This window comes from Aphelocoma coerulescens, chromosome 21 (genome assembly GCF_041296385.1).
Source record: "Aphelocoma coerulescens isolate FSJ_1873_10779 chromosome 21, UR_Acoe_1.0, whole genome shotgun sequence".
Lineage (NCBI taxonomy): Eukaryota > Metazoa > Chordata > Aves > Passeriformes > Corvidae > Aphelocoma > Aphelocoma coerulescens.
Genome location: NC_091034.1, coordinates 3,978,548 through 4,113,538, shown reverse-complemented (window position 1 = coordinate 4,113,538; position 134,991 = coordinate 3,978,548). Strand labels below are relative to the sequence as shown.

General features: G+C 45.3%; 9 protein-coding genes and 1 pseudogene across 22 annotated transcripts in view; 6 read left to right on the top strand and 4 right to left on the bottom strand.

Moving 5' to 3' along the window:
- Positions 1-14,551, bottom strand: part of PLOD1 (procollagen-lysine,2-oxoglutarate 5-dioxygenase 1) — a 16,168-nt gene extending 1,617 nt beyond the window's left edge. Inside the window, exons 1-18 of the mRNA XM_069034962.1 lie at positions 14,006-14,551; positions 10,185-10,276; positions 9,576-9,712; positions 8,785-8,948; positions 8,465-8,577; positions 7,053-7,116; positions 5,857-5,954; positions 5,427-5,528; positions 5,183-5,314; positions 4,770-4,891; positions 3,985-4,089; positions 3,420-3,545; positions 2,471-2,612; positions 1,855-1,968; positions 1,515-1,580; positions 1,090-1,194; positions 560-706; positions 126-251 (exon numbers count right to left, since the gene is read on the bottom strand). Of these exons, the coding sequence (XP_068891063.1) occupies positions 126-251; positions 560-706; positions 1,090-1,194; positions 1,515-1,580; positions 1,855-1,968; positions 2,471-2,612; positions 3,420-3,545; positions 3,985-4,089; positions 4,770-4,891; positions 5,183-5,314; positions 5,427-5,528; positions 5,857-5,954; positions 7,053-7,116; positions 8,465-8,577; positions 8,785-8,948; positions 9,576-9,712; positions 10,185-10,276; positions 14,006-14,507 (2,457 nt within the window). The 5' untranslated portion in view covers positions 14,508-14,551. The remainder of the gene's footprint in view (positions 1-125; positions 252-559; positions 707-1,089; positions 1,195-1,514; positions 1,581-1,854; positions 1,969-2,470; positions 2,613-3,419; positions 3,546-3,984; positions 4,090-4,769; positions 4,892-5,182; positions 5,315-5,426; positions 5,529-5,856; positions 5,955-7,052; positions 7,117-8,464; positions 8,578-8,784; positions 8,949-9,575; positions 9,713-10,184; positions 10,277-14,005) is intronic.
- Positions 14,552-16,734: 2,183 nt separating this feature from the next.
- KIAA2013 (KIAA2013 ortholog) lies at positions 16,735-22,066 on the top strand. Its single transcript, XM_069034614.1, has 2 exons — positions 16,735-17,988; positions 18,734-22,066. The coding sequence occupies exons 1-2, from the start codon at positions 17,016-17,018 to the stop codon at positions 19,591-19,593; spliced, it is 1,833 nt and encodes a 610-aa protein (XP_068890715.1). The 5' UTR covers positions 16,735-17,015; the 3' UTR covers positions 19,594-22,066.
- Positions 22,067-23,860: 1,794 nt separating this feature from the next.
- Positions 23,861-32,448, top strand: LOC138121573 (chymotrypsin-like elastase family member 2A). Its single transcript, XM_069035224.1, has 8 exons — positions 23,861-24,259; positions 26,571-26,747; positions 27,181-27,278; positions 28,203-28,331; positions 29,055-29,191; positions 29,883-30,028; positions 30,151-30,303; positions 30,798-32,448. The coding sequence occupies exons 1-8, from the start codon at positions 23,861-23,863 to the stop codon at positions 30,813-30,815; spliced, it is 1,257 nt and encodes a 418-aa protein (XP_068891325.1). The 3' UTR covers positions 30,816-32,448.
- Positions 32,449-52,652: 20,204 nt separating this feature from the next.
- Positions 52,653-54,775, top strand: LOC138121273 (C-type natriuretic peptide 1-like). Of its 2 annotated transcripts, XM_069034617.1 has the most exons (3): positions 52,653-52,881; positions 53,807-54,124; positions 54,565-54,775. In XM_069034617.1, exons 1-2 carry the CDS (start codon positions 52,789-52,791, stop codon positions 54,110-54,112), a joined length of 399 nt encoding a protein of 132 aa, XP_068890718.1. In that variant the 5' UTR covers positions 52,653-52,788; the 3' UTR covers positions 54,113-54,124; positions 54,565-54,775. The 2 variants fall into 2 exon arrangements, 1 of the variants encoding a protein (XP_068890718.1); XR_011156148.1 differs by lacking the exons at positions 52,653-52,881; positions 53,807-54,124 and adding an exon at positions 54,418-54,485.
- On the bottom strand, positions 54,351-86,874 carry CLCN6 (chloride voltage-gated channel 6). 4 transcript variants are annotated; one of them, XM_069034613.1, is made up of 23 exons: positions 86,798-86,874; positions 85,960-86,019; positions 84,837-84,902; positions 84,250-84,315; positions 83,522-83,588; positions 83,024-83,130; positions 82,665-82,791; positions 82,027-82,094; positions 81,872-81,930; positions 81,087-81,219; positions 80,578-80,691; positions 80,152-80,318; positions 79,132-79,258; positions 78,644-78,770; positions 78,160-78,313; positions 77,906-78,065; positions 77,654-77,760; positions 76,869-77,055; positions 76,313-76,470; positions 75,363-75,519; positions 74,570-74,677; positions 74,042-74,167; positions 54,351-54,477 (listed from the first exon to the last, which is right to left on the bottom strand). In XM_069034613.1, exons 1-23 carry the CDS (start codon positions 86,867-86,869, stop codon positions 54,466-54,468), a joined length of 2,529 nt encoding a protein of 842 aa, XP_068890714.1. In that variant the 5' UTR covers positions 86,870-86,874; the 3' UTR covers positions 54,351-54,465. The 4 variants fall into 4 exon arrangements, with proteins under 4 accessions (XP_068890714.1, XP_068890713.1, XP_068890712.1 ...); XM_069034612.1 differs by lacking the exon at positions 54,351-54,477 and adding an exon at positions 59,451-59,586; XM_069034611.1 differs by lacking the exon at positions 54,351-54,477 and adding an exon at positions 69,735-72,738.
- On the top strand, positions 56,990-58,338 carry LOC138121271 (uncharacterized; annotated as a pseudogene).
- Positions 62,457-64,869, top strand: NPPA (natriuretic peptide A). Its single transcript, XM_069034616.1, has 3 exons — positions 62,457-62,648; positions 64,127-64,412; positions 64,645-64,869. The coding sequence occupies exons 1-3, from the start codon at positions 62,529-62,531 to the stop codon at positions 64,659-64,661; spliced, it is 423 nt and encodes a 140-aa protein (XP_068890717.1). The 5' UTR covers positions 62,457-62,528; the 3' UTR covers positions 64,662-64,869.
- A 363-nt stretch (positions 86,875-87,237) lies between the features above and the next one.
- Positions 87,238-98,296, top strand: MTHFR (methylenetetrahydrofolate reductase). 3 transcript variants are annotated; one of them, XM_069035005.1, is made up of 12 exons: positions 87,238-87,331; positions 89,780-90,031; positions 91,129-91,367; positions 91,664-91,774; positions 91,936-92,129; positions 93,036-93,286; positions 94,005-94,139; positions 94,405-94,585; positions 94,979-95,161; positions 96,531-96,632; positions 96,855-96,974; positions 97,469-98,296. In XM_069035005.1, exons 2-12 carry the CDS (start codon positions 89,790-89,792, stop codon positions 97,664-97,666), a joined length of 1,956 nt encoding a protein of 651 aa, XP_068891106.1. In that variant the 5' UTR covers positions 87,238-87,331; positions 89,780-89,789; the 3' UTR covers positions 97,667-98,296. The 3 variants fall into 3 exon arrangements, with proteins under 3 accessions (XP_068891106.1, XP_068891104.1, XP_068891105.1); XM_069035003.1 differs by having other exon boundaries at positions 87,305-87,331; positions 89,613-90,031; XM_069035004.1 differs by lacking the exon at positions 87,238-87,331 and adding an exon at positions 87,950-88,014.
- Positions 98,297-99,290: 994 nt separating this feature from the next.
- C21H1orf167 (chromosome 21 C1orf167 homolog) lies at positions 99,291-119,542 on the bottom strand. 7 transcript variants are annotated; one of them, XM_069034997.1, is made up of 22 exons: positions 115,748-119,542; positions 113,812-115,661; positions 113,225-113,268; positions 112,439-112,652; positions 112,087-112,262; positions 111,513-111,610; positions 110,969-111,155; positions 110,358-110,539; positions 109,872-110,058; positions 109,472-109,694; positions 108,710-108,879; positions 108,447-108,543; positions 107,904-108,046; positions 107,172-107,380; positions 106,287-106,431; positions 103,810-104,077; positions 103,135-103,243; positions 102,678-102,885; positions 102,442-102,577; positions 101,599-101,631; positions 100,424-100,534; positions 99,291-99,676 (listed from the first exon to the last, which is right to left on the bottom strand). In XM_069034997.1, exons 2-22 carry the CDS (start codon positions 115,102-115,104, stop codon positions 99,617-99,619), a joined length of 4,293 nt encoding a protein of 1,430 aa, XP_068891098.1. In that variant the 5' UTR covers positions 115,105-115,661; positions 115,748-119,542; the 3' UTR covers positions 99,291-99,616. The 7 variants fall into 7 exon arrangements, with proteins under 7 accessions (XP_068891098.1, XP_068891097.1, XP_068891099.1 ...); XM_069034996.1 differs by having other exon boundaries at positions 113,812-115,893; positions 116,114-119,542; XM_069034998.1 differs by having other exon boundaries at positions 113,812-116,217; positions 118,222-119,542.
- An 89-nt stretch (positions 119,543-119,631) lies between these two features.
- Positions 119,632-129,748, bottom strand: AGTRAP (angiotensin II receptor associated protein). Of its 2 annotated transcripts, XM_069035006.1 has the most exons (6): positions 129,667-129,743; positions 125,378-125,462; positions 124,368-124,402; positions 124,044-124,155; positions 123,251-123,449; positions 119,632-121,178 (listed from the first exon to the last, which is right to left on the bottom strand). In XM_069035006.1, exons 2-6 carry the CDS (start codon positions 125,408-125,410, stop codon positions 121,072-121,074), a joined length of 486 nt encoding a protein of 161 aa, XP_068891107.1. In that variant the 5' UTR covers positions 125,411-125,462; positions 129,667-129,743; the 3' UTR covers positions 119,632-121,071. The 2 variants fall into 2 exon arrangements, with proteins under 2 accessions (XP_068891107.1, XP_068891108.1); XM_069035007.1 differs by lacking the exon at positions 125,378-125,462 and having other exon boundaries at positions 129,667-129,748.
- Between the last annotated feature and the right edge of the window lie 5,243 nt (positions 129,749-134,991).

Genomic DNA, 134,991 nt, shown 5'->3' with positions numbered 1-134,991 from the left:
TTCCTAGCCTAAGCCAGTCATTAATTGTATTCCTTAATGCAAAGATGCCCGATGTGGATCAGGGAAGGGTTTTCAGCTGCTCCAAGGGGCTGTGCTGCACTCCTGACCCCCTGGCACACACTCACCTCATAGTCGATGCCAACTCTGTTCAAGGCAATGTTGATGGTGAAGGTGGACGCATCATGGTGTGGCATTAGGGACGGCTGCTCGTCAGGTTTGTAGCGAACCACAAAGGCCAGTTCAAACTGGGTCTGAGAGAAAAACAAATTTCACTCTGTTAGAGGGCTGTGGTAGTCTGTGGCTTCTGAGCTGCAGAGCAGGGTGCAACACTGAAATTGCATCCCACTGCTAAAGGAGAAAGGCAACAACCAGGCACAAGAATGTTATTGAGAAATTGCGTATTTCCTAATGCACATACTTATGTCACACTGCAGGGTCAGATCCTCTGTACTGGGAAATAGTGTGTGTATTGCTGGAGGATTCTGGCAGTCTTGTCACAAAGCTGCAGCTGGAGGAGATGCTGAGCTGACCATGAGTTTTGATGTTAAGGTGGACATACCTTGGTGTAGTATCCTGGGTACAGTTTCTCTGTGATAGGTGCAATATAGTCCAGAAGAAACTTATACCATTCTCTTTCAAAGCCAATTTGGTTCATATGTATGTCAATAGTTGGCACATTCTCATATCCTCCTTGTATTCTGCTGTCCTGAAATAGAATCAACAGAAATACCCATAAGGATGGGAACCGTGGAGTTCAGGAATGAACAAACAGTACTTGTTTCTGGTAACTACAAATAAATATGATGTTTCTTTATCAGAATTTGCAGGATGGAAAGCTCATTTCAAACAATAATTAAACCCTAAGGGAAACAATATTACCATCAGAGAGGCTGAACACTGGAATTTCAGAGGACACTAAAGAAGACGCAGGGAAAAATCAGAGATAATCAGGAGCAAAATTAAAGTACTGTTTCTACTTTTCTGGTTTAATTCGGGATCTAATGCCTTCCCACAGGAGGCACTGCTACCACCAGATATGCACAGAAAATGTTGTGGCCCAGAACTCGAAAGGCCCCTGCTTTTACTTACCGTGTTGTCACCTGTGGACCACTGGCCATAATGTTCCATTTCTTCCACCAGCTCATCACAGGCAGTGTCAGTGAATATGGGGAACCAGTAAACATCTGGGCAGGGCTGCAGATAGCAAACAGGTGAGAATAGCAGAAACAAAGACAGGTGCGTGAGGCAAAAGAAGTAAGACTAAACTGAGTGTAGACTAAGTGGAAAGAAACTAAAATATTGAGGATAGAAATTTTTCTTCTTTTTTATGTGCCCCACTTCCACTTAAGAGAGCTGGAGATGTACTTGTAGGAGAATGATTTGGCTCTAAAAGTACTTTCAAGGTCATGTTTCCTGCGTTGAACTGCTTATTCCTGAGAATTACAATAACAATGATAAAGCGTTGTCCTGATGCTCATCTCCCATTCTGATGGATAAGAGTGATGTTTTCTTACCATTTCTACCAATTTCCCTTTCAGAGCTGCTGTGTAGTTTTCATGGATGTACTTTTCTCTCCAGTCCTGCAATTAGAAGATAAGCAAACCAGTAATTTCTGTGGGGCCCCTACTTAAAGAGGTAATAAAAGGCCAGGCACTCACACAAGCAGTATTTTACAGGTATTGCAGATCCATATGTTATGAATCCCAAAAACACGCTCTCTTTAAATTCTCTAACTGTGCTCTTCATCCCACCTGAGAGACACCATTATTACAAAGCCTGGACTTCCTGTAGTGGTGAAACTAATATCAGATCTTCCCACATTGCTGTGCCTGCTGAGTATGCAGGTTATCTCACCTCAGGATTGCTGAATATTTGCCAGAGATCATTGTGGAGGTGACTTGTCTGGTAATTCTCCAGGGACAGTATGTGTCCGAACTGATGCCGGTTTGTCAGGTACATAAACACTCCCTGCAGGACAGAGAGAAATACTAAAGGCCTCGTATTTCCGAGAGCCACCATGAAACTAAGCACTGGACAGTTCTCCAAGCTGTTTATTTACTCATTCTTGCTCCTGTGGGCTTTCAGTTTTATTTCCACCCTGGATATGAGAAACTTTGAAAAGTTATAGGCAGAGACAGTAATTCTGTGTCTTGTCAGCCAGGACTGGAAGCAGAGGAGAGCACCTGTTGTAAGATTAGGGTCTTCCTTCTTACCCTGTCAATCCCATTTAGAGCAGTCCTGAAAAGGCCCAATAATAACAAAAATGTTATCCATGTTTAGTGGTCCATGGCTATGCATGGTTTCACAGCAAGACTGAAGTCCCATGTTGTTCCAAAGTCTGCACTGTACTGACTAGTACCAGTTCACCCTATCCCTGCCCTGGCAGAACTGAATGCCTTGAAACTACTTAATCCTGTCCCCTTCACCCTGGCATGCAGCTCTCCTCTGCCAGCCTCTCTCCTTGACTGACCTGATTCCGAACGTTGTGGCAGAAAGCCATGTCAGCATCCAACTTGCCACTGTGGAACAGATCTCCCTGGTCAAGCTCCAAGTGCAGAGCCTTGGCTTTAACCATGTAAACACTGCTGATGTAGGGAACATTCCAAAGCCCACTGAAACACATGGGAAGAAAAGTGAGACTTGAAATACCACTAAGACAGATACTGCTGGACTTGACAGGATGACAGGCAGCACTGCAACATCAGCCAGGCTTGCCTAAATGAGGCAACTCAGAACAGCAGGGAGAAACCATACCAATAGATATTGTCATTCCAGAAAAAATTCACTTATATTTCCCAGAGCTTTTAAGCTGCACAAATGCTAGTCCACTGTGAAAGCAATTAATTGCTACTGTGTGTTTTTGCTAGGGACATAATTGTTTGAATCTCTTCCCAAAGAGATCAACATATTTTTTCCAGTGATTTAAAGAAACTGAACCAGCCAAAAGTGCATAAGCTGATTTCCAGAGTTTATTGCACATACAATGGCCTTTAAAAAAGAGGGTCCCTCAAGAATATGAATGAGTTGACAATTCTATTTTGTGAATCTTCCATTCAAGGATCAGCTGGTATTTTCTGAAGATTTATCTGACAGAGATTAAACAGCACTTTACAGGATTTTAAGAATCACACTAACTATAATCCCCAGCTGGGAAATCATGACATGAGTAAAATGAGATTATTTCAGCAGTCAGCACTCTCAAACCCCTACTCTGATCATAAGAAAATCTGCCCCAAGTGTGTTATTGTCTCTGCTCAGGGGAAAATATAAAGCAGCTTCCAAATGGGAGCAGAGACTTCTTTTCCTTTCCTATATACAAAGACATTTGCACTCTCTGGTTCTTTGACATCAGTTTGATGATGCAGCAAGCTTTGCATTTGAGGGATTATATCAGTGAGAAGCTCTCTTTGCATACTTACATTCGCCGCCTTTGAACAATATCCACGTAATCTTCTGAGCGGGCATAGTATCCATCAGGGCTCAGCGCTCCCCAGAAATTGGACCACAGCTTCTCCTGACGGCTTACCAGGGGGGCAATCACCAGCCTGGAAGCATGAAAGAAAAAGGAATTGCAGGACAGGATGTTACTACAGGAAGAAAATGAAAATATTTACAAACCCCAGTACTGTAAGAGCTATTTCCTCTCTTACTTACAGAGTTGCTGTTTTGCTAACTCTGTTGGAATGAAAGGCCACATAAGAAAGGGTAAATATGGTCCAAATCTCCTCTCTAACTGCACCCTGCACCAGGTCTGTTAGAATCCGATTTGTTCTAGTGACTATATAAAAACAAAGCTAAGGATGATTTACATCCCCTGCCTAAAACCCAGGGATTACAACTACAGTAAAAAAAAACATGTAAGAGGTTTTTGGCTAACATCCCATCTCTGGCACAGCTCTCCTGGTTCCCTACACATCTCAGGGATGTGCACTGAATTCCTCATGTGAGATGACCAATAAGCATTGCTCATACCAAAGAACTCACTTGTTTTGTTCAATCAGGATCCTCAGAGTCTCTGTGTTCTTCAGAACTACCTCAGCATCCAGGCTAAAGTAATAGTCACAGTCAGGATCCTTCCTGCACAAATCCCTACAGCCAGAGAAGAGAAAAGTCACATCCTAAACCAGGGGAAGACAAAGGACAGAGCACCAAGAATTCCTTCACCTTGTAGTCTAAAGGTCTTCTGAGTGCTCAGAGAAGTTTGGTTTAATGTAACATCCCAGAGGGCCTGCATAGTACAAGCACATCAGATTCAGTATCCAATAGCAGATACTGAGACACAGCCAAAATCACCTTTAGCAAACTTTCCTCAGCTCAAACTGAAGAGGTTCCCATTTACAGATGGCCCAAATCCACACCAGAGCTCAAATCTCCTGATCACAGACAGGAAGATACTCTCTCACTAGTTCTTAGATTTGCTACAATGCTCCTCCTCTTCAGAGATACAGGTGTGTATTCTTTGTGCTCTGTGGCTGGGTATACAGATGAGGGCAGGAGATACAGGGTTATCCTTCTGTCAGAACAAAGGACGAGTGAGAACTTAGTTTCTGAAACCGAACAAAGTGAGCTGGTATGGAAGCTGATTTTTTCCCAATATATAAGGGCATCAGAGTTAGTCCTAGAAAAACTGAAAGGATGACTGAAAAAAGAAAAGCAGTCACTTGACAGGGATGATCTCAGGAAGACAGGGATGATCTCAGGAAAAACAGATGTCTTAGTTTGGACATGGGCTGTCTCTGCTGGCTATCATGTATGGCCTCTTCACTTACATGCCTAAGTTACGTGCCTCAGCATTCTCCACCTCATCCTCTGGTCCGATCACTTTGACAGTGAGATATTCTTTGCCATGCTCTTCTACAAAAGAGTCTACCTCCATCAAGTGATGTTCCTCCTATTCCAAAAGTAAGGAAAAACAGGTAAGATGGACTCATCCAGGCCACTCAGCCTCCTGTTCCTGAAAATGAGTAGAGAGGCAACAGCTCTTAAGCCCACTTCTGCACATTTACAGGTGGATGGGTGTCATTGCAGATAAGTATGCAACCATATGGATGCCACTGCAGATAAGTACTGTGATTACACAGCCTGGAAGTCTAGCCCAAGGTTGCAAAGGTGCCTAGAGTAGAGGAGGAAGTGTACATTTTCCCAACATTTGCTAAGACCATCACAAGCCAACTTCACTTACATGATTGTGAATAAAGAGCTGGATTCGTTGCTTTGGGTAATGAAGGTTACGAAGCCGCAAGAAAAACTGGGAGAGGAATGGGGTGGGCTGCTCGATGAAAATGCCGATCAGAATCATTGGCAATGCCTCATCCTACATTCAGGGACAAGAGGAGAGAGAAGTGGTGAGTTGTGTTTCACATCAGACAATAAGATCCCATCATAAGACTTGTTTTGAGAGCTTTGAATAGACACAGAAGCCTTACCTTAAACCCCGTGAGGCTTCGCAGACCTTCATCACACACTGTGCAGCCAGTCTCAAATGTCCATATTTGAGGAATGTAGTTTCCCAGGTAGTTCAGCTGCAGCTGCAAAAGGCAATTTGCCACATTATGCATTACAGGGCCAGGGAGTTTCTTTGTGTGCACCCCCACTGTGAGATCACATTTCAACTTCAATTACCTTCTGCGTGAACTAAAGAATCTGAAAAGCTTGACAGCCTGAGGGTCCAGCTACATGTGGTTCTTTGAACCAGATCCATCTTGCTGCTAGGGGCCTGGACTGCTTATTGTTTCTCAAATGGAAGCACACGGCGTAAGTCAATATATGTGAAGGCAGTAACCTGATCCATCAAGCCTAAGGGGTCACTTTGCAACAAACACAGACCAAATCTTTCTCTCAAGACAGTCCACTTACCTTGGTGGGTCCATTTCCATGGATCACCACAGGCAGAGTGTCATATAACAAATTTCTTGCTCTCACTCGTGAGTTTTCAAACTTCAGTACTATCTCATCTGGAAATGACATTGTCATTATGTTAAGGCTTTTATTGATAATTAGAAGCACAATGCCTCATTTATACTGAAAAACTGCTGAAAAATGAAAGTGTGGACAATGGATAACTGTGCACAAGTAGTTTAAGGGCTACAGACCAAATCTGTAAAGGAGAAAAAAATATTCAGAATGATCCTGTGAGGTAACAGAAGGATGGCTGGGAAGCTGGACAATGTCTGGGAATTGGCAGAAGCCATACTGAAAGATTCTTTCAAAACTGTCATTGACAAACTGTGCAGTGAGGAACAGCTACTGATGACAGGGACAGCTATTGATGGGAGGATTCAGGCCCTTCTCACCTAAGTGTTCTATGCACCTGACATCTCTCTTTGTCACCCCTCACAAAAGTCCATCCTCCTGGCAGAGATCATCCAAGATGTTGCCTCAACACAACCACACAAAATCCTTTGGAAAAAAGACTAGCACAGATACAAGCTGCAGTCTGTCATTGATATGATGAGCACAGGAGCCAAAAACTACACTGCCATTATCACTTTTTACCTGACCAGAATGAATATCGAATGGTGCAAGACTGAAAACATTAAGGCAGTACTGTCAGGAGAGTAAGTGAATCCCTCTTGCCAGGACTAGCAAAATCAATCAGCAGGTCAGGTCAGAAGCCTGGTACAGTCAGTGAGTGTTCACAGGCATATCTGGTCACTTCTCACCTCCCATGGCATTCCAGCATGGTTCTGAAGCAGAAAGACAGGCAAGCCCTAGGCAGGGCTGTATGTTATCACTTGCGTTGGAAGTCCCTCCCAGTTTCAATCCCCAAGGCTAATGCAATCCGACATGCCTGGAGATCAAAGTGGCAAGGAGGTGTAGGATGAAAAACCTGACCTGCATTCCCTGAAGTGGAGAAGCAATTGCAATGAGAACCTAGCTGGTCACAGTGGAATTGCAAACAAATCCCAGAACTCTAGCAGAGACTTTTACTAAAGCTTATTCAGTGGGAACAGCCATTTCTGAAGTACAACCCCTTCAGCCATAACTTTATTTCTGGTGTCAACATGCAAGTTGCATTCCAAGGAGAAATGAGCTTCCTTCTTCCATCTCACCTAATGCTCCATTTAGGTTTTGGAAGATCCGGCTTCTGTGGTCTAGACTGATGTTGATACTTTCCTTTAAAAGAATTAGATAAACAACCTTAATTAGAACACAAAAGGCATCAATTCTTTACATGCAATGGACCCTATGCTCAGTGAAGATATATCCCATTCCTATAGTAATCTGCAAACTCTCCAAGCTCTGAGGCCTAAAACATTCCCAGATAATCATAATTTTCATTTAAATCTGGGACAATTCACCATTTTCTAGAACAATTTAAATATATTCTGTTAGGCAAAACTATGCAAACCCCCTCTCCCCCTTTTAAAGCTGCTGTGGGTATGTCAATAAATCTGCATCATATGAGTGAAGTAGACTTACACAGAGTCATATAAACCCCACAATACATATAATACACAGGAATGTCAGATAGCAAAACCATCTGCTGTGAAAAGTTTCTTGCCTTCTATCCACAGGGCAAGTATGACCCCAAGCATTGCCCCACATACCAGTGTCAAACCAGAGGACAGTAAGATGCAAGATCAGCTTGTGCAATCTTTGTTTTTATCCGTGGTGCAAGTCACACTCTGACTGGATCAGACTGAAATGCAGCTCTGACTTAACAGAGTTCTGCGTCCCTGCAGGCGTCTATTAAGACTGATTACTGGAAATGACAGTAGGGCGCTAACATCCGCTGTCTGAGTGCCAAGTCAGGGGAATTGCTCAGCCCTTGTGTGGCACAGGGCCAGAGCTGTAGATGAGAACATTAAAGGAACTGCTCATGTTAAAGTATCACAGGCTGTACTCAGATTTGGGGAACTAAAAAAATCCAGCTGCTCTAAATTTTCTACCAGCCTTGCTGGTAAAAAGTTGCAAGTCTCTCTCTAATTAGTCTGATAGCAGTTCCCTATTTCAAATGTTTCCTCTTGATTTGTGAATTGCTGTTACAGTTTGAATTCTCAGTTCCCATGCATTTGGTCTGTCCCCAGGGACAGACTGGCCTCTGTAATCCACAACTGGGCAGGGACAGCAGAACCAGAATGACCCATGGGCTGGATGGTCTGGCCAGTGCATCACACAGTGCTGGAATGGCAATGCTGCTTCCAGGGTCCATTCCAGGCTTCTGTAGGATGTTACATGGCATTTTCCTAAAATGTACTTCAGTGCTAGGTTGGCTATCTCTAAGCCACTGCACTCTACAGTTTCACTTTCCCTGGGAGGAGGCTGGTTAGCTCCGCCACACTCAACGACTTTAAACACCAGCACCTACAGGTACTGGTATGAGCCTCCATTAAGACTCATTTTCAGACATCTCTCTTCCCATTCACATTTTATGCTTAAATATAAAAACTGCTAACAACAGAAAATGGGGGTACTGGCTAGAATGCAAATTTTCAGAAACTCAGAATCTAGATACACCTACTCTTTTTTCTGGATCCAAGAAGATACTTGTATAGAAGAGCTGGTCACTGTCATTGTCCTGTCCTTTCCACTCCTCCACAAGCTTCTTCAGGTTTGGAGCATAACCTATGAAGCCTGTGGGAATAAATATGAGGAGGTGTTTCAACCCAGATGATCAAAAAATGGAAGTACTCCTATATACATGTACTTTCACTTCTCTCACATGAAATCTCACTACACCCTGCAGAGACTCATCAACTTTCAGTTTGCTTTGCCATTTCTCCCACAGGTTGAATATGAGGAGAAAGACGTTCTCAGCTGAAAGCCATCTCTGTGTCTCACCTCCAGAACCCAGGAAGCGCTTTCCATCTCGCACCCGAGGATACTTGGCTTCCACCTTTCTATCAGGATAGATGTAATTCTCTGCTGAGAAAACCACCTTGCTCTTGGCTTGTTTGAACTTCTTCAGCAGTTCTGTGGGGCCCGAAGCAAAGAGCACATCATAGCTAGAGAAAGAGACAGACAAAAAAGGACAAAAGGAATGGAATCAGAAAAACACGTCAGTGAGAAAAGTTTCTAGAAACAGCTAATTCCTTGGGAATCCCTCTCTTTTAGTTCTGTTTAACAGTTTTATATTTTTTGTAATGCAACAAATTAAAGTATAGACTTATTCGTATGCTGGGCATATGAAAAGACACTGAGACTCCAACCCATCCTTTTCTCTCTTCACTTTTGTCTGGCAGACTAATTCTTGGCTCTCAGGATGTGCTGCAGTCCTACTTCACCTTATAAAACAAATAACTCTGGTAAGAAAGGCCTGCTTGGTTCCATAGGAATTGTCTGCTCATTCTCTGCAGATAGAGGCAGCCAAATTCCACAGTAGCAGAATCAGGTACAACACTATCAACTTCATGCAGGAACTGGCATCAGCCTATTCTGATCAGACCTTCCCAACAGCCACGGATGCAACTCCGAGTGATTCCCAGGAAACTACAGAGAGTTCAGGGGGAAAAAAACAGAGACCTGGACACACTTTTCAAAACAAATCAATTTCACAGTTCATTTCTTCTCAGTGAGAACCTGTCCAAAAAGCCTTAAGATTCAGTTTGTGGCAAATGTTTTCCAACCATTACCTTTCTACAAAAAGGATGATCAAGTCCTCCTTATCCACATACTGCTTCAGAGCTGACTTCAGGAGACGGACCTTCTGCCCACCTCCAGCTGGCTGCTGGTCATCTCCACCCTGCCACTCTTCATCCAGCCCCAGCACCTACACAGCGACAGGCACATGGTCACCTCAACAGGGCACTTAAAGGAAAGGACCAGAACCCACAAACGTACTGGTCCTGATAACTCCCAGTGCAATTCATACCAAAAATAACAGCCCCAGGACAAATGGACTAGGCAGCCTTTGATCCACTCTCTGGGCTGGACAGTCAGTGTAACATACAGCACAGTGACAAAGCATTCCTAGCCACAAGGACAGGAGCACGCTCTGTACTGTGTGTCTTGGCAGTGAAATGGAAAAGTGCCATGAGGCTCCCTTGACCAGGAGTTATGGATCTCATCCCAAGCCAGCACTCAGAATACTGCAGAAATGACCCAGTCACAGTACTTCTCAGCCAGCTGAGCAGGTGTGCCCTCTCTTGAGCTTTTATTTAATCACTGTGAGGCCAACTCTTATCCATTCCACAATTTGAAATTCCCATTGACCAACCACCACGGAAGCTGCTAGACATCACCTGCACTTTGTAATTGAAGAATTGGGCTGATCTTCTGAAGCGTTGAAATCCTTCAGTCTGCTTGGTGGCAACAGTCAGAACCAGCAGGTTTTCTGCACACAGGTGAAAGCACAAGAGATACTCAGCTTGTGTTGTTCATGCCTAACTTGATTGTGGTTACAAAATGAGAGATTATGTAAAGATACAATTCCATTGCCTGAGTTCTGAGCTAAAAAAAGAAAATAAAATGTATTAAGTAGTTTGTTTGCCCTGCTAGTGAAAGCTACAATTCTCTTCTCTCACACAGAGTACAAAGGAAATTAAACTTGAAGATAAAAAAACAGAACTACTACAAAATGCCCATTTGGAAATCATCCATTTAATACCGTTTTGACTTTCTGTTCCCCACAGAGCTGCTTTTTTGTCACTCAGCATTGACTGGATGTAGGGAAAACCAAAATTAGACTAAATGTTATTATTCCCTCCCCATGGCTGCTTCAATTTTCTACTGCATTCCTGAGGCATTTTCCAGTTTTTTTATACATATTCAATGTGAATTTAATTGTGCTATAATTTTCATTTGCATTGTCCTCACAAACGCTTTTCATTTCCAGTCCCTTAAAAATCATAAAACTAAATCCTGAAGCTCTCTTTCAGAAGTTTCTCTGTGGTACTCTGAAACATGATTTTTACGTGGAAGTTCTGGTTTCCTCATTGCAATGATGAAATGTTATACTTCACCTTAAGAGTTTTGCTGAAGTAGGAATTTGTATAGGCTCTGGCAACAGTGCTTAAATGCAAATCCTGGCCATCCGATTTAAACATCAGAAAATACCAGGAAAAACTAAAGGAACATTTTCTTGGCCTCAGCAGGCTTTTTTTGGAACAATTATTTTTTTCAATGGATGTACCAGATATATCTCCCTCAGGTACCCAAACTGATATTCTGTCTGGTTTTAGAGAGGAAGGATCTTGAAGCTGGAGTTATAGATGGACCTGACAAAGGCAGCAAAAGTAAAAAAATAAGTGTAAGACTCCAAGTTATGAAGAAAGAAGATATTCCCAAAGAAATTCCCCAGATCCTTTACTTGCATCAGAACAAAAAAGAGAGGAGAGATTGAGAACAGTCAACAGGTCAGGTCTAATTTTATTTATTAGACATGTGCACAAAGGGATAAATAAAAGAATATGAATCCCAAATAAGTGCAGTTTTTAAGGGCAGATTTTTAGACATATGAAGTGCATTCCTAATCTAGCTCCTCCAGCCACTCCAGTGCCTTGTGTCCAGCCCAGTCAAAGGGAGCAAACAAATGAGTAAAATATGTATGTCCTCAGGCAACATGTTAAAGCCATTAAAGTTTCTAGCCATATGATGGCACACAGAAAGCCACATCAGCTTTACGAGAGAGCTCTGAGCTCATGGATTTTGAGAAGGTGAGGATCATACTGCTGAGGAAGAGGGGGACAAACATGGGTTTTCCAGAGAGGAATGTAAAGACAGCGCTCAAATTCTAGTACCTGAGGGGAGAAACCATATGATAATGATAAGAGAAGGAAAGAAAGAAAGGATTATGACTACTATGCAATTATTTCAGCCCAAAATCTGAGGCATCTCACATCAAATAAATCATTAATTCATTTTCATGCTGCCACCCCAAGAAAGCCACACACTGTTTATGACTTGACTGCCAAAAGTTTGCTGGACAGGATGAGCGCTAAAAGCTCGCACAGAACAGGAAGCAGTGTCCTATTTCTAAGACAGAAAAGGTCTCTCCATGCAGTCTGTGAACTCAGAGGAGCATGAAAAACCAGGACAAAGACCACTCTCGTCCCCAGCAGAATTCCAAGTTACAGATTCCCTGTGGGGCAGGATGCTGAGAGACACTAAGCTCAGTTTCTGTTCTAAGAACTCTCTGCAGTAGCGAGAGCTTTCCATCCCAAGAGACATTCCTCCAGCTTAGCACTGGAAGTTTTGCTGAGCTATGCTGCCTCCACTCCTTCTGCTTTAACCCTTTCTTCTCTTTCCCAAAGATTTTGCTGAACACTGATGCAGCTGATAGGTACTTCCAGGGACAGAGCAGTAAACCCTCTTACTTTCAGTATTACATGCAAACTTTTCAAAACGTCCTAAACAGATTGATGCTTCCCTGTTTCCCATATCCCACAGTCAATTTCCATATGTAGAAATGCAGCCTGTTCTGCTAAGCTGGGCCTCCTGGGCCTAAAGGCTCCCTGGGCCACACTGACAATTAGGAATTGTATAAATACATTTAATAATGGGATGGCTGCAAAATACAAACACAGGGTGGTTAACAAAGCAAGCACTGGACTCAGAACCAGGGGAGCTGGACTGTATTGCAGGACAAAGAGCCAATCGTGCTATCCCTGTTTCTCCATCTGTAGAATGATAAAAGAGAACATTTACCATGTTTATGAAGGTTTTAGAGCTCTATAGATGAAAAGGAGTCAGTAAGAACAAAGCACTGGAACAGGAACCCTGATACCAAGATCACAATTAAATGATTCAGTAAACTTCTGAGTTTTTATAGAGAATAAAAATCAGAGACCAGATGAGTTCAGTAAAAAAAAAAATTAAAGTTATTGACTTCTGCCCTAAGTCTACAGGGAAAGCACAGCTGCAGCTGGATTTTAGGACAAGGAATGAATTTATCCCTGGCTGTGATTTGGGAAATCTTACTGTGCCACTTCCATTTAAGATAGTGTCTGAAAAAATACCATTAATATGGGGATCAAATAGAAAAAAAAAAACAGTGTACAATTTAACAGTGAATAATATATTCTCTGTATTACATTTACAGAAGATTTTTTAAAAATTCTATCAACTACAGATAACTATGCAGAGAACTTTTGCAGAGATCTAAAAGAACATCCAGGAGAGAAGACAGGTATCATTACTCTCACATTACTCTGGGGAAGCTGAGGCACAGGAAAGGTGAGGCATTTCAAATCATGCCAAAAGTGATGGGTTCAGAAAGCAGCTCATTCTAAATCCCTCTTCCTAACCAATTTACGTCATTCTCTTTCCCAGCCCTCAGTTTTATATTTCTAGTGCATTCTTAAATCTTACTAAAACCGTGGAAGATTTGGGATGTGCAAGGAAGGCAGGATAGTACAGAGATTCTTTGTTTTAATTATACCACTATAGCCAAAGAACTCCCAACACCCCCATAGATGCACACTAACTGTATTATGTACATATATAATAAAGGTAGTTATACCAGAATCATGCTGTGAAGGGAAATATTCTAGGTAACAAGGTTAAATCTCCTCCTAATTGCCACTTCTCTAATGAAGACAGAGATAATTATCCAAACTTCTTGGCAGAGTGACAGTGTGTGAACCACTTTGTCAGTGCTGCTGACATTCTGTAGCTGCCCTAATCCTCTGCTGTTCTACCAACCACTCCAGAGCTTCTACCAACTGTTTACGGGGAGACAGACTGATGTTATTTTAGGAGCATCCCTGATCTTGAGTCACAGTGTGGCCAGTCTGGGATCAAATGCGCTCCCGTTACCTAATTCTTGAACCGCCTAAGTTCAAAAGCTGGCTGACCGAGGTAGGATGCAACCCACGGGACCAAGAGTCCTTCACTGGGATGAAATGACGTCCCACGAAACTCCGAGCTGTGAGCTGCCCGAGGCTCGAGGTGCCGCCCAGGGGCTCACACTCTGCCGTGGGCTCGGGTCGGGCAATGCTTGGGAGCGAGACCAGCACGCAGAGGCCAGCAGTGGCACCCACGGCGGCTGTGCTCGTCCATCAGCCTGGCCACCGGCTCCCCATGCTGCCGATCCCCCCCGTGCCCCGCGCAGCACCCCCCTTACCTTCCTGCTGGGAGGCACGGCCACCCCCCGCCCCGAGCAGGGCCAGCACCGCCCAAAGCAGCACCATCGCCGGAGGCACCATGGAGGCGGCTTCCCCGCCCGGACCCCGCTCCGGGAGCTGACACTGACCGGGAGCAATGCCTGCGGGACGGACCGGGCGACTCCGGGGCTGCCGGAGCTGTGCCACGCACCAGACCCACCCGGCGGAGACGGGCGGAGGAAGCGAGGAGGCGGTGGCTCCTCCTCCCGGGCCGCCCCGGCCCCCACAAGAGGCGGGCGGGCAGCCGGGGCAGGGCTGGGGGACGAGGCAGGACGTGCTGGGACCGCGCGGAAAGCGAGGCAGCATCGAGACGGGGAGCTCGTGCGTTTGATCCCGGAGCTGCAGCGGCTTTGCCTGGGGTGCGGGGTCTAGCGGGGCTTGACTGCGGGGGCCGGGCAGCGTGCGGAGCACGCGCGGCCTTGGGACACCGGGCAGTGGATGTGCAGAGGGGCAAATAGGCATTGAGCAAATTCCTGTGTAGGAGGAGAGGAGCCAGTCTCTGGCCAGCTGCAGCTGGCTGACACTTATGGGACATTTCTGTACAAAAAGCAAACCAAGAAATTGATTGTAATGTTATACACAGAAACTGGAAGCCTTATTAAATACCTTCTTCATACCTTCTTCCTACCTGTCACCTCCTATATTTCCTTTGCGAACACAAAATCTGCAGTGATTTTGTTTCCTGTACTAACTGGTTTTCTCTGGCCATATACACATCTTTAGGTCTTACATTAATCTCTGTGGCCTTGTGCTGGGTTTTCTTGCCCTGATCACTTACCCAGGCATCTTTTTCTATTTCATTCTGCCTTTGAGAACAGGTAAAATAATCCTGTCTTAGAAAGTTATACTTCTTAAAATAAACATTTGCTTTACGCTCATTTCTACAGTGAATGTAAGTTTAGATGTAGGAAAACCCTTTTGAGCCTGCAGGACACCAGATAAGGAGCTATGACTGACAGATCCTATGTGAGGCCTGTCAGTAAACCATCTCTTTAAATTAACAGAAATCACAGATATAACAGGGTTTAAAAAAAAAAAAAAAAACAAAAAAACAAACAAACAAAAAAGACAAAAACAAACCAAACCAAAAAAAAAAACCATACCAAGAAGGCATGATCTTAGAGGAGAAAAAATCAAGCACATTAGAAGGGCCATACTGTACCTACCTGATATTCTCCATGATTCATAACAGCATCATCCCAAAGAACTCCCATTACGTTTGTTTGTTCACTGAGAATATTCTTGAGTGTATTCAGAGCACTTTTCCTTCCATTCCCTCTCCCCAAAGCAGGAATTCCCTCATAATTACCAGGTAAACAGAACAGTCCTCATGCTCAAGTGATGAGCATTCCAGGCAACAACCCAAGGAAATACTAGTTCTCTCTAAGATGGTGATTTCAGGAAACCTTTTGCAAAGCTCCTGTTTCCTTAAATTAAAAAATAAATTTAAAAAAAAAGAGAGAGAGAGAGAAAGAGAGAACATACTTTCTCTTTAGATTTCTTCAGTACTTTGCAGGACCAGACAAAGCCCGTGATAAATCTGTAGCAGCTTCAACAGCTTAAGACAGAAGCCACAGCAAAGATGTTCAGTCCTTCACCTTCAGACCTCAGAATGAGAGCTGGGACTCAACATGTGTTTTTAAAATTGCAACTTTCTCATTTTAATGAAGTTAAATCTCTCCAGTCTAAAACGAAAGCAGTTTTGCACACTTGAAATCATGAATGCCTCATTGTTTATGCTACTATACCCAGGCTGTCTCTGTTTGACAGCTTTGTATTCTGCCGCTATGCCCACCCAGCAAGCACATTTCCCCCGTTTGTGTGTTTGTACTGCTCTGTGCGCTGGCTGCAGCCGGCTGCCTGTCTTTTTAAAGAGAGCCAGCTGCCAATGCAGATGTTCCAGTGAGTACGTGCAACACGTGCTCCAGGCGGAGCAGCAACCTCCTAAAAACTGGAAGGGTCAGAGCTCCGTTCTTACAGCAGCCTCAAAGCTGAGACACCACCAGCCCCATTGAAACCTGCAAAGGAATGGGGTCTCACTCACCGTTTTGGGATCCCAGTGCCTCCCCCAAATCAAACAGCTCATGTGCAGGAATAAATTTGGAACCTGTCTCCTCTGTTTCCCTTCACTGAGCTGGTTCATTGCCTCAACCTGGTCGAGAATTTAACATTTCACTTTAACTCACAGTGTTCCTGCCTAACTTGCTTGAAACTGTGTTTCTCGTTCTGTCTTTCGAGCACTGCTCTGGATACAAAGCTTTCCTGTGCACATCTAAGACACGTGAGAAAGTTTGTTCCTCTATTTACTACATAGTGGAACACAGTTTGATAGAACTTCCTTTCTCGCATAGTCTCTGTTGTGGTAAGGCAGTAAACTGCCACGGAAATTACGGAAAACCTCTCCAGGCCTTTTCGATCCGTGCAGTGACCCGGGCAGGAGACACAGAACCTCAGCCCTGGGCTGGAGCTGCTCGAAAACACCCGCGGATACAGCAGAGGGAGAGGGGCAGAGGCCGGGCGGGCCGGGAGACAGGCGGTTGGAAGTCGGAGGGTCCCGGAGCCGGCGGGGTTGGAGGCTGGGGATCCCGGTGCCGGGAGAGGGCGCGATTGGAAGTCGGGGGTCCCGGAGCTGAGGAAGCTCGGAGCCGAGAGGGGTTCCGGTAACGGCAGGGGCCCGGAGCCGGTGGGGCCCCGAGCAAGGGGAAACCTGGAGCCGGGGGGGTTGGAAGCGGGGAGCGATAGAGGCCGGGGGTCCCGGGGGTCCCGGGGGATCCAAGCGGGCCGAGCCGCGTCTCCCCGCCAAGCCCCCCCCTCGGGGGCGGAGACCGCGGCTGTCGCAAAGCGCTGCAAAGCGCCGCCAATCGCGGCGGAGCTGCCGCAGGGCGCGGCGGCGATGGCGGCTTAGGGCCGGTGCGGCGCGGCGGGGCCGGGGCCGGGCAGGGCCGGGCCGGGGCTCCCCCGCCGCCGCTCATGTGGCTACAGCAGCGACTGAAGGGGCTGCCGGGGCTGCTGTCCAGCAGCTGGGCGCGGCGCCTGCTGCTGCTGCTGGTGCTGCTGCTCGTTGCCTACTGGTACCTGGGCGCGCCGCGGGCGCGGGGCGCGGGGCGCGGGGCCGAGCCCCGGGGACCCGCTGCCCTCTGCGTTCAGGCCGCCGCGGGCGCCTGGCGGGCTCAGACCCAGCGCGGCGATGCGCTGCCGCTGCCTGAGGAGGCGGCCGGGGCCGGCGGGCCCCCGGGTCTGGCGCTGGCGGGCAACGGGTTCCTGCTGCTGGACGTGTCCGCCGGGCGGCTCTGGGTGCGGCCCGCGGCGGCCAGCGGGGGCCCGGCACTCGCCACCGAGTACCCGGCGCTGGTGCGGCTGAGGGCGCTTGGCGGGCGCGGCGAGGCGCGGGCGGCGCTGGCGGCGCTGCGGGACGGGGCCGTGCGAAGGGTGCGGTGCGTCCAGACGGGGCCCGGGGCCAGCGCCGGGGACTGCGTGACGGTGCGGGAGGAGGTGGTGGCTCATCGGAGCCGGCCGCATCTCTACCTGCAACGCATCCGCATCTCCAACCCCACCGAGCGGGTGGCCGCCTTCGAGGCCTCGGCCCCCGCCGCCGCGTCCGCCCTGGGCGGGCGCTTCGCCACCAGCCTGGAGAAGGTAGAGGAGCGGCAGTTCCTGCTCTCCTCCGGCCGCCTGCTGCTGGCCGGCAGCCCCAAGATGGTGCTGGTGGTGGTGGCTGCCAAGAAACTCGTGAGCCGGGTGCAGGTTGCGCCCAAGTCGCACTTTGACGAAACCGTGCTGTCCGTGGTGTACACCTCGGAGCCCATCGAGGTCTCCAGGCTGGAGGAGACCTTCAGCAAGTTGAGGGAAGCAGCCAAGAAAGAGATGCTGGAGGTGATGCAGATGGGGGTGGAAGATCTTTTCCAGGAGCACCAGCAGACCTGGTCTGACTTGTTCATTTCAGGTAAGTAAAGTGATGCTCAACTTCCACGGGATTGCTTTAGAGGGTGGCTGAACACTCAGTGTCCTGGTTGCTGTAAGGTCTCCAGAGGCTCTGGTCTTCCTGATGGGTTGTGGGATAGTAAAACAGTGTTCCTGGTTTCGAACCCAGCTTGCCTTACAGGAGTACACCTGACTACGTATAGGAAATGATACAGAAAATATCATATAAATGATATAGAAAATATAGAAAATGAGAAAGAACATTTATAATCATGATTCTGTGTGTGCTGCTCTTCTTGGCTTCAGGAACTTCACTGATTTGCCATGCATGTCAGTTGGAAATAAAGTTGACCTTTAGCAATAGCATAAAAGACAGATTCTGCATGGAAGTTAAGGGCCATTGTACAAAGATGCTTTTTCTTAAGATTTTAATGTCTTACATAAGAGTAGCTGCCCAACTAATGTAGAACTTGTTATTTTTTAAAAAGATTTGACAGATCATTCTTGCAGTCATGATGAGCGCCCTGTAAAGCATCTGTATATTAAATTAGCTTTGTCTTTAGTGGGAGCTTAGCTTCCAAACTCCCAAGTAGCAGAGAGAGCATCTTCTTAGAGAAACGCATGAAAACATTTTACTTTGGTGTTTTATGGACAAAGGTTTCTTAGATGTTGTAAAGAACACCTGCGTATTGAACATCAACATGCACGTTTGATCTTCTTTTCCGCCTAGTTAATGTCTGACTATTAGTTGTTTTCTTTTGCTACAGGGATTGAAATGAGAAAGATCACAGATGCACATACCCCATCCAGTGAGACTGTCAACATGACCCTCTACTACGTGCTGTCAACTGTGCCAGCCCCCCTGCTAGACCCACTCATTGGTGGTGAGGACAGGGAGAAGATTGAAGCCAGCCTGAACTATGCTGACCATTGCTTCAGTGGCCATGCAACCATGCACGCCGAGAACCTGTGGCCACCAAAGCTGACCAGTGTCACCCAGATCCTGCAGCTCTCAGACCTGTGGAAACTAACTCTCCAGAAACGGGGATGCAAGGGTCTTGTGACAGCTGGAGTCCATGGACTCATGCAGGGAATGGTGCTTAGTTTTGGGGGTCTGCAGTTCACAGAAAACCATCTTCAGTTTCAGGCTGACCCTGATGTACTTCATAACAGCTATTCCTTACGTGGGATCCATTACAATAAGGACTTGATCAATTTAGCTGTTCTCCTGGATGCTGAAGGAAAGCCCTTCTTGCATGTGTCTGTGAAATTCCAGGACAAGCCCGTCAGACTGTATGCGTGCGAGGCAGGCTGTATGAATGAGCCCGTGGAGCTGACCTCAGAGGCACGAGGTCACACCTTCCCCGTCATGGTGACTCAACCCATCACACCACTGCTTTATATATCAACAGATTTGGTCCACTTGCAGGACCTGAGACACACACTTCACCTAAAAGCTATTCTGGCTCATGAGGAACACATGGCCAAGCAATACCCAGGCTTACCCTTCCTGTTCTGGTTCAGTGTGGCCTCCTTAATTACTTTGTTTCACTTGTTTCTGTTCAAACTCATCTACAATGAATATTGTGGGCCGGGAGCCAAGCCACTCTTCAGGAGTAAGGTATAAGGCTGCTGCTTTTGGCTGCTTCTACTGTGTTGTCAGCCTTACGTTGTGTCAGCTGTGCCTGGGCAGGCTCTGTCTTGGACTGTGATGATTTTCAGTCTCTCTTGCAACAAGAGATCTGTGACCTCTTCTTGCAAGAAGGAGGATTAGGGCAGGGACTGGAGCAGTAGGGCTCCATTAGGAAATCATTAGGAAAGATAAACTCAGTGTCTGTCCTTAGACATTTGTGAGGCTGCAGCTGGAGGCAGACACAGCTTTCTGTCTTTTTTTCACACATTAGTGTAGGACATTGCTTGTTTCTAGGCCAGCAGTTGCAGTTGTGTCATGAGATGATGTTTCTTCTTATTCAGTACCAGAAAGCATATGAGAGAGCTGCTGTACTTGTCTGTACTGCTGTGTGGAGACCTGCACACCTGCCTGCCTGCCCTGAACATGTGACGTGTCACACAGGAACACCCAAAGGCGGGCTGCTGTTCTGAGGTGAAGGTGCCAACTTGCTGGGACTCGTGGTACATGTTCATATTACAGACACTGTGCAGTCCTCTATCAAACCACACTTACCACCATCATTTTTGGGAAGATGCTGAATTGGTGTTTCTCCCAGTCAGACAAAATACAAAGCTGTGTTAAGGAAAGTACTGAGTGCTTTTTACTGTGAGTTGAAGGTTCTGGCTTCAAGCTTTCATGCGTCTTACCTGCGTATAAAGAATTTCAAGTTGTTTTGAGTTGCCTTGGAAAACTTATTTGCTGTGAAAGCTTAGCACAGAATAGAAAGCAGATGGTGAGTTCTGCTCTTAGTACTGGGACTTTCTGATTGTGTGTTGATAGGAAGTGGAAATACAAGACCAGACTGGATTTGCTTTGTGAGCTAGTTGTGCTGTTCAGAGGCTTCCCTCCTGAGGGCTGAACAGAGTTAAATGTAGGTTACGTCTAAAAAAAAAATGAGATGATAGTTAAATAGAGCTGTCAGAGGAAAAGTTCTAGCTTTAGATTGCCCTGTTATTCAAAATTATAAAAACAAATTCAATTTTGGATAGCTAAGGCTGAACACAAGGTATTGAACTAGACTTGACAGTTGGTATGTAAGGGGTGTTTAAAGTGAGTTGGGAATTTCCCTGTCGGTTCACTGGTTTTGTCATGTTGAGCAGTGGAGATCAAGCCTGATCCCAAGCAGGTCTGAATACCTGTGATCCAATAAAAGAATGAGTGGGAGGTGCTTGCAGCTAGACTAACTAACCTAGGAAGAGGTAGGATAGAAATGTATATCAGACAACTGCAGTTACAAGCCTGTGATCATGATCAAATAAAACCTCAGTGCAAAAGGAGGAAGGGGTTAGGAGGTGATGTCAGTTACTGTGTAACAGCTGTGCCCTGACATGCGCCTGAAATGTGTCCCTGGAATTATGTAATTATGTCCTTTCACTGTTGTCTATCCAGTTGCCTTTGTCATCTCCAAGACTTGCCTTCTGCCTTTTACCAAGTGACTTGTTAACCATTGCTACAGGTGACTGCCCCGACTCTGCTCACTGAAGTGCCCAGAAGCTTCACAGCCACAGCCCAGGGCTGACCTGACACCTCATCCTCCTGGGCACTGCAGAGCAAACAACTCTGCTGCCTCGTCTTAGTTGGATCTACTTCAAATGAAAGTGATGCAGAACTTGATTCCAGAAACAGGGAAGAAGTGGAAGCCAGCTGAAGCTCAGAATCAGTAGCAGTAAGCAAGATAGATGGTGTTGAAATTAACAGCCTGTTCCATTAATTGAATGGGAACATCCCTGCGTCCAAGTGAACTTAGTCCTGCTTTCAGCCTCCATTTGCACAAGACACCTGACAATTTTACAGCTGAGAACAAGGACCATTTGAAAGCAACAATCCTTTTGTGCCTTGCTATGACAGGAATCTGAGACTTGGAAGGTGTGGTGATTCAGTAGTTTATCCCAGAAGCTTGTGTAACAGGTGTTTCCTTTCCCTGTAAGCTGTTCAGTTCCCTAGAACTAATCCATTTGGTGAAAAAACTTGAAGATATACTAAGTCCTTGCATATTTTGATTTGTTTTTTTTCAATTCTGCAAAAAAATAAAGGATGATGATTTCTTTCTGAGAGTTAACTAGAAAAGTTTAGTGTAACTTCCTTTCTGGTATAGTTTTTATTTATTGCTTGGGGGGAGGGGGAGTATGTTAATTTTTCCTTCACTTCAGTAACAGTCAATTGAACTGTCGATATCTAAGTTCTCGTAACAGGTTTTTCAGCCTTTATAATTGTAGAGGGCAAAATCAATTTAATGAAGCTGTTTTCTGGATATAGACTTGGAAATGCTAGTCTGCAGGTTTCCTATTCTAAGCCTATTGAGACTTTGTGCATTGAATTTGTTTTGGATATGGGGGAAGACATCTCACTTTCTAGTGACTTACAGGTTGTTTGGTTTTAAAATACCAAAGCTGTTGTTTCTAAATAAATATCTTTCAGTCTAATCTGATTGCTGAAGTGTGGTTGAGTTTTTTATTGGTTTTGTCTCTGTTCTCTCCTGCCTTTGCTCCCCACCCAGTTTAGACAAGCAGAGCCTTGTGTTACATCTGTGGCCAGTATTGACTGCAGATACAGTGTGGAAAATAATATATAAATGGATATAAGCCAGGAACAGACAATCTGGAAGGCACAACAAGGGATAAAAACACACAGGGTAATGCTCATCTCTCTTTCCTGTCTCAGTATAACCTTGTTCTATCCAGAGGAGCGAAGGCCAAGCTTTACTTTGAAGAACACAGAAACAGTCCCAGGGAACCATCAAGCAGCAGATTTAACAGCCATCCAGCAAGTAATGAATTTTCCTTGGTGGTCCCAAGGAAAAACTGGGTCAGGATTTAACTTCAGATTTTCAGAGGGGTTACTATCTGGTTTCAGATGAAAAACATCCATCAGAAAAGCAGATTTCAGTGTCTGTAACTTTTCTGCAGACAATTCCATTTACTAGTTGGTGTAGCAGAGTTACTGCCCTTCAGGGGAATAAAGACAGGGAAACAACAGAGTCCATTATAAATTGTACACAGGTACACTGTGTATTTAAGGAGATATTTGCTATTCTGCTTTAACAGAACATACCAGAAGCTCCTTCTCTTTCTCACTGAAGTTCCATGAGCTGCTTAGTTTCTGTGAAACATCTGACATGAAGATGATAAGAGCTTCCAGGGGGCTATTTCCAAGCCACCATGGTATCAGCTGGAGGCTGAGCCATTTGATGTTCCCTGGCACAATTGCCAGCAGCATGACTCCCACGGAGTCCAAGGAAGACTGTTTAGGCCTGGAAAAGATGGATAAGCTATCATCACATAAAGCATGAATAGAACAAAAAACAAAACAGCTTTGAGAGGGTTTTACATTTGTAGTGGTTTGGTTCAAAATATCCATTACTTACTTATTTTCCTTCTGTGAGATAAGAATTAGGAGAAAGCAAAGCAGGCACAAAACTTAAAAGAATATAAAGAAGTTTATTAACAGACCTAAAAGAAAGAAAAAAAAAGTCAGACTAAACCATCAGAACACTTCTCTTTCCCCCACCTTTCTCCCGTCTCCCACTGACAATGTAAAAAGACAACCCCTGAGATTTTTTTTCAGTCAGTTTACCACTTCTATAATAATCTCTTCAGTTCACTTAGGGAGAGGAGTCTCTCTTGCTCATACTATGGAGACATCTCCACAAGAAACAGTTCTCTCATGGCTTCAATGTCACAGCAAGACAGCCACCCGGGTTGGTTCTCTGCTCACATGTGAAAGTCCCTTCCCTCAACTTACAGCTTTCCCCACAACTGTTTTCGAGGGTCCAATCTTGAGCTAATGAGGTACCATTTTAAGGTTGAGCTGTTCAGAAGCAAAGGTTCTCTTCACCCATCTCTGGGAGCATGTTCATCTCTAGGAACAGAGGTCTTCTTCTTTTTCCCTGAGAGGTAAGGGTCTTCATCACTTTCATCTCTCTCTCTGTTCAAGCTTCTCATCAAATCACATCTACTTCATTTGCTTATTTCAGCACAGGTGCTTTTGCTCACAATTGCAATTTGAACGCTCCACCCCCCATGCTTCATTAAATTACAACAGGTACTCTGATGTATCATAGTCCATCACCATAGCTTTACAACAGAATTTCAGCTTCTAGGTTTGAAGCATCTCCTCTTTCTCCTCTCTCAGGGTTTCAGCTCTTCCTTCTTCACTGACTCGGGTGTCTTTATGGTGTTTGCTTCGCGTGCCTTCACCCTTCCTCTGACTCGGGAGAGGATTGATGTCTGCAGGCTTCATCTGTTCTGGAGAATCTTACAGCACTAAGAGAGTTCACCTCACCCGGGCCTTGCAGCTGGAATTCGCCTCTCGCTGGTGGTCACAGGATCTTTGCCGGGCCGCACTGGCGAGGGCCGGCCTGGTCGAGCCGCGCTGCCGGGCCGCCTGCACGGAGCAGGGCCGCAGATGGAACAAGGCCACTCGGCTCCAGGGCGGCTGTCTTCTGGCCGGCCCGGCCCGTACTGAGGGGCTGTGCCGCGTGTCCAGCGAGCAGAAGCGGCTAAGATCTTCAGCCAAGCCGCGCTGCGGTCGACCTGGCCTGGCCGCGCCGAGCAGGGCTGGCCCGGCCCCGCTGGGCCGCACCCCGGGCCCCCCTGCCCAGTTACCTGTCCGAAAGCCAGAAGCAAGAGAGCTTTCCCGGGATTTGTTCGTTCTTACATGTGGATCACAGAGGCGTGTCAAGCTTCTTAAGTGGCTTAAAAAAGTTGCCAATATTCAAACTAGCCAGTTGATTGCTTCTATTGCGTCTAGAGGAAGCTGTAAGCACCTCTTTGCAAAGAATCACTTCTGTGGCTGATGGAGCCCTCTTTAACTAAAAACCCAAACTATGCTAAACCATGACAACATTAAATATATTATGATTGCTAGGAGCATTTCCTCCATAACAAAAGAAGTGTCCCAGAATTCCTCCATGAGGAAGGGGAAAAAGAAACAGGGTTTCTCTATTTACAGTATGCAAGAGAGAGCAGAAGGTTATATTTGTGAAATGCAGAAATGCTAAAAGAATTAAACAAAATTCCATGTTTACAAGCACACAACAAATGAGGAAAGTTAAAATAGTAACTAACCATCTGAAATTTATACTTTTAGTTGGAATTCAGTGAAAATGGTAGTGACATGGAAGTTAAACTGGGCACCATAACATGTTGTTTAGCTTGTAAATTCAGACACTAAGAAAAGAGCCAACAAATTAATGGGGAAAAAAAAGAGAATCTCAATTCTGCACTGTTAATCCTGGTTTCTGCCTTTGTCAGATAATAAGTACAAGATGTCAGAACAGGGCCTGGTTGATCTAATTTGCAATTCAAAATGCAGCTTTCTCAAGTGGTATTGTCTGGGTAGGAAAATATGTTCTTGAGAGGCAGACAAAAGAGCAAAGCATTCTGTATTTCTGCCTTCCACATATGTGCTCCAGGCATCTTTCATCCAAAACAGTACCTACTGCTGAATGGAAGCTCTGGAAATCAGGGATTTTGCTGCTTTTTAATCCTGACATTAAAACATTAGATTTATTTCAGCATTTTTGAACCCCTAGTTTGGTCTGTGTGTACAACACAGCTCTAGTTACAAAACTGGCATTATGATATTCGTTTTCATTCTAGTAAGTTTGTTCACTATGTGCGTCCTGACTTAGGGAATAGAGATGTTTGTTTTTCAAATAACCAGCAACAGTTTTTCAGTGGTTGGTGGATGGAAAGGTGACAGAGGATAGCAAGTTTCTGTAGTAGAAGATAAAAAGGAAAAAAGAGACAGGGGTAAGTGTTGATATCTAGTCACTGATCTCAAATGTCACTAATTAATTAAGACACTTCCTTTTTGTGGCAACAGCTCTGGAGGGGTGTAAATGCCTGCTCTTGCCTCCTTTGTCCTGTGAATGAAAGTGCTTTGCTCTTTTTCATTAACAAGCTCACAGTGTGTTATAGCACAGGTCAGCACTGCTCTGGGGTGTACACAGGCTCATTTGCAATGCTGCAGGAACCCTGTTCTCTTCCAGGGCTGTGCTGCTGATCTAACAAAGGGAAATAGGAAAGGAATGGAGTCTGATTCACCACACCATACCAGGATTTCTGCTTCATCATGGACAGCTGGTTCTTTGTATGGCTGAAGTATGTTCCCCTTCAAAGTGATTACAGTCTGGTTTATTGAAGAAGGCTGGCATGCTAAAACACATGCAGCTTGATCTGGGAAAGAAGATACAGGTTTTCAGTCAGTACAATGCAGTAGATGCCATTCAGTTACACACAAAACAAAACAAAACAAAAGCAGACCCCAGACCAAAATAAAATTCCAAGCAGTCATAGAATTGTACACTAACTAAGGTGGGAAGGGAGCCTCTAGAAATCAACTAATCCAACCCCACAAGCACATCTGAATCTATCACTGTTTGAATATATCAGACACTTACTGCTGACATACCACCAAATGTTAGAATAATTCATTTAACATTTTCCTTCTGTGAACACCTTTGTGATGAACTTTTCAAGGCAATGGAAATGCAAAATACAGATAATAAGCAACTAATTTGGAATTCTTTTTACCCAAGTTGTTTATATAGCCTGGATCCAAGGTCCACCTAAATGGGGATTTTTAGCAACTTGTGTATACAAAAAATTATCCCACAATGACACAAGTTTTCCATTGGTATTGGAATAGCTCTGCATTTTAAGTCATGTGTCCCAGAGATAAAGGACACCATATAAAATGGCTTGTGGAGTTGAGCCTGTAGCACCCAGGAACCGGCAGCATGCTTGGAGTCCTCTTCACTGTGTTGACTCTGGCACCTGCAGGTACGTGTCCAATTTCTGCTTTAGTCTTAAAATAAAAAGTTCATTAAAATCTAAAAACAACTTTTATTTTTCAGACAAACTGAACATTCTGCATCAAAGCAGAAAAAAATACAGCATAGGAAGTTCATTACATAGGTCTCTTGAAAGAGTAACTGGGTGCTGTGCTATTCTATATCTTACGGATATTTTTTTAAACCTACTTTCAAAACACACATCCTATTTGTATGTCTTCTAGCCTTTGGCTGCGGGGTTCCCGCCTACCCACCTCTTGTATCCAGAGTTGTTGGAGGGGAAAATGCAAGACCATACAGCTGGCCCTGGCAGGTTGGTCATTCTGTGCTTCCTCTGGAATAACTGGGGCTGTGCTATCTCTGCACAGCACAACTGAACAAAACCACCTCTTACATTCCATTTGATGCATCTTGCCTGACCTGTCATAGGTTTTAACTCTACTGATCTGATCTATCCTAAAGTTTCCAGTCTTTTTAAGAAAGCTCTGAATGTGCTGCATTTTTCTGGTAATGCAGGCTCTCTTTTTAAGTCAAGTAGACTTGGGCTATTTAAGCAAGATATATTTTAAAAATCAAGCTTTGGATGATAGGGAAGGAGGGAAAGCTTTTCTGTGCCAAGGAGTTGGAAACTTGTCACTTCAAAGTCTTCCACCATCAGCAAGTTGTGTTCTGGGTGAAGGAACAAAGCACAACAATGAAAAATGAGTAAGCAAAAGCCTGAGCCTTACTTGCTTCCTTGATCCCAGGCCTCCCTTCAATACAATTCCAACGGCAACTGGCGTCACACCTGTGGAGGAACCCTCATTGCCACCAACTGGGTACTGACAGCTGCCCACTGCATCAGGTAAGTAATGAAGCTAAATCTGACCCAGGAAGTAGCACGAGAGATGAATGAAAACCAGTATCAATGCAGTTCTCCCTTTCCCGGTTGAAAGCTCTGAGTTTCACATCATATCTTTTGATTATAAGTCAGGAGAATGACTGATATAATCTCTATTTTCTTAATGTAAAAGGGGGAAAACCCCCCAGTTACCTGAATTATGTACTCTTCATTTTCCATAAACAAACTATGAACATCCTTATGTTTTCAAGTTGCTATTAAAATTCAGCTGTGTTGCCTGTTTCTGTAATACATGTCAGTGAGATCCACAAATTAACTAATCAATCCACTCCCTGAGGAAATAATCACAAATATTTTGAATATACCAATCATTTTCAGTAAACTCTTCATATTATGTGGCAGTGTAACAAAGAAATGATCAGGTACAGCTATGATGTTTCATCATCAAAACTGTTTCCACAAATATGACCCCATTTTGCACTGGTAGCATATGGTTATTTTAACACTAAGTTGTAGCAAATATCATAATATGAAACATGAAAGATTGGTTGCATGTTATTATTAAAAATCCCATGTATTATACTATCACACAGTTGTTTATTAGTGAAGCTGTTTATGGCTGTCAAAAAAAGTCCGAATTGTTACCGCATTGAAGAATACGAGCTGAATCCTGCAAAGATTGGAGGCACCTTGAGTTTGTTAATGAAACCTTGAGCAGGAGTTGAGAGGATGGCTCAGAGATTAAATGATTATGAAGCCTAGAACACAATCTTTGCCCTTATCAAATCACTGGCTCAGCTCCAGACACACCATGCCTATGATGAGATATTACAGTCAAGGATATTCTTACTGAATCTCTCAGAAGCCAAAGATGCAGATGCCTGAGCAGCAGCTGCATAACTGAGTGTTCATCCTTTTCTTGCCCAGTTCTTCTCAGACATATCGAGTGTTTCTTGGAAAATACAACCTAGCAGCTGAGGAAGAAGGATCAATTGCACTTTCTCCAGAAAAGATAATTGTTAATGAGAACTGGAATCCACAGGATGTTGCAAATGGGTAAGCTGGTGGCAGGTATTTTTTCAGTTTTTAGATGGAGGGTAAAAATCAAACTGCCTGAATCCCTCACACCTGGAGTTATGGCAATTAAATTCATGTTTAGAGCCTCCTGTTACAGTGTCCAGTTTGTACCTTCCTCCTCAAGAGAATACAAATGAATTACAATATTAATTTCTTATTGATTAATAATGTTTCCAGAAGCCATTTTGCATGTTCATGCTTGGGTCGGAAGCTGTTCCGTGCAATATCTTTTGTACAATGAAAGGGAATTAAACCTTTTATACAACACTCTTGGAAGCCCTCCTACCAGCAGCACAGACACAGAATTATTGATCATTAATATCAGTGTGGCTGAAGGACCCCTATGTCCTGCTGCTGGCTAAGGGCAGTAACAAAGAAATCCCCTCAGTTCCAGGTCCTTGGAGTGAGTCCTAACATATGCTTGGTTTTGGTGAAAAAACCTATAAAAGAAAATTTTCTGCCAACAGGACAGCGGCCAGTTCTGCGGGGAATAGCCTTCCAGTCAGTGAATTTCCCCATTGCTTTGGGGTGCAGGAATCTTTACTGCTTATGCACTGGCCTTTGCTCCCTTGCTTCTCTTTTGAATAGGCCAAGTGCTGTGTAACTGCTGAGTACTCAGGCTACTGTGTCTTAATCCATTTTGCAAACCTTTTTACCTTTCCTTTCTCTCCCCCACTCTCCAACATGTGCATGTTACCACAGGTACGACATTGCTTTGATCAAACTCTCTGAGCATGTCACCTTAAGTGACCAGATTCAGCTGGCCTGCCTGCCCCCTGCCCAAAGCATCCTGTCCTCCAACACTGCCTGCTATGTGACTGGCTGGGGGAGACTGCAGAGTGAGTACTTGGGCATTTGCAAAGCCATGGACCAAAAAGAAAACTTTCAGAAGTGCCTTCTCCTCTGAGATTGACAGCAAAGACTATGATGCTCAAGATCCCCTCAAAACTCAGTGTAGTGAGGTAGTTTATTATATTAGTCCCCACTTCATTCACACATTATGATTTTTTCCTTTCAAGTTTATTTTCCTTGTAACAGAGCTGGTAATGCACCTGAGGGGCCTTTACTGAGCTTTTAGGAGCTACTGTAATGCAAATGTTAATAGTATGCAGACAGGTGCATGTGTTAATCCCAACACACCTGCTGAATATCTGAAGACACATAAGGGAATAGATGTGAAGTTAAGAAAATCTCAGTTCATCAGAGGTGTCAGCTTGGCTCAGGAGGCAATTCCTCAAGGGATAAGTAAACTGCAAACTCCTGAAAAAAGAGTAGCCGTTTATCTCTCTAACAACAAAACATTTTTTAATGGAATGCAAATTTTTAGTAAATTAAGGTGTATATAAAAGAATGGAACTAAGGGACATTCATACATATAATATATATACAGCTTGTCCTTTAATATAGCTCCTATGGAGTGTTTTACCTGGAGTGATGGTACTCAGATCCCAGGAGAAATTTAGCAGAGCAGTTTTATTCTTCCTTCAGTGCCAGCTGGTACCATGACTCTGTGTTTCTGTTCTCTCTCAGCAAATGGACCCCTTCCCGATGACCTGCAGCAAGGCCTTCTGCTGGTGGTGGATTATGCAACCTGCTCCAACCCTTCCTGGTGGGGACAGACAGTGAAACCCACCATGGTTTGCGCTGGTGGGGATGGAATCATCTCCAGTTGTAACGTGAGTCCACTCTCAGGGCTTGGGTTTAAACAAACAGGCCTGATGGGAAGGAGAGGTTAAAAACCCCACAGAGGATCTGCTCATGCTATGGCTGCCATTAACTGTGTTCCTCTTCCTTCCAGGGGGACTCTGGGGGCCCACTGAACTGCCAAGGGGCTGATGGCAGGTGGGAAGTGCACGGCATTGTCAGCTTCGGCTCTTCTCTTGGCTGCAACTACTATCGGAAACCCTCTGTCTTCACTCGGGTCTCTGCCTACAACAGCTGGATCGAGCAGGTGAGGCACTGGGAGGTGCTGCTGCAGAACACAGACACTTGGCTGTGCTGGGGTTCTCTCACTGGGATTTCTGCCACCTGCTAAGGGAGCTGTATCACTCTTGATTCAGCCCTTACCAACTGAAAGTATCCTCCTCTGAAATAGATACCCAATTTTTTTTTTCACTTTTATTTAAATAAGATTTGATAATAGGAAAGCATTCTCCCTTTATCTTAGAGCTTTAGTTGTAGTCATAAAGATTTACTGTATATTTCAGAAGTGATTACTCAAATTCGCATTCATCAATACACCGATTGTTGCGATTGTATCCTAAAAGGCAGCACATGCAGCTCAAGTCTGGAATGTCAAATATATTTTAATTTAATATAAACTTTGACTGAGAAGCAAAAATCTTATTTCAATTATTTAAATCCTGTGACTTGGACGCAACACATACTGTTCACAAATTCCTGCATCTCATGATCTGATTTTTCATTTGTTTTACATTTTTGTAGGTTATGGCAACCAACTAATCCAATGAGAACTGGATGAGAGATGCCAAGAAGGAAAGTAGTTTGAATAAAGTCATAATCATGGCACCTTTGATCACAAAGAAGTGGAAAATTATGCTTCTAACAACACAAGTATTAATCCAAACACTAGTGAAATAAACAGCAATTTTTTTAACATGAAAACAAAACATGTGTCTCTGTCACTCCTTCCTGGCTGTTGGCAAGCCCAGAGCCTGTATTTGGGGATAACACTGGATGTTTTTCCCTGTCCCCTGCCTTGGGCTGGAGCGTGCCAGCCTCGCCTGGGGGAAGGTGTGAGCCCGCTGTGCAGAGGGTGGGCAGTGGGAAGAGTCAGAGCATCACAAAACACCCCCGGGGGGCTCGGGGAGGAGGGTACAGGGAGGCACTGCAGGGCTGGAGGCAGGTGGCAGGACCCTGAAGCTGCGAGTGGGACTCCTCAGAGCCAGCGATGCCCAGAGGAAAGGCAACACAGGAGCCAGCAGGTCCCTGCAGGTGAGTGCAGAAGCACTGCAAAATGCTTTTACAGGGAGGTTTTACCACCTGTGATCTCGGAGCCAGCAAGGGGAAGGGCAAGATCCAGCTCTGAGGGCAGACCTGTCTCCTCCATGGCCCCACTGCTCATTTTTAAGTCGTTCAGTTGAAGAGCTTGGAGCGGTCACTGTCAGCTGCCACACTGGCACAAACAGGGATTTTTGGCAAAGCAAAGCAGAATCACCACTTTAAGCTCGGTACTCAATTAAAGTCCCTCTTTATAATTCTTTCATTTTAATAGAAGATAGACAGTATAAAATCAAGGTGGATTTTTGTTGTGTTTTTCTTCTCCCCCCGGCACATATTAGGTGTTTGCAAGAGTAAAAGGAATGATTATAAATGGAGGGCAAGTGACCCAAAGGTAAGCAGTAGATAGAGTAAGGAAAAGGTTGGAAGTTTGTTGTGAGAACAGAAATGCTCAGAGATGCATTTTCTAGGCTTGCAGTTCCTTTTAGTTTGATATTTTTCAGATGTTAACCTTTGGACTGAAAGTAAATACATTATTAAACATAAATTGTATTAAAGTCATAAGAGAAAACATGGCTGTTTATTGTCTTCGGGGACTGTATTTTTATCACTTTCCTTCTACTTTACAACCATTGACCACCATTCTGCACAGCAAGAATTTATTTTGCTTAATATCAGCCTCTGCTGAGAAATAATAGGCTTTATTGGGTTTTATTTGCCTGACTAAAAGTGTGATTTCCTATATCCGAAAGAACAGGGGATCTGAGGAGGGCTTTTTTCAATCAGCTTCGCTATGCAGAACTTTGTTCTTTATCAGTGGAAATAAGGATTGCCCAGTTATTCAGGAGTCATCAGCTCCAGCACAACATCCTGAGTTTTTTTCATGAGTATCGTTAATGTAAGACTGTAAATGATCAAATAATAGTTTTGAAAATTAAAATCATTAGATGTCACTTTGCTGTATAGACCATAGATGTCCACTATGTGCAGCATGAAAGAGAGACAGAAAGGTAATCAGGTAATCATGAAGCTCAAACAGTAAAAATTGGATGCACAGATGCTTTGGTAAAAACTGAAGCAAAACAGAAATGTGATTCATTTTCCTTCTGAAATATTTAGGAAATACTGTAAAAAACATCTGAGCTCATTTGAACATATCAACAGAAATTATTAATCATCTGGAAATGCCTATTAAGAACAAATTCTGGAAGTTTGATTTTAAAAATTCAACAGTTTCGGTTTGTGATCACTGGAATCACTGGGGGAATAAGTAACCCATCTTTTCATGGCCTTCCTTAAGATTTGGAGAGAAGTATCACAGAGAATAAAACCTACAGCAAATGGTTTTATTAGCTTTTATTCTCACAGAGAAACTGTATCATTCATCTGTTTTTGCAGATCAGAGTGTGTCAAGGAAGCAGTCTCTTAAATATGGCTTTTCTTTTAAAATCATGTCAGGTGGAACAAAATATAATAAAATAAAATTTAAAAAAAAAGGCATCCAGATAATGCATGCTCCTTGTGCTTTGTTTCAGAATGCATGGGAATTGTTAAATATCACTGCTAGATCCAGCTGTGGTTTCAGGAGCTGGAAGAAACACTCCACTGTTGTTTTTTTAATTTTTTTTTAATTCTTTTTTTTTAGATGTTTTCCCTCCTCCAATGCTGGTGGTAGAAAAACAGTTCAAAGGATTTTGATGGCATGCATGGTCTCCCTCTGCAGCCTCCTCGGGGCCATTTCTTTTGATTTGAGCAACAGCCTGGAAATATGGAAAAACACAGGCAAAGCCCTTCAGGAACTTGCCTCCTGTGAAAACCTTTGGGCTGCTCACCTCATCTCTCTCCTTCAGGAAGAAAGGCACAGCTGGCTGTTCCCAGCAGCAGACACAAGGAATAGACCATTCCATTCTCAGCTCTTGGGGAATTTAAACTCCCTCTGTACAGCAAGTGAAGCAGAACTGTACTGTGAGAATTGCCAGTGCAAGGAGGAGAAAATCTCCATTTGCAGGTTTTACATAACTGACTTGAGACACAAATTTAATATCTCGGGGGTTACTGAAGCCAGGCAGGTGCTGTCCAGGGCAATCTCTGAACTGCTCAAGCGTTTCAGGAGTCCCCATGAGGACCTCGAAGTCATGAGACACAATCCTGACTGGGCAGACACAGTAGCGTTCAAACTCATCCTCCAAATCAGAGAAGCCATGCTCAAAGCTCAGTCAGTGCCAGCACTTATGAGCCTTCAAACCACACTGCATCAACATTTTGCCACTCTGAGCTGTGCTCTCTTCTCCTCAGAGACTGCACATAAGTGCTGGACAGATAATGTCAATCTGTCACTTCATTTCACCCTTTATGAAGGAATCGCTTTCTTTACCCCGTTCCTGGGCTCGGGTGACTTTGTGTCCCTGGAAGCCTTGGTAAGGGGACTGCACTATGCACAGAGCTGCCTGCTGCAGGAGGGACAGGAAAAGCTGCACAAGAAATCTAAGGAAATTGTGTCTGCAATAAGCCTTAAGATCACTCTGTCGGTGGTCGCCTGTCTCATTTACCCCATTGTACTGATGTCCTTCAAGCAAATGACAGATTGGATACACAATTATGCCAGGAACCTCAAGGAAAAGACAGAGGACTTGAAAAGGGAGAGGCGCCTAGCTGAGGACCTCTTACACCAGATGTTGCCAAAGTCTGTGGCCAAGCAGCTAAGGAAATGCCAAAAAGTTGAGGCAGAAAACTATGATCAGGTTAGCAAATGGAAAGGATGTTGCCACCAAGGGTAGAAAAGTATTCACCTAAAATAGCACCTACCTTGTCACAGTTTTGAGGATCCTGGGTTTGCACCCAGAGTTGAGTGTGGATAGAAATCCAAATATTCCCAATGGGTTTTGGAAAGAGCTGTGCAATGTGCTACGGAGCACTTAGGCTGATGGAGAAGGGAGAAGAGCTGAGATTTTCAGACACATAGCTTTAGATGTCAAACATCCTATACTGGTAAACTGTCTTTGTGCTTAAGAGCCTACCCACAACAGCCAGCCAGCACCATAGGATCATGAGTTCATTGGAGAAAGAAATTAGTCTCCTCCTTGTAAAATAGGAAGAAAAAAAAAAATTGCTGCTGTCAGTGTTGAATTTAGCACAGCCCTGAGCCCAAATCCTCACGCTACAGTAATTGCAATTCTAGTCTCTGTTTTTCCCTGGACACCCCCTTTCAGCTGTGAAACACAGTAAAAACTGTTTGCATTTAATCTGTAGGTGTCATTATCAAAACAACAACCTGTAATTCCACAATTAATTATAATCCACAATAGTCATGACATCAAAAGTGCTGAACCAAGGCAGAGAGTGAAAAGGTGGCTCTTCTAGATTAATTGGTATTAGCAAGGATGATTTGAGTTTAAACACTGACACAATTTAGACAGCACAGAGAAGAAACAATTCTTTGCCAACAGCTGTAACACACATTTCTCTTCCTCAATTCTATTCTTTCTTTTAAAAGTTTGATTTTTTTTAAGTGTATTTTTCTGTAAATTACTTGATCATAGCAAACATCACTTGAAGAGAAACAAAATCCAGTTAATATTTTCTAATTCAACAAGAGCAGAGACAGCATTTTAGATTTTATCTCACAGTTTTTTTGGGTACCTAGTTTTATCCCTATCACAGTTTAAATCACTTTTAAAGAAAACGAGACCCTACTTCTATAAGAAGTCTGTTGATCACTGCTCACAAGATTCAAAGCATTTGACCTTCAGTCTCCCATTAGCATGAGGTATTCACAGAAGTGCAGGTGATAAACTTTGGAGATAAGAATAATTTTATCTGTCAAAGTAGTAGAAAACAATTCAGAGCCAGAGCTTGTTAATTTAGAATTGTATATACTGAGCTGTGCAAGACTGGTTCTACGTGCAGCCTGTGCCTTAGGCTGTTGTGCTCAGAATTTCCCAAATCCCCAAACTCTCCAAAGGCTTCACCACTGTTGCCTGGAGACCTTGGCTTCATGCTCTCCTTCTCCCTGTAACAGGTCACTATCTTTTTCTCGGACATCGTGGGGTTCACAAGCATTGCTGCCTCCTGCACTCCCTTGCAAGTGGTTGAGATGCTCAACAATCTGTATGTCTGCTTTGACACCAGGATTGAGTCTTATGATGTGTACAAGGTGAGTACAAACCCACAGGAAAGGAATCTGGAAGCTGCTGAAATCTTTCTTACTCTGTTTTCTGGCGAATATCAAATATCCAGGGCCAGGAGGCCAAAATACATTAAATACAAGACCTGCCATTGTACAGGGACTACATCACAGTTTGGCAAGTGCTGGACAGCTAAAATAGATTTTATTCTGATTTTCTTTCCAAAGGAAAGCTCAGTGCCTGCCACTAACTGACACATACCCCTTCCTGTCAGGTGGAAACCATTGGGGATGCCTACATGGTAGTGAGTGGCCTGCCAGAGAGGAATGGCACCAAACACGCCGATGAGATTGCCAAAATGTCCCTGGATCTGGTGGCAGCAGTGCGGCAGGTTGTGATCCCTCACATGCCAATGGGCAGACTGGAGCTGCGGGCTGGGATACACACAGGTACATGGGCTGAGGTGAAGCCAGGAGAAAAACAGAATAGGACACAGTCCAGTTGTGTGAGGAGAAAGGAATTCTGCATTTCTGTATGAGTCGCTGCCTCTCCCCACACCTCAGGATAAGTATTTCTCCTGATTCCAGCAGGGGGGTGAAATGACTTTTGCCTGTATCAGTGTGGAAAGGCCTGCAAAGCAATTTAGTATTGGTGACATCAGCATCAATTAGGTACAGCTAATCAAATTGTGACTTCTCTCATTAAGTAAATACTGTGCAGCCAGGCCCCAGATGCACAGAGTACTTCCAGTTCCCAGGACTCTCTGAGGATACAGAGTGACTGGCAAAGGTGCTGGCATTTGACACTGCCCTGCACTTACTTCTTACTACTTCTTACCATTTGCTTCTTTTTGGGGTCTCTCTGCCTTGTGTTTTCTCAGGACCCTGTGTAGCTGGAGTTGTGGGGTACAAAATGCCTCGTTATTGCCTCTTTGGGGACACTGTAAACACAGCTTCCCGCATGGAATCCACCAGCCTGCGTAAGTGCCTCGGGCAGGATCCGGGCATCCAGCCAGACCCATAGCTGCACCCTGAACCTTTAAGGCACTGCAGTGCAAGGAAAACCCCAAACAATCCCTCACATCAGGCACAGCCAAGTGTCTAGAAGAGAAGGAGCATTCTCTGGGACCATCCCACATCAGAGAACTAATTACCATCTATCTAAGGAAGCAGCACATCCTGGACCTGCTATCCCCAGTATCTCTGCACATGCACCAAATAGGCAAGAGAAACTCTTGTGGATTGGCATGGGCATGTAGAGTCATATACCTTAATGCCAAAAGAGGAGGTGGAAACACTGGGCTGATAAATGCAGGAGGGCTGGTGTGTAGTCTCTGGGATTCAGGGAATCATTAATTCCTGCTCTGCTCTGAATCCTAGCGCAGAAGATCCACATCAGTTCTGCTACATATGAAGCCCTTCTCACAGATGATGCATATGAAATTGAACTGAGAGGAGAAATTGAAGTCAAGGTAACAGTTTTTCTATAACTTTACAACAATAAAGGCATTTAATGGGATAGTGAGGAGATGATAGATCCGGCCATTGCTTTTCTCTGAAGAGCAAGTCAACTTTTAACTGTGTCCCCAAGGTTCTTTTGCTAATTCATTTGGAAGTGGCTGCACATTACTCCTCAAAGCTGATGAAAAAGTGTTCTGTGTGCTTTGAAACATGGCTGCTATGTCTGCACCTGTATGGAACTACGTGAGTATGGCCCAAAGTGTTAGGATTCAAAGACACATGGGTTTAAGGCTGATTTTAAAGCCTTAGCAACACTGCCAGTGACCAGCAATGCAGTGACCTCTGAATGGAAAAGATTATGCACCCAAACTGCACATAAATTATAATTCTTTCCCTGATCAGCAGCCACTTATGAGAGAAAGAGAGATAACAAATGCAGGACAGGGATTCGCTCTGGCTATAGTGATCCCTGCTCTGCTTCATATCCCATGAAAACAGCTGTTTTCTGCTCTCTCCTTTTCTTGTCCAGGGCAAAGGGAAAATGAAAACCTATTGGCTTCTTGGAAACAAGAACTATAGTGTTCAAAATGACAGCCTGGTGTGTCACTGGAATCCAACAATCTCCAAGAAAAAAAAGATGGAAAGTAGCCAGGGATCACTCCAACAAGTAAGGAGGTGAACATCTGGCTGGGGGAGCCTTCCTAGACAACAAGGCATTCACTACAGACTGGGACATGTGGAAATTGCATCTTTGCCCTGGAAGCAGAGGGCTCTGCTTTGTGCAAACACAGCTCTAATGTGTGCTTCTCTCTGTCAACAGGCTAGTGTGGGAGTAGCTCCAGCTGCACAGAGCCCTGCCGTGTCCTGGGATGAGCTGAGCCTGGACACTCACACTCGAAGGAGTTCCAGACCAGACTGGAGCCCTGAGAGTGTCACCCATGGAGTGAGCCAAAAGCAGAGGAATGGCTTTCACCACAGCTCCCTACAGAGTCTCCAGGAGAACCTCCCTTCTCTGGGCTTACCTGCTTTGGGGGGAGGTGACCAAGGTGCCAATTTAGAACACAGGTCACATGGTACTAAAACAACATGGAAAAATGAGCTTCTTCCTGGTTTTGTAGCTGAGATGTGACAGTATAAGAAGTGACTGGACTGTCCCAGGCACACACAGCTCCTTTAAATAACATTCTCTTTTTGCTCCTAGCCACAATTGCTATTTTTAGCCAGTGTGTTAATGTGAGAACCTAAAACACCAGTAGGAATTCAGGAAGGTGTCTCAAAACAAGAAGCAACAAAAGTGCAGGTGGGGTTCCATCAGGAGCATGACTGGTAGGTAAAAGATGTACAGCAGTGTGACTCTTTCACTTCACTAAAGCCATTCTAGATTTATGCCTGTAGGTGACACAGAATGCAGCCATCGAAGTCCAGAATAGTGAGGGCACTTTGAGACCCTGATACATTACAGAAAGCTGGTTATTTCAAGTTGGCCTTTACAGCTCCCCAGTGAACCATCGCTTGCAAAACATGTAACTTTAGATAGTAGAAGAGGGAGTAGCAAAACCCTGATGGAGAAGGTAATAACATTTTTGGATAATTATTTCAGAGATACAAATGAAGTGAGAACAACACTGAATTGCTTCTAGTAAGTTTCTGTAGCACTTTGTCTTTCCAGCTCCTCTCCACTACAGTGGAATCTCCTCTCCATACATACATTTTTTCCATTATCAGTCTCCAGGGGGATTGGTGGTGAGGCAAAGATGCAGTACAGCTCTATGGAAGATGTGAGAAAGACAAGCTACTTCTCCCATTAAACTGAAATTTGCTTTTCTTTCCTTGACAAAGGAAGAGTGTCTGCAGTGATGAGCAGTAAATTCCTCTTCTACATATGACTGAGAGAAATCAAAGCAAACAATTACTTTTGCATGTTGGCAATTCATAACTCTGTGCAGAGTTCAATTAATTTACAAGAGAGCTGCACATCTCATGAACCCCATCCTGCCTGCTGCCTTCTTTTAGCAATTCCAGGAAGTGGGAACAGGAGCACAAGTGTGGGGGACAGGATTTGGCCTGTCTCTTCTGCCAACTGACAGGTTCATGTAGAGCATAATAGAGATTTAGCAGATTAAAGTTCTTTCTAAAGGAGGCAAGGCAGTCCTTAATGGTTGCAAAAGGCAACACAAATGAAGGTGTGAATTTAAGAGGAAGTCAAGCTTGAAAAGCTGCAATTGGTCTTGCTTTTTAATAATTTCTTTTTTTCCTAAAATAAAGTAGCTTTATGAGTTTCAAAGGAAGTTGGTTGGAGTATCTCTTTGTCATTCGATTGACTATTAGAAGAACAACTGAAAAAGCTCGTATAAGTTGACTCCTTGTGGAGTCAAAGACAAGAGCTGTTTCTTTAAGTCAGTTCAGAGAAGGTCACTGCAGGAGTGTGTGTGTGGCTCCAAGCTTAGTCTGAAGCAGTATCTCTGAAGGTCAACTGAAAAACTGTTTGGTTTTGTACATAAGTAAATCAAAATTGGAAGCTGAAGTCCTCATGATAAATGTAACATGCATATTTCTACATGAGAAAGAATGAAACACAGAACTAACTCCAGGTGCTTTATGAATCAAGATCAGGTGTCATTCTAAAAATATACTCACCAGTTCAAGCAAGAAATCTTTCAAGCAAATTCAGTGGTTCAATTTATGCAGGACTTTGCATCAATGGCCGCAATGGTCACTCCAGGCTTACAACTTAATAAAGCAACCTAGTAAGGTACTTTGCTCATCTCAAACACAACCTTCCCTCCCACCTCCCCACATCTCATTGCCTACATGGAATATTTACATGGGTGCAAATACAACTTCATTTCTTTTAAAAGGTATCTGCAAGACTGTGATTCAGATTTTTCCATTAAGGTAGCTTGGAAGTTGCTCCAATACTTTCACACCAAAGAAAACAAAGGTAAATCACATTAGAGCAAGCTGCATCCTGGAAAGCCACTTCCAAAACACACAAACCAAACCAAAAATTCCTCTTTTTAAAGTCAGTCTCTTGAATCCAGGGGGATGGTGGTATGGTGTGTTTTTAAGATGCCTGATGATGATATTACTGGAGATGTTTGGAACCCACACAGCTGTGCTCACATAGATGTAAACACACAATCCCATGTACTCAAACATACATAAATCTAGATTGATGTCCAATATTGACACTGAAATGCTAGAATCTTTTCATCTGGTTCCTGTCAGCACCCAGCAAGTGGGATCAAATGTGGGGAGAAAAAAAAAAACAACAGGAAAAGGAGAGACAGAAATAAATGCTGTTGAAGAGCCACGACTTTCAGCTCAGTGAAGGAAAATGTCTCAGGTGCATATCGTCCTTCAGAGCCAGGCATGAAAGGAACCCCATGGGGAGAGGGACAGCTGGGTACTGTGGGCAGCTCAGAGACACAGCAGCCCCACGTTGTCTCTAATTGTTATGAAAATCCTGGGTCAAGATCAGAAGAAAATTATTTGCATAGAAAATTGAGCCTGTTCTGATCTTCATCTCTTCAGAGGCTTCAGTGTGAATTTTTAAATTAGGAAAAATGCGTGTGCTTGATAGATGGCAATTAGTATTTATTAACAAAACATGCTTTGTTTAAAGTCCAAGCAGTCCCTTTCCCTTCCTCAGGGAAGAAAAAAGTGATGTGTTCCTTGCTATGCATGTGGCTGATGCTTTGATATGGTGGCTTGGTTTCCAAAGATTTTTGTGTTGTTAATGCCTAACATACAACAAGGCTTGGACTGGATGAAGGTTAAGGCTCTACCGGGTTGCCTGGCTTAACTCTGAGACTGACTTTGGCACCATGAAACATTTTCTGGACTGAAAACCTTGCTCTGGATCAGGCTAACTAAGTCTCAAGTTTATTATGGTGGATTTCAACCTAGCCAAAGGCACAGAGATATACCTTCAACTAGAGAAATCCTCCAGGGATAAAAGTGCCCCGTTCTGACATACAAAGACAGTTTCTGCACAATCTTCCCCAGTACCAATCAAAGGTTACACCTCATTTCCATAAAGATCATACAGTCTATTTTAGCCATTCTGCATCAATCATACTGCTGAGACACATGGGATGCAAAGCCTCGAAAATGACCTGTCTGGGTCCTCTCACCAGATGTGCAAACCCCACAGCGGCATCCTCCCGAGACAACAACCAGCACTTCCCACAGCGGGCGCCAGGTGTCGTTGCGGGCCCGAGCACCGCAGCATTCCCAGCCCTGCCAGCATCCTTCGGGACCCCGGCAGAACCGGGACTTCGGTCACGCACACGGCGACAGCCAGAGGAGAAGAAGGAGAAGAAGAAGGAGAAGGAGAAGGAGAAGGAGAAGGAGAAGGAGAAGGAGAAGGAGAAGGAGAAGGAGAAGGAGAAGGAGAAGGAGAAGGAGAAGGAGAAGGAGAAGGAGAAGGAGAAGGAGAAGGAGAAGGAGAAGGAGAAGGAGAAGGAGAAGGAGAAGGAGCTGTCACAGCATTTTCCTCTCGAGATGGAGAAGGGTTAGGGTTAGGGTTAGAAGCTAAAAGGCCAAAACAAGTCTTTGATGACAAGGCATAAATGGGCATGTGGCCTTGAAACCAGAGAGCAGGGAAAAAGAGAGGCAGACTGATAAGATGAAATAGAAAACAGCATATGTATGTTCTGGAGTATTTTTCAGCTTCTAGCTGGTCCTTATTCCCAAACCCACTAGTGTTACCCAACCTGTGGGCTCTGCACTGCTTCTCAGGATGTTAAGAAGTTGGCTAATAAAGATGTGTCAAAATGAGAGGAGGGTGGGAAGCTGGAAACAAAACTAGCTCATTGAAATCAATCAGTTTGACAAAGTTCTTGCCAGTGACATTTCAAATATCCTGTATGATCCTGCTAGAGAAGAGAACAAGTGCTATGCCAGCCTGTGCAGAAGTTGGAGTAATTCAGGTGCTCACCCAGAACAGAGAAGTTCTATCCTCCAAGTCACTTCTGTCCTCCCACCATCATGCTGGTGTGCTTCCAGCTCCTGCTGGGATGCTCAGCACATGAAGCCCTACTGCCATGTTTGTTCTCATCCACTGAAGCCCAGCTGGAGCCAGGGGTTTGACCTTCAGAATATCCAGTAACACCAACCATTTTTCACTCACCTTATGTGAGCCAACACTGTTTTAGTCCTCAGCTGAATGGGGGCAAGCTGGGCAGCTGCAATGAGTAACAGCCTCCCACCCTGGAGGGGCTGGGCCACCTCACAGTGACCCTGGCAACGCTGTGGGGATCAGCCTTGGGGCTGCTGCTCCTTGATTGCAGTTCTGCTCAGATATGGCCCCATGGAAAAGTCAGGCCAGGATCCGGTGAGATCCCCAAGGACTTTTTGCCTTTTTCTATTTATCCTTTAAGATGTAGTGCACTGGAGACCGCAGGGAGTCCATTACCTGATCAACTGACCCGCAGGTACACAGAACTGCTTAATTACCAGGTCTAAAGGAACATAAGGGATCTGTGTGCCACTCCCAAGAGGGCGACATAAAGACAGCAGCTGCCTGAAAACACATTTTCCTTTCCTGTTTAGAGAGTTCTTTAAAGATGTGGCTTTTTACACTCTGCTAATTAAAAACAGTAGTTCAGGCTTGCATTGATCCTTCGGTACAAGAGCTCACATATTCACCTCCATGGAAACAGCAAAAGGCAGGAGCATAAGTCCCCAGTGATTTTGTGGAGTTTGTGCTCCTTTTCCTCATCTCACAGTAATCCCTGTTTCTTCTGTAAGTGTTTTTCACTTGTTCTCAAAGCAGGTCACTGCTGCATGTGCCCTTCAAGAACAGCACAGCCAGATAGGAACTGACATCACTGTGGGATCAGAACCAGTTTATTGACTAGGCCAGTGCTCACCTAGTTAGACCCCCAAAAAAAGAAACTATGGTGATTAGAGCAATTGTTCTAGGCACACCACAGAGGACACTAAACCCATTTTTTGCACTTTTCAATGTCATGTCTGGCTGCAGCCAGTCCAGAAGACAACAAGTTCTTTCTATTGCAATGTCCTTGAAATAGAGAACAACTCATTCAGATTGGATCAGATCCATGCAACTTTGTGATGTGCATCACCTGAGTGTGCCTCTGTGGAACATTCCTATCCTCACAGCTCAGTACGGGTCTAACAGTGACAGCAGTTTCTGGCACAGGCTCTTGTTCCCTCCTAGGGCTTACAGGCCTTAGCTCTGGACTGTAAGGATGAGGGATTTTGTTTTTAAACTCTCAAGTACAAGGCAGGAGAGAGTGAGAATTTATTTCAGGAAGGTGTTTGTGGCAGGCGGGTTAAAATTAGACCATTTGTTCCTAAGAAGACTGTGTAGAATGACAGGGACTTGGCAAGAGGCTCTCCACTTGGGAATGTGACACAGGAAGTGCCTACATGGCATTTGGCAGTGATGTCACCTGGCTGCCCGAGGGTGCTGCATGGAAGGGTCCTGGGAAGCTCAGGGATGGAGCACTGGAACTTGTTCAAGCCACTCTGTATCTGCAGGCAGTGAGTGCGGAGCAGGACGCGAGGCAGACGTGTCGACAGGACCCACCGCCCAGCGCTCCCGGATAAGGGAATCTGGAGCCAGGACAGAGAACTGGTATTCTTGCACTATTTGTGAGGGGCTCTTCAGTAAAGTATCAGCCTCCTCTTCCTGTCATGCCTCCCTTCTCTTGCTGCTCCAGGAATTCCTGCCTTCTGAGCTTTCTGCCTTCCACACATGGTTCAGCAACACTTGTGCTTCACAGCCTCAAGCTGGCAGGATCACTAGGGAACAAATTGGTGGGCACTGGGCCTAGAAAACCTCAGCCTGGAGGGCTGGGATGTTTCCTTTTCTCACTGAAGGTACTTGCTCTGAAGCTAAGCTAAGGAGTACCAGGTCAAGCTCTCAGACCTGCACAAGCAGAGATCTGTTCTGAGGTTTAAAGTACAGTGGTATAATGATTAGGGATGTGCGAAAAATAGCTCTGGAAAGCCACAGAGTGTTACAGTGGGGAAGTATGAAAGTTTTAAATGCAGACTCTCTCTTCCAGTAGAAACTTTCTGGTCATGAGGCAATTACTTGCAAAATCTCTCATTCATTCTTGCCTCCATTACTGTAAAGATGCACAGACAAGAACCTCACTTCATGCCATGGGGGTGCATCACACACACATTTTTGCAGGGCAGAAATACAAACAGTTGCTTAGACTGCAGGCCAGATCATCAAAGTCATGCACATTTCCACTTCTCAAAGCAATACTTGAATCAGTGGTCAGTCCTGTCCCCCATACAATTACATATTAAAAGACCTAAAGCAGCTAAGTCTTAGGTTAAGTCCTCCTGCTCTCAGTACTTGATACAAGGTGAGAGATGAACAGAGTGAAATGTTCTCTAACCATTTAGAGAACAGATTACCTACAAAACCAGCAGCAAGAGAACATGAGACTTATCTGCGAGTCAGGTCTGTTTGAACTTTAACAAAGGTTTCCTGTGCTGTGGGCAAAATGAGTCCAAATGACCCAGCCCATGAATCCACAGGATCATCTTGGCTCTGACTTCACTGATCAACCCACAGAACCCTGGACCGAAATAAGCCCTCAGCTTTGTAACCCAATCAGTAAGACCTCACAGATAATTTAGCTTATAAACCTCCCTGACTCCCTTTTAATTTTTTTTTTTTTAACTGACTAATCTTCTGGTTTACATCAGTTAAAAATAGTTGAAACGATCCAGTTTATGAACCAATATTTATAATGATTTATTTTTGCAAAACACCATTGAATTTTCTAGAAAATGTAGTTTGCTGGTTTTTTCCTATTACTAGCTTCCTTCCCTTCCACCCGCCAAAAAAGCCATAGTCATTAATATATCTGTCTTTTCTCACTGGTCATTTTGATGTATCTGGAGGGAATTACTGTTCTAGCTGTGATTGGAAGTTGGGACCCAGAATTCATTTTAAGCCTCTTGAAGTTAAATAAAGGTCAGATTTGGAGCAGTCTAGCTATTCAGGCCCATATTCCCTTATTCCTTACTGTGTAAGAGCAGCTCTGATTTATTAGTGTGTCATCTAGAGGATTTGCACCCTGATTCACCTCTGCCTCTTACAAACCATTTCTCTGCACTGAAATATCATCATGTGCTAAAGTGTGAAAGATATCCTTGTTCTATTAGACTTGTCAGGTGCATCTGACCTATCTAGGCTAAAGAATGTTCATTCTTCCCATGGCCAATATTTTAGGCCTTCTTGGTCATTTCCTGATCTGCTCTGGCCTGAGATATGATGTCATGGCTCACAATGGTCTTCACACTTCAACACTACGCAAAACATGTGCTGTTATCCTTGGGGAGGTGACAGGGTAAAACAAGTCCTCTTGGTTAAACAACACAGAAATTATGTGAAGAATCTCCAGTGCAAAAGGGATACTGAAAACATTTTCTGCCTCTGAGGTTCTGTAGCCTCTATCTGCTGTGCAACCCATCCTGATGAGTTGATTTTAACTAAACACAGTTAAGACATTTAAGGCACAGGAAACTTTACAAAGAAGTTTTTTCAAAGATGGGTTTTGAGTGCTCAAATGAAGGCCCTTTGGAGGATACTCCCATGTTTCAGAAAGCACTGAAGCACTATTTTCTATAAAAAGCAGATTGTGTGGCTGTATTCTTACCCCACCTTTCCATTACTGTGTATTCTTGCATAGCTTTCCCATCCAACTTTAAAAGCAGAGCAGATAGAACCCAGTCTTCGGGGATAGAGTGAATGGATACACAGAATGAATTGTTCCCATGATCAGGAAGTTCAGAGAGACACAGATCAAACTTAGACTAGGACATTCTACTCACTGCAGAGGGGCACAGCAATGTTACGTGGTTTGTTTAAGTTCTGGCTTAAGGGTGGCATCTGGAGCCCCCTTTTAACATGCCAAGGAGGAAAGTGAGTCCAACATTTCCTACAGCCTATCAGGCACACGCAGACACACTGAACAACCCCTCCATGTGCAGCTGCTACTCAAGCCTCCACTGAGTACAAACAAACTGTAAAAATGCTACTGGCTGACTGGCATACATGAAGCTGACTGTGCTCACTGGGAGCTGTACACCAACGGTTTTATTTGTGCAAAGAGCCAAAGCCTTCCCTGCAGCAATAGAGCTGTAACATTTATAACAGTAGAGAGTTAGTTGAAAATCTTTCAAGGTTTGGACTGAAACACCTCAAGAGAGGGAGAGAGAACTGCAGCTGTACCTGTGCAGCTGATCGACAGCAACCAGTTTTTTGGCTTACCAATATGGTTAACAGTCATATTAACTTAAGTATCAACCTTAATTCTCCAATGACTTGGTCAACAGAGAACTTTGTCAAAAAATTCTGTTCATTTCCCCTATAAGTCCACTGAAAGTGTGGGAATGACGCACCTTGCCATTACAAAGAAGCACTTTTGTGAGCTGAAGCCGACACCATACATGTAGGTGGAAGCTTTTGAACCAGTCCTCATCCTGAAGGACTGGTTTAAAGTCTGGGGTTTGCAGTGATTAAACTATCTTGATTACAGGAATGATTATTTTGCCCATTGGAACAGCCCCAAAAGCTTCACTTTTCTAGTGGCATTCAGTTGCTTAACACAAGTGTCTTTTGTCCCTGTAAGTTAATTAAATGAATTTCTGTAATTCCAGAAAACTCTGCCAGCCCATAGACACTAAACAATTTACTCCAAATTAGCTTTTACAGAGTGAGACTGTAAGTAACTTGGGAGGAATCATTGCTTTCCTCAGCATCTACAGGCAAGTGTAACTGCCTGCCCCTGATTTCTGTTGTTTCAGAGAATGCATTTGGTGTTTGCACCCACACAGGGAAGCAGCCATGGCACTGCACATTCCCCAGCTCACACCTGGCATACACTACTCCACCCATTCCTCTTTTATCCAGACAGTGCATCCCAAGGGAAAATGGTTGAGTCCAAAGTTCTGGGTGACAATCCTTGGTGACAAATCTCTTCCACCCCACAGTATTCCCTCTAACCAGCTCAATGTCACCACAAGGGCACATGGAACTGTGCAGCCCCTGGTGACAGCAGCACAGGGCCTGATCCCCCCACGCTGAGGCTTTGCAGCAAGTGACTGGTGGGATGGCAGGACCATGGGGTTCGTAGTGTCACAGGGGAGGTGTGAATGTGGTGCTGACAGTGGACTTTATCTCAAGCATGAACACAGCCTCCAGCTCTGTAGCCTGAGCACCTTATCACAGCTTTAGGAGTGTTAGTTTTTGAAAGGCTGCTCGTCCATCACACTGTGCTGAGAAGCAACAGCTAAAATATCCTGCCCCTCTGGCCCACAGCCATGCCACCCTCCACCACAAAAGGCTGCAGCTATTTCTAGAAGCTTGGCAAACACAGTGAGTATTTTCTGGGAAAACAAAGAAGGGTTGTCAAATCAAGAACAGTGGGTGATAAGAGCCACCACAGCCACACTGAGCTCCTGAGAGAGAGTGGCTTTTCTAAGCTCTGGATGAAGCTGCATCCTTCCCACTGCAGCTCACCCACCCAAGGCAAGAAGGGGCTCTCTGTTCACATGCAGCCTAATATGCATCCACTGCAGAATTCCAGAATGGCTGCCCTGGCCCAACCAATTGCTTGCAATGCTTGACATGAAGGATTTGCCTTCTAATCACAATAAGCAAGTGTGGGTACATCCAAGTGTGCAGTTGCACCTGAACTGATGAGAAGCATTGATGAAAAGGACCATAAATGTTAGCAGGAAAAAGAAGAATACATGCATGAATCCCAAACAAAAATCAGGGTAGCTTACCTCCCTGTTCTCAAAACACAGGGCCCAACCTACACCACTTTCTAGTAAGGCAATGTCCACAAATCTGAGATATGTCAGAACTAATGGACAATTGGGATCCTGCTCTGGGAATACAAAATTGAGGTTACGTACAGTGCCACTCTCACAGGCTGAACAAAATCTGCTGAGGGTTTTGTGGAGGACAGGCTTTATGTAATGATCACATTTTTAGTTAGTTAGGTTATTTTTAGGTTCATGACCAGTCTGTTAGGGGAGGGAGAAAGGAAGTAAACAACCACTGCAACTTCTAGGACAGGTGCCATTTCATTCCTGTAGCTGTTTAGCCATTTCTAGAAATGGCTTCTCCTTCTGCACGCTCCACACTGACAAATGGCATGCAGCAATAAATATCACAGTGGGATAGTGTGACCTCTTGCCCCTTGATTTGGCTGCTTGGCAAGAAAACCTCGATCAATGGGCACTGGTGACACTATTCCCAGCTATGCCAGGATGAGCTGAGTTGCAAAGAAAAACCTGGAAAGTGTTATCCCAGATAAATTGCTTAAGAAATGTCCTCCCTACACCCATCTCTTCTAACACAAACTTACATTCTGCAAAATCCATTATGAGAGTCCAGATCAACATATCTAGTGCTGAACTAAACTCAGCCATTCATATGTCACTCAAACTTTTAAATATCAGCACAACCATTCATATACCACACACATACCACGGGTCTTCCCAAGACATGACCACTCACACACACTTCCATGGCTAAACCCTGAAAAAGAGCCACTCAGCCCCTTGTTGTAGTGCATGTACCATGCTTTTGATTATAAAGTAATCGTTTTATTGAAACCTCCCAGTGTCTGGTCTGTTTTCTCTGTTTTAAGCAGAAGTTGCTCTCGAACTTGAGGTATGTCCTCCACTCGCCAGGAGAGGTCACCACACACCTCAGTAACAGTGAAGAGACCAGATGGGATCTCACAGGAGGGACCTTCTAGTTGGGCTGAGTAAATGTTCCAGCTCAAAACAACTGGGGATATGTCATATCCATGCTGCCCACAAAGGGTTCTCTTTCTCTCTCCTGTCAGAGGTTAGGAAGTGCAAAATAACACCACAACTTTCCTGCGTGCAGCTGCTCCCACTGAAAGTCCAGCTTTTCTACAGTAAGGCAATAACATGCAGACAAATTAGACCTCAGTTCAAACACCAAAGATGTCTCATAAAACACAGAAAATTAAAAACTTGGATTTTGAGCAGTTTAGTGCAAGATTAGCCTATGAATTTCTGAGATCCAACTTAAAGATCATGGAGAAGCAAGAATGGCTGCCACAGGACTAAAAAGACCTGCATGGCTTAGAACCACAGCAAATCTGTGTTTCAGCTGGAATGTGAGTATCTATTTACCCATGTAGACATTCCCACCTTTACAAAACAAGATGAACAGATGATGTTCATTTTGCTAGAGATGAAGCTTAGCCAAAAAGAGTTTCAGGTGAGGATTTATGGAACATGAGTACTTCTTTAGGTCTCTGCCTCTCACCAGGGTCTGGTGCCATTGCTCTGAATTCCTCAGCTTGTTTCCTGTTTGTTTGAGGATCCGTTTTAGGATGCATGTTAGGCTCTCCCTTCCCTCACTGCAGCTTCCCTGTTGGGCTTCATTAGCATCAGAGGAATGTGATAAATGTGCCTAACAAACCTAAAATTAAAATTTTGCCTTCAAAATCCAATGCTCCAGAACCACCTACAACCTGCTACTAAATGCCAGCCTGCTGCCCTCCTTGTCCTCAGGTGGCCTTGGCCCCTTCTTATGCCAAAGGGCTAGAGAGGAAAACATCCCCTCTTCATCCATTCAAAGAGATCAGTGAGCATTAATTAGTGAGTACAGAACAGATCAAAAGCAAATCATCCTCGGGACCCCAGAGCAGAGCAGTGCCAGCACTGACTCGGTCCCTTTACTGGCCTTTACCCTCCCATAGAAGGTGCTGTGGGACAGGAAGAGGAGACAGGACAGTGTGTAGTGGCCCTATGGGATGACCAGCCCACAAGGGAAACTCCTTCCAAATTTCCTGATAGTGAAGTCTTGGTTTATTTCCCATGGATGGGCTATCTCAGACACCAGGAGATCCAAATTTCTCCCAGTCCCAGCCACTCCTAAGGCAGGGACCAAACTCTCCTCTGGATTGTGCTGGAGCAGATGCAGCCAATACATGCCAGCTGTTCCCCAGGTGAGTGAGCTCAGTCTCTGTGCTCAGTCCCTTCTCAGGATGGAGAACTGCTGCTGCAGATCTCCCGTGTCCCCTCCTGCAGCTGGGCCCTGCTGTCAGCCCATCACCAAAGGTGAAGGCAGGGAAGTGCCAGAAGAGCACAGAGAGCTCCTGCAGCTGGGCACTGACCGCCCAGGCCCGGGCTCATGGTGACACCAGGCACTGAGCCTGCACAGTCCAGCTCCAGCCCCCTCAGGAGCGGGCAGGGGAGGGGGACACCAGGAAAGCACTTGGAGACCACAGCTAAATGTTAATGTCTCAGTGAGGGGCCGCTGGTGCCAGCTTCCCTCATGGACTCAGCAATTCCACTGTGATGAAAGCGCTGCAGACACGTCACTGCCCTTTCAGCCAGCCAGGGAATGTTGGCCGGAGCATCTGGGAAGGAGAGGGAGGCTAAAGGGGTCACAGAGCAAGGAAGGAGGAAGATGAGTTACTACAGCTGTGCTCTAATGATATCTACCTAAGCCTAGTTGATGTGCTATCAGTTTCAGAGCTCAACTTCCTCACGGGATGAGGCAGGGATGCCCCCAGAGGAACAGTTTGCCCAAATCCTACTCTTTAATCAGATTTCTGCTGATACAGGAGAAATATCTCAGGAAGCTTGGAAACAATTTATTGTTGGAGATGAGCAACACACATCAATCTGCTGCCTTCTTGAAACTTCCTTCCACCCTATATGAAGGATTTGCCATACAAAGGAACACTTCAAAAAGGGACACAAACCCATTTCCTACCTCCAAAATATTTTCTACTGTCCTCAGGGGTTCCTCCCTTCTTATAGGCTGACGACTGTGCTGAAGTCTCCGTCTTAGCTGCACCACCTCAGTGATAGATCTCTGTGAATATTCAGACACTGAGTTTGATGCTAGTCTGAGCCCTGAGAAGATCTGGAATGTAAAGCAGAGACATTTGCTGGATGGCTTTCTAACTACATCTTCCCACTGCACCAAATCTGATCTGAACCCAGCTGTGGGCTACCTAGACCGAAGCTTCCCTTGCTGTCTGGGTTATGCAGCACTCTCTGAAACACACTCACATGGAGTGTCATTGTTTGAGGAGATGGAACATCCTTTTGTTGTGTTTATGGACAGCATTCTGCTGCAATCCATTAGGATGAGAGGCAATGACACAAATGGCAACAGGAAAAATTCAAAAATTCCAAGTAGATATTAGTAAATCATTGTTTCTTGAAGGTTTTCAAAATTCAACTTGACAAGGCATTGAGAAATTTCATCTAAGTTGGCTCTGCTTTAGCACAAGATTGCACCACAGACCTCTAGAAGCCCTGTTCAGCCTTAATTATTCTTTTACCAACATAGTCATAGATGAGGACTGTGCTAGTGTATGAATGTCCAACAGTAACCAGAGAGACAATTCAGCAGAACCCCCAAACAGCTTCAGAGATCTCAAGGTCCACAAGATTTATTATCCACATTATGCAGACCTGTGACAAGCCAATCAAAGCAACAAAACAATCCTGGGCTTTTGCAGACGAGAAAAGATGAACCTGAAACTGCCCTGACCTTTTCTTACTGCGAAGTACACACCTCAAACCTCTGGGATGATGATTTCATTTACTAATAAGATTCATATCAAGTGTGGTTTTCACCAACATCAACAACAAAAAAATCCCAGCAATATAATAACATCAGACTTCCCTTTCCATCACAGAGGGATGTTTATGTCTCCTTACAACACCCATTTCTAGAGACACCTAAAATTATGCCTTAAACTGATCTGCACATGAAAAAAACATTGAAAACAGTAAACCCGCTGGCACATCACAGAATTATTTTTTCCAAGCTTCCAGGACCAACAAGTTGATACTGAAGACTGGTTTGCAAGCTTTCAGTAACTCAAATATCAGATGAAAAATGCCAGATGGTCCTTAATTTCCATTTCCTTCATGTAGATCCAGCTTGATGGCCTTTAACTCTGTGCATCACATGTGTGCAAAAAGGCCTTGAAAGGGCAAGATGTATTATTGCATACTCAGGAACATTTCAATTTTTCAGTGAAGCCAAATTTCAAGCCTGTTCTCCCTTTCAGACTGATTGCAGATTTAATATAAATTGTGCACAATAGACTGAGAAAGATCATATAAAGGAACTATTTTAAGCTGGATCCAGGGAAAAAGGAATTTCTTCCTCAACTTAAGCCTTGTAGAAGTTGTCTGTGCATCTCAGCCTGGTTTTGGCCACACTCACAGTCATTCAGGCCGGTAACTATTGCAACTTGTCATATTTTTCATACTTGGTTTTCCTTTCTTCTCCAAATCACACTCTTTCATCTCTTAAGTCAATAACATTATATTAATAAGTTATATTATTATGCTATAATATCATGTTATTATGCAATAACACTCATTTCTTACACAGCATGTTTTCTTAGCCCATCCCTCTGGTTTGGGGCTTCACAGTGATGAAGGAGCCAGGTGAATGTGTCATGGATACCATTCACTTCCTGTCTTACTTTATAGTTCTCTCATAATTATTTTCCTCTGCATGAAAAAGAAAGGTTTAGCAGTCAGCCCAAGCAACACTGAGCTGTTCTCACTCATGCACATCAGTGGCACCAAGACAGAAGAATGATGCTGCATTGCCTAAGTGAAAAATGCTCCTTTAATTCACCATTAGGAAAGAGAACTATTTCCTCCCTCCTCCTCCGCCTCCACCTCCTCCTCCTCCTAGGTCGATGAAAACACATCAAAACCTCAAACCAATCCTTGCACTAGCAGGAACTCAAAAGGTAGACTTGGGAGGGGTTGGAGGAAGATATAAATGCTGATAGCTGGAGACACAGAGCAACACTGAACTGGAGAGACTTAAGGGAAGAGGAATCAGAGACACCAAACATGAATCTGAAACTCCTTTTTTGCCCTGGATTCCTTCTGCTGTTCATTGTCAGTCAAAACCAGGCAGAGGCCAGATCCATTTCCAACTTACAGGTAAGTGACTGGCTGCTCAATAGAGCTGAAAGAAGCTGATGCTTCTTTAGGAATTAGACACGTCATATGAGCTCTGTTTCTTCCAACCCTAGCTTAAAGAGACATCATAACAGCAGGAATGCTGAGATGGGCAGACACAGATTTATAAAACGGAGGAAGCTAAAGTCATTGATCACTGGATTTTAATTTCTAATCACATGAGGCAATTGAAAGGAAAATGTTTGGGGGGTTTTCCTGTGGGTTCAGTTAGGGGATTGTACATTTAGGGTCATCCTGTGACTGAGTGAAGCAAAAAGCTTTTGGAGTAAAATAAATTACTCTGGAAGGACTGTGATCTAAAGCCCTAGAGCAGTCACCTGCATGCTCCTCCCTGAAGCCCCTGGTTTTAGCTGAAAAAGAAATTAAGGGGTTGTACCTGCAGGATCTCCTCCTCAGCTCAGTTGTGCTGCAATGCAGCCCCTGCTTGTGACTACCAGGTGTGGAATATAAGAAAAGAGAAAGTGTGTATGTATTCCTACGTGTATTTATTTGTGCAGGAATTACAAGTCATTATAAAACACATTTCATTTACTGCACTAGGGAGCTGGCATTGCCACATATCGAGTAACCTCCCAGTGCGTAAAGAAATGTCTAACATAATCCTTCAGAACCAATTTCAGCATGTGTCCTGCCATTGCATTAATTCTCTTAGATATCAACTATTTTTTTCTTGTTCCTTATTCACAATTTATCAGGCCTTTTTCAATTTTTTCATAATTTATCCCATATGCCCAGTTCCAGGAAAGACTTAACTGGCAGTCTGGCAGCTCAGACATATGTCCTCAAACTCAGCACTGAGTATGGCTTATATGGAAATAATGAGAGTTTCCAAAATCCCTCCTTCTCCTCTATTCCCTGCCTGCCTTCTACTCTTTCCTTTTTCCAGAGTCTGTCCAAATTGTTAGATGAGAACCTGGAGCATCCCCCGGTCTCAGAAGAGAGGGACCATGAGCAAGATGACCTGATCCCAGCAGGTGTCTTTGATCAGCAAGACACTGAACTCCAGTGGATCCAAAACACCAGGGACCAGCCCGAGAGCATGTCCATGGGTGATGGTGCAATCCGGAGATTCTTCAGCGACCTCCTGAGTTTATCCCGTAGATACCAAGGCAGAAGCAAAAAGGGCCTCTCCAGGGGCTGTTTTGGTGTCAGGCTAGACAGAATTGGGTCACTGAGTGGACTGGGATGCTAACTCTTCTCTATGGTAAGAGAAAGACAGAGGCTGCTGGTCTGTGTATTCATATATAACTTGCACAAATATGCAAAAGAGCAGAGTTAATTCAACTTCAAGGAAATGGTGCCTTAAAGTAACTTTTACCCTCCTATCACAAACACAGTTTACTATTTCACTTTCCTCAGAATTCACTGTCTTCAGATAGAGACTTAAAACCTGTGAATGCCACACCTCTGCTTTACCTGCTTTTCCTCCTTCCTCTGAGTCAGCTGTAAGCATTTCATCTTGTCTTAGAAGATCAGAGAGGTTTTTCACCAGCTCCTCAGGGATACTTGTTTCAATCCAAACAAACTCTAAGCAGAACAGTGGAGCTAAATCTGCCACTAGAACAGTAAGAAATCAGTTAACTTCCATGTGTGAAATCCTGTACAGTTCTCTTTCTATTACTTATTCCTCTTCTTTATTGACAGGACTGACTTCGGGGTTTCAAAGCACCTCTTGCCTTTTAGTGAGATGTTCAGCTCTTTTTCATATTGGCCTCACCAATCCATCTACTACATGATGTACTGAGCAAATGCAGCCACCTCTCCCCTGACATACTTGGCCAATAGAACACACCTTTGCTGTACTGCCTGTTTGTATCAGAGTAGTTATTTGTGAACATCTATCTGAAAATTAATTACAGAAAACTACATTTGTACTGTTTGTTTACTGAATGTATAAATAAACAAGTCTCATTATGTCACAGATAATAAACTGTTTTCCATAATGTAACAAATTTGCTTCAAGGTTTGCTGTGTGATTTGTTCATATTTCATTCCTGAAATAGAGCCTTAGTTTGCAGTTAGACACTAGAATTCAGGAGCATTTCAGAGGGCTGCTGTCTGGTAAATAGAGACCAAGATACAAAGCCCCAAGTCTCTGATCCACAATTTGAACAAAGGGCAGCTCTCTTAGCAGACATCACCAGAAAGCAGTGACTCTGTGTTTAGGTCTGCCACTGACAGAGGAAAACAAATTTTTCTTAGCAGTATACCTCATCTTATTAAAAAAAAAAGAAACAAAAACCCCCCAACCAAACAAAAAAAACCCAAACCTAACCCCAAAACAATGCTACCCTTCCTTGAAGGAAATTCAAAGGCACCCTGCTCTTCCATAGGCAGATCCAGGTATTTCAAAGCACTAAGAAGAAAATTGAAAAACATATCCTGAAGGCTGAAGGCTTTTTTTTAAAACATTTTTGGTTAGGTCTTATGTTGTTTGCTAGTTAATCTGTTTAAGTTAATTTTAATAACAAAGAAGCAGCAGCTGTGAAAATGCCCTGAAAAGATACTTGTTGCCATTTACATAGACAGCCCTGAGTACAAGTTCTCCAATGATGGATTAGTCCATAATGATTTTATTACATTCTGCATTGCCTTTCCTAAGAAAAAAAAATCACAAGAAAATTAAGATTTCCACCAATCAAATAAAGAATTAAAGTCCAGAAAGAAAACTGTGTCATTCTTTCATCTTCCAGCATAATTCCATACCAATAGCTAGTCTATACATGGCTTAAAACCAACTATTTACTTAGGCTAAGACGAAGCACACCTGCTCCCCCCTGCTTGGGGGAGCTTAACAGAAAGCATCCAGCTTTCTTAAGAGTCCCTCTTCAGGTATGCTACCCCGGGGCTGGCCCAGGTGCAGCCCATGTGGTGGAAAGGTTAATCCACACAGCCCATGGACATCAGGGTGTCAAACAATGTACAGCCAGTATCTTGTGACAGCTGGTGCTAATGGGAAGGTAACAGCCTCCTTTCTAATAATTCTGAGTCTCAAACTTGTTCCCAGCTCCCAGTAACTCTAGAGCAGGGATGTCCTCACAGACATAAAGGCTTTTTACTGCTGAAATTTCACTGAAAACCCAGTGAAGGACAAGTGCTACTGAAGTTTATTTGCAGAAAAATAACAGAGGTCAGAGGAGGTTGAAGGCTGAGCTGTGAGCACTTGTGAACAGAATCCTACAGAAGATAAGAAACAGATAAGAGTTGTAATTAGAGAGGTCGAGCTGGTAATGTGCCATCCCATCACCTGGCATTTTGTAGGAACATTTTAAAAAGGCACTTTTCTGAAAGCAAGAACAATTTATTTCACATAAAAGGCTCTATAATTAGATCCTCAGGACTGAAGCCAGGTGTGTTTGTACTTTAGGTAATTTGCTGAGTTCTATTAGCATTTAAATAATCAAAGCTAAGCTTTGAAGTGAGGATGCCAGTCAGATGGGGGAAGCTCATCTCTAACTGTGCCATTTCCATCTTTGCTAAGCAGCAGTGCGTGAATTTACAGACCAGCGTTACAGAAGTTGCTGAGGAGAAAAGCCTCCAATAAAAGTACTCCTACATGGAAAGAAATACACAGATATCTTTCTTAAATATGTGTGCTTTTGGGGTACCTGATTTTAAGTGACGCTAGGCAGCAATCAAGATTTGGTCTCATCCAAGACTCACTTCTGGCTAGCTTATTAACAGAGGCCCAGTTGTATTTATTCCCCTTGATCATCACACAGATCCTGTTCAGTCTCACTGCTTTATCCCTTTCCACTCCCATCTGTCTCCAGTACACACAAAATTGAGGATAATGCACATCCTCACCCAGACCTGCTTTCATTCTCTATCAACAATAACCCTCTCACCTGACATGATCTTCCTTCATTCAGGTACCATGCTTTCAAAACACACATCCCCTTTCTCTGCCAGGTTCTTCTTTGCTGTGTTGCTTTAAACAAACCCACTTGCCAGCTGTTAAAACAGCTGGACGCAAAAATCACTGTCCCACACCAGTTGATATTTCTGGTTTGCTTCCATTCTAAGCAAAAGGACAGAAGGCAGAGGCTTAGTGAAATTGCTTTAATGTTACCCAGGCAGTGAATGAAAGAAAGGACCCTATCTGCTGTTCTGCCTCTTACAGAGGGAAGGGTTACAAAGGTAAGGGCTTGGTGACAATGCCAGAGAACCATTATCAGAGGAACTTTCAAAGAAGGAAAATCTCCTAAACCCAAGTCTCAGGACATGGTCTACTCACATAGCACAAAAATTTGTATACAGAGAAGAAAAAGCTGTTATCCCAAGAGCTGCTGCAGACAGATGAACATTTTCAATTCCTCCTGCTTGTCTCCCTCACAGAGAAATGATCCATCCCTCAGCCCCTTGGAGGGCAAATCAACCCAGCTCTCAGCTCCTGTGTGTCTGAGACAGAGCAAACAGGCTGAAAGTGCAAGGTTCTTTTACTGCATCAACTTCAACCTAACAGTGATGGAGAGCGGAGGGAGAGGAAATCACTGGGAAAATAGGCGCTGCCAGGAGGGGAGATGACTAAGGGCAGTTCTCTCCCCCTGGAGCAGTTGCTGCACTCAGAAGACCACCAGCTCCTGGAGGATGACCTGTGGGGGCAGCTGCAACCAGTTTCCTTATCGAAGCCAGAGGGCACAGGGCAGCACTTCAGCTCCTGCCGGGATCTCGCAGAAGGCAGCTGAGCTCCCTCCGGGGGGCAGAGTGCGGATATAAGGAGGGGCATCCAATGGCAAGGAAGTAATATAGTATCGAGATGATGATAGGGATAGGGGTAGGATGCAGCTCCCGGCGCTCTGCTGCGTGGCCTCGCTGCTGCAGCTCGTTATGCCGTGGGCAGGGGAGCAGGCGGCCGGTGAGGAGCTCAGTGCTGAGCTGCGGTCCCTGCAGACACTGGGGCCGGGACTCCCAAGGCAGTCACCCGCACCCGTCCCGCCGGGGCGAAGCGACAGGAACGGGGCTCCCTATCCCTCCTCCCCTCTCCAGGACTTCCTGGAGTCGGTGCGGCAGCTCCGGGAAGGGGAAGAGGAACCGAGCCCGGGAGACGAGCCGGTGGCCGGGGCTGAGGACGGCGGCTCCGAGTGGGAGCTCTCGAGGGGCGGAGAGCGGCCGGGCGGGGATGCCGGTTCTGGTCCTAGACCTCCTCAGCCGGCGGAGGGATAGAGCCAGTGGAGGAGCCTCCTGTCCTCCCTCAGACGGAGGCACTTTTCCTGCTGCTTTGGAACGAAGATGGAGAGGACCGGCGCGCAGACGGGGCTGGGATGCGACCAACACAAAGCCCGTAGATGCCGGAGCAGGGCAGGCCGGGGCAGCCGCCGGGAGCTGCCGCTGTCCCCGGCTGAAAGCCTCGGAGCGGCTTCTCCCGCAGCTCTCTGCGCTTCTTTTACAGGTTTCTGGAGCAGATGGAGAAGCTGAAGCCGGGAGCGGCTGCAAGAGCTTCCTGAGTCTCCAGGCCAGTGTTCAGCAGCCACACCACCAGGCTGCCCTCGGACCCGCCACGGCAGTGGGGTACGGAGCAATAAACTTTTTACAAAGCCTACATTGCCTTTTTTGAGTGGGGCTTTTTATTGGTCACGGTTTAGCAAATGGTCAGAGGATACAGAAATCCCCTCCACAGCGCTCCTCTCCCTCTGCTCTAAGGGCTCGGTCCTGACCCTGGCCAGATCATCCCACCCGTTCTGGACAAGCCTTTTGCTGGAAGGTCGCAGCAGCAGGAAGGATGGTAGTTGCATCCTCCCAGGACTATGTCAGTAACCCTCCACGCTGTACTGAAGTGGCACTGCCAGGCACCGCTGCCAGCTCTGGGACCGTGGCAGGGGATGCCTTTCCCGATGGCTTCACTGCTGCTACTAGAGAATCCTCCCCGGAGGTGGGCACTGGGGCTCGGGGTTAACTCCAGGTAGTGGCCTACACACGCCCCTGTGCCATGGGCTAAGCCGCTGGTATCAGTGCCAGGCTTGGCACGGCAGACCGGCATGGGGGGGACCTCTAAGGGCAGAGGGGCTCCATCGCTTTGAAAATACACCTGGCAGCGGCCGCCGGTGCAGGCGAAGGGCCGCGAGGGCTTCAGCACCCGGGACAGACGCCAATGGCCCGGCACGCCGAGCACCGGCCCCGCCGGGCTCCCCCCGCTCCCCCCGCCTGCCCGGGGCTCCCTGTAGCCTGCACTGAGCCTGGAAAGTCCAGCAAAGGAAGGGGCAGCCGCAACACAGAGATAATATATCCCGATCACGAGGAGAAACAATCCGTGTTTAGGCTGAAAATTAATTTCTCCCCTTGGAAAAAGTGAGGCACCACTTAATGGCAGTATGGCCACTCGAGACATATTTACATTTCTGATTTTTGTCTGATGGCCTGATCTCTTCATTTCCTTCTCAATCTAACTAAAGTGGAGAGAAAGAGACCCTAGGGTGGGGTGTGGCATAGTTTTGTCAAAGGTTTTGTCACTGGGAGATGAAAGAAATACAAATCCAGCCTCTTCCTCAGGACAGGAGGCTCTGTACAACCAGCTCACACTCTTCAGCACAGAATGGCAGCAGAAGAATGGACATCACTGGAAGGATGTGCAGCAGGTCAGGGCAGCACTTAGGGCAGGTCTATCCATCAGCAGATGGAACCCACATAGCACCAGCCCCCAGGTTTACGGTCCTTAGCCTTACAGGGCTGGAAAACAAGGACATAGAAAACAAGGACATAGAATCATCTTGCTGGGAAAGGGGCAGTGTGACCTCAGCTGAGCTCTGTCCATCCTCCTCATCACAGGATCCATGCACAGGCTGCCAGCAGCACCCTCGGTGCTCTCCCTCTCTGATCTGAGCAACCAGAGCTGCTCTAATGGAGCCTCGTGTCCTCACACCCCCCATCCCATACCCTGGGATACAGAGAAAATGTGCCAGATTCCCAGCCCTAAAACCAGCCACAGTAAGCCTTTTAGAAGAACCTGCTGCCCTGTTAAGGCAGACATTTTACTAGGGAAATGCCCAGCTGAGCATGGGCAATGCCTAGATCTTGACTCTCCACTGCTGGGCTATAAAGCCTAAAGTTCATATTAATTTACCAGAGTGATGACACTGAGATAAACAAACGAGTTTTATAGCTTTAACAATGATGAGCTGAGTTCTGACATTTCACACCCCATTTGCTCTGGCAGAACTGCAAGATGGATAATTGCGGGCAGAATTTGGCTGTGAAAATACAACAGCTACTGTGACAGGCAGCCATTTTATCCCATCTCTACACTTCACTACATTGTACATGAAATAGAGCACAAAAGCTCCCTGTCTTAGAAAAGTACTGTTGAGGCTGAAGTCATGCTGCGGCATCTCATTTATCTGCCATGGAACACAGAAGATGAAAAGGAACAAACCAGTAAAGAATGGAGTATCTCAGGGTCTGACTTAATGACTAAAATCCTGGAAAATTAGATTGTTTCACAGGGACAGGTCACTCAAAGCAAAATATTTCACATCTGAGATTAATATTGTGTCCCTCAATTTCCTGCTGCTGGGTTTGTGCCCCACGGGCTGCTGTACAAAAAAAAAATAGACACAAAGGAAAACTCAGAGCAAGCTACAAAATGTTTTTGTACAGAGAGAGCACTAGAGAATACTTAGTGTGTGGGGGGATGTGAAAGGAAAGAAACAAAAACCACAACAATAACAGATTCTAATTATCTTAAATTGAACACTCAGAATTAATGAATAATTCTGGTTTATCTTCTCCCACTTTTGCAGTTTACAAAACAAAGTTACACCTTGGCACAAACAAGCATACACACACCAAGAGCAGCAGAAAGAGAATACTTGTTACTAATTAATTAATTATACAGACACTGCAGTATAAAGTGTTAATTAAAAAAAAGAAGCTATAAGGATCTTAGTTCTAATTTAAAAGCACAAAATAAGAAAGTGTTGGAGCACACAATAATAGAAAACTAGTATTGCCTCCATGTTCTGAAAAAATAAAGCATTGAGGAAAAATAGAGAGAGCTTTTATAATAAAGGGCTTCATCAGAACATACACAGAGTTGGGCTGACTTCAGGCTATATTAGGAAAAAGTAGCATTTGAGCGTGACTTCACAAGCTTGAGAATGTCCGTTCTAGTATAATTTTGGTAGCTGATCATGTGAACAGTACGTGCACATGTTTGTACATAAACATAATGCTAGACATTTAAAACATGAGAAATACTTTATCATTCTATTATTCTTTTGAAAGCGTACTCAGGAGATTCTTTCAAGATCTATGTTCATATGAAGAGTCAACAAATTATTACTAGACTGACATTCAACTTATACATTTGCTGCTGTTTCAATTTAAAGTAACAAGAAACATTAGGAAAATGCAAGAAAAGCCATTGCTTCATGATTTAGAACTCTCTTGCATTTCTGTAAAAAGATTAATTTTTAGTTGTACTATATGCACAAAGACACCAATGGAAGAGGAATTTGAAGCAATTCTGTACTTTTGTAATTTCTCATTTAAGAATAGGCAGTTTCTAGCTAATTTTAAGACATTTAGCACTTAAAGAAACAAAAACTTTTTGTTTTTAATATACTAAAGATTTTTAACTCCTCACAAAACACACATACACACAAATTCATCCATTCTTCCTTTGGGACAGATTCTGATACCTTTCTGAATAACACCAAAAGCCATCTATTTAAGTTCTCATCGAGCAAGTTTTTTTCTTGTATGAAAGTAAAATAAGATTCTTGCTGAATCTGGCTGCCTGTTTTTAAAATTTTATTGATGCAGGGTCAAGCCTTACCATCGATGCTTAAAGAAATCCCACTATTTAAACATTTGGCTGTTAATAAACACTAGTGTTTTCCAGTGGTGCCGAAGCCGATTGTCGCAGAGGGCTGGAGGCACTCGCTGTCCCCACAGTCAGTCTGCACTGAGGTGCAGATCGAGGTGCTGCTCTTGTTGGTAGCACACAAAGCCTCAGTGGTGAAATCACTTCAATTGTAATGGGAAAAGAGAAGTGGCCCAAATCTGGGATTTTCAGCCCACTCTGTGGTATGTGGTGGCCGCGCATATTCCATATATAGAAGGAAAGTGTGCACAATACTTCAGGTGTCCTAAAAGTCGATTTATCTTCATGCTTGACTCTTCACCAAATACTCATCTGAAAGCCTGTTGTTTCCTCTCTAAAAGGCAATTTCCTTATGGAAATCTTCTAACTGAGCAAAGTTTAGAGCAGTTTCAGGATTGTTTCCCATCTCTGTAAATCTGACCATAGGGGTCTCTTGAAAGAGAATTGCTAAGAATTTCCAACTGGACTATGTAATCACAGCGCCTGGTATCTAGAGGAGGGGGAGTGACATGAAATCACTGACTTGTGACATACATTCCTCAGCAATAGCAGCTGCTGCCGAATGACAGCTAATAAAGGGAATCTTCCCTTGACAGAGCTGCATGCCTACAGTGGGACTGGAATGTGCCCAAGATAAACCCACTGATAACCTAGGAAGCAGGGATCACCCAAAGAGTATAAAAGACAAGCTTCAGAAGAGAGACAACAGGAGAAGGAAGAGAGAGACTTGAAGGGACATCTCAGAAGAAACAGCTTGAACTTCCCTATTCCCAGTGAAATCAGTGCCATGGACACTAAGGGCTCATTTTTCTATGGCTTCCTCTTGCTGCTGCTCATCCAGCTCCAGTCCAGCAGTGCCAACCCTATCTACAGCTTCAGCCCTGCCGATGAACTGGCCAGCATGGAGGTGAGGACCTCATTTGAAAGGTTAAACTTTTGGGGCGGTTAGCAGAGTGTGAGGTGATGCTTTGCCTTCCTTTTGCATGATCAGACCCCAATAACCACATCAGCCATCCATGCTGGGGGACAAAGCCTCAGCTCTTCAAAGGGGTTCAGAGAAGCTCTGTAGGGCAATATTCTCCCGTGTTGAGTTTACCAAAGCTCCTAGGCAGTAGTGGGAATCAAAACTGTGATGTAGGATGTCTTCTTTGAGGTTTTGGTTCTTTTTCTTTCAAAGATACATCTTCCTGGGAGCAAAGTTCCAGGAAAGGAAAAAATCATCGGAGTAGCTCCATGAGAACAAATAGAAAACTTTGATGTGGGGTCCTGTCTATCCCACTAAATGGCAGAACAGTGACTCAGGGCAGCCATATGGCTCTAGCTTTGTGAATTTGAGAGATCTGGTTGCATATGGATGAACAATGAGGCTGTAAACAGGAGCAACCAAAGACAAACTTTTAGAAATATTACTAGAGGAATAACAATCATTTAGTGTGGCTCATCCAGAAAAGCTTCCAGAGTTATAAAATTACCAGCTAAGAATTTTAACGAATAATAGAGAAAAATCCATTGTTATAGCACAGTACAAGCTTGAGACTCTGATGGAATCTAAAAGCTCAAACCTGTCCTTGGGCTGGTACCAGTGACCAGCTTCTCAAAGCTGTTCTCAGGCCCTAAGAACAAACTCCCTGAGCTGGTAAGGACAGCTGAAGATCAAACCACCTCTCGGCTGCTTCCAGCAGCCAGAAAGAGTGGTTTCCAAATGCCCTAAAGCCTTAAGGCTCATTCCTCTCTATTCAAATTCTACAGCTGGGCAATTACATTCCTCTAATTGAGGAGCTGCCCTTGAGGAGGTTATCTGAACCCAGTTACACAAAGCTTTACAAATTACAAAAAAATGGCACCCAGGAAGTAATCACACAGCAGGTGTGAATTTACCATACAGGTATTTTCAGTTACTTTAGGCAGTAGCAATCCTGTAACCCCTGGGGCAGAGATTAGTGAAAACACCAAGAGCTTCTCCAAGCGATGTCCATTGAGATAGCCAGGGGTGACAAAGCAGCAACTTCTGAGAAGTGGGAGTGGGCTATGTGGCTAGAGGTTCTCTCAGACTGTGTACCACTGGTGGGCTGAGTGGTATCTCCCTGGGCAACCCACATATTGCATTTTCTTCTCTGCCAAGATATCTTCTAACCTTGCCAGTAAGATACACATGGTGGCAAGCAGCTTCATTCAGTTCACTAGCTGAAGCTACATCTTCCCATAGATGGAATTACTGTGAACAGGGATATGAGGACAGAGCCCACTGGTAAGGCTGGGATCCAACCTGTCAGTCTCTCTAGAGCAGCCTGTGGGACCATGGATGAATGCAGAACAGAATGACTGGAAGAGTTAGCAAATGACCACAAAACAAGGAGTTTTATTAATTTAATCCTTCTTTTATAGGCTCTGCTGGAAAGACTGGAGGATAAGTTTGCAATGATCGAAGCCCTGGAGTCCAATCCTGACCTGCAAGAACCCAAAACCCAGGAGGAGATCCTGTCAGAACTCGTCGATGACAGTGACAACCAGAAGGCTGAACGCAGGCTTGTACCCAACACCCCTCTGTCCTACAGGGACCCCTTCCTCAAGAGACTGAGGGGGCTGCAGATGCCCAGGATGATGAGAGATTCTGGCTGTTTTGGGAGGAGGATTGATCGGATTGGCTCCCTGAGTGGGATGGGTTGCAACGGTGAGTCTTGTCTAAGCCATTTCACTGAATAGCACAGACAATGTCCGTGCCATGGGATAAGGGAGAAGCAGCTTCTCATTTAAGTCTTTAAGAAGATACAGTCTGAGAATGGAATTAATTTAAGCCTAGTATTTAAGGTAGTACTGGTTTTTTAAAAGCACTGCTGACAATGGTGACACGTACCAAGACAGAAACAGATTCTAGTAACATTTATTTCATGTTTGGCTTGCAGGTTCCCGGAGAAATTAGGATCAATCTCCCTATCTCCTGCTCTGAAGAATGCTTTACAGTACCCCTTCCTCCCAAGATGAAAGTCAGATTCTTTCTAAGTTCCTCAACAGAAAGTTATTCCTATTTTTATTTATTTATTTATTTATTTATTTGATGTTTTTTAAAGAACATTTCTTATGCTAGCACTGAAAGACCATCTTTAAATAAAACTAACACATTAGACATCTGTGCTGGACCTCTCTCCTGTCTGTTGCATTAAATTTTCTTTTATTTTCTTAAAGTTAAAATCTTAAGTTTTACTGATATTCTGGTACCCACAAGCCTGGACCTTACATGAGACAGAAAAAGCATGAACTTGGTAAAAATGAAAATGAGTTTTTCACGAGAGGCTTTTCCTCTGCACTAAGAAATGCTAACAGATTAGCAGGAAAAAAAAAAACTTGCTTAACATTGAAAGACCATAATGAGTCTTCCTATAGACAGGGTTTCAGTAATAAGAGAGTCCTTTTGCTGGTTTTGCTTATTTGGTCATGGGAACTGCCATAAATGCCTCATGTAAGCAAAATTTCCATGAAAATAAATAAGAAAAATCATAACACTCCACAAGTTTCAAGATAACCAGAGGGAGGAAAGGGAATTCATTGTATATGCTTTCTAGCAGTGACCAAATAAAGGTTACGAGCATCAACAGAAAGATACATTATTAACTGTGTCTTGTCTCACTCTGCACATGGCTGAGATGCTGATTCCAAGAATTTCTTGAAGGCTCCTCAAAGGGTTTGAATACTATCATGATATTCCTCATGGGCAGGTGGGATCACTCAACTACAAAGCAGCTTGTACAGAACATTTATCACTTTCTGGGAATGGCCCCTCACAAAGCTGTTCTAACATGGCTAATGGGAACACTGGGAGCCTGATTAAGGTTTACTTAACCTTAGTTGCTAGATTTTACTAACTTGGAGTTGAATTTGACCCAAAACATATTCTAGCACCCCAACAAAGAAGTTAATACTGCCAAAACCACATTCAGTCAGCATCCCAAGGAACAAAGAGCTTGGATCCCCATGTGAGCCCTGGCAATGTCATCAAGCCCAGCTAAACACAACTGTCCTGTGATTGACTGCTAGGAACTGTGTTATTTTGAGCACCTCATGAGTCTCATTCCCAGAATCTCAGTGCATTTCCAGTCTCATTTCCATGTACCTTAGTACCCCGGAAAGCTTGTTCAGGGCTTAAGAAGGCAGCACCAGGACAGACTCAGCTGAAACAGTCCAATTCTGATTTTGCTTATGCAAATGCACATGGGGACAGAAATACTACCCGGTGAGGATAAGGTATTGGAAGGCAGGTGTTCCAAAGCTGCTGACAAGAGCTCTCAGGGACCACAGCTCCAGGGAAAGGGTAAATTCAAGTGCACACCCCTCCTGCACAGGGCCAGTCACAGCTAAGGCTGCTGCAACACTTGATTAGGGCTCATGTCACACATCACATTTCTGACAAGCCACCCTCCCAGTCACTCCCTGCACTGCTGACAGGGCCCTCCAAGAGGGATCTGTGTGCTCCACATCGGGCCTTGTGATTCTTTCCTAGGGAAGAAGGGCAGAAGTCTAATCTGAGGGAATAATTTTTCTCCCCTCCAACAGGAAACCACAGTATGATACGTATCCTCTCCTTCCAGCAGCACCAGTTACAGGTAAAATACTTTGTGGAATAGTGTCCACACAGGTATCCCTGACAGGAGAATAAATTCCCAGGTTAAGATTCCCAGCAGCATGCATGAGACATCTCTGCAGTAAATGCTACAGTGACTTTGCATTTACTCAGTTTCACCGATCAAGGGGGTGTGAAGTCACCCTTTGGGGAGCCCTTGTGGGGACAACAGGGCTTTGTCTTCTAAAAAGGCTTTCCAAACACACCCACTGCAGCACAGTGGGAACATGCAGGTGGATCCCTCCACACCAGCAATGGGCAACAGCCTAACTTCCCCTGTGCTGCTGAAAGTAAAAACAATCCATGTACACTTAACAATAGCTCTTGCTGGAACTGAATTTTACCCAGTCAAGCACAACTGCCACAGACACTGTAAACTGTCCCTCCCTGTCAGCCCCTCAAGGCACAAAACACTGATTAGTTCAGTGGAATGTGCTAAAAATGGCAAGAAGAGGCAATGCTGCCTGACCTAAAGTCAGATGGGTCCAGTATTAGCAGCAAGCCAGTTTCTGGTGGAACAAGTCTGTATTGGCTTGCAGACAGTATGTTAATAGACCCTGTGGTCTGGGAGAACTTAATTGAGGGTAAGCAGTCGAGGAAAAAAGCATCTCTGACTGGATTTTTACTGCTACTCCAATACACACACTGAGCAGTAAAGCACCCTCAGGGAAATCTCACAGCCAGGTCAGAATAGTGCTGCACTCAGGAGCAAGCACTGCGAAAAGCTGAATGGGAGAAACTCGACACTAATCAGCTCTACAAGCAAAGAACATCACCCCCAACGACAGGCAAAGCTGCCACTGTTGCTGTGAGGGCTGGATCAGAGAGCAGGGAACAATCTTGGGAACAGCCATCATGTAAGTGAAGAAATACCCCAGTGGGACCAGGGAAGGACCAAGCTAACACCCTCCACACAGCTATTACGACATTTGCCACCTCCTGCCCGCCAGACTTCATTCCAACTTCCTGACAGCGTTTGGCAGTACCCATGACTGGCAGTGCATAATTCAGTAGCTTGCTTTCCTTTGGACTCTGAAACACAGTAATTCCACTGGCGTGCTCCATGCACTCTGTAAGGCATGAGCCTTGTTTGGAATAGGGGTCTGCTTGGTGTGGGGTATACTTGCAAATTAGATTTGATGGTTTCTTTGCCCCTCAGACACTGCACTATCCCTATCCAGCTTCCCACTAAACGAAATGCTTCCACTAAAATCCAAGTTGGCAGGCAATAATACCAAGAGGAGCTGTCAGCACTGCTTGGTTTCTCTAAGAAATCATATGTGAAGTACAGGGCACACACCCTCTGCTGCTGCAGGGAGATGTGGAGCTGTGCCCGTTCACATCCCAGTCTGGCCACAGCCAGCTTGCTTGACTTACTTACCCTGAATCTTGGCCCCTAAAGGCCTTTGCTGATTGACATCTGCTTGATAAGTGTGTCCCACACTTTTATGTGGGAAAGAAGGAAGATTTGTAAGACCTTCCCCCTCCATTACCATCTCCTGACTGCTCTCTTGGAAAACCAGCACAATCCTGTACAGAAAAAGCAGAGTGGGGAGGAGGGGAAGTTTATGAAAACAGGAGGTGGTGGGAAGGCAGCTAGAGTCAGGCCTGCTATGCTGGGAATGGGGCGGATAGAAAAGAAAGATAAAACTGGTGTGGTAATTCCACCATTCCAGAGATATTCTCTAGTATAGGCATCAAAGAGCTGCTGGGGGAGCCAACAAAGGTCTCAAGGTTGTCATGTCTTATCTGTTAGTCATTAATTTTCAACACAGTATTGTTTTCTACTGAAATGGGCATATATGGGTTCGTCTCTGCTCCAAAATGCTTAAAGGATCAGTAAGATGTGTGTTAAACCATACATAGCCCACAGAGCAATTGAAACAGCCTGAAGAAAAGGACACCCTGCTCACTTTTAAACCGTGATCTCAACGTCCGAACCTCACCAACCGACTCCCCTCCCTTCCCAGACAGTGGTGGAGCTCACTGCCGTCTCATCCCAGCTCCCAGTAAGCCTTTTCACACACAGCATTTGAACAAACAGTGGGTGCAGAGGAGACTGAGTGTATCCCACCACCACTGGAAAGCCCTTCAGCGCCCTGGGCAAGAAGAGCAGCTTCACTCTCTCCCTACATCCCTGCACAGTCAAAGCTCTGGGCAGACATCCTTTGTTCCTTCCAGTGCATGTTGCACGATACACACCTAGGAATGCCCTTGCCTGTATAGGAATGTACACGCCTGTATGGGAATGCACATACACTGAAGACACAGCTTGTATCCTGCTAGCAAAGCAAACATTTAAAAAATAGTAATAACCTCACTGAACACCACTAAATTTTTCTGCTAGAGTCCCAGTGTGCCGTTACAGGGATAGTGACACATGGTTGGATTCAATGAGTCTATAAACCTCTCCCATTCCCTCCTGCATTTATCATCAAAGGCAGAACAGAGCTGAAGCAGAGTTGCCCAGTCCTTTCTCCTTATGACTCCTTCCTACCCTTGCTATCCATCCTTCCTATTCCTTGCTTAGTTAAGACCACTGTGGCACTTGTTTAGCTCCCCAAACCAGATTTTCTGCCATTCCCTCCCAAGAGATGGTTTTACCTATCTCAGGCTTTCCCTGGCATTACATACCCACCAAGGGAGTGCCAGAGGGCAGGAGCCAGACAAGTTGCTGGCTAACTCTGTGCTAGAGTGCCTCAGAGAGTTACTATGTGCATCCTGTACAACACAGCCCCTGATCCACAGAAACACAGAAAGGCAGTGAGCTTTTTGGGTCAGATATTTCTACAGTGCACAAAGACTGTACTTACATTTTTGGCTTGTAAGCATGTAATGAAAGCTCAAAAACTGTGATAAATTCTTTTCTGTAAGGCAGACAGCAGGACAAAGTAGGAAAGATAGCCACAAACTGAATAAACATTAAAGATGAAATTAACATCTTTCACACCCTGGAGAAGCCAACTCTAAAACAAGAGGTGTCACACTGTACTCTAAACCTCCGTCATTAACTTACTGGGAGGAAGGTGAGTTTTCAGGTAAGAAAAGCAGCACAATGTGCACAATTTAGCTACCTATCAAACATGGCAATTCTCTCCTTTGAAACAGCTATTGTGAGAGAATGTAGAACTACAGTGGTCACAACCTAAAGGATCACAGCCATTCCTCTCTGCCTACTCTAAGAGAATCTTCTGCACAAACTGTTTGATCCAGACAGCTCATAAATAGCAACTACCCAACTACCTCAAATCATGCTCTTGGATGTTGCCATGTTCTACTAGTTTTATTATCATAAAGGGCAAAAATAAAACAATACTAGAAACATCAAAAGGGCAAAAATAATATACTACTAGAAACATCAAAATATCTTGAAAGTGCTAAAGGAGACACACAAACATTTTACTCTCACTCAGACATGTTACAGTTACATGAATACTTCCCAAGTGCCATAGTTCAAACAAAAATATATTCGTACAAATTTAAAAAAAAATACAATTTATATACACACACCATGGAATTAGCTTACATTACTTCGTAACAAAAAACAGTGCAAAAAAAATAAAATGGAAAGGTGAGTTGCTATCATTGGAATGGCTCACAGTAATTAATAATTCAAAACGGCATAATTAACACTGCACAGGAAACCATGAGGCAAGGAAGAAGGTTCCAGACTAACCCCCTAACCTTGCCATCAGAACTAATCCAGTTCTGGATTATTTTTCCCTTAGTGGTGCTCTGTTAAAATGTTACAGGCACCTACGTTAGAGTGAGTTTCTTGTTAAATCACTAAGCAACTAGAGCCAGGGTAGAAGCAGTAAGTGTGCTGTAAGAAGGGAATTAAGTAACTAAAGTGTGAAAACAAGACTGATTCAACAGAAGTACCTTGGCATCAGTCCTCATCAGAAGGGAAATGCTGCATCTTCAAATGTCAGGTAAACTTGTAATTCCTTTTCTGCAGTCTACAGAACAGTAACTGCATGCTGAGATTTCCCTTTAAAGCAGCTGACAGGGTCACCCACCACCCTCATTGAAAACTTCTTTACTGAAAGAACGGAAGGGTGTGTTTTCTAGCTGAAACACTTGAATAAGATGCCCAGGCAGAGCAGCCAGTGCTGCCAACAGGTTGAAGGCAAGGTGCCTTCTCCTGGGGAAGCATCTGGTGCTCAGAAAAACCTTGACAAGATTCTCCTGCCGAACTTGTCTGGATTGCCCAACTCCAGCCTCAGAAGCAATGACAAAGACATCCTGCAGCAAAATATCCTGCTGTTTGTGTACAGAAATAAAACAGGACCAGCTCAAGGCAAATGACCTAAGGAGCCCTATTCATGTGCAGGAACAGAGGGAACTTTCCCTTCCACACACACTCAACATGAGCAAGAGGAAAAACATTTGTCATGAAGAGACACAGGACATTCTTGACAGGTGCTCTAACAGTACAGAATTGCCAATTCCACATTTGAGTGATCTGAAATCCCACAAAAACAGGATTCCTGTGATTTGTAACTACCCAGGAGCACAAATCCTTTGAATGAAAGGTAGCCTAACATAAGCATATTTCAAACTTAAAGAGTCCAGCTTCAGGGAGTGCAAAAGGGTGCTGCAAGTTTCTTGGGATAGCTCAGGGAGCACAGGCATTTTAGACATCACCTGCAGAGACTATCCAGACAGAACAAACATCCTTTCTCTACTTACAGGGAAAGAACTCACAAATCAGGAGTAGTAGCTGATGCCAACTCCTATGGTTTAAGGAAATACAGCAAATCAACCAAGTCTGCCTTCCTTCTGCCCCAGCTCCCACCTAGCTAGCTCCTTATGGCAGACAACAGGTTAACTGGAGGGCTCAGAGGCTGTGTAGAAGCTTTTCTGGAATACATTCCCCATGTAACTTGGCCCAGTCTCTTGGCTGAGAGAATGCTCTGTGCTTTATCAAGCCAATCAGTTCTGCAGTCCCTGAGGCACAGCACTGGCTTCCCACTGAGGCTTATCTGCACAGAGAACTCAGAAGGGCAGGTGCCTGCTGGAACAATACAGGTGCTGGCCAGGATGGTACCTGCTAAAGCACTGAACTGGCTGCAACTGGCTCCTAAGTGCTGATTTTACCCTCACAGATTGTTGCAGTTGCAAACGTTATCCCAAGCATTTTTAGAGCACAGACAGCTCCACTTATCACCTGCAGCAGATCCTGCCTAAGTTACCAGCACCAAGTATCCCTCCTTATGGCAGCCTGAAACTACAGCAGCTCCTCTCATGACACAGAGATAATTCAACCAAGCCCATAGACCCTCAGCTCTATGTGCCTCCAGAAAGCACTGGAGGTTCCCTGGTCTCTGACTCCAGCTGGAAAGGTGCCCCAGGCTCTCACTGTTTGAGCAGTGCAAGGACAAAGTGCCTACAAATGCCAAGAAATGCAGGAATGTCAAAGTGGAGTGCCACCAAGCACCTTAGAAGAGTCTCTTACAGGGAGATAATAGCAACAGCTAACAGGAAAGAGATCTCCCTTCTCTGAGATGCTTTGCAAACATATTTATAAACATATTATAAATATATTCATAAATCCAAACAGTAACTGAAATGTAACCATTTTGAACTCCAAATCTGCTGAGCTGCTCTCAAAAGTCATCTGCTGTCAAAAACATCACAAGCAGAAACATGTCCTCATGGAAGAAGGAAAGAAATTAAGAACAAATGAAGACAGTGAAAAAACATGGGCAAAGGGGAACACTTGCAAAGAGCAGTATATTTCCAAAACGCTGGATTTTTTAATACTGCTTTTGCAAAAAAAACATCCTCCAGAGCAGCTATTTGGTCTCTGCAAATTTCAGTATCTCCTCTCAGCTGTGACAGCAACCCCCTTCTCACAAAAATAAGGCAACAGTTGCAGAAACAAGGGAGGAAGAGGAAAAGGCAGTCATACAGGAGGAAGGGAAAGATGCTGCAGCTCTTTGCCCAGGACAAAGTGGCAATGCTTCTTTTTTCCAACTCTTAAGAAAACCCCAAAACAAAATGGCAGAACACACAGTGTCAGGACAACATCTGATGGAAAGAGATAACTGGCGGACAGGGGAAGAAAACACCTGGATCAAGAGTTGTCAAACCAAGTGCCAGAGGCCAATCAACAGCTCTGGGCTCAGGCAGCTCCTCTAATTCTCTGGCTAGCAAGATGTTTTCCAGTTCCCCAGGCTTGATATGCATGTGAGAAGCCAAACGGCAAGTCTTGGGCCTTGTGGGGTGCAAGCAGAATGAGAGCATGTGTGCAGGCTTGGAGGAGGGAGGAAGCCACACTGACAGTGGGGCAGGGGCTTCAAATGGTCTGATAGTGTTGTCTCAGTCTTGCCTGCAGGAATTCATGGGTCAGGTTGTGCCGAGTGATTATCCCAACAACCTTAAACAGGAAGAAAAGAGGAAGAAAAGATACAAGTCGGTATCAGAGATGCACCACTAAGAGACATCCACAACAGAGTGGTCATTCTTTTCAACACCCCAAAAGGAGGAAACCTGAAAGCAGTTCTTGGCCAGTGCTGAGTTAGAGTAGATTCAAGTTCAAACAACATCCCTCCCTCTCCCGACACTTACTCTCCAGGCAAGAATGCTGATTTAACTACCCAAACAAACAGCTTAACCATTGCTGTGGTGGAACCAGCAGGACCCCCTGCCTAGGAAGGGAAATCCTTTCTGTGTCAGATGGCATAAGGATGTAACTAAATCCTTCGGGACGTGAAAACTGCAATTGGAAATAACAAAGCTGTCTTTTATGGCTTCATTCAAGACATTTCTGGTATTCCACATGGCATGACTTCAGATAGCTCCTATCAGATACATTCAAGGAAGCTCTAAAGGCCAAAACAGAGAAATGGTCAAGACTAGCTAAGAGGTGACTGCACACTGGCAGGTGACAAAAGGGACTCTCTCCCAGCCTGCTGTCCACATTTCAGCTCATGAAACACCTCACTGATTTTACACACTGAAAGAGTTTAGAACTAGGCTGTTCTCTAGTACTGCAAGAGCATCTTGTACTAAAATGGAACAAGCCAACATCTCTTGTTTGCAACTCACAGGCTCTGCAGAGTAACTATGGGGAACCCCAAGGCAGAAAAAGCAGTGCTGCCTCACACAGACCCGGTCAGGCTTAAAGGAAACAGCTCCTCATTGTGGTTATAGAAAGCTGCTGACATCTACCGACTGTTCCTGAGCATTGTAGAGGGCAAAGAGACAACGACAGTGAGTCAAGTACGAACCATTTAAACAGTCCTTTGCTTTGCTGCTCCTGTGAGTAGGAACAGAACACAATTCTGTTCCTACAGACAAACCTCTTGCCCCAACATATAGGAAATTTTGCTCTTGGCCTTGAATAAAACTGTGAAAGGAAAGGCAAATTAGTGGCCTCTGATGAGCTCAAGGCCTCTCAATAGATACAAGAATGGGACAGATTCTACAGGCTGCACACGTGAAACAGGAGAGATGCACATCCTGCTCTTTGCAGGTAAAGGGGAAGCAGGCTGGGACACAGAAGATGGCAACAAAGTCACAGTAATCAACAAGCCTTCAGGGCCCTAAAAAGATCACATTCTGATCTCTGTAAAGCATTTCTGTTCGATGTTAGAAGAGATCTTAATTGTATCAAAGATGGAAAATGTTGCACAAACACTGTGGCCTCCTTGCTCAGCTAAGAAAAGACAAGGACTCACCTCTCCAACTGCATTTACAACTGGTAAATGCCTGAGTCCCATTGTCCTGAACAGGTTGAAGACTTGTGACACGTGAGTATTTGGAGAGACAGTAAAGGGTGATGGGTTCATGTATGGGGTGACATCCTAAGAAAGAAAAACAATCATGTTATTTACAAGAGGCATTTTCACTGTCTCTTGGAATCACCAACCAGCAATTCCTACAAGTCCTCCATGGCACTGATGCCTGGACAGGGTATTTGACTGGGATCATCTTATTTCTGCACAAATATGACATTATTTTTGTTTGGTCTGTTGGGAAGTTGAACTGGACAGGCAACACCTTATTCTAGAAGTAAAGCAACAATAGACATTGTTTACGTCATAGCAGGGGATTTCCACATGCAGAGAAGGCCGAGTGCTTGAGGAGCACAGGATGCTGGTCACTGCACCAAAGGGTGTTAAGCATGCTCTCAATGTTTTTTAAAGGCTTTGGACAATCGTGAATATGTATCAGGAGACACTGTCACACTGCAGTGCATATCTTACCACTATCATACGAGGGTTCAGCAGTGTGAGGTCCAGATCATGGATATCTGGATAGCGGGGATAATCCTCTGACATCTCTGCGTGGGACAGACGGGGCTGACTTGCACTCTGCAATTAAAACAAACCCCACTGAACCCATGTGTCACCATCCCGGACAACACAGGGGCTGCCAGCAGCACAGGAAACCATGCCCTGCAATTGTTCCCCCAGATCTCCTTCTCCCACACCCACACATCCACCTTCTGCAGAGGTGCTGTTACCCAAACCTATGCAGGCCTTTAGCTGACACAGAATGGACCTGCTCCCCAACCTCTGACTAATCTACACTTGACATTGGAGGGCAGCAGGAAATCGGCCATATAGGAGCTGGGCCTCAGATACTCTCACTGATCTCAGTGACACAGCTGACATTGTTCTTGTGAGACCTCAACACACAGCAGTAGAACACACAGTATATACAGCTGGGTGCTCTATTTGCATTTAATATCTGCCCTCTGTTCTCCAGTTCTGACAGGATGACATCGTTATGCAACAAACGGGTCTGCTGGATGACTTTTTAAACAGTGGTTGTCCTTTTCCTGGGGATACTTAAACAGAAATTCAACTTTCTTTACTCTTAAGAGCTGCAAGGGAGAACTCACATTACCTGTCTGCAACTTTTAAAACACACATGCATTCCTTAAAGTGTAAAAATAGGTAAATTCTTTTTGACAGCCCATGAATATTGTTCCCAACTTCCTCAGCTGAGAAGGTAGGGATGTCTCTGCTGCAATTCCTGAACCAGAAGACTCACCGACTGGCTCTCGGAGTAGCAAACCCCCCGGTCAAGAAGGGTGACCAGCTGTGAGCGCAAGATCAAGCCATGGAAGGTCAAGGGTCTGAAGCGTTCCTCCATGGTCCACTCCTCACTGGGAGACTGGTCAGGGTACAGGTTGGGGTAAGGAGTGTATCTGTGATGGATTTAACACCATGTGTTACAAGCTTCACATACCCTGACTCCCAGAAGAGCAGCTATTTCAGCTCTTTGCAACCTTCTCCTGAACATTTCAGGGGCTCTTGCTAGAGACAAGCAAGTCTTCACAAAACAAAATAGGAGAAAGGGGTCAAGAGCCATAATGTGGTCAGAGCAGCAGAATGGGACAGTCTCCTAACTCAGTTTCAAATCACTTGCTATTAAAGCAATTTTCAGTGCCAAATTATTCAGATTCTAATAAATGCTAAAGCATCTGGCAAAATGTCAGGGTCAGGATGCCACTCATGAAAGTCACAATCACTAACTTAGAAAATGATTCACTAGACTGGCCTTCTGCTTGGAAGCAACAGCAACGCAAGCCTGGTGACTCAGGCCATTTACCAGAAAGGTGGGATCAGTATCGTGGCACCAGGTCATTACCTAGGATAAGTGAGCTTTCCAGATCACTCATAGTTTTGCAGACAAGAGGACATTGATTTCTGCAGAGATCTTCCCAGGTACTCCATCCTCTCCAGGAAATATATTTGTGTAGGTGTTTGAAGGAAATTTAAGAGGTTGGACGTAATCAACCCACTTGCCTGGGACTCAGTCACAGGTGTGAGCCAGAACACTGGCTCCTGACACCTGAAAAATCACTTCTAGAACATGGACACCAGCACTGTTCCTGCTGACATATGGAATGACAGAACCTGTATGAAGCATTCTCTATAACACATCTCAACACATGGAAAAATCCTGTTTCCATATGTTTGTGCCTACCAGGATCTCACCTTCTCTCCAGCATTTGTTGCAGCAGATCCTCCTTTTCAGGAGGCTCCTCTGTGGCTATGTGCTCATCACACATGTTACGCAGCTCACTCGAAGGGTAGGATTTCATGGACTGGCTACGCTTGCGCTGCTCTCCAGCTCGGGTGAGGATGCTGGATTTCTGGATACAACAATTTTCAGATTCTCACTAAGCAAGTCAACAGCTATCAAAGAGTGACTATGAAATACTTGATCATAGCTTTGTGCCACCACATAACATGTTCATTAGCCACTGCTGCTGCAGGACTTGTAAGAATAGCCAATAGGACTGCAATATAATAACAAATCCAAACTTTTCCATGTCTATCCTAAAGATTACTTTGTCCTCTTAACTTTTGCCTCCAGGAATACAGCCCACTCTGCATGGAATGAAACGGAGTTCTTAAAAATTTTGTATTGCAGTAGGTGCTTATCTCTGACCTGAATTCTGCCCAAAAGCCTAAATAACTAAAGCAGGGCCATTTCATATGCAAAACAAAGCTCTCTACTCTTCAACCTATCAAACAAGCAACTCTTTACCTTGAATTTGATGTTGTTACTTATCAGTTGATTGCCTTTCATGAACTCCCTCTCATTGCCCCGATTCTCTGTCACCACAGGGAAGGCATGATGGACAGTTGTGCGCAGGATGCTAACAAGGGACTGAATCCGGGTGTGCGGGTACACGTATGTCAAGTTGGGTTCCATGATGTCACTGGCTCGTAGTCTGAAGAAACAGAAATCCAAGATTGCTGCATGCATGTCAGTGACAGAAGGCTGGTGATGAACAAACATGGAAACAAACTAGTCCCTAAACAAGATCCTGAAGGAGTCTGCTGCAGTTAAGTTCTGCTAGCTTCTTGCACCTGTGTGCTCAACTTCATTGTGGTATCAGCAGTGATGGCACAATTGATTTTTTTTTTTATAACAGAACATTGTATCAGTGATGCACTAGAGGAAAGGTAGAATGTTCTAACTTAAAATAAAGAAGTTTTTAAACACTGCTGGGAAGAGACAACAGGTGGGAAGAAGATGACACTCCATAAGAAGCAAAGTCAGATGGAATGTTTCACAGAGTTCTTGATGAACCTCCCAAATCCATCCTGCAGATTTCCAGCCATCCACCCCCTCAGAAAGGGCTTCAGCATCTCTTTCCTGCCACAGGCCTGGTGAACAACTCCTTTCACAGCAGCCCTCATGGTTGCTCCTCAAAGTAACCAGGTTTGTTGGAGATGAAACAACATCCCCCTGGATTAAAGCATTTCTGAGCAAGAACCCCCACCACAAACTCTAACCCACAGCCTGGCCATGAGGAGCAGCCTTACTTATCCATTTCCACCCCCGTTTCCCACTCCAGAAGAGGGACTCCTCGCAAGTTCACATGGATGTCATAGATGCCTTTGTTGAAAAAGTCTCCTGTCCACTTGGCTACCTGCATAGCAAACAGAAGGTCTACTGAGTTGTTGCTCCAAGTACAAGACTCCTTGGCTTATGACAGCCCTGGAGTAACAAAAGATTCAGGGCCAGCACATGTTCAAGCAATCTGCAGAAAGCCAGAGCTAAGGCCCTGCACTCACCATGAGAGTGATCATTATGGGGAGTCCATAGGTGATCTCATTGGTGGACTCAATGAGGATGACAGTCAGGCTGATGGTCATGCGGACCACTCCTCCCAGGAATGCTGCTGCCCCAATCAGAGCAAAGGTTCCTGAGTAGATGTGATCCAGGCCAATGTAACTAGAGCAAACCACAGAGCCTTCAGATTAGAAAAACCTGCCTGAGAGCTCATGGTGCACCTGCAGCACATCCCTCACACGCACACTTGATGCACCTTTTGAGGAGGTTGGCGACCAGGCGTCCGAAGGCAGCCCCACAAAGCAGTGATGGTACAAACAGACCACTGGGCACAGAGATCCCATATGTCCAGCAGGAGAGTAAGAAATAGAGAAGGAAGAACAGGGACAGGGTGACTGGGCTGAAAGTACCTGTAACACAAGAAGAATCATGACTAAAGGGGCACAGATCTGTCCAAGATAGAGTATTGCACCATCCACCCCTCAGCTCACAGCAGGCTCATCTCCCAACAGCTACTGAATCTCCCAGTCCAAACATACATGCAGACAATGAGTAAGTGAAAAGAGAGGAAAAGCAGGCCTTCCCATCAAGGAGACTTTCACCAGTTGTACTAGCAGTCCTCCAGAGCCATGAAGGCCTGAAGAAGCTCCTAGCCTTGTGGTGCTTTTGACAAGGCTGTTCCAGGTAAAATGAAGCTCTGAAGCTTAAGCGTGGGATGAGGCAGTCTCCTAACTACTCACCATCCTGGTGGAAGAGCTGCAGGATAGCTGACTCCTGAGGGTTGAAGAAGAGTGTGGCCATGTCATTGTACGTTTCATTTGGGCAAAAAAAGGTTTTGATGCTTGAATTTACATCCTCTGATATATCCTAATGCAGAACACAAAAGACATAAAGGGTTAAATTTGACTGTCTCCTACATTAGCCTTTGGGCAGAATGGGAATAACACTTCTGTTACTGTTAGCCATCCTTTGGGAAGTTCAGACCAAACATCAATAGCAGAGATACAGCCTACAACATCAATGGGCTCCTTGACTCAGAGCCTGAGTTGCTTTGTACAAAAGCACAATGTAGCTTTCATTATTAACCCAAGCTCCTGCAACCCTCCACAGGCTCTCACTGCAGTTCTGTTATGTACTGCACACTGTCAAAAGCTCATTACATGCCTGCGCTACTCTGCAGGGTGAACAATATGACAGAGAATATAATCTTCACATAAGAATCCCTCACCTGCAGGCTCAGGGTGTCATTGCCACTGTGCCTGCTGGAAGACATCTGCCGGCATTCCCCCAGAACCATGGAGGCTAAAAAGACCACGACGGTGGTGGTTAATGACACAAGCAAGCTCTCCAAGACTCTGAAAGACACAACAGAAACCATACACTGATGCCACACTCAGCACTGTAACCTAGTCCCAGCTCTGCACATGACTTTGATAAGGCTGCGAGAAGCAGCAGTCACCATAGCTTAGCATCAGAACAAGGGATGCTGCAAATCAAGTTGAATTATGACTTGGTTCCCAGGGATTGCCTTAGCACCCCTTTTTAATTGCTTGGACCAAAAAGAAGCTACTTCTGCCCAGAGAACACATAGCAGTCACACATGAAAAGCCCCAGGGTTCAGTAAGAAGGCTGTTCACATGGAAACAATGTTCTGTACATCCTTAAAAAGGGTTTCCCCTTAAAAAGGGAAAAAGGGTAGATAGGACTGGGAAGGGTGATGCACAGACTCTCAATCTCTTTTCTAACTGCTGAAATACACTTCTTTTGCTTTTTAAACCTGGGCTTTGTGTTTAGGAGCTGTCTAGAGCAAACAAACAGCTACTTTCAGAATGACACAGCAGTTCCCTCCCTAAATAGCACAGATATTGTGGATTTAATAAACCAACACAAATAAAAAAAAAAAAAGTGAGATCAGCTATTCCTTCCACATCAGTTTGGACAAGGACACAAAAAAATCCTGCATGGAGACAAAGCTCGGGTTTGTTCAGCCTTTATGATAAAGAGCTCCCTTCACTGCCCTTATAAGAGGGATTACAATTCTCTCTGTCTCTCTGAGTCATCAAAAAATGACAGGGACTGTAACATTTGGTTTCTGGTGTTCACTTTTTAGTTCTGTGGAGGTTTCATTTTGTGATTTTTGAAATAACCAGTCTGCGATTTCCTCCAGTCCTGCTCACTGGGTCTTCTAGACTGATGCTTTTGCTTTGGGAGAAGAGATCCCTGCACAAACTCAAGAGAGCACATATACCTGACCAGCTTTGGCTTGGGATGCACATTGCGCATGCGGTACTTGGCAAGTCTCTTGTTCAGGCAGTTAAAGGTGGCTCCAAGAAGGCCTCCTACAATCCCCATTAGAATGAAGAAGCCCAAGTCCACAGCTGTCCAGAGGTGGCATTTCTTATCAGATTCAGAGCACTGTACAGAAAAGTGTAAAAAAAGCATTACAGTAGTTGCTGCAATTTCCTACCAACACTTCTGTCTCCACAGCTGGAGATTTAGAGCAGCTAAGACCAAAGGGGAACAATTCTGTCTGAGGATATCAGTGTATTGCAGCTAAGTACCAAGTGCCTTCCACTGAAATACAAGCACGTATCAAAAGAAACCTCCAAACTAACAGACAGAAACACAGGACTAACAAGAGATTGGAGAGTGCGGAAATAACAATAAATCTTACCTTAAACTCCCCAAAGTTCAGTAGCCCAGGGAGCTGGAAAGACCCCCAGCTTCCAAACTGAATCCCAGAGCGGAAAAAATTTAGGGTGAAGGTGGCAGCCATGGAACAGAAAAGCTGTGGAAGTAGGACAAAAGAAAAAAAAAGGGGGGGAAGCAAAGGTTCCCAAAATTAAGATTGGCACAGTCAGTTCTTCCTTGAGACTTATGCCTGGGAAAAGGAACTGACTGGGGAAGGGATCAGACTGCAGAGAGCCCAAGCACAAAAGCCCTCTCTCCCAGGTACACTAAATCTGCTGCCTAGAGCTGTCCCACAGCTCCAGATAATACCAGGCTCATCTCTGCCCTTGATCTGTAGTAGTTCTGGAGAAGTGATAGAGCAGGCAACCTCCCTCCTGCCAAGAGAGCTCAGGAAGAGATATGATAATCTGAACACCCTCAATGGACAAGCTCCCAAGGGGAGCCCTCTTCTCAAGGAAGAAACACACATGAAGAGTCAGAGTCATCACTCACCACTTTCCATGTAAGTCCCTGGTTCCAGAAGGAGGAACCTTCTTCCAAACTAAAAAGAGTGCCTCCAATTGGGGCTCCAAAGGCAGCTGCAACCCCTGCAGCTGCTCCAGCAGATACAAAATCCCTTTTATCCCTGAAATGAAGAGAAAAACAATCTCAGTTTAGCAAATTAGAGCTCTGGAGATGCTTAGGTTCTGAAAAGTAAGAGATCATCCCCATTTATGGATATATCCCAGGGATTCAGGAGTGAGAGCTGGGCGCAAAGCTGGCCATGGCAGACACCACCATTTGTTCATTAAACTGCAGCATTGTGCTCTTTCTGTAGGGCACGAACACAGACCAAAATTCTGGTAGCCCACAACTGCCCAGTGTGTGAGGAACCATCCCAAACCACGGACTCCAACATCACTTGAAAGAATTACAGAGAGGAAAAGGCAAGAATTTTTCCACATTCAGGTGACCTAGCCTTCTCTGTAGTATATCCTAATCATAAGGGGTGAGTAACTGAGCTTGTTCCCAACAATGAAGCCATTCAACCATCCACATTAAAGGTTTGAATGGGTAGACATCTGCTGAGCAGCACAAGAGAACATCTATGAACATGCAGACCAGAGGAGCTTGGAAGAGTGACATCCTGGTGTTGTCTTGCTGCAGAATGAAACTGCAGGACTCTAGAAAGAAACTGATAAAACAACTGACTGGTGCACCCCAGCCCACCACCATTCTCGCAAGGAAGTCTGCTCACTCATCCTCCTCTCCCCTCCACCACATCCTGGGTACAGTACCTGTCACTGCGGAAATAGGGAAAGTTAAATTGGATCTTCCTCAAAGAGATGCTCTGGAACTACAAACAAAGTAAAGATTTAGAAACACAGGAGATAGAAACTTACTCTTACAAAACAGTGCCATGACCAGGACAGTGACTCAGGCCAGCACTAACCTGTGGCAAGCCCGCACCCACGACAGCACCGCTGTGAATCATTGGACCCTCTTTCCCAACAAAAAGACCTGGAAAAAAAGGGCTCATGAGGCAACGCACTTTCCCCACTGCCACCCTCCCTTGCTGACAATGCCAGAAAAGATCAGCTCACCACTCCCATGCCATGGCACAGCTCTCTTTGCCAAGCCTGTAGCTCCTCACAGGGAGGTGCCAACACCCTGCTCCCTCAACAACCCCAAATGTTTGTGAAGACTTGCACAGATTTTGCACTCCAAGTGGGTGGAATAATTGAAAAACAACTGTTACAAAGACTCTGAACTCTCCAGGTTATTCTGCCCTGCTGCTTTCGGGCTCCTGACAATGTGTCCTGGAACATTCTCAGGTCTCTCTCTTGTGCCACAAAGAGTCACATCTGACTAGTCCACTCAGAAAACCACCTTTTTCCCTGATAGCCCTGATCCTTCTGTTTATTCTCTACTCTATAAATGCACTCAAGGCTCATGACTCTGCTCCAAACCACCAAAATGATTCTACTGGAAAGACAAGGCCTTCTGTGCCCTATGTAAGCAGAGACAGCATTTTTTCCCCTTCAGTGACTCCTTCCCCCAGAAAGATCAACATGCCAGAGCCCTCCTTACCTCCTGCCACACTGAAGAGCACTCCCATAGCTTTGCACACCACTGTCCGCAGTCGCACAACGCCTGGAACCTTCACCCCATTGAGGTAGCACTTAATTTCAGGAATTCCTGACCCAGCTGCTACAGGCTGCAGAAAAGCAACACTGACACTATGGTGCACTAATTTCATACCTGACCAACAACATCTCATCAGAAAGCAAGGGACCAAGAGACCCTGCTTAGCTAAATCAAACAGCATTGTGAAGCTAGTTCGATGGTTTTGGGGCAGAAAGTGCTTCTAGCAAGGGTATTTCATATCAAGGACCTGTGTGAGAGGAAAGGAAGGTTGTGTAAGAAGCAGCAATGGACGGAAGTCTTACTTGGATCAGGACCAGAAGACTGGCAAGAAAAACAAAGGTCAGGTTGAACCCCAGCAGCTCCAGCAAGGACAGTGCAAGGCAGCCTTTCTCAGTGCATTCTTCCACCGCTGTAGGGATAGTCAAGGAAAACAACATTCCCCACACCAAGACACAATCACTTGGCAATACCTGGGCCTCTGACTGGCATCAAGAGCCAAGCCTGTGCTTCCTAATCCAGCCAGAGCACCTAACAACTGTCAGGAAGCCAGACTTCCTTTTCAAAGCTCAACACTGAATTATGAGGAAGGGAAACCACTAAATTTTCAGTCTCTGCTTGTACCTGATTCTGGAAACATTTCTTGGTTTCAAGGGCTGAATCACATAAGCAAGTTGAAAACTTGCTTAATCATGAACAATATGACCAAAGGCAGAAGTGTGAGAGTCAGCTGTTCTTAGCAAAACATGGGAACAGAATGGAAAAGGTCACTTGAGTCTAACAAGGCCCAAGGTAAAAGATACAGCTTTGTACCACCCGAAACTTGAGCTGGGTAAAGAGCCGCACAAAGAAATCCACAAAGAGGCCCACCTGGGAAAAAGAAGACAGAATTGCCATCAGGAATTACTACATACAAATAATAAAGACCACCCTCTAGTTAGTCCTACCAGAAATATGTTCACAGGGGAGAACAGAAGATGAAGAAGACATCTTCATTTGCTCATTCAGAGCAAAGCAGCTTTGGAAATGCTGATTTCTTCCCTCTCTCTCCCCAGGACAGATCCATCCTAGAATTATTCCTGAAGAGATGCATTTCTGCATCTGATCAGTACCCATTAAAGTACTAATCTGGCAGCATTTTTAACACCCTCAACATACTTAAGGGTACCAGAAGAAAACTGGTGTTTAATTGAGGCATAGTCAGCTCAGCTAATTTTCACAGTTCAGCCATAAACTGGCATCTTTTCTTATTAAGTGTTTGCTTTGGACAAGTTTTCCTGCATGCAAAACTAAAATATTTGCCAGCCTACTTTACAAAGAAAACATAGCAAATTCTGAAAGAAAAAAAAGGCTCTCTGAAAAACAGTCTATAACAACGCACTGTAATTCCCAAAAGACAACTCCAGCTACTAAGCTCTCATCATCTTGAAAGAGAATGTTTCCTCTTCTCTACTCCTTAGCCATTGACTTCTAAATTATTCCTGCTTAGTCTCCTGAATTTTCCTCATTCCCCAAACAGCATGACCCTTACCAGTCCTGTGCAGACTCCAATAGCAAAAACCAGCATCCACTTCACTGCTTCATATTTCTGGGCTTTCTGTTTGGAAAGAGGATTAAAAAAAAATAAAGTAAAATAAAAGCAACACAGAAACAGGGATTTTCTGGAAGGTGGCTTTAGGCTCCACATCTCAATTACAGCCAGAGGGATAAATCAACAGAAGGTGGTGACAACAGCAAACTGAAAATAGGAAACTGAAAGACTGAGCATCTTGCTCACTATAAACCTGAGGATCACAAGAGATGCTAGGAGCTATAATCCCCACAATTTTTTTTTTTTTTTTGTAGTAGAGAAACCAGGAGAACACATAGAATTTCTGTCATAAAGAAGAAAAACCCCATAAAACTTCCTGCAGTGGAGCATATTTAGAATCACAGAATTAGAATCTGAGTTGGAAGGGACCTTAAAGCTCATCTCATTCCACCCCCCTGCCATGGACAGGAACATCTTCTCCTTCCAGGCTGGTCAAAGCCACATCCAAAAAGGCTTTGAACACTTTCAATCCACAGTTTTTCTGGACAATTTCCACCATTTTAGCTAATGAAAGAACAAGGTCCTACCTTGTTGTCCATGCTCTCCAAAATTTCCAAGTATGGGTCATTGATACAGCGATCATAATCCAAGCTCTGAAATGCCAAAAGGTCAATTTAGGAGAATCAGCTGCAACAGGTTGTGAAAAAAAATTATGTCTAGAAGACCTTGTTGAAGACTACAGAAGTCATTACTACCCCCCCCCCCCGTAGATTTTGCAAACAACGGTAGGAGAAAATACTCCTGGAAACAACTTAATTTAAACATTTCCATCAGTCAGACCCTGAAAATCACAAAGTGAAAGAACAGAACAATTTCACTGCCCAAGTTGAGAGAGACAGTGAAACAAACAGAAGCACAACTGAGTTTTATACATCTTTAAAATACTGAAGTCACACTGTACAGTTTTAGACTTCTTTAAGTGTCTCCACTTGGACAGTGCAGGGGATATCACTGGATCCTTATATTCACCCTCTCACTACAACAGGAACACTAGTAAGGAACTCCTCTCCAGATGAACAGCATCAATTCTTCAGTTTATCACAGTAGGGAGTTAACAGCAATAGCTTCCCAGTCACACTCACAAAACTCCACTAGTTCTATCCACATCTTCACCTTTTCAAGCCAAGCAGTAACAGGCTAGGCTGGTGACACCCATACTGACAGCAACTGCTCCAAATACTTCAGGGCCACCATATTGAGATGCAAAAAGCAAAAATCTCCTGTAAGCAGGAGAATCTGATATATGGGAAGATCTGCTGTGAGCCAGCATGACAACAGACAGCAGAAAGGCAACTGTGACCAAGTAGCTACAGATGATTTCTACAGTCACCAGGAAACAAGGCCACCAGAGCCTGTAAATCTCACATTGAAGAAGTGGAAAAATGCACCAGACTCTGAAAATGAATTTTCTCAACAAGAGTCTGACTTGAGAACAGACATTCAACCTACTAACATGGCTTTATCCGAGAAACATACAAAGATGAGGAACAGTTCTTTGCAAGCACAGCAACTCTTGCTATTTCTGCTGATGCCAAGGCAACCCAATGATCCATTTTGAGTATCTGCTCTGTTACAAACTCAAACAGATCAAAACCTCTCTGCAGTTCTTTTCACATTAATAGCAGAAGCTGCTATTAGTTAATTCCCCACCTCATAGTCTTTGCGTGGAAGGATCTCATCCTCCTCTTCATGAGTTTCTCCTAGGATCGTCTGCAAAATGAACAAATGCAGGAAAGGAAAACCATGACGGGAATGAATGCATCTGCAGCTGTTCATGAACACTGCTAGCAAACCCAAAATAACAGAAGTCCTATACCATTGTGGCTTACTTATAAATTGAGAGTGTGGGTTATCAGATCACCACTTACTTTGGGGTAATGCTACAGAGTCTGACCTTACAGCTTGTCCCTCAGCCAGAACACACACCTTCTGTATAGGAGCTCCCGACAGCAAAGTCCTAACCCACAACCTCTTTCCATCACAGCAACGGGTTACAGGGGAGCACAGGACAACAATTTTGAAGAGAGCACTCTGCAGTGCTGGAGTTAAAGAGAGCCCCTGCCAGCACCACTCCCCCTTACAGCTGCGAGGGGCAGCGGCTTCAGGGGCTAGGGTACGAGGCCCAGACAAAGAATGCGGGCCGGGGTAGGGACAGCGCGGGGCTCCGGCACTGGCTCTGAAGTGCCAGGCCCAGCAGCAAAACGAGCAGAAACGGGCTGTGGCGCCGGGACGAGCATCGGATGAGAGGCTGGGCCAGGAGCTGCTGGCTGAAAACACCGTCCGTGAGGTGCCGACACCGGGCCCTGAGGCGCCGGGCCCAGCGCTACAGCACCGCTCACCGCCCGCCTCAGCCGCCCGCCCTTAGGCGTTCCCCAGAGGCGGGTGGGGCCAGGCCGAGACCCGGGGTGAAGGGGCTCTGCCAACACGCACGAGTCTGGGGGGGACGGGGATCGGGGGCGGCTAGGGGAGCGCGGGGCGGCGGCCGTACCAGCTCCTCCGGGGTGCGGCTCTCCCGGTCGCCGCAGCAGCAGCAGCACAACCCGGTCCCGCACCTCGCCATCTTCCGCCACCGGCCCCGCCCCGCCCCGCCCGCCGCGCGTCACCCCCCGCGCCAGCCCCGCCCTGCATAGCCACGCCCTCACAGCGCAGTCCCGCCCCCGTGGCTCGGACTGGCCACGCCCCCGCTCCCGCCCCCGAAGCCCCCGCGGCCCCGATTGGCCTCGCCTGCACATGGCCACGCTCCCATAACAGGCCCGACCGCGCCCCCGCCCTGCCGCGCCCCCGTCCCTCTCCCAGCAGCGTTTCCGCAGCCCCGCCCGGCTCCGCCCTGGCCCCGGTCCCGCCTCGTCGGCCCGCTCTAGCCCCGCCCTCGAGGCCTCGCCCGGCCCCGCCGCTGCAGCCCCGCCCCGCGGCGCCATGTCGGGTGAGGGCAGCCGCGGGGCCCCACGTGACCCGCCCGGCTGCGGCCGCCCTTAAAGTACGGCGGGCGGGCGGCCCGCACAGCGCTCGGTGCCGGTCGCAGGTGAGCGGGGTCCGGGAACGCGGGTCCTATCGCTACCCCAGCGCCAGCGGTTCTCCGCGTCGTATCTGTCTGCCGGCTGCTGCGGGCCGGGCCGTGCTCTCGGCGGGGTCAGCTGAAGTGAAGGGGCGATCGAGCTGCAGTGACCTGCCTGGCCCCGACCCTCCCCCCACCGGTACCAGGGGCCGCAGGTGCTGCTGCTCCCCTTCTCACCCGGCGGCCCACGGGGGTGGTAGGCTCCCTCCGGCCCTTCCCCCCTGACCGTCCCTGTGGACGAGCCGCTGCTCCATTAGCCGTTCCAGCGGTGGGCGTAGCCGCGGCCCCCTGAGATGCCCGCCTGGCTGTCAGCCTGATGCCGTGGCCCTGGAGCAGCCCCGTGCAGCGTGTGCACCCTGTGTGAAGCGTGCATCTGGTGCAGCCGCCTGCAGTCTTGAGGGTAAAACTGAGCTTAGGGGGAGGCAGTCTCCACGCTGTGTGTGTTGATGTCAGCTCAGGGCTGAAAGGAGTTTGAATACCACCAGCATCATAAAAACACAGCAGGTGCATCCATGCTGAGACAGGAGCAGGAGTGTTGACAGATGTTAAAAATTGTCTTACTTTGTTGCTGTTCTTCTTGTTTAGGCTTATCTTTTTTCTCTTTGCAATAACTAGAAGTATCTGCCAGCAAATCTGTGATGCATATCATGGTAAGAAAATTGTTCCAAATGCTGCCTGTAGACAAAAATCTAAGTGGGCCTTTCCCCTGTCTTCATGATTTGATATTGCCAGCAAGATAAGGGCCTTTCCTCAACAGCAAGTCTCATTTTGTAGAGACATAAAGACATGAACCTTTTTTCTATGTGATGGGTGTTAAATCTCAAGCCAGAAAACAAAGCTCCTTTGATTTGCCTACAGTGCTGTGCCATGCTTGCTAGGAATGAGACATTGGGAGTTGACAGCACATGATTGTGAGCCGCTAGCTTGATCACAAACACATGCTTGGGGATAATTCTCCCATATTAGTGCATGTGGATGTCAGGCAAAGTTGCCTGAGCTTGGTCAGGGCTCCCAGTTGTGCCCAGCTGGTTTTGCTTCACTTCTCAGTAGGTCTGTGCTGCTGATTTTTACCACAGCCGCTATGTTGGTACACAAGAGATCTAAGGCTCCTAGTTCCTCTTGGCAGCAGAAGGCCTGTGCTTCTTTCTCACATCTCCTGCCAGCTGGAGAGGTTCCTCAGGTGGTAAAACTAGACTTTCTCCCAAAGGGTTTGGCAACTCAAGTGTAAACAGTAGAAGACGAGTTCAAAGCCTTCTTGGCTGAACTAAACCCACAGAGCTTATGATAAGGACTGAGAGTGTGTGCTGGCTCACACAACTATTTCCTCCAAAACAAGCGCCAAAGTTACGTAATGCTTGGACAACATGCTGCTTCCCAGTGACAATTTTAAGTTTTGGCAGGTACTAAAGCAAATAATGCAGATCCAAATTTTGTGGTAGCTCTCCCATAACTGTCTGTAATCCCTACCTCATTTTAAAGGCACAGGATGGGACATTTTGCGAAGCTAAGTGGAGTTGGGTATCCTAAACCTACTTTTACCACTGACTTGCAGTGCTGTTTTGCTTTCTGTAAAGCCAAGCAAGCACAGCTGATCTTGTTGCAAGGCAGTGAGATGAGGATGGTCTCTGCTGGCCTTGTTTCCAAGCAGCCACAATTGGTGACAAAGGAAACAGTGTATCTGGTAAAGAGTTAGTTGTGTGCAATGGGACTGGCACAGAGGACAGTTGTCGGTGGAGATGGTGTGTCTTGTGGAGAAGGCTAATGTTTGGAATTGGAGCCGTGATGCCAGCAAAGAAAATAAAGGACAGTTTGTGGGCGTGGCCTGGTCAGAGTGGATTCTGTATTTTGTTTCTGAGGTAGCAATACTTTGTGCATTCTTGAGTACCTGCCCCATTAGCACTCACTTGCTGACCTACACTGTAGAGCAGTGCTGCCTTTCGGGAACAAACAGAATGGAAGCTCTGAAGATGGATACGGTCCAAGAAGCAGCTGCAGTAGACTAAAAAACTTTCTGCTGGCATTCCCAGCCCAAGGCCATAGGATGACAGAGACCGTCACCTAATTCACATGGGCATCCTGGCTTGCTGAGTTGTAATCAGGGCAAAAGTGATGTTGACCTGACTCTTCTGAGAGCCAAATTTGACCCAGCAGGCACCAGAGGAGCTGCATCAAAGTGGCATGAAGCCAAGTGCTGTGTTACTTCTCTCAGCACTATCTAAACATATGCTTTTTATTGTGTTTTTGCCAGATCCCCCACTACAGCTTAGAGAAAGCTGGCAAAAGGGACTCCTTGATGGAGTGAGGAATGCTGGGCCTTTGCATAGGCTTCTTTTATCATCTGCTGCCCACCCCAGCAGTACCTGCTCCTTGCAGAGACCTGTGTGCCGACCATACTCCTTCTGCTCCACTCTCCAGAGCTCTCACCATGGTTAATGAGACCCAGCATACCTGCAGTGCCAGTTCCAGCTCCAGATCTGATGGCGGCAGCAGCAGTGGAAGCAAGAGCTCTAAGGACAACTCGCGCTGCTCTACCCCTGTCCTTGATGCTGACCGACATGAGCGGCTGCGGGACAAGATGCGCCGCCGGCAGGATGCTGGAGACAAGTGGTTCTCCCTGGAGTTCTTCCCTCCACGCACAGCCAATGCTGCTGTTAATCTCATCTCCAGGTGAGCGCTGCAGGGTAGGAGAGGGGAAGTATCTGTGGTGGAGGGCAGGGAAATAGCTGATGAGGCAGGCTCTGCCCCATGCTCTGTCTCCCCTTCCAGGTGACGAAGCAGGTAATGGGGCTGTGCTTTCCTGCTGAGGAGGGTAATGGACAGAAGGTAACTTGTCTTCCTTGGAGGCCCTGAAGAGTTAAGTGTCACGGTGGGATTACTGAGGGGCCAGGCTGTTTCCCCTCTCCCATGCCCTGGGAAGATGGAGTAACCCCAATGCCATGTTCTGGGTCTGAAGCACAATGCTGGTGCAGAAAAGTACCTACTAAAAGCAGAAAATATTCCTTGATGGACAGTGTGCCAAAATCTCTGAAACAGATTCCACTTCCTTTCAATATTCATCCAGCCACTATGGTTTGTGCTTCAGTATTACAGTTTTAGCCTCTGACAGAGGTGTCCCCATCTACATACTAAATGAAAGCTGATAGGTCTCAGCAGAGCTAGGAGTTATTCTGGAGCCCCAGGAGCCACCATATACTTACCTGGAGGAGAAGAGGGTATTTCATAATTCTTTTTGTAATTGCTGTATGCCAATGCCATATGTTAAATAGAAGGGCCTGTTCCACCTTGGAGGAGAAGAGAGACAAGTTAGGGAAGCCCTTGTCTTCTCTTTTAGGCACACTTAGGAACACAACAGAGTTCTGGTCCATCTTTTTGTATTTGTGGCCTCTACAGTTTGAGCTGGCAACAGGGGGCTGCAGCATAGTCTACCATCTCAAAAGGAATGGGACTTGCATTGCTGTCTGTCAGAAGCTGTACCACTCTATTAGAGCTTGAAGGGAGAAAGTGTGTTGTACAGAGAACACCTCAGTTGCCTCTCCTTCAAAGAGATTGTAAGCTCTTCCCCATAGAGCCTTAAAGGACAGCTTTCCTTATTTACATCAGCCACTTGCTAAACTCTTAGTGCAACACTTTTATGGTCTGTACCGTTGCTGTCATCCAAGCTCTCTCTGCCTGCTGCTGGCATTCTAGCAGTGAGCAAGATATTCCAGGCATAAGGAGGGGATCTGGCTACCTGGTGTAGGCTAACACAGCTCTAAACCCCACAGGTTTGACCGCATGGGAGCAGGTGGTCCCCTTTTCATTGATGTGACGTGGCACCCTGCAGGGGACCCAGGATCTGACAAGGAAACCTCTTCCATGATTATTGCCAACACTGCAGTCAACTACTGTGGCCTGGAGACCATCCTGCATATGACATGCTGCAACCAGACCAAGGATGACATCACAGGGCATCTGCAGAAGGCCAAGCGGCTTGGGTTGAAGAACATCATGGCACTCCGTGGAGGTGAATCCTTCTGTCCTGTGATGTGTAGTGTGGAGCCTGTGCTGCTGTGGTGTTCAATTCCAGGGTAAAAACAGAGAAGGAAGATTTAGGGGCTCCTTCTGCAGGAATTAAATGCTGACACTGTGTTTCTTAGCAGTCCCTCCAGCTCAAGGGCAGACAAAACCAGTTCATAGGTAAAGCTGCAGATTTGGGAGTTCATCTCTGTCTTCCTTTTGATAGCAGGAGGTTTTTACAGAACTAGCAGATCGTAGTTCAGCAAACAGTTGGAGAGAGCTATGGATTTGTTCTCTTTTCAGATCCTGCTGGTGAGGAATGGGAGGAAGAAGTAGATGGCTTCAATTATGCTGTTGACCTGGTTAAGCATATTCGCAATGAATTTGATGATTACTTTGACATCTGTGTGGCAGGTAAAATGGCTTCTATTGCAGAGTGTGCAGCAGGGTCTGAGACAGGGAAATCAGCTCAGCAGTCCCTCCCTGGCTGTGACAGTACAATCAGTTGGATACTTCCTAATTTCTGCATGTTGTCCTGACCACATTTTTCATTTTTTCTCCTCTTCTCCCCAAAGGCTACCCCAAGGGTCACCCTGAAGCAGAGAGCTATGAGGCAGACCTGAGGCACCTGAAGGAGAAAGTCTTTGCTGGAGCAGACTTCATCATTACACAGCTTTTCTTCCGACCAGAAACCTTTCTCAAGTTCATGAAGGATTGTCAAGCCATTGGCATCACCTGCCCCATTATTCCTGGCATCTTCCCTATACAGGTGAAATCCAGTAATTTGGATTTGGGGAGGTAGTGAGGATCTAGGGTGTTAGGTGTTTATTGGTCAGGGCCTCAGAGAGGTCTGTAAATGTCCTCCACAAAATTTCAGGGAAGAGAGAGTGCTGAATGTAATGCCTTAGGATTTTAGCTTTTATATTATATTTGTAGTTCGGTAATTCTTTAGTGTATAATTCTAAACTCCATATAGACTGTTAGCTACTGTTCTCCCGTTTTGGTCAGACAAAGCAATTCCTCTCTAGGCCTGAAACTCAAGGACACCTTACTGTCTCAGGCCCCAAGAAATGTAAACAGAAGTGAGTTGGGGGGAGCACACTTGGGGTAAATGACTTCATTACCTGAAGCTGTAACTGGAGGATTAACCCTGATATGCAAATGGACCAAACTTATAAAAGTATGAAAACCCCGTGACCCATTGTCCATTTTTGTGTAGCCCCTGGGTGGGCTTTGTCTGCCCTAATGCACCTGAAGGCCCTTCAATAAATATAACTGTTTCTTATTCTCTTAATTTTGTCTAGCCTCTGTTTTTAGGTAGTCCCACAAGGCATCAAATGTGATAAATCTGTAGGTGGTTTGCCAAATTAAACTCTTAGGCAGCTAATAAGCTGAAAAGGTTTCTTGTGCCCATATGGCAAAAAGGGATATAAAGCACAATGGCCTGCCAGTCCTGAGGTCACTCTCAGCATGCTGGGCTCGGGCAAGGCCTTGGGGAGAAATCACCTGAAGTGACATGACCTGCACAATGTTATCATCCTAGAGATGGGGCCTGGGAATAGACTCCAGGAGCCTCAGTTCTAAATCTCCTGCCACAAAATTGGGATCAAGTACCTGTGTTACTGGGATGGCAAAAAAGGGTCTTGGAAAAATGACAATCTGCATCCTCATCCAGGGTTACCACTCTCTGCGCCAGCTGGTGAAACTCTCCAAGCTGGAAGTGCCTCAGGAAATCAAAGATGTAATTGAACCCATCAAGGACAACGATGCAGCTATCCGGAACTACGGGGTGGAGCTGGCGGTGTCCATGTGCCGGGAGCTGCTGGACAGTGGAATGGTGCACGGGCTCCACTTTTACACCCTCAATCGGGAAGTGGCTACGACTGAAGTCCTGAAGCGCCTGGGCATATGGAAAGAGGACCCCAGGTGAGCAGAATGTGTTGGCTTCTGTTAGTTCCACTTTCCCATCCATCCATCCACTGAAGGTACAAACAGTGGATGGGTTAATACCTCTACTCTCCTTTTTTCCTTTTTTTTTTTTTCTTTTATCACCTTTTTTGCATTTAGTAGTTCACCCTTCCCACATATCTCCAACAAAAGCTGGGAGGAATAAAGGGGACAGCCAAAGGAGGAGTTTGTTTTAGTCAAGTAGCTTTAAAGTAGCTATTCTGGGACTTTAAAAACACAGAGCTTAGAGCTGCCACTTGCAAGAAGCATGTCTTCGATGCTTACAGGCTAGGGGTATACTCCCAGTGTGGATTTCTAGGGTTCTCTGCAGCTGAGAAAGGGAATGTGGACTCCTCTCTGAGTCCACAGACAAGAGGAAGCAAAGGAAAATTGACAGCTGTTTTTTATTTTCCCTTGACATAGCTTCCCATAGTGCTTTGCCCTTACCTTTTCCAATTTCAGGTGTCAGTCCTTTACCTTAACATTAAATAGACCCCTACTGAGCATCCTCTGAGGGAACTGAGTAGGAAATATTTTCCATAAAGGAAGAAGAGTTTCCTGTCCTACTTCTTGACAAACAGAACTCTTCTCACCCCGTTATTTCTCCCCAGGGGCAAATTGCACCATGGGAAAGGCTACCAGCCTTTAGTGGAAAGTCAGCAGAGGAACTGTGTTAACATCTGCTCGTCCCATGCAGGCGGCCTCTTCCCTGGGCAGTCAGCGCTCACCCCAAGAGAAGAGTGGAAGATGTCCGGCCAATCTTCTGGGCCTCCAGGCCGAAGAGTTACATCTATCGAACTCAAGAGTGGGATGACTTCCCCAATGGCCGATGGTAAGCTGTCACCTGCAGTAAGGCAGAGCTGCAGTAGTAAAGCCTGGTGTCCTGGGCACACTTCAGGAGGCTTCGTAACAAGGTGGTTCCCCATGCTTGGATTTGAGTGAGGTGAGGCGAATGGCGCCAAGATGTTGAGACTTTTGGTGTCTAGGTGGGTTTTGTTGTGTATTTCTCTTGGTGGTTGGCTGTCTTCCTGCATCACCAAATCAACTCATCTTCCTCAGTGACTTCAATTCTGACTTCAGTTCTTCTCCTCTTACAGGGGTAACTCCTCCTCTCCAGCTTTTGGGGAACTGAAGGACTATTACCTCTTCTACCTGAAAAGCAAGTCTCCCCGGGAGGAGCTTCTGAAGATGTGGGGAGAAGAACTTACTTGTGAGGAAAGTGTCTTTGAGGTGTTCACGTGTTACATCACTGGAGAACCCAACAGGAATGGCTACAAGGTGAGTGAGAGCCCACGAGGGGATGGTCAGTGTGGCACAAACAGTAGTGCACATTTCCTCTTGCTCCTGGTACCACACTGTTCTTCTAAAGAAGAATTGGCACTTCTCTATCCAAAAGGATTTGCTGGCACACTGGTTGAAGGGGGTCCAGCAGCCAGAGCTAGAGCTCAGCATAAAAGGAAAGGTGCTACAGTGTGACAGGACCAGTATCAATTGACTTCAGCAGTCATTCTTAGAGTTGAGCATATCCTAACCCTTGAACCAAACATGGGAGTTCTCTCCTGAAGCAGGTATATTTGAGACCATTAAGACACTCCTGAGTTCCTTCAACATCCAGATGGTAATCAAAGGGTTGTTAGATCCATTGTGAGCCATCCTTTCTCCTCATGATAGGTTACGTGTATGCCTTGGAATGATGACCCTCTTGCTACTGAAACCAACCTTCTGAAGGACCAACTGGAGAAGGTCAACAGACGAGGAATCCTGACCATTAACTCCCAGCCAAACATCAATGGCAAACCATCCACAGACCCCATTGTAGGCTGGGGGCCCAGTGGAGGTTATGTTTTCCAAAAGGTACTGTATTACTCTGGGCCAGGCAGTAAAGAGTTATGACCCAGTTTGGTCTTTGTTAGATTGGGAGGTCCCAGGCTTACATCCACATAATCTTTCTGCCTGCTCCTTACCTTAATGCGTTCTTGGTGAGATGAGGCAAAGCTCCTTTAGTATCTTAAGAGCCACAATGCCATCACTATGGCTGACTTCACAGCTGTTTTCCCCCACCTCAAAACATCTACTGAACATCTGTAGAGTTTCATGGTTTTACTCTCAGCAAGTAATTATTGGTAACTTATTTCTAGAGCAGGGCTGTGACATTTTATTTATACACATGTGCCTGCCCCCTGCATCTGATTCAGTGATGCACAAAGCACCCAGATTTTTCATAAAATGGAAATCAGTGAGGTAGTATCTCTACCACCCAGCATCTCATGGTGGTAAAGGGGTATTTAAAAATTTCCTCTGTCCTTCTGTAAGGCAGAGTTCTCCACAGTTGCCCCCAGCCCACACACTATGCTGTGCTGTTCAGACAACTGTCACATTCCTTCCCTGGACTGCAAGCAGTCGTGCCTGTCATGCCTGATTCCCACTGTCAGGCATTTCAGGCCCTAGAGCCTTGCCACTAATGGCTGTGATAGGAATATCCCATCAAGGTAAATGCCTGGGAAGTAGCTCATACTGGAAAAAAAAGCATCCTTGTTCAAAAGGGATCCAGACCAGTAAAGCCAGAGACCAGCAGATGGCAAATGCAGTTATGTTTTCAAAGGAAAAAATTCCCCTGAGGTGAGGGAAATCCATCATCTCACACAATAGCCAGGAAATGGGGGGAGGGAGAGCAGTTGTTGGGAGCAGCCAAGCACAGACAAGTACAGAATTTGGTTGTATAAGCACATGGGGAGAATTGTGAACAAAAGATGAGGACAGGGAGTGGTGCTTGGGACAGCCCAGCTGACACCCCTTGACTTCTGCCCAGCTGACACCCCTTGACTTCTGCATTCACCAGGTTGGGCTGCCTTGGCAAGACACTGCTGTAAAATAAAGGTTAAGCTCAGGCTTCTTCCAAGCATTCTGGCACAGACTGCTTCCTTGTGCAGCAGTTGTGGTTACACTGGAGTTCTTGTCTGCTTGTGTGGATGCAAAACAGGAAGCATGTAGCTTTCTTGAGTGCGCTGTTCCTGGGCTGTTCCCTCTACTCTCCCCAATTATTTTTTTTCCCTAGCTCGCTTACTAATTTGCTCTGCCCTTCGCTCAAGCCTCTGTAGTATGTGTTTCTGGGGATGAACATACAAGGCAGCCCAGACTCAACAACTGTCCTTGTTTACCTGTATTTGTCTCAGTTCTGCTGTGGTTTAAGGCTCTCTTCCTCCTTCTCCATCCCTCCCTGCAGGCATACCTAGAGTTCTTCACCTCCAGTGAAATTGTCACAGCACTGCTCAAAGTGCTGAAGAAGTACGAGTTGCGAGTGAACTACCACATTGTCAATGTCAAGGTAGGCTGTTATTCGCAGGACACTTTCCTTTCACCACCTTGGGAGAGAGACAAATACCAAATATTCAGACATGAGGGCTGATGAAGGGAAAGTAAAGCAAGTCAGCTGTGGTGTGCAGCAGCTGTCTGGTCCCTTAACAAGGAGAGAGTAAATACACTTTTTCCAACTCACTCAGTCCCTCCACCAGAAGTTGCTTCAGAAAGGTTTTCCTTCCTTTGGCAGGGCCAGAACATCACCAATGCTCCAGATCTGCAACCCAATGCCGTCACCTGGGGCATCTTCCCAGGAAGAGAGATCATCCAGCCCACTGTGGTGGATCCTGTAAGCTTCCTCTCCTGGAAGGTGAGTCCTCACTTCTGCTGGATACATTGCTGTGATGCTCTGGAAGTTCAGAGTGTCTAGTTTTGTTTTAGTCTCTGACAACACTCACAGCTGCTGGCTGTTGCTATATTGGCTTGCAGAGGTACAGGTCTTACTCCTCCTGCTCTCTCAGCTCCAGCAAGAGTTGTTCCCAGGCACAAAGCACCCAGTAATGGGGATTGAGAGCCACTACTGTCACTGTACCAGGCCTCAAGAGTGCTGGACAGTGGCTTTTCCTCCCCTCTTATGCACACAGGGGCAGCATTGAGCCATCCATTGTACTGCAGATTTGTCTCCTTTCAACTCTGGGCACGTCCCGCTGACTGAAAAGCACAAGGGTCCTTGCTCAATTCTTGCCATTTTTACTGAGAAGAAACAAGCCACATTAGGGCCAGCCATGTGTAACACTGGGTATCCTAAATTAAGTAACATGAAGATGTTACACAACTGCCAACTTTTTTTTGTTCCCGTGGCAGGATGAGGCCTTTGCACTGTGGATCGAGCAATGGGCCAAGCTGTATGAAGAGGAGTCACCCTCTCGCATGATCATCCAGTACATCCATGACAATTATTACTTGGTCAACCTGGTGGACAATGACTTCCCACTAGAAAACTGCCTCTGGCAGGTTGTGGAGGACACTTTTGAGCTATTGAACTCTCCAACTCAGCAGTGAAAATTATTCTTCTAATCTCTTACTTCCTCCTCCCCTGACTGACTTCGGGGAAAGCAGCAGCTCCTGTGCTGATCACACTCCTAAACCCAGTGACCACACTGGTGCTCTGACCTACCCACATTATGTGCTCTTCTGTCCCAACACAAAGGCTCCCTGACTGTTCTTACTGAACAATAGCCAGAACTACCTGAACCTTTGAGCTGAGGCTCCAGACTAAGCCCAAAGGCCAGGGCTGCAGGATGAAGAGCTGCTAATCATGGTTATGCTAATTACAGTAACAGGAGAACACAAGATTCTGGTAACTTTTGCATGCCAGAAATGCTGGCATGAGGACAGAAACACTCCTGTCAGCTGTACCTATGCAAGGGTGATTATTTCAGCAGTCACCAACCTGGAAAAGGTCAAATTGCTTTTATATTGCACTCCTAAAATGTATTTCTTCATAGTTGATCATCAGGCTCTTTTGCACTCACTCCAGAAGAAGGTTCAAATTTTATTCCTAACTTTTCTCCTTGTACTATATTTTCTGTTTTCTTTTTAATAGGACTATGAATATCCATTCTGGATAAGACTAAGTAAGAATCACACTATTTTCTAGATTATGTACAATAAAATACACGCATACAAATGTCTCTTGTACTAGGCCATGCTCTAGCAGAGACTCATGTTTGCTAATTAATCACCTGGTACAAGGGAAAATTATAAGAAAATCGATTGTTTCTGGGGCAGTTCTGCCTTCACTTTCAATGCATGCCCCAGAGTATGGCCAAAGCTCCACGGTAGAGCAGAGAAAGCTTAAATTCTAGAATTTACCAAAAGCAACCAGCTACACTATTTGGCTCAGTTCTGCAAGGTCACAGTTGTAGGATCCTTTTCCAGTGCCTGTAGGGAAAGGTAAGCTTAGATCAGGAAAGATAACCTATCTTTCCTGACCTAATGACTCTTAACAGCCTTAGGCCTCATGGCATTGGAATAAGGGGTTGGGGAAGCTACTGAGGCTCCTTTGTGTACTTAACAATCCTTCGAAGCTGCCACAGGCTAGGAAAATGACCTCGGGGCAATTCCCAGTGGGATTTCAAGATCCCCACCATGCTGTGAGCATCTCTTTCAAACAAGCCAAGGAAGAAAAGCCTTTTCCAGATTCTTCAGACCCTCTTGTTACAGCTGTCTGAGACTGGGTTCATATATCCAGGGTAATTACAGGGCATCAATCACAGAGGCAAGTAATGGGAAGGCTGGGGATCAGACACGCCTGTCTTGCCTCAGTAAAGCTTTTGGTGCTCAGCTGTTCCCAGCAGGTTTCTTCATCCCTTGCCCATTCAGCACAGAAATGAACCAGCAGGAAGCAGCCAGGAGGTTGGCCACCCACTGAAAGGCTTAATGAAGAGCTGATAGACCTATACAGGGGGAGGAGGTGGGAGCCAGGTGGAAATCTGCTCCCCCAGGGTAAAAGCCAAATCTAAAAATAAAGACCTGTGTTTGCACCTACCCAATCCAGACTTTGGAATCAACAGGACCTAGCACCCATAAATTCCTGCTCATCTCTAAGACTGTATTTGCATACTCCCCCCTTGACACCAAGCTCCTGTCCAGGGAAAAAACCACTGCGTAAAAGGAAAGCCTATAAGCTTTTTTGACCTTTAATCAGAACTCCAGCAAAAGCAGGGTCCAGAGGAGAACAGAATGCAACCTCACAACAACTGGGAGTAACTTCTCCATTTGTGCTGCTAAGGAGGTAGGATACAAGTCCTTTAAAGAGGACCTTTCACTAGGTACCATCTCTTCCTGGTTGTTCTTTGGCTGTCATCCTTCTGGCCTGCAGCACTGTTTTTATCGTAAGAGCAGAGTGTTCTCTTTCTTGATGGCACAGGACCAGCTCTTTGTTGTGACAGGAGCTGTATCCTCCACATGTCCTGAAATGAGCAGCAGCTGCAGGCAGGCCTACTCCAGTCAGCAGGATCCTTTGTCCTTGCGCTGGAATGCTGTGAGCTGCCGCCACCTTCCAAAGGCCTGAAAGAAGAAAGTGGACAAATCAAACACTCGAGTTGCCCTTGAGGGGCTGCAGCCATTCTCACAGAACCCGTAAACATACAGCTTTCCTTCTAGCAAGGGCTCTGCCAGCTCCCTCACCCTTCACTCAACCCCCCACCTCCCCACCCCCCCCACCCCCCCCCCGTCTTTCCTGGAGCCAGTATGGGGCATGCAGAGTACAAATCAGTGTGACAAAAGAAAGACCAATGCTTCCTCTGCCCTCTACTTTCAGTACCTGCTCCTGTCTCCTTAAAGGAGGACCTAATCCTGCATGACCCTTACGGAGCCAGGCAGAGGAGCAAACTGGATATGAGTTCTAAGGCTTTGCTCACTGAAATTCATAGTGATTTGCTTGCCCCTGGGTACAAATCAGCACAGTCCTCCTGCACCAATGTGGAGCCTGTTTCTTCCCTGAGTGGGGTCTCAAGAGGCAGGGGATTAGAGGATTAACATCACTAATAACAGCAGGGAAGGGGGCACGTGTCAGGGAAATTGACTCCTGATACAAAGCTTTGAAAAACACCCACAGATGAACCCATGTAAAGCTGGAAGCTTTTTTCCTTTTTTACTGGCAAGTCCCATTCCTTGATGTATTCAACTTCTCCCTAATTCTCCCTAAGCAAGTGCATTGTGCAGGGAGAGAGATACAGGGAACACCAGTTGTCCATCTGGGGTGCTTTTTGTACCACTGAGGTCCACTGAATTGAAGCAGTCATAAATGCTTACTTGAGACAGGAGGCTCCTGGCTTCCTCCTCCAAAAGTTTCTGCACCACGCAGCTTTGCAAATATCTCCGTCTCCACACCCTCCAGGCCTTTTCTATCAGCTGCTCCTGGTCCTGCCCGGAAAAGAGGCAGCGCACAGATTAATTGGGCTCTGACAGGAAAATTACCTCACTTCCCTCCAGTCCCACCTTGTTCCAGTTGCTTTCCTGGGTCCCTCTTAAATGACTTTGCATTGGTAACAAACAGAGCTGACTACTAACAGAGCTCTTGCTGAACTACTGTCTCTTGCAGATAGTGTGGCTAATTAAGTCCCAGTACCCTGGGGAGAGAACAATGTCCCATTGTGCTCCAGCACAGCTCCTCAGTGACTATGGAGATGCCCACATTATACAGGCATCATCTTGTTACCTGGGCTAGAGCACATCTCACCCTGCTAATGCCCAGGAACCACACAGAATATGGGTGTAAGCAGAAGGGGAAGCCAAATGACAGCTCTTGGTAAACTGTGGACACCAGTGGCATGTACCAGGAACACAGATGAGGACAAAGATAGTAATAATTCCTGTGAACCTTTTGCACAGTCTACAGACAATCTAGACAAATCCTGTTTCAGCTTCTCATCTGTAAGGGCAAAGCACAACTAAATCTGTGGATATGCCAGTCTGTCAAGCTGGCATTTAGGAAGAACAATGAAAAAACTAGCCACAGCCACAAACCAGGATTTCTGGTGCACACTGGTACTTGTGAAACCCCCAGGTCTCATCTCCCAGGATGTATGTGAGGCTACAGGCGAAGCAGGCTTGCCCAGTAACAGCCATCACTGCCACCCCAGTGGCACCAGAAACTGTTTCGTCTCCTGCCTAAGAGAGGAGAGTTTTCTCCCCGCCTTATCCCAAAATTCAGGAGATCTTATGTCCTCGGAGGTCAGATTAGGAAAGCACTGAAAAAGCCATCGTACAAAAGATTGAACTAGAATTTTTTATGCCCAGTACAAGAAAGGTAGCTTTGAATTTGGTGGTGTATTTCTCTATGGTGTGCAGAAACATCAGATCCCATTATGAAAGCAACACCACAAACCCTCAGCCCCAAATCGCCAAAAAGGAGAGAAAAGAAAGAGAAAGATTGCACCGGCACCAGCTTAAGACAGGAGCCCCTAAACCAGCAGGGAAATACTCACCAGAATTCTGGATTTACCACAGGAATGCAGGTCCTGAGAAAAAAAAATTGCGAGAAGGGTCTTCTGCTTTCCAGCCGTTCCCTCGCCACGTGGTGTGGGGGACAGTAAAGGCTGAGGCTCTGGGTTCACTGTTACACAAAAAGTAACAGCTCGGAACACAGAGCTGGCACGGCAGGGGGTACAGAGCCAACTCCAGCAGACACACAGCTGCCAGGACACTCTAAAAGTCTCTCAGAACCAGGGGTCAGAGAGAGCATGTTGGGCGCCAAATGTGGATGGTATCTTTCAGCTTTTTACCGGCTAGGCTAGTGGTTAATGCCTTAGAAAGCCTCGAGCAGCCTAGAGAGGTAGCACGGGCAATCTAGCACTTTAATAGCTCTAAAATCGGTACCTGTATCAGCTGCAAAGCAAATACCATCAGCAGAAGCAAACAGGGAGAAATATAGCTCTCTGCTCGCTCAATTTCCTGCAGTTAGAAGCTTTCAAAAGAAACAGACAACAAGAGATGTTCACAGGAAGGTAGCTGAGCCAAGAGAGGGTGGGGCCTCCCTCGATGATCTCTTTTTTTAGGAGAAGGGGAAAAGGGAGGACTGGGGGCAGACCCGGGGTAACCGGACAATCAGACACTGCTAAAGAGTTTGAGTTACATTTGGTTTTGCCCGCACTTAGAACAAAGGAGCTCAGAGCACGTGGCAGAAGCAAGTGTCTTTGGGAGGGGGAGGGGAAACTCAGAGCAGGCAGCAACACCATGTCTCATCTCCCAGGATGTATGTGAGGCTGCAGGCAGAGCAGGCTTGCCCAGTAACACCCATCACTGCCACCCCAGTGGCACCAGACACTCACCAACACCTGAGCCAGTATCACCACCCTGCTAGCTTCCCTCCACTGATGCCATCCCCTTGCCAGACAGAGCAGTCTCCTGTCACGCTGGCATTGGTGCAGTACCACGGTGTGATGCCACCACCTCAGGTATTTCCTCCTGCAGGCAAAGGAGGCAAATAAGCTTTACCAGTCATACAAGGGAGCCCTTCCCTGATGGTATCAGCAAGAGGAAGCCCAGAGCCCTCCACTCCACTTACCCAAGCCACTTCTTATCCCACTCCTCCAAGTCCACCTCTACTGTGTTCTCCTGGATCTTTGCATGTGCACGAGAGGGTCCTACCACATCACGTCTCTCCAGCAGCCTTTCAGCCCTGTTTTGGTTCCTGTAGATCACCAGCCAGCGCTGAATGGTACTGGGAAAAAGTCCAGTTGGTGCTGAATCTTCTTCTCTGCCTCTTCTGCTTTCTAAGAAACAAAAGAGGAATCACACCGGAGCTAACCTTGGAGCTAGAGAGGGAGAGATCAAAGCTGCCATGAGCCCTTAGTCCTTTGACTCCTGAACACAGGAGAAACCCCCTGAGTTTGATTGCCATGAGCTCCTAGTCCACAGAAGAATCCCAGTCATTTAGCTGGTAAACACTAATCCCCTTCCCTTCTCACTCACACTCCCCACATGGCCTTGTGAAAGGAAGAGGGGAGGGAAAATCATCTTACTCGTGGACCAAGAGAGAGACATCTTCCTGCTTTTCCTAAAACCTATGAGGGTATTGCACTGCCGTAAGCATTGGGAAAAGGCAGCTGCTCTGGTCCAGTAGTTGCACGCCTGCAAACAGAAATAACACAGCTGCAGCCAAGAGTAAACACAATGCACACAGCACTCACACAAACCAGTCTTACAGAGACAGGCTCACAACTCTGCAGGTAGCTTAATGTGCTAGACCCCAGGCTGGAAACTGCACAGATGAGATCCCAGCAGGACTGACTCAGCCCTTCCAAATCAATCGACCTCTTTGTAGTTTGCTAGCTGTGAGTCTTTTGAAAAAAGCTGCAACTCTTGACAGCTCACTCTGCTCTGCAGGGACAGTGATTATCCCATCTCATCTTTGAGCAGAGAGGAAGGAGTGCTCTCATCTCTCTGGTCAAAATATCTCCCTTCCTTATTGCTGTACTCCATATGGTTGTTGCAATCAGTGCCAGATTATGGTGATGAAGCTGTGTGCACAGTCTGTGAAGAAGTTCACAGCAGGGACTAAGCAGTCACCACAAATCAGAACGGGTTTTTATACAAGCCTTGTCACACTATCTCCGTGCCTCATGACTCACTGAGTCTTCATGAGGGAACAGACAGTTAATAGTAACTGTCTCATAGGGACCTTTATCTTCTCTTACTTGTTTGACAGTAGTCACAGATCCCAGCCGCAGAGCTTGCTGTCCTCTTGCAGCCACTCGCCAGCGGTGACAGGCTTTACCTGGAGAGGGCTCCTGCCACTTGTGGTTTCTCCCTCCTGGCACCCGTTGTTCAGCTCTCAAGACTTTGTCCCTCCACTTAGTAAAGCTCACAACAAGGAGACGGTGCTCTCTGACTCTTTTAAAAGAAGAGAGAGCTTCGTGCTGCCTCAGTCTACACGCGGTGACCTGGGCCCAAGTGACGAGGCACCTGAAAAGCAGTTAAAAGCGCAGAAAAGACACAGATGCCTAAAGTCACAATTCCATGTCAGACCAAATTCCACCTTCTCCCCTGCCCTGCAGTATCCCACATAAATGATCAAAGCAAGCCAAAGAGCATTCAACAAGAAAAAAGCCTGTTCCTATTATTCCTTCTGCAATGAAGATTTATGCATTGTTCCCCATGCCACTTATTTTTCCAGTGCCTCATCTTTGGGAGGTGCAAGTTCAGACTCTTCAACTACAGTATCTTTCTGCTGAAAACCTGCCATCATTTTACTTCAGGTTCCCAGCACTGTTACCTCACACCTACTCAAACCCCAAGAGAATGTCTGCTTCCCTCTGGCCATTTTAGCACTTCCTCCTCTTCAAAGGCCTCTGCAAACTGAATCCAATCTTACACTGTGCTTTTCCTTTGCTACAAAACAAACGCTTTTCCTAGCCTGCCTTGGCACTACACATACTGGATCCCTCAAAAAAAAAAAACCCCAAACAAAACCCAGAATTTAATTAGTCAGTCTTCAATCTATTTCTGTGCTAGCAGCTGACCTGAAAGATGGTGTTTGATGAAGGCTTTTTCATTATGGGTTGAGAACGAAACTGCTAAAATCTCCTTCAGCATAGAACCCAGCAGATTCCTTAAGTCTGCTTGCAGCATTTATGACAGCAGCTTGTTGTCAAGATTCAGATTTTGTTTCTTGGCTGTCACAAACTAAGGCCCTGTAAGGTCCTGTGTATGTCGGATGTACAACTAGAATCTTTATGGAGACAGTATTATTCCAAAAAATCAACAACTTCAGGAGTTACTATTACCAGCACTGTGAATCTGCACCCACAATAATCCCTCTGTATCTTGCAGGCTGATGCACTGGAAGCCAGTCTTCCTCTGCAACCAGAGAATCCAATCTGCTTTTAACTCCTGGCTTATCCTTTTGGTTCCTTGTTCCATTCGGACCTTCATTATGCAAATCACCCCACTGCAGCATAGGGCAGAGGTGTAAATATCATGTGCCTGGCAGGCTTTTTGGAAGATCAAGAGAAGCTATTGCAGGTTATCCTAGCATGAAAAATGCCCCCCTCAGAAGAGACAGGGCCTGTACCATATCCAGGTGAGAAATTAGAAGCACTCTCTCATCAAAGGAGACTCAGAAGGAAGATTAATGGGGAGACAGACTCAACAGCAAGGAGCAACATTATGGGCTTCTCCCAAATACAATTCCCACGAGGAAGCCACACAGATGGATTTGCAGAGGAAAATGCAATTGGGTGGCGTAAGTGCAGAGTTTAAACATCACAGCCACCAAAGTTTTAATGGGTTTTTAGTTGCTCTTTCCTCTGCAGATCTTTGTGTCCTCTCAGTCTGAACCTGCAATTCCAAAGAAAACCTGCTAGGGCCGAACCTGCACTTCTCATGCCTCAAATGAACCCTTGGCATAAATAATCTTATTCATTCTTATCCTCCTGAATTATTTCAAAGAAACACCTCAACAATCCTGGTTCACTACAGCTGGACACTTCTCTGCACTTCAGGCAGGCACTGGTCTCATACAACATAAACCACAAACAAAACTGTTTTCAATGAGAAAGCCACTGAACACAATCAATTCTTGTGTTTTCAGGATCTGCAACCTAAGACTCAAAGACTACAGCTTCACCTATACTGTAATAACACCAAGATGAGTTGAATATCATGGTTCTCCCTTCATAAGCTTTATACTTCTTTGCTGCAGGAACAAACTGAACTCAATTTTTCACATTAAAATAAAATCAACACACTGTCTCTAGAATCCTAAGAGACTCAGATTCGTAAACATCAGATCTCTGTAAGACCTCTACCCACTATTCCTTCCAGCAAATACTAAGTGAAAATGAGGCTTTCAACTTTTAAACTACACTAATTTGTTTGCATCTCTCCCTCACTTAGTGTAAAAATACCACCCTGCACAACTAAGACTGAATACAAGTTCTGGAAAGAAAAGAATTTTTGAAAGAGAAAAATGAGGTGGGGTGTGAGGCTATAGGTAAGAGATCCCTTAAAATAGACACATCCTCAGAGAAGTGCTCCTACAGAAGCTCCATTTACATATCATCTATACACACTTTCAAACCCAAGGTCTGCTCTGAATACAGTGGATACTACTACGTAAATTGTTCTTCAAGCAGAGCTTCCTTTAGCAATGCTTTGAGAGCAAGAAACAAACCTGTGCAGGAGAAAACGTTCCCAGAATAAAACAGCATATTTCTGCTTCCTTGTTTGGTAATACCATGTCTGCAGGACCAGCCTCTTCTTCTCCTGGCAGCTGTGCTGAGCCCATCGCTGCTGCAGTTCTCTCAGAACACACTTCCCTGGGAGAGAACACACCTTCCTGAGCTCAGCCCAATGACTGTCTCCATTGCAGAGTCCAGACAAGAGCAAAGAATACATCTCCTGCAAACACCAAATGGGACCAAACTTGCTAAGATTCCCTGTCCTCTCTTTACCTGCTAAAGAGACTTTTCAATTCACCTTGTAGTTTTTTGTCTGCAAGGTAGTCAGACCTTCTTTGAAATTTTCCCTGCAAGAGATCACAGATCACTTCCACTCTTATCTGCAAGGCAGTTTTCCATTAAAAATTGGGAGTTTTACTTCCCTGGCACAGCCTAAGTACTTAAGAGCATATGGAATTCCTTGAGGGATCAGGACTGTTTAAGCCACCCCAAAAGATACACCCTGTTTCTGCTGAAGCAAAACCTGACTGCTTGGTCTGAGGAGAAGTGTTCAAACTTGGAATTCTGTATGGAACTCCATTTAACTCCCCAGATGCTAAAATACACTGCTTGAACACTCTTTTGGTAGTGCAGAGAGAAGTGCCAAAGGAGCATCTTCCCTAATATAAAGCACTACAAAACAGTAGGGCATGGGTCCTGCTGATAGCCAGAAGAATGCAGTCACACATGCACCTACTGACTCCTGGAGTAGTTATGTGCCTTTCCAGAAGAGCACTGCATATAATCACAGCCAAAAGTGTGACTTTCTTCATCCCAACCATTCCCAGAGCTTCCCTCTTCTACAGACACAAGTGATGCAGTGGGATGGGGTAACTCACTTTGCCAGCAAGAATGCCAACGCCACAGAGCATCAGCAGTCATCTGGTGAACATGACACCTGAATCTCTGGTCAACTTCCACTTTCTGGGCCAGTCTCCTTTTCCACAGGCTGAAAGCCATCTGGAAACAATGAACTCCATGTTTTAGGGCTGCTGCTGCTTTTTGGTTCTTATTTTCCATGACCCAGTGGTGCCAGCTGAGAAAGGCTCTGAGAAGGACAAAGGTCACTGCACTGACTGTAGGAACAACTCACAGAGATACACACCCTGGTAATGGAAAATTTAACAACAAACATATACGCGAGGGAGTTTTGGAAACACATCTGATCTGTTAACATCCTTTCCCCTTTAAATGTCAGGAGAAATGATGGACAGGACAAGCTGTTGGGAGTAAGGTGTTCTGTCCTGGCTGTGCCAGGGCTGTTGTGCTCTTCATCTTTGGAATCAGTAGAGAGCAAGGCCAGTTCAGTGGACAGGAAGTTACCACGACTTGTTATCAGCAGAGCTGGGCTTGCTCTAATTTGTGAGGCATCCCTTGAAACCAGAAATTACTGTGTTCTGACATAGTCATTTTGAAGCTGGAAAAACCCCAAAATAATGGGCTGCAAAACTCCCACTGAAGACACAAAAAGATAGCTAGAGGAAGAATTTTTTTCCTTATTTTTATTAAAGCAAGTGTAAAGCTTTCAAAACAGAGAGCTTTAGGAAACTTATGGAAAGCACAGTCCCTACCGAGACAGCCGAATGTGCCTGCAGTACTGCTGGGCCTTTACATGATGTCGAGTTCGAGCTGACCAGACATTGAAGCACCTTTGCAGACAGTATTTCTCTTCTTGCTGCCAACAACTCCTCACCTTCTTGTCAGAACTGCAGCCCTGTAATCCAGAAAGGCCAAAAAGGGCCTTGAACTGCTGTTATATCACAGTTGCTCCACACAGCTCAGCTGCCTCTCCTTGCCACTGGGACTTCTGTGATTGCCCAGCTCTGTTGCTAACCCACAAACCCCACGTGAACACCCAGACATGAGGCTCTAACACATCCCTTTTAAATCCTTGACACCTGCCCCACTTCCACTCAGATGACAAATGGTAGGGAAGAGTTACCCTGAGAAAAGTTTCAATCTCCCAACTCTTCTGTCTGAGAGAGAACAAAAAAGACAAAATAGCAGTGAGACCTTCCATATGCTGACAGGGAAACCCAAAGGCTCTTTGCTAAACTTGGCTATGCAGAAAACACTTGTATATTTACATTTTACACAACACTTTCGAGCCTCACCTCTTCCCATGCAGAGTAACTGGTGAGAGGCTGGGAATTATTATCTGGACTCTGCAACACCAAAGACTGGAACTGATTCCCCACATACCAATTTCTTCTGCAAGACAAAAGCGTCGGGTGAGGAGGGAAAGAAAGAAGAAGATAAAGTCTCCTGGAAGGATGGTGTGAAATGACATGAGGGATTATCCAGAGGCAAGGGATTCAGACAGTCCAAACAAGGGGTCACTCCTACCAGCATCCCAAAAAACCAGTCTCCAACTCACCCAGATCCAGGGAAGGAGGTCTGCAAGCACAGCTCCCCACCCAGCTCAGCTGGCAGCTCTGTGCACTGGTGGAATTGCAGGAAAGAACTGTGACACAACATGTGTGTGACGTCCTCAGCAGTGAGAAGGGAGGAGAAGCCGTGCTGGCTGCTGTCACTAAGACTGCATTCCTGCAGGTATGAAGGGAGGAACACGCTGTAAGGTGAGTGTTCTCACAGTGCAAGCACTCAGCTAACAGTTTGGACCATGCAATTTACTCCCTTTTTCATCAAGGATTCAGGCAAATCCAGAATGCATCCAAAGGAACTGCAGGCTAGCAAGGACACCTCTAGAGTGCAAACATATAAGTGATGGGAAAGTTATTTCTATATTACTAATTTCCATATTGAATGCAGAAATACATGTATTTCTATACTGAGAAAAGGGGAAATGGGCATATGCACTGTCTCAGTGAAGAAGCTCTTTATATCTCATCCCTTCCACCTTGCAGCCACAAACAGAAGCAATTGTACAAGGGAACCTCACTAGCTCAGCACCTTCCCGCATCTCTAAATGATGAACCAGAAAAGGCACAGAGAGCATTGACTTTACACTTTCAGATTACATTTCAGCTTCAAGACCCCACAGATTCAGTGCTCTTCAGCACTAAATTTAAAGCACAGTTTACTGATGACAGTATCATGTTGAAGCAGAAATTTTCCCCTGAAAAATCCCAGCAATTTAAAATCTCAGAGCAGTCTGGGTGTACCAAGATCTTCTCACCTTTTCCAATGAGCTTTGAGAGGTCAGAGTAGCTGATGCACTGCTGCCAAAGCCAGATGATGTTGAGAGGTCCTCAGAAGACAGCACGGCAAGAGGTTCCTCATAGACAGATCTATGCAACTGCTCAGAACTTTGTTCAATTGTCTTCAGCATGAGATACTTTTGGTGCCATAATTTCAGAGTTTTTCTGAGTTTACACTGCCCCAAAGTCTGAGAGAAAGAACTGAGACAGAAGATACTGACACAGTAAAGTGACAGAAGAAGAACACCAGAGGGGGTGACTAGCACAGACATGATGGACAATAGATGGGGTAAAAGGGGTTCTTGCAAAAGGTTCAGAAAGTCAAGTGGACACTACTAATGGGGCCAGGGCTCCAGTGACTGGCTCTTCTGCACTCACTCAGCTTTGTGATGCTCACACAGCCTTGTTTTCCACAGCAGATACACTCTCTGCAGCTTCAGTTTTTGGCGGAAGTCATCAAAAGAGTAGACTGTTTTCTCCAGAAACTGTCTCTCTCCAGTCCATGATGTCTGATCTTCATGCCTCTTTGTCACAGTCTTGTCAGCTACTGAGCTTATAACTGCTCCTGAACCAGTTACATAAAGGAACAAGAGATCGTTTGTCTCCAGGCATTCCAACTCAGCCCATCCCAACCCTCAAACTGCTTCTTTTCAGCAAGGTTTAAGAGTTTCTGTTTGGTTTATGAAGCAGAGCAACAAATCTCCCTTTAGCTTCACTGACACGCCCAGAACTAGCCCACTCTGGTTTGTTCATATCCTGTATCATCTGAGCCCCTCCGTTTTCAGGCTGTTTTCAGTGTACAAGAAGAGAAGGAGCCTAAACACCTCCAAAGCTTAGATTCTGCACAGACCCCAAGCTGCTCACCATAATGCCGCCTCCACTGTAGGAGGAAGAGGTTCACCACTGCCTGCTTATCACCTCTTCTGGTCTGCAGCATCACAACCCACTGCTGGAAGTGCTTCCTCAGTGATACTGCTCTGAGATGAGCCAGGTTGCACCTGTCAAGTGCCTTCTGCTCAACAGTCTCCTTCCATGTACTGAAGCACCTGAGAATATAAAAAGAAAATGCTGAAAAACACTTATACAAGCTTATGTGTCTTCCTGAGGCTGGGTTTAGTTCAGGAAAGACAGACAGAAGCTGTCCCCTGAACTTCTGTTCCTTTATTTCAGTAACAAGCCACTGTCATACTTAGAGCACAGCAGCACAGTGACTGGTCTCGGGTTTGGCCTTTCAGGACATCAGAAGTCGGGACAAGAAATTTTTGGCAGTGCACAGGAGGCAAGTCTTAACATCTCTGGCCACAGGAGTTCCTTTTCATGTTTCTACCCCTACTTTAATCTTTATTAACTCTTAAAACAAAAGGATAGATGGCTTTAAGACAGAGCAACTATTACTGTCTGGGTTGGCTCTGTTATTCCTTGGACTTTCACAGCAAACATATTTTTCACATGAGAAACAGACCTCATCAACTCACCGGGAGACCAAGTGTCTTTGGATTTGAGTTGTCAGTGTTAGAATCTGTTTCATTTCCAAGCTTTGGGAATGCCACAACCAGAAAATGTTTTGTAGCTTCTTCTTTTCTAGCAGAGCACGGGCTTCCAAAAGCCTGGCTTCCTCTTTGCTCAGCAGCTCCTTCTGCAGGCGCCACAGTCTGAAAGCTACTGTGTCGCAGGGCAGGAAGAGATTGACAGGAAGAGAAATAATAGAACTTCAAACAACTTAGTGTCACACAGCAAACATTCCCTAGCTTAACTCCAAGCTGCCAGAGAAAGGACACTTAAGGAAGGCAGCTCACGTTGCTGGAGCAACACATGCTGCAGCTTAATTCATACAAGGAATAAAGCAAAAGGTCTATGACATGGTGAGTGGCCTTCCTCTCACCATCACAGATACTGGCCCAGCTACTTGCAGGATCACGTTCTGAAAGAGCTCAAAACAACAACTAGACACAAACCAAAAAAACTGATGAAACAGTAATTATCTCCAAGCTGTTCCAAGGGTATGGAATGTGTGCTTACCAGCCAGCCGTCTCATGTCTCTGATTGCTTCAGCTCTCCAGCAGAACTCCTCTCCTCTCTGCCTATGACGAAGCTGTGTCCACAGTTCTCCCTCTATCCTGAAAGAGCCACAAGCATGCCTTAACATCCAGCTGTCCCAAGAGGCACTCAGAACAGAATCCAGGGCTTTCCTCTCTCTTTTTGTCTCAACTTGTTCTTCTGCCTTCAGAATCAGAAGGCTCAACAAAAGGCTTTTGACACCTCTACTGTCAAACTACTACTAGAGACTGCAGTATTGCCTCATTCCAACCTCATTTACACCTGTATCACATATGCAGGTGATAGCTGAAGCCAAGAATTAGTACAGGAGTATTTCTGTCAGACACTCAAATCAGACTGCAAACACTGGTGCACAGAAGCTCTGAAATAGGATTGTTTGGTTTTTAACACTAAACTATTAATTCTTGCAGTGTTTATCCACAGCAATACATCCAAGGACGTGGAAACAAGTCTGCTATCATTTGAAAAAAGATTTCCCTGTGTTTGTGAACCTCCCCTCATCCAAGGTAACAGAAAGAGAACACTCTCTGCTTACCTACGAGCCTGATCCGCTTCCTTTGAGTATCCTGTTGTAAGCTGATGCTGAGCTGAGGTTGTCATAGTTGCTAATCTTCCTAGTCCAAAAATCCCTGCTGATGAACTTTGGGTATAGGAGTAAGGCTCAGGCTGCAGAGTTTCCTTCTTGCTCTTTTTTGCCACAGCTTCCTTCCACTGAAGAAGAAACCACACTATTAGAACAACCTGCAGACAGAGTATGGGTACCAGGGTCTACATCACTGAGTTTCACACAGGGTACCCCTTCCTCCTCCCTATCCAAACAGGATTTGTGCCTTCTCTGAGTGCACAGCAGAAAGCTCATGGCACCACTGTCCCTAGCCAGTGCTCACCCTCTGGAAGCTGGCAGCTAGCAGACTTGAAGCATGTCTCTGCTGGCCCACCTCCAATTGTGTCCTCTGGTGCACAGCCCACTGCAGAGCACCTAGGCCCTTCTGAAGCAGCTGGTGTCTGTAAAGCTTCCTGGCTGCCCTCTTGGAAAGGATATGTCTCCTCCAGGCTTGAAAACACCTTGTTAGGATTTGTCTGTCACACAAGTGCTGGAAACTTAAAAACAAAAAGCAGAGGTGAGTTCCAGTTAACAGAAAGGAAAGTTAAACCAGCCAGGAGGTGGCAATCAGAGTTCAGCCATCACATTGTAAAGAGGTTATTTCAAATCATTCTCTCTAAAGAATGGAAAACATGCAATCTCACACCAAATTAAGGAATCACTGTTTCTAAACTGGTAGCAACCTCATTCACATCTTATCCACAAATTTGAATTCCACCTCATGGATAAGTCTAGTTCTTGATTTTCACTAACTGTGCAGTGAGCACACTGGAATTTGCTGTACTGAACAGTAGCATTGATGGTACCAACACTTCTTCATTGCTAGCAACAACCAAGGCTGAATTTAGAAGATAGAATTGAAAAGATACAGAAATTATTTTTTAGATCATGCTCCATTCTAAATGGCAACCCCTTGAAAAAAAATGGATGCAGCCCCTCTGCCAACCACGGCAGATTAATGTAGGCTAAGTCCTAAACCCAAATTTTCCCAGGGACATGGCTCCTTAGCCACTTTCCAGAAGTGCTCCTCTGTTAACTACCAGCACACTCAAACACAGAGTCTTTTTACCTTTGCTCATTCACCTTCAATGACCAGAAGCTGTTCTCTGAGATCTGCAAACAGACAAAAGACAGTAGTTCACAATTATTCACACTGCTCTACTCTATTGAAGAATTTGTCTTTGTGGCACACATCATTTTGGATGCAGCAGGGTTGCCTCAAGGTCGCGTATTATGTCAGATGCCTTGGATACTGCTCCCACACCATTGCTCTATGAATATTCTTACATACTTCAGTTATGAAAAAGCACAAAAAGTCTGAAATCTCAGGGCCCTGCAACAATGCACAGAGTAAAAACCAGTGTAATGCTTTCCCTTGGCAGGCAGATCAGAGAATATAAATAGGTGTTTACATTCCCAAAAACAACCAAGTTGACAAGCTGGTCTTTAGGAAGAAGCATGTGAGATGGAAAGATGCATACATTGGGCTGAAGCAGGACTGTAAGAGACGAGATTCTGGCCATTCAGTGACAAGATAAAACTATAGGACAAGCATCCCCATCACTTGTACCTCAACTCTGCACCTCCAGCAAGTGGCAGAAACAAGCACAAGTAATACCTGTGAACAAGGATGCTTCACAGTGAGCACACCCTCACCTCTCTGGGCACAGTTTTCTGTGTCTGGCTCCCTTCTTCACAGCACCGTGGCTCTTTGGCATTCCTCTCTACAGAACATTCTTCAGACTGCTTGAGATTGCCATCAGCTTCCAAATTCCTCCAGCTGCTTTGGTAGGAGTATTTGTTTCTCCTTCCTTCTCTGCTCATGTTCATACAATCTACATCAGAATGTTCATTAAAACCTTCTTTAGCCGACGTACCCAAAGGACTGGACTGGCTGCTGCCCACTGCAGCCATTCTTCTGGCTGCTCGTGGTCTGGAGTCACACACCTCTTCTGACTCTTTGCTGCACTTAACACAAGAGTTGTTGACTTCTACAGTTTTAACACTAAGCTGCTGGCCTGGTCTAAACTCTTTATCTCCAGGAGGAGAAGCAATGCTCACACACACTTCCATAGGAGTCCCACACATGCCTAAACCAACATTCATCTGAGCCCCCCCCAAATCTGTCTCCAGTAACACCTGCAGACCCTCTGCATACAGACTGGCTGGAAGGTCTTTCTTCCAAGACTCAACACATGGAGACGCCCCATTAGATGTCTCTTCTCCTTTAATAACCTTTTTGGGAGAATTACTTTTTCTGTGAACATAAAGAGTACCAGTTTCCAGAGACGGCTTTATCAGGGACTGGCATCTGAAGAAAGGGGAACAACTGAAGGAGGAATCTGCTTCTGTATCCACTAGCCTGCCAGAGCCCACTCCAGAAGCAAGGGTTTGTGGTTGGATGCCACCTGAAATTTTGGTTCTCCATGTGTTTGAGCCAATGTATCCATATCTGTGAGAGACAGAGAGAGGCTCAGCACGACTGAAGTCCCTTGTCACTGCACTAAGGCTCCAAACTTTAGCAAATGGGACACCCCATTTCAATCTTGCGTGATCAGCGCTGGTTTTTACTGCAGCTAGCTGTTCTCCCATGGTCAGGATACTGGGACCTAAATCATCAGGAGCAAAGCCTGAATGACCAATGACTGGAGAAGACTCGGGCTCCAGAGGGAGGGAGCCCTGTATCCCCATCAATGCACTTTCTTGCTTAAGCCTCTGGACTGAACAGTACAAGCTAGCAGAAATCCATGAGGATTGCAAAAGAGACTGAAAAGACTCCAAACTAGATGGATCAAGATTCCCCAGGGTCAGGGCTGAACTGTCACAAGTGTTCGCACTTTCACTTGCGCTCCTTAAAGACGGCCCCACCACTAATTCATGCCTAAGAGGGGAATCTGCAGCATGAGATGACAAACATGCATTAACCAGTAAAGGGTTCACAGGATCCATACAAGAAGCAGCATAAAGCTGATGCTGTTTGTTTTCTACTGGATAGTCACAATTCTTGTTTCTTCTTTCTGAACAGTGATGGTGAACAGTGTGTATGGAGGAGCTACCAACTGCCTTTGCTTCCTGATGGTGATGTTGAGGAAAGTCAATACTCTCACTCCTTCTCCCTTCTAAACCACAAACCTCAAGGTGCAAGTGTCTCTGGGGGAGATTCACAGCAGGGAGCACTGACAAAGCAAGATGGGGACTCTATGAGCCACACACTTAGACCTGTGCTGCTGCAGCCTAGGGCACAGACTATTCTGCTGCAGCAAACAGGAACTGGAGAACCGGCTGGCAGTGTCCAGGAACAGCTGAGAAGGGCAGGAGAGATTAGTCTGTCTCAGACAGGGATCTCTTCCCATCTGACAGAGGTGTGGTACACAGCTAGCCCTGTGCTGCTGTCTCTGGGCTTACACCGAATGCTGCAGCCTCAAGCCAGGGATGAGAAATGTCTACTCGACTTCTAGTGCCCAAATACAGATTGAAATTCATGTTCTTCTGAATGTTTCTTTGCTCTGAAGAAAAAGAAGAAGAAATATAAGCAAAACACCGTGCGTACTTCCTATCTCATCTTGCCTAGTTTGCTAAAGCCTTTGGGTACCTCCCTTGTGAATTTCTTGTCTCTGATCCACCAGCCTCAGTCCTGAAAGTGTTATGGACACTATTCTCTTCCTGTTTTTCAGCAGACAATCACATCTGGCAGAGCAGGAATGACTGAAAAGGACTGATTCGTTCTCAAAAAAAAACCTGGAAAACAAAGACTTCCAGCATTATACACCTGCAGCCTCAGAAAGAATTTGTTGCTAGCAAGGCTGAATTATCCTGCTGCCAAGACACGGTAGTACGTAGCAGCTTTTCCTGGATGTTCTATATCCAGATCTACATGACACCAACCAACAACAGGTCTAAAAAAAAAGTTTTCACAGAAGTCAGAGCAACATGATTCCAGCTGGAGTACAATGCTTACCCCTCATCACTTATGGGAAATCCAACTCAGATCTCCTCCACATTCATATTTTCTCCAGGGCTTGTGGGAAAGGTAGGGCCTTGACTTGACGTTCTCTTCAACTGCTTTACAAATGAAAATTTGTTCACATGCTACAGCCCTGCAAAGGTTCAAGGCTACACAGACTTATTTCTTCTTGTCTGCACTAAAGGATGAAACCACGTTTACATATCCAGAGAAGCCACACTGTCCCCTAATCTGGAAGATTTACAGCATCACTGGGAGACCTAATTTGCAGTCTAGCCACTAAGTCTGATGGTTATACATATAACACTCATGCTGAGAATGGATTCTTAAGTTGCTGCTAACAGGTAAGTGCAATTTGAGAGGACTGTGCTTCCATTCCCTCAGATTTTAAAAGCAAGTTGTCAATCACTGTCATTCTAACCACAATTCTTTTCCACCTCTTTTAAAAAATGAAAATGGTATTGTATAAAGACACACACATCTCTATCATCTTAAAACCCCCAGATCAATTTGAGAAGAGACAGCAGCGGCCTATGAAATCAATGCCCATTGTCTTTTTCAAACACACTCTAATCCCAGAAAGCCTCCTGTCAAATTGCACTCTGTTTCCAAGCTGTGTTTATCTCATTCTCTTCTAAGAGAGCATTTGAGGCTCAGTTTTCCCTGTTTGTAACAGCTTGTTTTTCCCTCTCACATGCAAACTCCTTCAGTAATCACCACAATCTGGGGAGCAAACACAGTTCCTAAAACAGCAGGAGACGGTCAGGCAGTGTTGCAATTATCCTTGGAAACTGCTGTTACTGCCTTTCATACATCTCCAAGGGTGCCGTGAACGGAAAGATCCCATTATTTTTTCCAGACAAGTTGAAGTTGGCAACTACAGAGTGAATAGACAAAGCACAGCTGCCTTCCTTAGAGTGCCTATCACTGCATGAAGTATAACCACAAAATGCAGTGGACTGGCGTTCCATGGAAGCACTCCTTGCATCCCAGAAATACCCAGTCGACAAGTAATGTGTCACAAAAGGGTGATTTAAATCGCAAAAGGACATAAACCCACCATGTTTATCAGTGCTGTTTTGCTCTGTGAACACCCAAAACCTGGCTCTGGACTACCTTATGCTCAATAATCTGGACATAATCTATTTTCTTGATAATCTATTTTTTTTGATAACTTGTGATTTTATTTTTTTAGCTCTCCATTTCAGTTCTTTGTGCTAGGTACCAGGTTCTCAACACATCACCGTGGTTATTTCAGGTAGTGTCCTTCACCTCACCCATTCCTAATTTCAGTCTCATTGAGATCTGGAAGAAAAAGCATCCTTTCAAAATCATGTTTGTGTGCCTTCTGAAATTGCTGCTCAGGACTTTAACATAACCTCTTTTAAGCAGTAGGGTTAATCTCACTCACAACACAATTTTATGAAGATCTTTTTTAGAACTTCTTCTGAGGCCAAAAGAGATACTCAAGGCAAACTGCACATTTTATGAACTGCAAAATCCATGACCAATGGATTTTATATTCGTTTTTATGATTCCAACTAAAACTTTTAATGCATGCTTACTATATACACACTTTGCAGCAACACACTAAAGCATTAAAACCTGAAACAAATTCAATTAAGCAAATAAAAATTAAGATGATCAAGTTATTTCTGTTGTTACAAGCAAAAGGAAGTAAATAGCACAGTTCATGAAAAGTAAATCAAGCTCTTTCAAGCAAATGCCATTTCAGCAATATGGTAACAACGCCAGACCCATAATAAGCACATATGCGCTGCACAGAGCGCTTATTTCCCCATCCCTGCAGACCAAGACTGACCCATTTCATATTCCACGTAGGGGCTAGTGTTTACTCCGAAATCACACTTCAAGTGCCTTAAAAGCAGGTTTTTCCTAAACACTGCTCCGCGTTACAAACCAAACAAACCATTGCTGCCGTCGCATGACGCCTGTGAGATCAACAGGCACATACAGGTGGTCTTCCCTCCCCAGTGCTGCCATCCAAGCACCGGCCGGTGTCCCGGGATGCGGTAGTGGGAGCGAGAAGCCCCTCGCCCACGGCCCAGGCCCCGCTCAGCAACCCCCATGACTCCACTTACCCACTCCGAGAGGCACCGGCTGCACTGCTGGGCCCCGGGGACTGACCACAGGCGTCTGAGCCGGCACTTCCTTCGCGGCGATAACCAGCCTCGGCCCCCTCAGCGCCCGCGCCCCGCGCCCGCTCCAGCTGGGGCTCCGTAAGCAGCTTATCCCCGCTATTAGGTTGGTGACCGGGGCTACAGATGGCCGGGGAAAGCCGCTCTGGGCCATGGCTAATTAAAGCCGGGACCCAGCCAGGGAGAGGGGGGGGCTCATCCCGGGCGGGAGCCGTGCCTCTCCCGGGCAGCGCCTCAGGACACGCGCCACGTCTTCCTCTTCCCCCTCCTCCTCCGGACTAGAAGCCGCCAGCGCTGAGGGAGGCACCTGCCCTGGGCGGGCTAGGCTTAATCCTGGGGATCTGCCCGCTCACCACCAAAACCCGGGGCACAGCGGGACCTGAGCATTAAAAAAAAAAAAAAAAAGCAAAACCAGCCGAATGGAGTATCGCACCTGTCTGGGTGAGGAGATCTCGCTGAGACCCCACGAGAGTCCCACCGGGAAGCCAGCGAGGCCATGCTCTGGCACAGCAGCTCCGTGAATCCCCTCACGCCCTCCTGAACCAGGTACAAACACTCTCTTCCTCCTCAGCCAGGACAGGGGTCTGTTTTTAGCATCACCTCTGATTTATTGCTCAAAATAGGTATCCTTGAGGCACTGTAAGCTGAGTGTTACTCCTGCCTTGCGCTGCTCCCCAGAGCTCCCAAATATACCAAATTTTCCACAGAAAAACGCATGGCAGGTCAGCTAGATAGGTATTTCCAATGTACAACATCTGGGAAGGCCTCGCTAGGTATAACTGACTGTGCCAATATCCAAAAGCCACAGCATTTAATGCAGTCATTTTCAGTCTGTGGTACATAGGTCTAGGTAAAAAAAAAAAAAAAAAAAAAAAAAAAAAAACCAAAAAAAAACCCTGAGCATTTAAATGTGTTATTCAGGGATCTGTGCTGTCACAGTACAGTTCTAAAGAGCTGAAAAAACCCATTCACATAAAGGCTCTGCAACTCCACAAGCCCCAGCAATTTCTGCCTACTCTTTCCTTCTTTGCCATCTAATCACAAGAACAGACCGATTCCTATTCTTGTGCCCTATTATATGTAAAACCTGTAAAATGAATGCCCAACACTCCTTTTGAGAGAGTAAAGCCAACTACCACACTTTTATGGCCACTGTAGTGCTTGTGCAGCAGAGTAGAGGAAGCATCTGCTTATGTTTGAAGTGATCAAAGTTGGGAGAAAACTGCTTGGTTTTAAAAATACAAATGGAATGGTTCTGGAGGTTAGAGCAAAGTCAGCAGGGGTCTTGGTTACCAAAGAATCAACACAGCAGCAGGTCTTGTCAAGAGAAATGCAGTTGTAAAATAACAGATAGAAACTTTGAAAATTTACTTGCTTCAGGAAAAGACATACCTTCCTAGCACTAGAATTCTGCCAAAGCTAACTCCTTTTCTTTTGTAAATGATCCTGTTGGAATTTGTTTGCTTTCTTCTGGGGTTTTGTTTGTTTTGTTTTCTTTTTTTAGAATCTTACCTAAAAGCCACAGCAGGACAGATTTATCATGCATAACAAGAGAGTCTATAGTTTGTCACACCCAATGGAACTCATGTCTACAGTGTAAATAAATCCATCTTTTCCTAATCCCCATTTTACTAGCCCACCTTCCAACTCACACAATTATAAGCAGTATCTTCTACTTCTCAGAGTAAAGCTTAGACTAAAAGCCATTAGAGCCCTGTAAACCTTCCCCCATAATGAACCTCCCAGACTGCCTGGCTACAGTCCCAAGCCCTCAGGAAAAACTACATTTTCAAATGAGACATAAGTGACCAGTGTAACTTTTTCTAACACAGAAAAACTGTGCTCATTTTATAGTTTTCTTAGAAAAATGTAACATTTTTCTGTTAAGTTCTGTTAAGACAGGCAGCTGAAGGCAAAAGGATATTTCAAGGCACAAAGGATCTATAATCTACATTCAACAGTCATGTTAAGTATCCTGAAGGACATTCAACTTGCATAAAAGCATCAGTTAATAAAACCTAATACCAGATCCTGGGAGCACAAGAAGTTAAATAATGCCATCAAAAACAACTCTTGGGAACTCCCAGATTGTTGCATGAAAGCCTTGTTGCCTTTGTAAAATCATGGTTCAGGCCTGTTACTTCGGCTAAGCAGAAAAGGACTGTGGGAAAGAGACACAGCGGAATTAAGGGTAGAAAAACACTGCATGACCATCGTGTGCTCACACTGTTGTGGTTGGTTGAGTTATGTTTGTTGTGCTTTAAAACTCTGTAAACAGATAACCGGCTAAGTGCTTAAAAAGGCCGGGTTTTTGCAAGAAAGCGGCTCTCCTTTGCACCTGCCTGGGGAATCTGCATCACTTGCTATCGCAACAACATATATTTCCTGGAAATATATCTGGATAAAATCAGGCTACACTGTATTGTTTTAGGGCAGTCCATAAGCCTTTTAAAGATTGCTTGTGCAGGAGTACTTTGAGTGGTTCTCTTAAAATGAAGAGGAAGCACAATGAAAGACTTGGAAGAATGCAGAAGGTGCATTCAGTCACATGTACAGAGGTGGGGTTTAGACGGAAGGAGGAAAGGAAAGTACTGGGATTACAGTGAGTCATAGTGCTTAACATGACACCTCCAGGATCTTCTGACTTACTGCAGAACCCATCTACTTAACCTTTAGGGAGGCAAAAGAAATATCAGATCTTCTCCTGTTTGCCCAGTAGCAGGTGCTGCTCCATAGGAAGAATGGAAGGCTCAGCTGGGTGAGGGCAGTGTTGGTCCTGGGCTGCAGGGTGCCTCAGTACGGCGGCTGGGCTGCCTTGCTTGAGGAAGGCCACTGTGGAGGCACGTCTGGCTGATCGATGGGCTCGTAGGTGCTGCGGTCCTGGCCTGCACTGGTGACACCTGAACGGAGATGAAAGAGAACAAGCTTGGGACAAAGGCAAAAGCACAAGAACTGAATGCCCTAGAAGAAACCAACAGCTCGGGAACACACATTTTACCAGCTCCCAGCACCTGTGATCCTCACTAAACAGGCAGGAGGTAAGAGAAGTCATCCTTCCAACGCGCCTATTCTTTCCTTGAGAACTGCCCTCTTTGTAGCCACATGGCTGTGTGGAAAGCAAGACCCACAATACCCTGTAGCAGCACAACAGTGTATTTCAGCAAGATAAAGTGTATGAGAGCTCATGGAAAAATGAACACAGAGCCAGAAGCTGCAGGAACTGTGGCTAGCTGACATCATAGATTTAAAGACATGATACATCCATGAACCACTCTTTCCAACAATGCAGCTATGCCTCCAGTATGGCACCAAATTTGAATCCAACAGTGCTCCTAAATGTATTATGAACAATTTGTCTGTGCAAAATCATGTTACTGTCCAGGGGATGAGCAGGGAAAGTGGAGGCAGAGAATGTGCATGGACAGCTCTTTATCTATGGGCCAGGTATTTGCCATGGGGAGAAAGCAACCTGAATCACAGATAACCACCAGACTATGAGGGGTTTGTTCTGAGCAGCAAGGATGCACTCAAGCAACAAAGAGGGATTTCGTGTAGAAGGAAAACAAGACAGAAAAGGCCAGGAAAATTTCAACACTGCTGGGTTCAAAAGAAAATGCCAGATAGCAGGAAAACGAGAGGAAATTTGTCAAGCACATTCAGCACAAAACAACACACTACTGAAAATCTTGTAAGAAAGACACTTCAGGAGAGGATATGAAACTACAAAGTGTCTGAATTCCCACCTGTGCCTCAGAGGAGACTCTTGGTTTGAGATAGTGTGGTTGAAAAGAAGTGCTCCCAATTTCCAAGCAAAGAGATGGACTCCTCAATGATACCTACAGTTTCTATGGGATACACATGTTGAATACACGTTGTATCCCAATGACTGGCACAGTGAGCAGCTAATAAAAACTGGCACAAACAAGGCACTGCAGGTGACTCATATGCCTCCTGACCCAGGTAAGACCTATCTGTCTGGATTTTCACAAGTAGCTGGCAGAGATGACATCCACACTGCACTAGCAGAGAGATGCAAATAGCACACAGTGCCCTAAGACATGCTTTCCTTCCATGGCTTCTCCTCCTCTGCAGGTTTCCACCTCTTTTCACAGGAGTGTGATCTTTGCTACCACCAAAGCAGAATGAGAGACAGCTTCCAGACACTGTAATGCAGGTACGCCATCTTTTGTCCTGCACAGCCTTCTTAGGCTGACAAACAGAACTCTGCCAAGCTGCAGGTTTTGCCAGCATGAACTCAAACAACAATCCCTGGCAAACAATCAATCCCTGGCAGCTGCCCAGGCATGAACTAGCACCAGGTATGCTTGGCAAAGCTGACCAAGACCCAGAACATCTAGCCACAGCCCATCCTCTCTGGCAAATCTTCCACATTATCATTATCAAGTACAACCAGGGGAAAAATTACATGTCTCCAAGCAAACTCTCATGAGGTAAACATCAGTCCCATTTTCCACGTGAGGAACAAAGTCCAAAGCAATTGAGGTAAATAGGACATGTGAGGCCCACAGAAAGCATGGAGGTAGGAATCCAGCTTTATTTCCCTCTTGTTCATAATCCAGCCAGAGGAAATACTGCCTCTACTTTCCCCCAGAAGGAAAAGAAAGGCTTGACAAAGAAAGGACACCCAAAAGTTTCCAACAAACACACACAAATGCAGGAGGAGGAAGAGAGGAAAGCCTCTCACAACACCATTGTGGGCAAAGTGGCTGTCAAAAACTTCAGGTCTGCAAGGGGAGAGAGGAAGAATATAAATTTAAGGCCAAAGACACATCAGAACGACAAAATGGGAGAACAAATATGCGCAAGAGAGAGTAAGCACCCCATCTGCCTAGAAAGGAGGGCAGAATCCAGTTGCACAGAGGCCAGGCTGAAGGGTCCAAAGTGCAAGGCTGTCCCCTTAACACCTGAGGAAGTGGCCCACACTGACATGGAAGCAGAGAAAGCATCCCACCTATGTTAAAGGTGTACTCTCCTCCACGCTCCCGATACATTCGATACACCAAATAGCAGGACACAGGTTTGAGGAGGAGGCTGAAGATGGCCATGCCTATACTGAAACGCTTCGCATCACTGAGGAAGTCGTGTGAAGGGTAGAAGATAGAGATGTGAATGATGTCTGTGAGGACTGTGAGCAGCAGGCCAGTCAGGAACTGGAAACAAGGAGAGAGAATGGGACATGAAGCGTTTAACCACTGACAGTAACAGTCAGCATCTGTTTCCTGCAAGATCTATGTTACACAATCATCCTTCACCCCAGAATGACACAACACTCTTGGTATTGTCCCAGGCAGACAGATACTCCTGGAAGAATGATCTTGTATTTCATGCCTTTTCTTCACATCTGTCAGATACCTTCTCATAATATATTCTAGAATTGTTTCTTTTTGTTTGCCAGTCTGTTCAGTGTTCAGAAAAGGGTTTTACAAAATCTCTCCAACTCAAGCATATTAAACACTTTGAGTCCTCATCTGGCATTACAAGTCACAACAGCAGGTAAAAAAAACAAGAATCAAGTATGCCTCATCTCGGAGAAGAAAAATAATTGACAGTGAATGCTTCTCACCATGGTTTACAGAGCTCACAGATTTATATGCTCTCTTAAAAAAAACCCAAACTCACCCAAACAGGGAATTGACTTGTTCACTGCTGGATTGGGAACAGTTGAAAATCATCACTGGCTCAAAGGCTCTGCCCTCCACCCTCTTCCTGAGCAGCCTGGGGGAGACCAATACTCTTACACTCACCATCATTATGGCATCAAGGGAATCTCGTTGCACAATGGCCCAGATCCCCACTGCAAGGACACTGAAATTTCCCCAGGCATAGGAGAGTGGCAACATGTAATTCATGCATCCCCTGCCAAATGACACAAAAAAAAACCAGCTCACATTCACAATAAGCCTGCAACAGTTTGCTTTCATCCCTGTTCCCATACAAACACCTCACTCTTAGATTTAGGATCTTCTTGAACACAGGCACAAGCAGGGAGTGCTGATTCCCAGGGAACAACCCATTCCTAGATTGAAGGAATACCCTCTTCTCCCCCAGGCCGGACAATTATCACTCACCAAACCGTGAGCAGCCAATGTACCAGAATGATAGCCTATGAAAAAAAAACAAAACAGGAAGACAGGTCAGCACATTGGGAGAACTCTGGGAGGATCAACATGAAATGACACCATCTTGTCCCCAAGGGATGGGTGGAAGAGTGGCCTGGGCCCATGAACCAGTGCAGAAAGATGGTGAGGCAATTGGGACAGTTAAGAAAAAGCTATTTTTCTCCACATCTATTGCGGAATATTTCCTGTGGTGCTACACTGTAGTCATTCATTCTTCTTGTCATCTCTGTCGACAGCTGATTCAGGGACCACATAGCCTTTTCTAAGTGGGTTATTTTTTGGAACTCCAGAAGAGTTTGCACAGAAAGCCAGACAATCTGATTTACACTGTGCTAGCACAGTTTATACATGACCAATCTAGCATCCCATCACCAAAAAGCCCATGGATAGCCATGCCTGCAGCTCCCAGAATTTCACTCCAGTCCTCAGCAAATCCTTCTTTCACCTCCTTCCAGTCTGTTCAGAGCAGTGATCCAACCTCACTGCAGTATTAACAGACCTGAAGGCTTCTTCAAGGACTGTGAACCTGATCCTGACAGAGCACACAGCTCTTTTCACTCCCAATGAAGCCACCAGGTCCAAAGGCCAACAGTGCGCTTAGTAGCAGAAAATGCTGCCACAAATTCTGTACTTTGCACGTGTCCTTAATGATCCTGATCCTTGTGCTCAGGGGGACAAATCAAGGAAAAAGGATCATACTGTAATAAGTGATACAAGGATTCTCTTCACCACCACTTGCCATTTTTGTAACCAAGGAAACATACCCTACATGTTTATTCAGAGAGCAAATGGGAACAACAATATATCACTTCAGGCTTTTTCTACATCTATACCCTGCTGGTCACTCCAACAAAGGGAGATCACTCATATTTGCTCTCTAAACATTTGTGAAAAAAAAGAATATGGAAGACAGGCTCTATTAACAGCCTCACTAAAGAAAGGCTGAAGCCTGGACATACCAGAGGATCCATGGGATACAGGCACGCTTCCATTTTTTCCTAGCTGTGAGAAAGGCTCTAAGTTGGCATTTATGCTGGCCTTGGTCTAAAAAAAAACCAAACCCACATTACCAAAACCCCTCTGAAGCACGCTCCCCCAAAACGGAAAAAAAAAGAAAATTGGGAAATAAGTATGTAGTAAAAGCCTAAGCTACTCAGTGGATACAGGAAAGCTGTATGCAGATAGGAGCATTAAGACACTAAAAAGAAATTAAGACCTACTGACACACTGCTAGATTCCTTGACTTAAAAACAGCTCTCCATGCTCTAACTTAAAACAAAACTAGTTGCTGGAGAAGAGAGTGAAGCTGTGACATAAGTGAAGCACAGTCAGGAAAACACAGGGATGGCCCAGCTGCTGTGGCTCACACTGCTCTGCCATGACACCACAAGGCAAATGTCTTACTTCCTGCTCTTCCTTCACTGCAGTGCCCCATCACAGCTGCTGAGCACTCACTAGACTTTGCTGCAACTTCAAACACTGCTTAGACATATTTTTATTAATTTTTTTTAACTGCTAATTAATAATTTTTTAACTGTTCATGAAAGCTTACAAAATGCTTCACCACCCCTCACGCTTCCCTTTCTCCCCAACTGTACGGCAGACACAGGGGAAAAACTGCTAATCAGTAAAATACAAGATGTTCCTGGATAAGAATGGAGACATGCAAATAGCATTTACTCAAGAGAATATCATACCATCAGGAAAATTCTTAATTAGGTAGTATTTAATTGCATGTCACACACCCACAAGACCCCTCAAGGTTCACCAGTTAACATAATTAGGCAGAGAGGGTTTTTTCTTTTAAAGCTGTCTACATCAATACTGCAGGTATTAAATTATGAAGTATTTTTAGTCATCTGCATAAAGTCAGGTAAACTAGGGCTGATACTATGAGTGACTGCTGAAATAAAACCAAGATATTCCCTTTTTAGTTATTAGTCCAATTTACCTGACAGTTTTGCAGTGCACTATGGAATTGGCTGGTGGTGTTGGTATGCTTTAACATAGAAAATATAGTGTTAATGAAAAACTACAGTTACTATGTGAGATCAGTTAATTTGCAGGCAGTCTCCTGATAAGACAGCAGAAGAATTTAAATTTTTTCCATCTGTCCAAGGATTTAAGTCTGTAGCTAAGACAGACATACATTTCTTCTTTTGAGAAAATAACTCCTAACACTTGAACTAGTGGTGAGAGCAGAAAATAAGAAAGCTGGGTCCTTTGTCCCCATCTCTTCTGGGAAGAAGGATGGCCATGTGATTAGAAGCATCCCATTGGAAACTGGGAAGAGCTAAGGAGAATTCCTACCTCCTTTGCAAATCCCAGCATGTGATGAAACTAATTGCCAAGCATAAAAAGAGCCTAGGTCTGCCAGGGTCTCATTTGATGGAAAACTCTTTGGAACAAGAACTCCTTTAAACATGCTTCAGCACAGAACTTAGCACAAGGTTGAATTTCAACCAAGTTAAAAATTAAACAGTTCCAAATTACAATTATTTTCTTGTTGTATCTAAATTTCTATTTTACTTACTTTTTTTTTTAATTTAGAGTAAGCTCATCTACTCTATGGGTGACATTCACCTGAGAACATACAAAACCAAAATGTGAATCTGAGTGGCCACCTGTGAGGATGCTGCTCATTATTATAAGAGAGTGATAATAATGAGAGTGCTTAAGCAGTGGGACAGGCTATCCAATGGGGCTGTCATGGCTCTGTTCTTATTTTAAAACTCAGCTGATTTTTGAGTTGAGCTATTTGATCTAACTTTTCAGTTTGCCTTGCTTTGAGCAGGAGGTTGAACCACATGACATACAGACATCTCTATTATTCCTTGATGCTGTGACTTAGCATTTAAAAATGTCTTAGCACAAAATGTGTGTTTCTAGGCGCATGGATTGTAGGGCATTGTCCAGACTTGATCAAAGTCAAACGTTGTATTTCGAGGCTCTGCACGATTATTTCAGTAATCATAGGTGTCAAGCTGTCACAGCAAAAATATGGCTGTGCTGTTTCCCCCATGTTTTGCTGAGCATGGCTGTTAGAACCGAGCCAGTAGATCCTGTTCCATGAGCATGTTCCCCACCCACTCCAGGGGCTACATTAATTGTATAGCTCTGCAAGTAGCTTAAAGAGAGACCCCAAGGCTAAGATACTGCTGCATTCTGGCACAAACACAGCTCAGTCATGCAGTTTTCTTGGAGCTACTTCTATCACGAGGCTCATCTTTATAATCTCACAGAACCTGTAAGCAGATCATGCCAATGAATAGTAGCAGTGTGTGTTATTTCCAGGCCCTTTCTGAGCAAGAATCTTCCCCACCTTTGTGGTATTTTCCAGGGAATTGGGCCCTAACTCAGGAACAGTATGAAGATGTAGGTACAACTATTAACTCCCTATTCCTGGCTCTTCAGCTCAGAGCAGAACTGGCAGACTCAACAACAAGGAATTTCTTAATGCTGAAAAGAGTTTGCCCAGGACAAGCTCACATTTATCTCGTAAGAGATGGGGGAATGGTTGTCTGAAACAAGAGAAGAAAGGCAACATTTTAGTTTTGTTGTCTTTGCAACTCATTCATTGAAAAGTCAGTGTTTTTCAGCTCCCCATCTCCATTTCCCATGGTAGAACATGTATTTTGTGTTGGCCAACTTTTAAATTAAATGTCCTTAGTTTTCACTGTTGTTTTAGCATGGAAAAAAAATAATCAAGCCAAGTTAAAAAACGAAGCGGAAGGCAAGATCTTTTAATCTTCCTAGTGCCCTGGGAATCACATAATAGTCCAAACTTGTCAGAGCAAAGTATCAGCTAGTTTCCAGAATGTAATATAATCCACTTGCCAGGCCTCGAAAAATCCATTTGCTTACTTGCCTCTAACAAGGGAAGTTGCTTTTCTTGGTGAACTAGTAAGAGGGGGTATTCATCATTATATGAACACCAATCTTTTATTTAACCCAACCACATGAAAGCTGTCCTGTACAAAGCTGAGTTAATAAGGGTAGCTGAGATAATACTATTCTCCCATCCAACCCATAGGCTGCCTGGTCCAAGGCCACTGCTCACAGCTTAACGAATCACCAGCAGAAAAACCTGATGTGATGAGTGACGCTTTCACTCTCTGGGCAAAGCTTTAACCAAAGAAACCACCTAAACCATACTGTATTAAAAGAGATCACAAAGTGAAGCTGGGAAAAGACACACACACCTAGAAATCTCAGGGCTCTAAAAATGTGAAAGACAAAAAAAAAATATAGAGGAAATGTCACCTGTCTGGTAGCACAGAAGACAACAGTATCAAACACCAACATCAAAAGCAAAGTGTGATTTTAACATCCACTGGCTTGTCCGCAAGGAAGTGCTTCTCCCAAAAGTGAAAAATGTAACGTAACTGTGGTTAAGTCACTTATATCTCCTGTCTCTGGCTATCAGATATTCACTGAGATTTCCAAAGTGCCCTCAACTGGAGCCTGTCCTCCCCAGCAGAGAAGCAATTGCAGTTATCTATCAGATGATAACCCCAAAGTAAGCGGGCTTATCTGTCTAGGACACTTTGCCTGACAACCGAAAACTTTGTCTCCTCAGGATCTTGTGCGGTGTTTCTCTTGGCTTAGCTCTGGTCAGCTGAGCTGGAAACCTCCACGGACACTAGTTAATAGCCAGCTGTTGTTTCTGCCCAGTCCTTGGCCACTTTAGCAATATCCCTGAAGTAAGAGCAAACTCTGGAGTCATCACCTGGTGGGTTTAACCAAGAATCATAGAATACACTGAGTTGGAAGGGACCCATCAGGATCACCAACTCCTGGCCCTGCACAAGACACCCCAAGAATTCCACCCTGTGCTTGAGAGCGTTGTCCAAACACTCCTTGAACTCAGACAGGCTTGGTGCTGTGATCACTGCCCTGGGGAGCCTGTTCAATGCCTGACCACCCTCTGGGGAAAACGTTTTCCTGATACCCAACCTAAACCTCCCACAACTCGGCTTCATGGCATTCACAACTTCTGCAGCCTTTGCCCATGTGATGAAAAAAGTAGAAACATCAGGTTTTCCTCCTCAGAGGGCTCCGCAGCTCCGAGCAGGGCCTCAGCCAGGATCTGGACCAGGCACAGGGCTGGAGAACATGCGAGAGGAGAGGAGGGATACAGGGAGGGCCGATCCGAGCGCCCGCGGCTCAGCCCGCCCCGGAAGCCCCCAGCCGCCCTCCCGCTCCCCTGGCCCCGCTCCCGAGCCCCGGGAGCAGAGGAAGCCCCTACCTTGAGGCTGACGGCCGGCAGCTCCATAGCAGCAGCCCCAGGACCGCCGACGGGGCCGCTCACGTTGGGCAGGGCCGGGCCCGGGGACTGCGAGGGGCGGGGGGAACCGGGACACCGCCCCCGGCCCCGCCCTGCCCGTGCCTTCGGACACATCGGGCGGTGCCCGGCGGCTCTGGGGTGCGTCGAGTTGCGGCTCGGGTGCTCTTGTTAGAGTTTGCTGAGTGGCAGCTGGTCAGAAGTGTTCCAGCGGAGGAGGCAGTCCGGGTGCTCTGCCTACGTGATGTGAACCGCACGGCTTCTGATCTCGTTAATGCGTCGAAGGCAGGTGCTATGGGTGCCAGACTCTTCTCAGTGGTACCCAGTCACAGGACGATGGGCATAAACTAAAACACCAGAAGTTCCAGCTCAACATGAGAAAGAACTTATTTACGTTGAGGGTGGCAGAGCTGCCCAAGAAGGGCATGGAGTCTCTGGAGACATTCCAACCCTGCCTTGACAGGGGGGAGGGGGAGGCAGGGAGTTGGACTAGATGATCTCCAGAGGCCCCTTCCAACCCTAACAACCCTGTGATTCTGTTTCCAAAGCCACCACTATGCACAGAACATTTTGTTGGCTCCAAACACCCAGCCAAACTCTTTCTGCTGCTTGCACATGCAATGTGGTTGGACATTATACTTTGACTGTAATCAGTGTCCAGGAAAGCTAATGCGTGCGAAGGACTTAGCAGCTTTCTGCAGGAAGAGAGTTTTTATGCATAAGTCAGTGCTGTGACCAAAAAGTGAGGAATGACAAAGAAACTGTTGATAGACACCAATAAAAAGGCTATTTTAAGGTGCTAACTGTGCTCTGCTATGTCACCCAACAGCTAAGTCAAGTTAAGGTCAGTCTTACTGGTTGAGCCAGGTAGCTAAGGATGGCTGGCAGGTACTTAGTTGCTTCCTTTGGCCCTGGATTTTTCCTTAGAACTAGATGACTGAACCCTTTGCCTTAAAATCTGGTACAAATAACAAAGTCTTCATTTCTCATTCCAAAAGAAAGCTGGTTTCATTTTAGAGCTAGAGAAGTCGGTAAGTGACCAATTCAACCCCACACAGTTCAGCTATAACTTACCATTTCCTGTCCAGCTCATACCAGCAGCCTTCTCCCCAAGTCTGACAAATGAAGTAACAGAACCCGGAGGTCAGGATGACACTTCTCAAACCCTCCCTTCCTTGCCTAATATGTGCTGTCTGCAGTGTAAGACTGCAATGTCTTACTAGCTCAGTTCCTTTCTTGTCATTATTCCTTCTTACAGAAAAGATGGGCCCACTAAGAAATGAGCTGGGTCAGAGGTTCATTGCAGAAGCTGGATGTGGAAATGCCTGAGTCATCCTTCTGTCTTATTTCTAGTTCAAGCAGTGAGAATTGTGCAGTGCTGAACCTACCATCAGACATTCTCAAACAAGCCACAAATGTAGTGCTATCCAGCCTATCCTTGACCATGTCCTGAGTGCTATGGACTGCTTGTATGCAGCACACTTCAAGATCTCCCAAGGCAAAGCATTAAATGCCAAGATGAAATTACCTAGAAAATGGCTAGGAAGCATCAGAATAAAACTGACTGGCTGTGTAGCTCAGAACAGCAGTAAAAAAAAACCAAAAAGGCTGTGAAAGTCCCCTCAGGAATCTCTGAATGTGTCACTTTCAAATGAAAGGTTGAAATATAACTCATCTATTGCCACACGACACATGAGCTGTGACTTCACTTCCATTACTGTATCTTGCAGGGACACATTACATGTCTTACAGGGAAGTCCTGCCTCTATTTACAGAAGCAGTGGTATCAAATGGGATCAATGCTACTGGTTCCAGTAATGTCAAGGAATGACTGGATTTCAACGTAAATGACAAAAATATATGACACTTGGGATGGGGGGAAAGATAGAGAGACTGTATAGCCATATTGCTGGCTCAGTGCTGTGTGTGAAGTGCACTAGGATGCCCTTCTGCCAAGACAGGTATCTATCAAAGGAGAACTGTTAGGAAGACAAATTCCACTGTCCCAGTTGAACGATATGCACTGTTTGGATGAAGCAGCATGTGGGTGTCTTTGCTCCCTTCAGCATTCTCACTATGACTGAGACAGTCTCATTATCATTTATGCAGCGTGAGCCATAATTTGAATTGATGTGTCTGCTGTTTAACACAAAGCATTTCCCCTTGTACAGTAAAAACACTTTACTTCATTTTGTTCATCAATGTATCGTGCAATTAATTCAGCCCTGCTTACTATATCCTGGGCTTGCATGTCATGGACTCAAGGGACTTAGAAATGTCTTAATGATATGAAAACAATGAGAGCCATGACAGACATTATGCATTTGCATGTCTCTCACACCTGTGTGATCTGGGGGTTGCTTGTTTTTTATTTCTACTTTGTGCTGCTTGTACCTTGAAAATTGCCTCTCTGTGTAACCCGATGTCTCTCTTCCCTTCCCCAAGCTTGATAAAGCAACACAACATGGAGACGAAGATAAGCAGCAAGTTAAAGAAGACCTGCAGGGAGAAGCAGGTGACCCAGGAGACTGGATATGGAGATTTTTGTGACTAGAAGACTGCTCCAGGTGAGCTCAGCTCACTGCAACCAATACCCAGCAATTAGCTGCTTTATGCAAAATCTATTGTTTTTAAAAATCAATTGGTTTGCCTTGTGCAGACTGAGTAAAAGCCTAACACACAGCTGGATCCCCTCCTGACAGCATAAAAGTGAGGCTAATAAGGCAGAAATGCTTTCCTTTGCATTTTCAGGACACTGTACCCTTGGTGGGTAAGGTGATAGCAATTCCCTAGGAAAGTAAAGGAGTTAATACAATTGCTCCTGCTGCCCTTATCTGGCCCATGGGGGTGGAGACAAGCTCGCCACTCATAGTTCTGCCCTTCTTCCCCTCTCTAGGGGTTTAGTCTGAAGATAACTAAAGACTGCAGCTGACACCACTGTCTCTGAGTTTTGCCCCTGGCTATGGAGTTGAGGGGAATGAAGGCACCCGCTCAGCACAAGTACATATATTAGCCACAGAGCCTTTCTGAATAAGTAGTAAGGAAGGGCATGTAGAAGCTGCCTGGCTCTACAAACTCCCTTTTAAATCCCAATGGGAAATCAGCAAACAAAATCTTTACCTGGACTGGAGCGGAAACTGAAGGCATTTTGAAATGCTGGCGGGAGGCCTCCTCCAGCAATTGCACTGCAAAACAGACTATGGCAAGGTAATTTGGGGAGTGAAGAGGGTCACACTAATGTGATATATTGACAAATGCACTTGGAAGTCCTTCCCAATCTCAGCAGCAACAAGCTGCTCCTCTGATTTTCTAAAATCTAACTAAAGCTTTGAGATAACATTAAGAGACTACTCTTCAAGATTCAGACACTCCAGAAAATGAACTGACACACCAGAAGTGGTTTTATGAAGTACATGTGCTTACTCAGAACATTCCAAGAAAACAACAGCCCTCGGGTTTTTTTCTGATAAAAAATATGAAAGCAATGTTTCTTCCAGGCTTTATGTAGCAGAGAATGACTGGCATGGATGTGAACAATTTGGTATAGCATGGGTTTGAAATTGAAGCACTTTCACACACTGTGGATTTACAACAGGGTGATTACTGGGGGGGGGGGGGGGGGGGGGAAGAGAGAGGGTTTGAATAAAACACCTCCAAGCGAAAATGAATGCAGACTATTACAGACCTGAGACAGAATGATGATTCCCAAGTGTTTTAATTTGTGCTTCCACTCCTTGTCTCTCTTGCAGTCATAATTTTGGCAACTACCAGCAACATCCCTGAGATTCAACAGCATTTGCAGAGCAGGCAGTGCTGAAATGACTATGTCAAATCAGCATGCTGTTCTCTCTTTTCAATGTTTAATGATTCTTACCCTTGGAGAAGCAGTTTAAAGTGATGCATAACCCTTGGACTCTTGGAGGTTACTAACAGCAGTAGCTGTAGAACAGGACTTTGGGTGGTATTTTGTCGCTCACCTTTCTTGCATGTGTACCTCGCAATTAACTTTAGAAATTATTGCGCAGAACCCTGCTACGGCTGGTTTGGGCCTAGTCCAAAGTCCTTTCAAGACAATAAACAATCTTGCAAGAGATCTGACTTCAATTCTCTTGGGGCAGCAGAGAAGCTGAGCTTGTGTGAATTCTTAATTTGAGTTTCTTAAACAATCAGTTGAGAAGAACCTATAAATCAAGTCTTGCTTGATATTTGTATCTCTCTCTTGTTCAGACCTAATGCCCCCAAAGGCAAAACTGTCACTGCTGCACTGTGACTATGAGATACTTGGAAGGAAGGGGAAAGCTGCTAAAAGTAACCCAGTGATGGTGATGCTCTGCAGCTGCTGTCATGCCGCACAGAAAGGCACTAAAAAGCTTTGCTGTGCTCACAAGTGGGTTGGACTTTTGTACAAATGCTGCCCTGAAGTTTTATATCACAGGCTGCTCTTGCATTCCACACCTTTGCACATTATTTACTCAACAGCTTTCCTTTGCACTGCAATTGTGAAGTCAGTAGTTGATCTGGCTGCTCCATTATTCAGGCTGATTCTTTTCGTGCTGCTGTGGCTATGCAGCAATGTGCCTGTACCACTGCTCACTTTTCTGCTTCTCATCTGCAATACCACAGCTTGACTAAGCAGGAATGATACTTGGTCACTGGCTCTCTTTCTGAAACTCCAATGTGAGCAATCAATCCAGTAATCCCTGACTTGACTGATAATAGTTAAGTGAATTTTCACTGACCTTAACTAACTTAACTAATCCCACCAATTAAGAATAATCTGTTCTTTATATTCAGAGTCAGTAGTAGATTGAAGGCTGAAAAAGCACGAGCTGAAGGACTAAGTCTCTTTTTAGAGTCTAAAAGCTCTGCCAAATTCAGACTTGCTTGTATTTCACATGATTTGCAACAAAGTCTTGCCCCAAACACTGTCCATGATCCTACAAGGATCCCATATGTAGTGTAAGGGGCAAGGAATACCTGCATCACCAAGGATAAAGACCCCTGCAAAATTTCCTGCTTGCTTTCAGTTGCACTGTTCCCCCCAGATCTTGGCTCCTACACTAAAAAGCAGTGTGATATCAAAGCTGCTTTTGATAGTCCCCGTGTATGTGGTTCTCATCAATGTCACACAGACCAGAGGCTGAGAGCTCTGCAATTGAATGTGATCAATTAGGAGCCTTTTTTCCCTTTATGCTTCCACTGACAATGGCACTGGCAGCACCACCCACTATTCTGCATCTGGGCTGAAGGAGGGGTTGCATTGCTCTCCCTGGATTAACAAATTGAATC

What these genes read in the sequence shown, in the direction of transcription:
- C21H1orf167 (XM_069034997.1), bottom strand. Translation starts at nt 115,104, where the DNA reads ATGGATCCTGTGAACCCTTTACTGGTTAATGCATGTTTGTCATCTCAT. An exon ending in TTGAAGGTGAATGAGCAAAG is followed by an intron (nt 112,653 to 113,224) that starts GTAAAAAGACTC and finishes TTTGTTTTTAAG; the next exon opens with TTTCCAGCACTTGTGTGACA. An exon ending in ACAGTGGAGGCGGCATTATG is followed by an intron (nt 110,059 to 110,357) that starts GTGAGCAGCTTG and finishes TAACTGGTTCAG; the next exon opens with GAGCAGTTATAAGCTCAGTA.
- LOC138121273 (XM_069034617.1), top strand. Translation starts at nt 52,789, where the DNA reads ATGAATCTGAAACTCCTTTTTTGCCCTGGATTCCTTCTGCTGTTCATT. An exon ending in GATCCATTTCCAACTTACAG is followed by an intron (nt 52,882 to 53,806) that starts GTAAGTGACTGG and finishes TCCTTTTTCCAG; the next exon opens with AGTCTGTCCAAATTGTTAGA.
- CLCN6 (XM_069034610.1), bottom strand. Translation starts at nt 86,869, where the DNA reads ATGGCGAGGTGCGGGACCGGGTTGTGCTGCTGCTGCTGCGGCGACCGG. An exon ending in GCTCTTCAGTGTGGCAGGAG is followed by an intron (nt 82,095 to 82,664) that starts GTAAGGAGGGCT and finishes CTTTTTTTCCAG; the next exon opens with GTCTTTTTGTTGGGAAAGAG. An exon ending in TTGTAAATGCAGTTGGAGAG is followed by an intron (nt 73,711 to 74,041) that starts GTGAGTCCTTGT and finishes TTCCTTTCACAG; the next exon opens with TTTTATTCAAGGCCAAGAGC.
- MTHFR (XM_069035003.1), top strand. Translation starts at nt 89,670, where the DNA reads ATGCTGGGCCTTTGCATAGGCTTCTTTTATCATCTGCTGCCCACCCCA. An exon ending in ATATGGAAAGAGGACCCCAG is followed by an intron (nt 93,287 to 94,004) that starts GTGAGCAGAATG and finishes CGTCCCATGCAG; the next exon opens with GCGGCCTCTTCCCTGGGCAG. An exon ending in CCAACAGGAATGGCTACAAG is followed by an intron (nt 94,586 to 94,978) that starts GTGAGTGAGAGC and finishes TCCTCATGATAG; the next exon opens with GTTACGTGTATGCCTTGGAA.
- AGTRAP (XM_069035006.1), bottom strand. Translation starts at nt 125,410, where the DNA reads ATGGAAGCGTGCCTGTATCCCATGGATCCTCTG. An exon ending in TGTATCCCATGGATCCTCTG is followed by an intron (nt 124,403 to 125,377) that starts GTATGTCCAGGC and finishes TTTTTTTCATAG; the next exon opens with GCTATCATTCTGGTACATTG. An exon ending in CCCTTGATGCCATAATGATG is followed by an intron (nt 123,450 to 124,043) that starts GTGAGTGTAAGA and finishes CCTTGTTTCCAG; the next exon opens with TTCCTGACTGGCCTGCTGCT.
- LOC138121573 (XM_069035224.1), top strand. Translation starts at nt 23,861, where the DNA reads ATGTCTGCAGGCTTCATCTGTTCTGGAGAATCTTACAGCACTAAGAGA. An exon ending in CCACAGGATGTTGCAAATGG is followed by an intron (nt 28,332 to 29,054) that starts GTAAGCTGGTGG and finishes ATGTTACCACAG; the next exon opens with GTACGACATTGCTTTGATCA. An exon ending in TGGCTGGGGGAGACTGCAGA is followed by an intron (nt 29,192 to 29,882) that starts GTGAGTACTTGG and finishes GTTCTCTCTCAG; the next exon opens with CAAATGGACCCCTTCCCGAT.
- NPPA (XM_069034616.1), top strand. Translation starts at nt 62,529, where the DNA reads ATGGACACTAAGGGCTCATTTTTCTATGGCTTCCTCTTGCTGCTGCTC. An exon ending in ATGAACTGGCCAGCATGGAG is followed by an intron (nt 62,649 to 64,126) that starts GTGAGGACCTCA and finishes CTTCTTTTATAG; the next exon opens with GCTCTGCTGGAAAGACTGGA.
- KIAA2013 (XM_069034614.1), top strand. Translation starts at nt 17,016, where the DNA reads ATGTGGCTACAGCAGCGACTGAAGGGGCTGCCGGGGCTGCTGTCCAGC. An exon ending in GTCTGACTTGTTCATTTCAG is followed by an intron (nt 17,989 to 18,733) that starts GTAAGTAAAGTG and finishes CTTTTGCTACAG; the next exon opens with GGATTGAAATGAGAAAGATC.